Source organism: Lontra canadensis, unplaced genomic scaffold (genome assembly GCF_010015895.1).
Source record: "Lontra canadensis isolate GAN:19392208 unplaced genomic scaffold, GSC_riverotter_1.0 scaffold13, whole genome shotgun sequence".
Classification (NCBI taxonomy): Eukaryota; Metazoa; Chordata; class Mammalia; order Carnivora; family Mustelidae; genus Lontra; species Lontra canadensis.
This window is the reverse complement of record NW_022631007.1, coordinates 28,454,020-28,576,110: the sequence shown is the minus strand read 5'-3', so window position 1 is coordinate 28,576,110 and position 122,091 is coordinate 28,454,020. Positions and strand designations below refer to the sequence as shown.

The 122,091-nt window shown below is 38.1% G+C and overlaps 1 protein-coding gene across 2 annotated transcripts; it reads left to right on the top strand.

Moving 5' to 3' along the window:
* The first annotated feature begins 8,507 nt into the window (after positions 1-8,507).
* On the top strand, positions 8,508-121,167 carry PLA2R1 (phospholipase A2 receptor 1). Of its 2 annotated transcripts, XM_032857920.1 has the most exons (30): positions 8,508-8,890; positions 25,223-25,606; positions 28,212-28,385; positions 39,251-39,424; positions 43,461-43,574; positions 44,094-44,237; positions 46,772-46,966; positions 48,247-48,404; positions 51,444-51,542; positions 61,627-61,739; positions 70,548-70,720; positions 82,613-82,815; positions 84,540-84,685; positions 87,900-87,984; positions 90,229-90,361; positions 90,939-90,974; positions 91,470-91,627; positions 96,893-96,957; positions 97,210-97,313; positions 98,865-99,004; positions 107,654-107,771; positions 108,447-108,577; positions 108,930-109,077; positions 112,515-112,753; positions 114,344-114,512; positions 115,917-116,057; positions 116,587-116,703; positions 117,839-118,015; positions 120,329-120,361; positions 120,485-121,167. In XM_032857920.1, exons 1-30 carry the CDS (start codon positions 8,785-8,787, stop codon positions 120,697-120,699), a joined length of 4,392 nt encoding a protein of 1,463 aa, XP_032713811.1. In that variant the 5' UTR covers positions 8,508-8,784; the 3' UTR covers positions 120,700-121,167. The 2 variants fall into 2 exon arrangements, with proteins under 2 accessions (XP_032713811.1, XP_032713812.1); XM_032857921.1 differs by lacking the exon at positions 44,094-44,237.
* Positions 121,168-122,091: the final 924 nt, after the last annotated feature.

Here is a 122,091-nt window from a genome sequence, read left to right as displayed (position 1 = left end):
CTTTCCCTCTGGAGGGTTCTCCTCCTTTGTTTACGGATGTGTGCCCTTTTGCCTGCTTCCTCTGCACATTCTTTCCAAGGTTACAGGCAGAAGAAGGCAGAAGGAAGCATGAGCATGCAGAAACTAGGCTCTGCACTGACAGGGCAGATTTCAGACATCCTGTATACACCCAATGGAGATAGACACTCAGCTGAAACATTCACGTGACTGGAACTTTCTTTCTGGCTAAAGACCACACACTGGAAAGCCGTTAATTGAATTAAATTGTTATAAATTGCTACCTGAATTAAGGTGAAAAACTAGTTCATTAACTCACTCTGAAACTGGCCCTTAGCCCAATGGGTTTTCCCTTGTTTTCTCCCCTTAGTACTCCAGCCCCTGCATGTATTATTAAAATACCATGGTGTTGCTAAATCACAACATACAGTGATATTTCTAATACATCTAGAAGATGTTAATAAATGGCTGAGGGAAGGCTGCTAAAAATAGATATGAAATGGGTTAGAAAACTTCTGTCTTCGATAAACCAACATTCCTTTTTATCCACAGTACAGTTTCCACATTCCCACAGCCTATGAATGGAGTGGATACTCATATTGTTCCATTTGACAGAAAGGAAACAGAGGCTGGGTGAGGTGCAATGACTTGGCATAGTCACAGAACAGATTCCCACACAGGCAGGGTGACCTTTTAACTACTACACCACGAGCAAAGCCTGGCACCCAACAAACACCCCATAAAAGACAGCTACTAAGAAGAAAGAAGGATGAGGGTATGGCTTTTCTCTCAATCCAGCAAGAAACCAAATTAATACTCATTCTTTTCTGCCCAAAAATATATTTTATTTGTTTTAAGTAACAATAATTAATGATAAAAAACCACTTTGCTGAGTATTTACTATGTGTCGGTCATTGTTCTTTTTCAGTTTTAACTCGTGTAATCTCTGAAGAAGCTAGTGACTAGTTTTATGCTAATTGTGCAGACGAGGCAACTAAGGCACACAGAGGTCATGCAAGTGACCCATCACACAACTAGTGAGTGACAAAACCAGAATCTGAAACTAAGAGTCTCTGGGAAGCCCCAGATTCCCCACTCCATACTTCCACTTGCCCCTCTGTGATCTGACACCAAGTCCTGTGTGACCCCACCACCATCATCAACCTTTCTCCTGTCAGTATCTTCAACTCCCTTGTACGTAACATCTCGATTGGGTAACACCATTTAAGATGAAGCCCAGTGGCCCCCTTCTCCCTGCATGTACCTGGGCTGTTGAGCATTATTAAGAAAATACGTGATCCAGTATAAATTCATGGTCCTTGACCACATCTGTGTCCCTGGTAATGCTCAGATTTCCCACTACATAGCCGCAGCAGCTCTCTCTGTGGGCATCAGAACTAGCCTCACCTCCTTTCTTTGACTCCAGCTCTGTCCTCATTCCCAGTATATGAATTTCCCTGATACTTCACAGAGAAACTAGAACCTAGAGGATGAGAGGACTCTCTACCCTCAGTGTTCAGACTTAACCTGGGTCTACAACCATTATTTCCTTCATTCCTGCTGTAAAGGGAGGCATTGCTTTCCCTTCTAAAGTGAATCCTTTTACTTTTTGCTCCAGAAACTTCTGCCTGCTCAGGGACCTCACTCTGACATTTCCAGCAGTAAATACCTTTGACTTCTCCCTCTCTATTAGATCCTTCCCATCAGCATTCAGACATGCTCAAGTCTCCGACCTAAAAACTAACAAAATGGTAATAATAACAACTGCATATGTTCTCATCCCCAAGCATGTACCCACAGCCCATACAGCTATTTCTCCTTCTCTTAATAACCATGAACTGCTTGAAAAAACTGTTTACAAAGATGGGATTGGGAGGGAGACAAACCATAAGAGACTCTTAATCTCACGAAACAAACTGAGGGTTTTGGGGGACGGGTAGGGATAGGGGAGGGTATGTGCTGTGGTGAGTGCTATGAAATGTGTAAGCCTGATGATTCACAGACCCATACCCCTGGGGCAAATAACACATTATATGTTCATTTTAAAAATAAATAAAAAATTTTAAATTAATTAATTAACATTTTAAAAAGAAAGAACTGTTTACACTGGGTGGCTCTGCTCCAAGTCACCCCCAACCACTAAGGCATCTTGTGGTATCAATCACTAGAAGCACTCTCCTTAAGGTCCTAACTTAACTCCCTGTCCCTAAATCCAGTGCACATTTCTGTCCTGGATCCTTTGACCTCTCCAGAGTATATGAAACTGGCTCTCTCCTTGAAACACTCCTCCCCAGCTTCTAGACACCTAAGCCCTTATCAGTCTGCTTCTGTAACTGTCCTTTAAATGTTCTTGTTCCCTCTGATTCTTTTCAGTCGTCTTCTCTTCTCTCTCAATCTACAACAGTCACATCTATTCCCATGGCTTTAATTATCAATAACATATAACCTCCAAATTTATGTTCCCATTCTGTTCCTGACTTTAAAACACATATATGAAACTGTCCCATGGATATTTCCACCTGGATATCCCATAAGTCTCTCCACATACCACATACTGAAATCCTACTCCTTCCCCAAACTTGTTTTTCAGTGGATGAGGCCACCAGATTGGCCATGCCGCAAAAGAGATCATCATTCTTGTCAATTCCTCTCTCTATCTAATACACCTGATCTTGTTGATTCTTCCTCTTAAACAACTTGCAACATGTGTTCACTTCTCCCAGTCTGCTGCGTCTCCTTTCTAGTCCAATCATGAGCCATCTCTTTGTCCAGACTCCTGCAGCAGTCTCCTCAGCCTCATAAAACACTCATGTCTAATCCATTCTCCATTCTACAGCAGGTATGTTCTCTCTAAAATGTAACACATAAATCTGGTTATAGTGAAACCCCATAATGGTTTCCTACTGGCTTTAGCATGAATGTTTTCAACATGATTTTGGATCTAGCCCCAGCTTTCCTATTTAGCTTCAGTGTTTCCAGAACCTCCCATCTCAATACCCAATCTCTGCTACAAAATTTTCTCAGGTACTTTATGTCAACTCTCACCTCTATTCCTTCTGTCTAGAACATAGTCAGCTAATTCTCTCACATTTCCATTCCCATTTCTAGGCAACTGCTATTCTGCTTTTGGTCACCATGGATTGGTTTTACATTCTCCAGAATTTTAATGACTGATGTCCTTATCAGAAGTCCCTATGAAGACACAGAGAGATATACAGGAAAGGAGGCAATGGGATAATGGAGGTAGATTTTTCAGTGATGCAGCTACAAGCCAGGTAAGACAAGGATTACCAGCAGCCACCAGAAAGAAGGATGGAAGAGATTCTCCTTCAGAGCCTCAAGAAACAACCAACCTTGCCAACACCTTGATTTTGGACTTCCAGTCTAAAAAACTCTGAAAGAGGGGTGCGTGCGTAGCTCAGTCGGTTGAGTGCCCAACTCTTGATTCCAGCTCCTGTCCTGATCTCAGGATTCAGCGGGGAGTCTGCTGGAGATACTCTCTCTTCCTCTCCCTCTGTCTGTCCTCCACCTCTCTCTCTCCGTCTCTCAACTAACTAAATCTTTAAAAAATAAAACTTTAAAAAATTTAAAAATGTGAGAGAATAATTCTGTTGTTTTAAGCCACCCAGTTGTACTTATTACAGCGGCTCTAGGAAACTAAGTACTTACATTTTTTTTTAACTTTTCAAGACTGACAGAGTGTTTTCCAAAGTGATCACACCATTGTACACTCCTTTCAGCAGTGTGTAAGAGTTCCAGTTTCTCTTCAACCTTGCTGACACTTAGTATAGTCAGCCTTTTCAATTTTAACCACTCCATGTGGTATAATTTGCATTTCCTTAATGCCTAATGGTCTTGAAAATCATTTCATACATTTATTTCCCATCTGAATATCTTCTTGGGTGAAGTGTCTGTTCTCATCTTTTGCCTATTTGTTACTTGGATTATTTTCTTATTATTGAGTTTGAAGATTCTTTACATGGTCTAGATACAATTTCTTTGTATGATTTGCAAATATTTTGTCCCAGTTGGTGGTTTTCATTTTCATTTTATCAACTGTACCTTTTGAGGTCAGCTAAGTATTCGAGGAGGCAGTTCAGATGCCTCTCTTTCTTAGAAACCTTCTCAGAGCTTTAAGCCTTGATGAGTGGCCCTTCTAAGTACTTGTCAAGTTTCAGGTACATCCTTATATCATGATATGCATTGTATCCTATTATAATTGTTTGGCTACCAATTTTTTTTTTCTCCTAGAATCTAAGGTTTGTGATCATGGGCAAGGACTCATTATGCCCTATTCTTTGTTGTAGCCTCCATACCAAGACAAAGATTGATAGAAGGTGCTTGCATTGGATAATTTTTCTCAACTCTCCAGAATCACTGTCCATAGTTCTCTACCTTGCTCTGTGCTTCTGCGAAGCTGACCTCTGTTGGCCCCTTGTCCACTGACTTCTGGCTGGGTTTATCTGATGGGAAAAGAACAGAGTGTAGGGGAGAAGATAGAGCAGACTAGTCTCCAAGCGTCCTCTCTGACAAACCTTAGCTTGGTAGTAGTTGCTGTCCTGTGCCATTGGGTGTTCCCTTCTCACAGGTATAGCTCTCACAAGGATCCTGTGAATGCTCCCTGACCTTGTTCTTTTAATCCCAGGTGTAGTAATAACAGCTTTCAGAACTTGCTAGAAACTAGGTCTTCACCATCCTGTTTTGGTCCCTTTCACATTGCCCACACTTCATAGTTCTTTCATTAGATATTCACTATAAATCCTAGCTTCCCATTTCTTGCTGAGACCCTGATTCCCTGATTTCCTGCTCAAAAAATATTGGTTAATTTTGACCTTCACCATAACCTATACCTTAAGTGAATTTTAAATCCCTGAATTTTCTCCACTGTTTTCATTCAACATAATTCAGGTTCTAATGTGGTTTTTTTGAGTTTCAAATGACTCCAAACACTATATTCCTTTGAACCTCATTCCCACCTTCCTTCATTCACTCATTCATTCAGCAGAAACTTTTTGACAACTCACTAAGGACCAGGAACTGTGCTGCCCTGCAGTCACAGAGAAGGAAAATATAGTCAGTCCCCCAAGGAACTCACATTCAAGTGAGAGATATAATCAAATAACTAAGTCTAATTCAAAGTGATACTTTGAGCAATGGAGAGATATGCAAAGGCCAGAAGGCACAGAGCTCTAGCCACCCCACTCCTGGCTGGGGTCAGAAGACAACAATACAACAGGACCCACCTTCCCACAAATGAACCCTCTCAGGATGCCAGACTCTGTGCTAAGCACTGCACATACTTATCTAATACAGCAACACTATAAAGCAAAAGCAAATGTTACCATATGCATTTTACACAGAAGGAAACTGAGGCCAAAGGAGGCTAAGTAACCTGCTGGTAGGTGACAGAGCCCCTCTTTTAACCATTATGTATCCTGTATCGTAAATGTAACACACACACACACACACACACAAGACTGAGGTGTGGGGAAAAGTAATTTTCTCCAAGGCTGAAAGAGCTCTTTGCCACGGATGTTCACCTTAAAGCCACAATACTTCAGGAAGAGATGAAAAACTAGCTCTTTTCTGAGTCTTCTAATTGTTGAATAGGAAATGTGGTGTCGGGAGGCCAGGAAGCTGTCATCACCATTCTTCATTACACTAATTGCTCTTAGATGAAATATGGTTTGTTTCCCCTTTTACTCCTGCTCATATTCATAGCTCTGCTACTTTGGAATATTCTCTCTTTGGGTCAAGGAAGGCTTTCTCCTTTTTTCATTATACAGAGGGTACAACTGAAGCCCAGGGCAGGTGACGTCTCACCTGGATCCCACAGCCAGTGGGTAACCCAGTGTCCCAGTGACTAACTTCTTTGGCCAGGATACCCCAATATCTGCCCTTTGCCCCAGCCAGGCCCATCTACTCACAGTTGCTTATACAAGCATTTCTCACTAAAACTGCTGTATTTTTTTTTCACAGCTTCTTCCCGTCCCAGCACAGGCTCTTCCTCTCACCTTTCTGAATACATCTAACCCTGTACAATCACTCTAGCTCCTCCTGACCTCTCTCCCTTTTTACTCACCCTATACTGTCCTTCACCAAAGATTGGCAACACTATTACACTTTGCTACCTGGTTATGCATGTGGATTGCACTTGACAGCTGTAGCAGATGCCAGCCCACTCAGACCTGAATCACCTACTTTGAATATATTCCCATAGCACACAATGTACTTCTGAGGCCACAGGAGAAATATTTCATGATTAAAGTCTCTACAGTCAGTATGCTAAAGGCATCCCTTTTCTGCATGTTTTCAGGCAGAGATGCTAACTTCTACGTCTAATGATATGCTATTGACTCAGTACCCACACTGGAAAGTCTCACATTCTCTCAGCCTCACCTCTTATTCCAGCTGCCTCTGTAGCAGCCAGCCCTGCACAGGCTGCCCCAGCTTCCTTCTGGGGCAATCTGACAGCACCTCACCTCTAATCATGCCATACTTCTGTTGCTGTCTTCCCCTGGGGCTCTGAGATGCCAAGGCATAGGACCATGCTTAAAACTCATCATTGCCAAAGAAATGTGCAGAGGAGTTAATAAGCCTAGAATCAGCTTGCCCAGCAGGAATGGTAAGCCTATAGGTAAATGCTTTCCTCTTTTCCTCAGGACAGACAGTTCTGAGGCCTTCAGAGGCTCCTGAAGGACTGAACACATGTTGCCACTGCAGTGGCCAAGGCCGTGGCTTTCCCTTCTTCCCTATTTCACTCTGGTCTTCAATCCCATTTCCTGCCAGGGATCTCATCCTAGGTTATGCTTTCTGGGAAACCAGGCTAAAATAGTGCATTCATCTGGTTGAGCTGCCATAAGAATATACCATACCTTGGGTGGTTTAAACAAGAGAAATTTATTTCTCACAGTTCTGGAGGCCATAAAGTCCAAGATCAAGGTGCAAAGTTTCAAGTTTCTGATGAGGGTTCTCTTCTTGGCCCTCATATGGTGTGTCACCTTCTTGCTGTGTCCTCATGTGGCCACTGATCCTATCTAGGACCCTACCTTTAAGACTCCATTAAATGTAATTAACTCTTCAAAGCCTTATCTCCAAATACAATCATGAAATTTAGAGGTTTGGGGCTTCAACATATGAACTGGGGGAGGAGGATGCAATTCAGTCTAGGGCAGACACTGTTAACTCAGAAATGTTGGTTTGATCTTAGCCAATAAGCATCCGAGAAAGGTCCTTCAAGATCCCTTCTTCTTCTTTTCTTCTTCTTCTTCTTCTTCTTCTTCTTCTTCTTCTTCTTCTTCTTTCTTCTTCTTCTTTCTTTTTCTTCTTCTTCTTCTTCTTCCTCTTCTTCTTCTTCTTCTTCTTCTTCTTCTTCTTCTTCTTCTTCTTCTTCTTCTTCTTCTTCTTCTTCTTCTTCCTCTCCTTCTCCTTCTCCTTCTCCTTCTCCTCCTTCTCCTCCTCCTCCTCCTCCTCCTCCTCCTCCTCCTCCTCCTCCTCCTCCTCCTCCCCTCCCCTCCCCTCCCCTCCTCTTCCCCCTCCTCCTCCTTCTCCTCCTCCTCCTCCTCCTTCTTCTTCTTCTTCTTCCTCTTCTTCTTCTTTAAGCTCCCTTCCCCCCTCTCATGTCTTAATGACTATTTAGAAAAGGTCTTATGTTAGCTTGTTCTCATGAATATTAAATGTTTCTAGTGTTCTGCTGGTGATTTGGGGGAAATTGGAGGGGAGACAAACCATGAGAGACTGTGGACTCTGAGAAACAAACTGAGGGTTTTGGAGGGGAGCGGGGGGGTGAGTCTGGTGATGGGTATTATGGAGGGCACATATTACATGGAACGCTGGGTGTGGTGCAAAAACAATGAATGCTGGAACACTGAAAACGTATAAAATAAAATAAAAAGTGGGGGAGACTACAGTTAGAAGAACTACATTCTAGTCTTTTCCTACTTAACTTGTTTCCTACTTAACTTGAGTAAGTTTTACTAGACCTAGAACAAATGATTTTGCCTTTCCCCACCGCTTTTCTCAGCTATTAAGTGGGATAACAGCTGTAATGTAGGTTAACCCAGCTATTTTGCTGGGTTAGGGGGATCCCAGGAGATGGAAAGTGGGGAGACGGCATTTAAAAAAGAAAAGGAGCTCAACTAATGTTAGAACGTTCGGGTACTTTGAGGGAGGATCCTGGTGCACCCCACGAATCTCCATGGTCCACATTCCAGAGGAGGGGAGGTCCAGAGTACTCCCAAAGCCCCTGGGTTCAGAGAGTAGCTTGGTTTGCTCTAGACTGCTTTGCGCCAACCCTGCAGTGTTTACCAGAATCCGGGTGGTTTGCGAACCCGGATGTCAGACTTCTGTTCCAGAGATTCTCAACTTGCTCACCCCCAACTCCTCTCGGCCTCCCCCAGGAAGGAGAGAGGGGACAGGAAGCGGGAGGAGCTTACAACGGGCAACTCCGCTCACCCCTCCTCTCTCCCCACCCCAAAGGCAGGAGTTTCTGGGACAGGCTGATGGTCCACCGCCTCTTCCTCCTCCTTCTCCAAGCTGGAGTGAGTAGGGCGGGGAAAAAACTCCGCAACTTAACTGTCTCCAGCCCAGAGCCCCGAGTGTCCGCACACTGTGGCGACAGGGACGACAGAGTGGGCCTGCAGGAGGCTGGGGTGGCGAGTTCCCGGGAGGCGTGGATCACCGAGCGGGCTGCGGTCCCGCCTCCAGCGCCGCGGCCCCGCGCTCGAGCTTTGGCGTTGGCTCCCCGCGACCATCACCCTGGGCGCCCGGCGAGTCCAGTGGTTAGCGATGCTGTTGCTGAGGTCGCTATCTCTGCTGCTTCTGCTGGGGGCGCCACGGAGCTTCGCCGAGGGCGCGGTGACCGCGCTTACCCGCGAGTCGGTCCCGTGGCAGGGTGAGTGTCCCCTGAGCCAAAGAGATCAGACCCGCAGAGCGGGGACGGGGGTGGTTATGGCAGAGAAGGAAGGGGCAAAACTGGGGGCAGGAAGGGGTGAGCAGCTAAGGCGACCGTATTTATATGGTGGCTGCGTTTCGTTAGTCCCGAGAAGGCCGGCGGATGGGCCAGTCCTGCACCCGGAATGGCATTGCATCCCACTCTTCCTGGTCCGCATCCTCCTCCTCCAGCCCCGCAACCGGCCGGGCCTGGGCTTGAAGGCAAAACTGGACTAAGCTCTGGCCCGGGACCATTTCAAAATGACATTTCAAAATGATCGTTTCTCAGATAAATAATGGCAAAAAAGATGTCCCATTTTGTCCGCTCCCAAAGCAAACCTGGATGTGTGCCGTCACTTGCCCAGTGGCCCTGAGCCAGGTTTCCATCCCTCTGCTCCTTCAGGAAAGAACACCTAATCTTTTCTGTTAATACCTTGCAGACCAAATGGGGGCGTGGAGCCTCTGTAGGCCATGAACTGTGCAAACTGAAGCCAATCACCTTCTGCCTCTCACTTTCTCTCATAAGACAAGTGGGGTGTGGTATATCCAGAGGCCCACCGAGGAGTAAACGAGATCGTTCCATGCCATCCATCTGGCATGCCTGTGAGCTAGAGTTCCTTCAAAGTCACCCCCACAGCCCACGTGCACACCTGGATCAAGTCACCAAACAGTTATGCAGCACCCAGTACCCAGAAGACTCATGAAAGCTCTGTAGTCATGAGGGGAGGGTATCCTGCAGGGTCCCACAGCTGAGAATGACTACCTGCATGGTTGCCTCCAAGGCAGAGAGGCCAGTGTCCCAAACTGGAAGCCTCTCTGCGAAAGGAGGAGGGAGGCAGGGGTAAATAAACCAGCAGGAGTCTCCAAGCAGCCTCTGTCCTCCTCCACCTTTGGGAATGAGTTTTGAAAGAACAGCTAAAACAAGGTGTGATCCATGCCTGAGTTCATTGTTCGTTCTTTCTTTCTTTCTTTCTTTCTTCTTTTTTTTTTTTTTCTTTTCAATATACTCTGCCTACAATTTTGAGGTAATCTTTTCTGGACTGTATTCCCTAGCACTCCCACAAGGCTTTATCAGGGACAGGTTGAGTAATTCCCACTCTAAAATGGCCAAAGATCAAAGACCTCTTAACCTTCTTGGTAAATTCAATGAAGATGGTCCTGTGGGGACACCTGAGTGTCACAGTCAGTTAAGCATCTGCCTTCAGCTCAGGTCGTGATCCCAGGGTTCTGGGATAGAGCCCCATATGGGGCTATCCCCTGCTCAGAGGGGAGCCTGCTTCTCCCTCTCCCTCTGTCTGTTGCTCCCCTTGCTTGTGCTCTCCCTCTCTCTCTCTGTCAAATAAATAAATAAAATCTTGAGAGAAAGAAAGAAAGGGAACGAAAAGAAAAGAAAAAAAGGAAAGGAAGGGAAGGAAGAGAAAGGGAAAAAAAGGAAAAAAAAGGAAAGGATAGGAAAGGAGGGTTCTTGTGGATGTACATCTGACCCCCTGGTAGGATCCATCTCCACTAAGAGTTTACCATACAGTGCTTACTCCTTTATATTTTAAAATGTGCCTGAGCACTAGGCATCTAGAACAGGGCAGCAGTCTGTAGGACAGAAGCTGCACCCAAGCCACACAGAGAAAATGCACCAGTGAGCCTCTGAGCCAGAGTTAGCACTAATGAGCTAATCCTTAATATATGTAGCAGCAGACCCAAATCCTGGCCTGAGATAGTTTCTAATCAGTGCCTTCATCTTAGTGGTAAAGGACAAACAATCTGCTACCTCCTGTACATTCCAAGTGACAGTTTGCAAATCTGAAAATCTGGCATAGTTGGCAGAGAGATTAGTCAGGTATGAAAATGGTGTTACTGGTATTCCCTGAAAGTGTGGCATTGGAGACTGTGTGACATTGAATGTGCCAGTTCTTGCACAGGCTCCCCTCCCTGACTTCGATCACCCACATCAGTAAAAATTTTAAGTATAATCTAGATGGGTTTCTAGTATAATCTAGAAATTAGGTTTTTCCTGTCTATACCAAGATGGAAAAAAATAAATCTTAGCATTGGAAGGGACCTGAGACAGCCATCATCTGAGTTGTTTCATCTGTATTATTGATTGAATTGATATGAATTATAAGCATCCCAGTCTTGGGAGGCAGCTGATGGATGCTATTGTGCTGACTTTTCATTTACCAATAATTTTTGTGTCCAAAAGTCTATATGTGTCATATAGTGTCATATAATAGTGTGTCATATAATAGTCAAGTTCATGGTCTCTGAGCCAGACACTATGGGTCCAAATCCTGTCTCTACCATGTACCAGCAATGTCACCTTGGACAAGTTACTTCACCTCTCTGTGCCTTAGTTTCTTCATATATAAAAATGGGGGGAATAATTGTACTTCCTCAAGTGTTGTCCTTTCATTTCAGTATCCTCACAGCACCATCTTTCTCTGGCCCGTCCAGACCATTCTGACAGGTTGACAGTCCTTTACCAATCATATACTGTCCTGTGCACAGCACTGTACTTGGCACGTCTTCAGCTTGTATCCCACCCTAGTGGGCTATCACACAGGCCTCACTGTGATTCTGGAAACTGAGCTCTTCTAGAAAATGCTGCAACTTGGTAACTTCACTCACTTAAGGATGCCAACACTGGGAGGGCAAGTGAGAGAATGAAGATGGGAGTGGACACTCTGGGGAAAGGTGGACATAGTCTCAGTAGTAGTTGTTAAAGGAAATGATCGGGGACAATAAAAGAATTTTAAAGCTGTACTGAGAGCTGAAAATGATGTGAAATGGCCTCAACCAGCCAATAATAGGAGACTTTCCTCAGGAGTACTTATCTCCCCAGGAGCAGGACTGGAGGGAGACTGGGGCTGTCTTAGTCCTTCAAGACAGTCAAGGTAGGCGTTTCTGAATGACCAGTGACCAAGGAGGTTGGGGTGCTGATAAGCTGATAAGGTAAATGTGCATGACCATGGAGACTGTCTAGAAGAAGACTGAACTGGGGTAAAGGGGTAGGGTCATCTCTTGAAATCCTGTGCCAACAGGAAGAGAGGTGAGGAGCTGAAGGCTTCAGCTGTTCATTCACTATCTGTTGAGTACTGTGTGCCTTGTCTCCCTTCTTAGATTGGATTCACCCACAAGTAATCCCTGAGACATGTATTTATTTCGATGCAAGTAGTTTGTTTGGGAGGTGATTGTAGAAGACACAATGAAGGAGTGAGGAAATGAGACAGGGAAGGGGCTCAGTTTCACAGGAGCCCTTCTCAGTGACTGTGGAGAACACAGTGGACCCACTGAGGGCAGGAAACAGAGGTATTCACCCACCAACTCCCATTCCTCCCTAATGCAGGGTCCCTCCTGGGGCACTAATCTTCTGGTCTCTGGCCTGCATGGAACACTGTCAGGCAAGAAGACACAGAGAATCAGTCAGAAAATACGAGAACTCTCTCAGGTAAATGACCTCCAGGGTAGACGGTATGGATAACCAATGGAATCTGCTACTCACTCCCAGATTAGGGAGATAAAAATATGAGCAGGAGATGTCCTCAAGAGGCTGAGAGTCCAGAAACAGATACAGAAACACAAAAAATTACAAAACAGTGCAGAAGATGTTACGATAACAGGGAATGAGCAAAGTTCTTAAGTAGGGACTTAAGTACAGACTGGCCTGAGGGGCTGCGGACTACAAAAGGGCATTTATTTTCCCAAAAGATAAGTAGGTAGTTGCCACACAGGCAACTTTCCTCCAGAAAGAACAGAATGTGTGCAAAGGCACAGAATCATGTATTGGGTAGTCTGAAAGTTCTAGTCTAAGCTCTTTTGGATGGAAGAAAGAGGTCCCATGGAAGGTCACTCAGGCAAGCACTAGACTGGGTATAAGGGCATTAAGATCTGAAGGGGGAGCCAAGGACAGGCTCTCCTGTGTGGCCACGCCTCCTGGGAACTGAGAACTGGCCACTGGGACTGCTTGCTAGTCCCTATTTTGTTCTCTTTCTGTGGACTGGTTTCTTTTGCTTCAACTTGCAGGATCTTTCATGTGTAGCTCCCACAACTTCCTTGGAGGAGTTGCCTAATTTCTTAAGAGAGGAATCTGGCCACATTTGTCATAGCATGCTGGCCAGTCCCTGCACTCTGCCTTTGAATTAAAGGCCTTCCCGTGGCTGGTAGGCTGTGATTGTGGTGTGAAATACATACATGGATCTGCTCCATCAGAGGCTGTGATGGAGTAGATCCCCAGAATAGGGTTGTGGCAGGACAAGAAGTTGTGACAGATCTATATTTGGATGCGTGCAAGAGATGAGGAAATGAAGAGTTTGGTTAGAGGAACTCTGCTTAAGGAAAGTAAATTCAGGTGGTATGAATTGAGTATTGCTGAGAAGAAACTCATGAGTTCAGACAAAAGGGAACCAGAACACACTTTTAAGTTTAGGAATGCCATGGCCGGTTTGGGACTTGAAGAGGGTAGTTATGGAAGGCAGCAAAGAGCCCATGTGAGAGGTTAAATCGACTGCTCATGAAGAAAGACACTGATGCCCTGAGCTAAGTCAGTCATAGCAGGAATACTGAGAAGCAGAAGGTTTGGACTCAAGAAATATGGGTTAAAAAAGAAGAAAATTAAAAATAATAAACAGAGACATGGGAGAAATGGCAGAACAGAAGGGGCAGTGGTTATACAATAGAAATAATAATAGAAATAGAAATAGAAAATATAGAAATATTAGAAAATAATAGAAAATAGAAATAGTTTTGGAGGTGGATCCTTTCTTGGCAGTGATCAGGTAGAAGGTGTGGTTGTGGGCATGGTCACTGAAGTGGGGGAACAGGTGGAAGAAGGTCCTTGGAGCAGAGGAAGTTGAGGAACCCAGCATCCACAGCAATACAGACATAACTTGTGTGAAACAAAAGTTTCATTTTAAAAATACCATTACCTCATGCGATGTGCTGCTACTCATCTACTCTGTTCCATTCTACTTCCTTTGATAATTGATACATTGATGATCATGACCCATTCATGAGCCATGACCCATGGTGGGCCAGAGTGTTAGGGCATCTGTGCAGAAGTTAAAGGCTTTGAGGTAGAGAGGAAAACGGGGAGCCTGCTGGCATCAAAGTCACAACGAATGTAAGGAAGAGGTCAGAATGGGACACCCCAGTGTTGAGGAAGGAAAGACTGTGTGTCATGGTGGAGAGGTTACTGACAGAGGGTGATGAGAGCCACCATCTGGAGGCAGCAGTGGGGAGACGTGATGACCCTGAGATTTTCCCTTAGCTTCCATTTCTGATACAACAGTAACGATGGCTCCCTTGAATGTTCCTCATAGTACATAACATTTGAAGAATGATTACTATGTGCTATTTCACATACATTAACACACTAAACCTTCACCACAATGAGGTAGGTACTATTACTACATACCCTTCTTTGTGGGTGAAAGAGGTTAAAGAGCTTGCACCAATAGAACTTGAAAAATGGGAATTTGAATCAGGCACTCAAGCACTAATGCAAAAGACACCCCCCACCATAGCCTTGTGAGCTCATTAAATAGTTCATTGTATCCTGTTGTTTGATGGGAGCACATGATTTGATTCTGTGACAGGAGGAACAGAAAGCCAGCCTCTTGTTTTTTGCAGTTCCTCCTTTTCCAAACCAGTATATCTACATGTAAGAGTGAATATTTTCATAAAGCAGAAAAGCTATTGATTTTTTAAAAAACATTGTAGGCAATTCCTACACTCCTGGGCAATGAGCCATTCTCCTAATCTAGAGATGTGGAATTTAAGTAAAAGCCTGATCAGATACTGGTTTGGCTGTCCTGCTCAGCCATCAATCACTCCCACCACCTGATTCTGTTTCTCCTGACTTCATCATCACCTCTCAGAATCTCTTACACTTCAAACTTTTCTCATTCCAGCTTCTGTGGCTGGCTCTTCTCCTCAAGAGCCTTTAAGAGTCATCATAGACTTCCTGTTTTCCTGGTGCTATACTTTTTCTCATTAAGCTTCTAACTCTTCCTATTGTTGATTGGTAGAGTAACTGATACCACACAGTGCAGGTTCCAAGCCAATGCAGAACAGTGGAGTCAAACTGAGGGCTCAGATGTCCCCTCATTTTCCTTTTCTTGACCTAAGAATTTGCTTATTTATATCCGGTTTTCTGAAGAAATGATTCCTTTGTTTTGCCTCTTCTAAACTCATCCCTGTGTGATGAATCCTCATATGATCTATCAAAGTAATATAGTTGAGACATTCATAGACCCTTGCCTCCACTTTCTTTTAGAAATTATCCTTGAAAGCCTTTTAGGAGATGTTCCAATACAAAGCTAGGAACATAAATTATATATTTTTAATTATTCATAGTTAAAGGCAATACAGTTCATAAAAGAAACAAAAGAATGCCTTATAAACACTGTATTAATCATTCAGGGGAAAAAATTTAATAAAACCACTCAAGAAAAAGGGAGGAATATTATTACAATTTCTGTAAATTGGTTCTGTGATACAGAGCTAAACAAAACAAATAAGAGGTTTCTGCTTTCATGGTGGCCACATGATTTTTTAATTTATAAAATTCTCAGAATACTCCGGTTCCAATGAAATATGCTACCACGCTAAGTGAAAAAAGTCAGTCAGGGAAAGACAAATAACGTATGATTTCATTCATATGTGGAATTTAGGAAACAAAACAAATGAATAAAGGGCAGGGGGAGGGGGGAGAACAAGACAAACAAAGAAACAGACTCTTAACTGTAGAGAAGAAACTGATGGTTACCAGGCGGAGGTAGGTGGGAAGTGGGTGAAGTAGGTGACGGGGATTAAGGAGCGCTCTGCTTGTGATGAGCACCGGGTGACGTATGGAAATGTTGAATCACTAAATTGTACATCTGAATCTAATAGTACACTGTATGTTAACTAACTGGAATTTAAATGAAACCTTGATTTAAAAAAAGTAAATGGCTAACCTAAAAATATATTCAGCCTCCCAGATAATAAAATAAATGCAAAAAAAAAAAAAATAAAAAAGCAGCTTGTTAGCATAAAAAAATATGCTCGTAAAAAGTTTTACTATTTCTGGCTTTTGGCATTCTGCTCTTGAGAATTTTCCTTTTCACTTATGAAAATATAAGAGGAAATTCAAAGTGGTTGTCCAACTAAAAGCATTGTTGTCTTATTTGGCACTATCCGTGTTCAACATTAAGATCTGCTTTTCTTTTATTAAAATTTATGGAGTGATCATAGTGACTGAGGTCATCCTTTTCGTGATCCTATGAAGCCAGTGTTATTACTATACCCATTGTGCAGATGGAGAAACCAAGGCAGTTACTGTTCAGCTTCAAGCACTTCTGCCATAAAAGAAGTGCTCTGTCGTTTGCCAAAGTTCTTCTTCTGTAGTGGTAGATTGTTCAGGTAAGAACAGGGTGGGCTTGTGGGCATGTGGCCAATGAAGACACACAGAGTGCTGTCCTCAGCAGGGCATTGCACTTGGTGTTTAATGTTCTGTGGTTTGGGGTCTTGTAATTCTTAACAATTTTAATCTCTGAATTTGTGCTTTGGGCATGAAAGCTCATGGGACAACAGAACATGAGCCAGAAGCTAGAAGCCTCAGCTCAAGCTCATTCCCACTTTTGTCACATCCACTGACACACCCCCCGCCAGATCCCCTGGATGGGTTCTAAGCTGCTGCCTCCCCACTCCTACCCTCCATCCACTGTGCCAACAGGCTGTGTTCAGGTTGGGAGACAGGAGGACTGGGGTCTACTAGTGGAAGGCCAGTGGCATCTCAGGGAGGAGCAAGGCCCTGGCTAGCCCCACTAGCCTGACAGCACCAGGCGTATTTGGTGAGGACTGAGTGGGGAGCCTGTCACCTATCCCCAATCCAGGTACTGAGTTTGAGTCCAGCACTTCCTGGCACAGAGGCTGCAATCCCTTGTGGGCTCACAGGAAGTGGAGATTGACTTGACTTCCCTGCCCCAGGCAGGACACCACATTTTTATCTTACTTTGGGTAGCCAGCAAAGAAGGTAACCAGCCTGAATCGGAAGCATGGGAACTCAAAATTTATAGGCTGAATTCCTAACCCCCATTACTTCAGAATGAGACCTTATTTAGAAATAGGGCCTTTATGGAGGTAATTAAGTTAAAATTAGGTGATTAGGGTAGACTATTTATATGACTGGTGTCCTTATAAGAAGGGGAAATTGGGACATGGAAATAAGCATCTAGAGTAGATGAAATGAAGGGGCACAGGGAGAAGACACCCATCTATAAGCCAAGGAAGGAGCCTGGAACAGAGCCTTCTCTCACAGGCTCAGATGGGGCCAATCCTGCTGACACCTTGATTATTTACTTCTAGTCTCCAAATCGGGGGGGCCAATAAATTTCTATGAAGTCATTCAGTTCGTGGTACTTTGTTATTGCAGCCCTAGCAAACTAGTCAGGGTCTAACACTATATCTACCATTGGAAGTTGTTTTTGTGTTTGTGTTAATTTCTATCTTTCAGTTAAGTAAATGTAGATTTTTCTGAAATGGGTATATTCTTTTTTTTTTTTTTTAAGATTTTATGTATTTATTTGACAGATAGAGATCACAAGTAGACAGAGAGGCAGGCGGGTGGGGGCGAGCGGGAAGGAAGCAGGCTCCCTGCTGAGCAGAGAGCCTGATGCGGGGCTCCATCCCAGGACCCTGGGATCATGACCCGAGCCGAAGGCAGAGGCTTTAACCCACTGAGCCACCCAGGTGTCCCAAATGGGTATATTCTTAAAGTAACTAAGGTAGATGAGCTCGAGTAAATACTTTTGCATTCAATAATGTCACATACTTTCCTGGTTGTTTTAGTTGTTGGTGGAGTTGTCTTCTGTTTCTGTTTGTTTTGGTGACCCAGTCTCTGAATCATATCCCCAGGGCTTCAACAGGCATGCATTTGTGAGGGAAGTTTAACTATGTTCTGTCTTACTGTGTCTTGCTGTAACTTGCTCTTTGTAGCGAGGCTTCCTGGGGACTGAGATGGCATATTTTCAACAGTCTATAAGATGATAACAGAGCTGCTATGAATAATGATTTTTATACCAACAATGTCTACTAGGTACTTTCAAGTTAAAGGCAAAATGATGGAGGGACAGACTAAAAGCTAAAAGGAAGAGGAAGGCTTTCAACTCAGTTTAAGAATTCACTGGTAAGATACAGAGAGATAAAGCGAAGAACTTCAGAAGAGATGAGATTTTCTGCAAGGGTCAGGCACTGCTAAATGAGGATGGGGGAGAGGAAGGGATGGGAGGGGATGTGGGTAAGCAGAGAGTGGCAAGGACAGTCTAAAAGGGTTAACCTACTTCACACAGGGGTTGGTAACAGTCAATTTGAATCCCCACAAAACTGGGGCCAGTGGAGCTGATTAGCTGGGTTTCATGTTTCCCTCATGTGAGAAAGAGTATTGTATGCCCCCGTGGAACTGGGAGTGGCGATTTGGGAAGATTAGAGAGAAAAGGGGAGAGAACACATAAAAAGATTTAGCAAGAGGGATCACATGGGCCTGTGGAGGTGATGATTATCCAGGTTCAGAAGCTGTAGGAAAATAAAGCAAGCTCAAAATCAAGGACAGTGTTAGGGCAGATGAAGAAACGGAAGTTCTGTGGAAGGATAAGGGGATATTTTAGAATGTAATTTACCTTTAGTTGATTAATAGAAGGCAATTGAGAGGCAGCCACGGGCTCTGTTAGGTGCTGTCAGATTAAGAGACAAACACCGAATCTCAGATGCATTTGAGGTAAAATGCAAATATTCATGCAGAGAGGGCCAGGAGGGACAGGCACACTTTCCATTTTGTTCTGCGGGACTGTTCTTTCACATACAATGCACATGCTGCAAGCATCAGAAATTCCTTGCTTATTGGTTTGGAAAGTCATATTAAGAATCCAGATTTTCTGCATCATTCAGCCATGAACAGAACTTGATTCAGCAGCTTACAACATCCTTCCCTGCTACAGAGTAATCTAAGTAAGGAACACAATCAGATCTGAATCCACTGTTCACTGGATAGGACAAACCCAAATTTGTGTAGCTAAGAAAGGTCAATACATCTTAAGAGAGATGCTGCTCACCTTCAGATTGGTTGCACCTTCTGGAAACTTCCAATGCCCAACTGAGATACAGTAGTCTCCCTTTTTTCACAGGGTATACATTCCGAGACCTCCAGTGGATGCTTGAAACCACAGATGGTACCAAACCCCAATACATACTGTGGCTTTTCCTATACATACATATTTATGATAAAGTTTAATTTATAAATTAGAGACAGTAAGAGATCAAACACAGTAACTAATAATGAAATAAAATAATTACAGTATACTGTAATAAAAATTATGTGAATGTGGGCGGTCTTTCAAAATACCTCATTGTACTATACTCAGCTTTCTTTTGCTAATGTGAGATAATAAAATATCTATGTGATGAGATGAAGTGAGGTGAAAGCCATAGGTATTATAACATAGTATTAGGATACCTGTGACTTTCTGGTGACACATCAGAAGAAAGATCTCTGCATGACCATGGTTGACCTCAGGTAAACTGAAACAGCTGAAAGCAAAATGGAAGCTAAGGGTGGGGGAGGGACTACTGCACTGTCAGAACAGAAAGGAACCTAACCGATTCAAGAGATGCCACAGGGCAAAGAGTGCCTGAGCACCAGCTGTGTGGGTGGGTAGAGGAGAAGAGCTTTAAATCCCAGGAAATGGGGTGGGAGATTGAAACTGGATTGTATTTGGCAAGCTGTGGCTTCCTAATAGCTTTCTTCAGCATTGCACTTGGTGTGAACTGTGTATGTGAACTTTTCCTTCCACTTCCCTTAACATGGAGGAGCACAGAGGCTGACTTTTTATGTGTAGTTGATTAGGTGGCCACCATCATAATGGCATTCACTGAATATCAGAAAGCCCTTTGCTTGCCTAAAATCCACCATAAAAAGAGCATTTCTTTAGGAATTGTTTTTTATTGCTTGTTTCAAGTATTTTTTGTGTAAAGTACAGAAACCTCAACAAAGTCTTAGTGCTTCAAACCTTACCTTATTCACTCACCACTTCAAACCTCCATCCATTTCTAAGAGAAGAACTGTTTAAAGCAGAAGGAGGCACCCAAGGCAGGTGGGGGTGATCCGAAGGGGTGCTGAAAGTGAAATGTCCTACAGGCACCTCCAATCAGCACAGATGGAGGTTCCAAACAGCGGTTTGAACAGCGGTTCTACTTTCTACTTCTGAGTGGGGACAGTGTGTGCACATGCATTCACTTTGCCCGCTTTCCAAGGAGGAGACAGAGAACATCATTGGAAGGAATGATGCCATTTGGAGGAGACTAATTTTGGATCAGACAGATGGATCAGACTGTAGTAGTAGCCCCAGTCTTTAGACTCCAACCTCTTGGTATCATAGGAATTGGCAGGCATTTGCCAGCCAAATGAATGCTGAAACTAGGGAACAAGTCATTGCAACTACCTTTTCCAGAAGTCTTGTATTCCGTATATCACTAAATCTTATCTCATTTTCCCCCTTTGAATTCTCTTTCCAGTGATTGGAGTCTCACCATTCCCTCCTTTCCTTTCTCACCACAACCAGCTGAATTGAGGCCTTCTGTCCCCTTGCTGGATCGTAGCAATAGTCCCCAGACTGCGCTCCAGCTCCAATGGTGGACTGTCTCATCCCATCTAAAGGAGAATTCCTCCAGGCCAGGAACTTGGACGTTTGTCTCACACTTATATTCTTAGCACCTAAAACACTGCTGGGCACACAGTAAGTGCTCAATAAAGGCTTTTGTTGAGTGATTCACCATGCCAATTCATCTACACCATGACCTCAGTCATGTTTTCTCTTATTCTCTCTCATCGGAAGAATAGAATTTTTGAATAAAAATTCAACTTCTTCATAAAATGGCCCCAAACCATCTCTTTCTAACTTTATATTCTATAACCACCAAAGTCTTTTATATAGGTGGGCTCTCATCACCCTGGAGCTGATTATTTTTGTCACTTCTGAGCTTTGATGATACTCGCTCTGTCCAATATGCCCCCTTGCCCACCTCCCCAACCGTGCACCTATAGACCTCCTCCACTATTCTGAACTCTCTCTTTCTCTCTCTCTGGAATGAAAACAGACATCTTGCTTGGCTAGTTCATCAGTGTACCTCTGTGTGTGACAAAAGTTAGGTCCCTAATAAATGACTATTGAATGAAAATGTGTGTGCATGTGGCATGTGAGAGAGAGATTGAAAGAAAGAGAGAGATTTCTCTGATAAGCCAAATTATCCCTCCTAGCCCTGGCTTCTACCTCATTGTGCTTATTTATACCTCTGACATCAAAATATACTTCAACATTAAGTTATAATTCTTTCTGTACATTTCATGATATACTCCCAGGGTTAACATTAATTCCTTAAGGGCAAACACTATGACATACATATCCTTCTTTCTGCAGGGTTCCTAACATATACCATATTAGGGACTGAAAAAAAATCTGTTTGGAATTTTAAGTCACCTACTTCAAATTGTTTGGCAACAAACTGCAGCAGTTTATTTTCTTCTTTATAGGTTATAAATTAATGTATGTAAATAAAGCTAGAACTAGACCTATATAGTCCTTACTGAGCATGTGGATACTAAACTTTGGAGACAAAATGGATTTAAAAAAATGTAAAAGAATGATTCAATGAAATAACCTTTATGGTCCCACCAGCTCTAAAGTCCATGGTTCGGGTTTATGGGCAAAATTAGTCTCCTCCAAATGGCATCATTCCTTCCAATGATGTTCTCTGTCTCCTCCTTGGAAAGCGGGCAAAGTGAATGCATGTGCACACACTGTCCCCACTCAGAAGTAGAAAGTAGAACCGCTGTCTTCCGTGGATTCTCCCCGCCCTCACCAAAAGCATAAAAGTTAGCTTATAAGTTACTTCTAGTAAATCAATCCTTTCTTTCCTCTTAAACTTATAATTATGAAGGGAAGTATAATAACATTTTACTGCAAAGAGACTTAGTAATTCTGGCAGTACTTCATTAATCACTTAATCAGTGTTCAAGCAGAACTGATGTCCTTGACATATATAATCAATCTTGATTCCTCCCACATTTGATTTTCCTCCTTTCTGAAACCTGACCATAGACACTAAGGATTGGTGGCTTTTTTTCACATTATGTTTTTGTTACAGACAACCCATATTGCATATAATAATAATCAGAGTATGGATACCTACATTGGGCCTCCTCAAAGTCTATTTGAAAGCAATTGCTTTCTCTTCAGTGAATTTATAGAGATTAATGGTGCCAGGACCAGATTCTATTATAGTTTAATGGGAAAATGGGATTGGATCATTTTTTAGCTTCCTATGGCATAGTATTCTTTTGGAGATGGCATATTTATTGTTATTGTTAAGCCAGAGCTACTTGTTTATGATACATTCTGAGGAACTTTTCCAAAGCTACATTCTGAAGGCAGCTGGGCATGAAAACATATTAACACTCCAAAAGGGAGCAGCGTGGGATTAAGTTTGTCAAATATCTTCTGCTTCAGAAGGGTATTTTTATGATCACTGGTGTAACTATGGAAGCTCCGATTCTAGCACTCCTTTTCTCATAACATTTAATAATTTGAACATTTTATTTATTCACCCAAAATTTTAGTGACATATAATTTCCATGTTGACTGACAGACCATCCATTCACTCATCCATACACTGCTTGTCAACATCACGCGTTTTTCTCTGTCTTTTAAGAGAACTGCAGGATAGACTTCACAGGTAGATACTAGTGTAGAAGATGAACAGATGAAGACTCTTAACTCATGACTGCACATATATTTGAACAAACAGACAAGAATTTTGTTATCTGGCTTTTGAAGCATATTTATCCTCCATAAAAGGTGACTTCATATTAAGTCTACACACACTGTATGCTGCAAAAGCTAGAGTAAAAATGAATTTTTCTGGTAATGATAGAAGTCTTTGGAGATGCTCAACTTAGCACTGTTCAGGTGTTCAATCAGATCTACAGTTGCCTCTGCAGACCAAGAATTGGGAAGCCAAAGGGATGATGGTAACAATAATAACAACATGGACTTGCTGAAGTCTTCCTATGCCAAAGTGGTGTGTGATGTGCTTTCCATGGGTTAATTTAATGGAATGCTCTTAGTATCTCTGTGAGATCAGTATCACACATGCTCCCAGTTCAAAAAGGAAAGGGGAGTCTCACTGAGATTAAAAATTTGCCCCAAGTTCCAGACTAGTCTGCCTGATTGAGAGCCCTCAACCACCCATCTGTCTACCCATCTTAGGTGTATAAACTGAGGCCCTGGGGGCTGAGATCCAGCCAGTAAGTAGGTGGCTATATTTGAACATGTATTTGAGATAGAAGCTAACCTACCGAACAATTACAGTAAAATAATTATCCTTTAGTGAAAAATTAATGAAACACTGGGCTAGCTAGAAAGTAATTAGTAGATTACAAAAGAAATTAAGGTGAACCCTCTACTCGGGCATGAAAAAGAGAGTTGGAGAAAAGGTTAATTATCAGAATCCACATCGTATTGGCAAGGGATAGATTTGATCTTGAATGCCTATTACTAATAGCCATATAGACATGGTCTTCATTAGGAAAACAAATTTCCTGATCTAAATGAAATCTCCCTAAAACCATTCATTCTCTTCCCTCGCCCAAGCACACACTCGCCTCTCTTTTGCTCTGATATATGATGATCAAAGCAATTTTCTGACAACTAATTCAACTCCTCAAATTATGGTTATAAGTGAGGTTATCAATTATTAAATGAGGTATAGCTTTAATTAATACATTGACAATCTTTTTTTTTAACAACGTCAGAAGTGATTTGGGGTTCCGTAAATCAGTTGTTGGCCTGAGTAACTTTGAAGAAAAATAAAAGAACTTTTACCAAAACAAAACACAATCCCCATGAACCGATGCATGAGGAAGCTTGTTCTGCACTGTCCCAAATCTCTATAAGGCCTCTTCCTGTCACACAACACAAGTTGCCCTAAGCCACAGCCATTTTAAGGAAAGCTGATAAGGTCCCTTCAGATATTTAAAGAATGGACAAGAGGTAAAATATAAGAAGGGACCCTATCTAATGAGAGAACAAAAGAGCTCTTGAACCCGACCAGACATTCTGAGCTGAGGGACTCAGGAAACCAAGTCCTGCCAGCCTCTGCAGGTGCGACTATGTAACTGCCAGCACACTTAATCAATATCAAGCATTTATTGAACTTCTATAATGTACTCACTACATTCTGTGCTTAGACTGAAGAAATTAGACATGATTTCTACCTCCAAAACCCTGTGAGAGGACAAGTTCATAATTGTATAAGAGGTGTTTTCCAGACCAGTGACTTGAGGTATAGTCCGATAGCAGACAGGTAGCTAACACCCATTCCTGGCTGGGCACCTCCAGCTCCTCCACAGGAAATTCACCCAGATCTCTTCTTCTGGCTCCAGGGGGTTAGAGGCTCAGAGAAGTGTCACAAAATCCTACTTTCTCTATATCTCCCTGTGGCCTATGTGGCTTGGCCACTGCCATATTGCTCTGTCATCCCCCAGGTATCTACACATGGTGCCAGGTCTGAGGTCATGTCCTGGGCATCCATCTATTGCTGGTCCCACCCACCAAGGCTGCTCTTGTGAAGAGGCCATCCCACAGCAAATGTCCCCACTTTTTTACTCCACATGGACCCAGCACAGAGAACAAATGTGGAGAAGCTTTTTTTCCATGAGCATTGCATCTTGTATCAAGACACAAAACCACACTTCACTTAAACCCTTTTGTTTTTCTATAGGATTTGATGGTAGAACTTTTCATTTCAGTGACCGTTGATTCAGCTGGTAGGTTTCTAGTACTCATGCACTTGCCTGAAGAAAACCAAAGGGACACCATACCTCTGGACACACAATGTCCCTCCCATTTAGCCCTGGGTATTATTATCAATCCCTGCTTTCTATCCAGTTGTGGTGAGCGCTTTCACCATAATACCACTCCCCCACGGATCAACCGGCAGCCTTTGCTACTGTACGGCCATGGAGTAGATGGCCGTAGATCACTTAGATCACTTTCTCATTAATTCCAACAAATCCATTTTGTTTCCCAAGGAACCCTTCTGTTTTGTGCAAAAAAAGCTCTTCTAGTGGACCAGATCAACTCCAGATCTGTTCCAAATGGCTGTAAATTGTGACATATGGCAACATATAGACATGCACCCTGGGATCCTCATGACAGTAGTTAATGATATATGGATGTTGCATGCCATGTTTTCTCTTCTGTTGTTTCAGATAAAAAAGTATTCGTTATCCAAAGTGAAAACCTCAAGAAATGCATTCAAGGAGGCAAATCTGTACTAACCCTGGAGAATTGCAAACCACTAAGCGAGCACATGCTGTGGAAATGGGTTTCAAACCACCGCCTCTTTAACTTAGGGGGCAGTGGCTGCCTAGGCCTGAATTTATCTAATCCAGAGCAGCCATTGAGCTTATACGAGTGTGATTCCACTCACGTTTCCTTGAGATGGCGCTGTAACAGGAACGTGATCACCGGCCCTCTCCAGTACACGGTGCAGGTGAACCACAACAACATGCTTGTGGCCTCAAGGAAATATCTTCACAAGTGGATTTCCTATATGTCAGATGGTGGAAGCATTTGTGAATATCTGCACAAAGGTGAAAAAAAATAAATAAAAGTACTCTTGAAATGTTATATTTAGAAAGGTTGCCCCTAAGTAAAGATTTGTAAATTATATTATATGACAGCACCCAGAGCCTGAAGGGATGTCTAAACACATTTTAGTTGCTTACTTCCTTATTATAAAGGGATTACCAGAGTCTTGGAATGGGCTTTCTATATGCTGCTAAAGAAGCAAAACTCAAAATTTAAAGATATTAGGGAAGAAACCACTTAAATAACTCTGGGAATCAATGAAAAGGAGGAGAAAGAATAGAAGGCTGGAAGAGGGAAAAATAAAGGTGGGAAGAATAGGTCTTTGAAGTAAAGACTTGTCAGGATAGATAGAAGAACCTCTCCTGCTCCCATTTCTCTTGTTGTAGAAACTCAGCGCCATGTGTGAGTGTGTCCACAGAGCACCTCAAAGCCTCCTCACTGGCATCCACGTGATGGTTGTGGACAAGGCATTTAAAGATAAACCACAGACTACTGTCAGGAGCCATTGGCATGTGTCAAGGGGTGGGAAAGCATGGTTTCAGGAGTGGGGGTTTTCCTTCTCCATAGTTCTATAATTTGGGCATTTTGAGCAGAAAAAAAAGGCAAAGAAAATGGCATAAATTCTGAAACCTCAAACCAGTCTCAGATTTTGTTCTGTAGCTCTCTTCATTCATTCATCCATCCTTCTTTCACGTAGTTATTAAACACTGACTATTTCTTGGGTACAGTGCTGGCCATTTAATTTACACAAGCCAACAAGACAGATGTGGCCCCTGACCTCATGGTGCTCTGTAGAATTATGCCTTAACAAGAGAATACCCTTCTAGGAACTTTATACAAGTCCTGGGAAGCAGAGCAAGGGACTCCTAAGATCTAAAGCAGGACTTTCTTTTGTACCTACAATAAATGAATAAAAAGAGAGCCAAGAGCAAGCCATTTTCAGGACTCCCTACAATAAGCAATTGCTGTAAGCTGGCACTCTGAATAGTCTTCAGTTCTAAGGAAAAATGTAATATTTTGCTATATGTTAATTTTTTAGCCATATACTCACATTCCTACACACTCAGGGGAAGACTCAATAGAAGTCAGGGGATCAAAACAAGAGTATGCGTCCTGAAATACCGGTAGTTCCTAAACAGCCCAAACCTCCAGGGCTGGCAACGTGGTCTGTGGTGTATGTCTAGCCCCTGTCAGCTGTGGCGAAGGAGGGAGAACCTCCGCAGCTGGACCTTCTGCTCCAAGACCCCCTTAACCGAGGGTGGCCCAGATGCCTCTCCCCACTGAAAGCCCTAGTTGAGTCATGCTCAAGGCCAAGGATACCTGATTATTGTAATATCTGAGAAAGCAGCCAACAGGCCACCTCCTCATACTCCTCTCTCCTAGACTCTTGTAGAGGCCTCCTAGCTAGTCATCCCATTTTCCCCTCTCCCCATGTCGGTTTGGTTTGCCACACTACACCCTGAGTTACTCTTTTTAAATGGCAATCTGATTGTGTCATTTTTCCATTCAAAACCCACTAGGGGTGCCTGGGTGGCTCAGTGGGTTAAAGCCTCTGCTTTCGGCTCAGGTCGTGATCTCAGGGTCCTGGGATCGAGCCCCATGTTGGGCTCTCTGCTCAGCAGGGAGCCTGCTTTCCTTCCTCTCTCTGTCTGCCTCTCTGCCTACTTGTGATCTCTGTCTCTGTCAAATAAATAAATAAAATCTTAAAAAAAAAAAAAAATACACCCACTATTGACAAAGGCCCAAATCCATAACATGGCAGAGCTGGCCCTCTGTGAGCTGACGCTCCAGCTCATCCCCAGTGCCACTTCCTTTTACACCTTCTTGCTCTTCCCCATTCACCCCACACACACTCTTGTCACAGGCCCTCCATATTTGCTGTTCCACCCACCAGAACAACTCTTCTGCCAAGACTTGCATCTTGTCCAGTTCTTATTCAGAGAAGCCTTCATGGGCAGCCCTCTCCACAATAGTGCTCCTCCATCCTTCAAACACACACACACACACACACACACACAGCCGTTCCGTCTTCTGCCCGGCTTTGTTTTCCTTCATGGCACTTATCACTATCTGAAATTATATGTTTACTTGTACACTTGTTTTCTCTTCGTCTCTCCCCTCTAGAGCAGAAGATCCATATGAAAGGGAACATGTGCAGGTTTGCTCTCTAGTACATCCCCAGTGCAGGGCACATTAAATGTCCAACAAATATCTGTTGAATGAATGAATCATAAATACCTATATAATTCTTGAGGTTCAGATGCTGATCCCTGATGTATTAGGGAGCCAGAAGGTATTTTAAGTAAATCTTCATTTAATTTTCCTTCTTATCCACTGATAAATATGTGGGCTACTGTGTGGGGCACCATTGTAAATAAACAGGCAGGAAATAGGTAAACAAGCTGTTTATCAGCACGTGCTCTGAAGCCAGCACTTACCCTTGTACTTTCACATGCACTAGACAGTGAGGCCCCAAGGATTCTCTGTGGAATAACAAGGGCCTTACCCATTGTAGGTTCTCAGTCAATAAAAAGCACATTCACTAAATGACAGTTCCCAAAGATAAAGTTGACATAATGCTTATTTGACTTTGTCTTTTTTTTCTAGATTTGTACACAATCAAAGGGAATGCCCACGGGACACCATGCATGTTTCCCTTCCAGTATAACCAACAATGGCATCATGAATGCACCCGGGAAGGGCGGGAAGACAACTTACTGTGGTGTGCTACAACCAGTCGATATGAACGGGATGAGAAGTGGGGATTTTGCCCAGATTCCAGTAAGAATAAAATCTAGTTTTCCCCATATGTCATGAATGAATCAAGCATGATTAGAAAGTTATCTGTATTTAAAGAAAAGCACCAGGATTGGTAGATTGAAGTCTGAATAAGCACTCTGATTCCATTTATCCAGATTTTGATTTTATGTTTGTTTTGCCTTGAAAAGACAATTCTGATGTATACTCTTTTTTTCTGCTTATGTTCAAAAGATGTTAATTAGCCATTCTTCATTAAGCTCAGTGCATAAGTAAGGATGCTTTAACCAGAATGAAATTACAACACTCTGTGCACTCATTAATCCCAGCTTCCGGGCGAAATATGTCAAAACAAACCTAAATGCATATAAAACTTCTTCTTTATTTCTACTTTCACCCACCCCCTCTTATAAGCTGCCTTAATTTCTCCATGTCCAGACTGCTTTTCTTGCCTATTGTCAGGTCCAGGGATCAGCTGGTCCCTGAGTGAACTTTCCAAAATTGCAATTGCCCACATTATTTCTCAACAATGAGTTCTCATCTTGAGTTCCCTCTTATTGCTCAATTTCTAGCTATAACCTCAAAATCTGACAGCTGCAATGTTCTATCTTTTTTTTCAGTTAGTACTTTATTATTTTATTTTTATTTAGCTAAAAGTTTTCCAATAGCTGCTAAATATTGAAGAATATTTATATATACCTTCTACTTTTTTTTTTAAGAGAAGAGAGAGAAGGGGGAGAGACAAAGGGGGAAGGAGAGAGAATCTTAAGCAGGTTCCATGCCCAGTGTGGAGCCCAACTCAGGGCTCAGTCTCACCACCTTGAGATCATGATCTAAGGTGAAGTTAAGAGTCAGATGTTCAACCGAGTGACCACCCAGGTGTGCCTATACTTTCTACTTTCTATATTCAGTGTCCTTCACCTTGGTTCCTGCAAATCAGAGTATAGCTCCTACTATCTCCTCTTCCTTGCCTACCTCCCCTCCATATATATTGCCATATATATGACAAAATACAACAAATAAATGTGAAACAGAAGCAAATGGAAGAAATGAATTCCAAAGAATGTGATTTAGAAGTTATCTGTAGAATTGTTTTCTAATCTAAGAACAAATTTGGCTTAGTGAATAAGAGAGAGTACAGTCTTTGAAGTCAAACAGACCAAGCTTGGAGTCTGTTTCCCTTCAACAATGAGATCTTAAGTGTCTGTTTCTTTGTCATACAAATGGAGGTAATAACCTTTTAGGATTATTGAGATCCAATTTGATGATGCATCTAAGGTACATGTATTTCTGGTATACGGTAAGCTCTCACCAGGATTAGCCATTGCCATCAGCATCAACATATATCATCATCAAAGCTAACTTAGCCTTTCAGTATGCAGTTCTGAATCAATGATCCCTTCTCTTTGTTGTCTGTCAGCACCACTAAGTTAGCATAGTGGGGAATATCAAGAGTGCTAGGACTTAGGACCCTTCCTTCAAAGAACTTGGTCTCTAGATGTAATACAGACAGATTTTCTCTATGCCAGAAAATACAGACTATATTTGATATGATATTCTAGAATCACCAGGGAGTTAGTTAACAATACATATCCTGGCCCCTCTCTGAGAGATGAAGTGTGTCCAGTGTGTGGGACCCAAGCATCTGCATTTTTGACAAGTAACCCAAATGATCCTGTTGCAAATAATTCTTTTTTTTTTTTTAAGATTTCATTTATTTATTGGACAAAGAGAGACACAGAGACAGAGGGAGCAGAGGCAGAGGGAGTGGGAGAGGGAAAAGCAAGCTCCCCGCCCAGCAGGGAGCCAGATGCGGGGGCTCAATCCCAGGACCCTGGGATCATGACCTGAGCTGATGGCAGACACTTAACAACTGAGCAACCCAGGTGCCCCTGCAGATAATTCTTCATCAGACAATTCACAGTATGCAGATAATTCTGTGCAACATACATCTATATGCTGATATTAAGACATTTAACAACTAATATGGTATGGACTTTTGACCAATCCAAGTGAAGACTTTAACACAGAGGTTAGGGATCCTGAAGGCCCAGTGCTGGTTTTAACCCCTCAGATTTTGGAGTGTGAGATGTGATGAAGGAGAGATGCAGGAGAGACTGGGGAAGGGACACCTGGGTGGCTCAGTGGGTTAAGCGTTTGCCTTTACTCAGGTCATGATCCCAGGGTCCTGGGATCCAGCCCCACATCAGGCTCCCCGCTCAGGAGGAAGTCTGCTTCTCCCTCTCTCTTTGCCCATCCTCCCCACTCATGCGCTCTCTCTCTCAAATAAATAAGTAAAATTTTTAAAAATAAATACAAAGTAAACCAATACCAATAACATTAACATGTATTTCACATGGCCCTAATACCGGGGACATTAAAAAAAATTTTTTGATGTTATGTTAATCACCATTCAGTACATCATTAGTTTTTGATGTAGTGTTCCCTGATTCATTATTCGCGTATAACATCCAGTGCTCATTACAACATGTGACCTCCTTAATACCCATCACTGGGTTGCCCCATCCCCTTCTCCCACTCCCCTCTGAAACCCTCAGATTGTTTCCTGGAGTCCACAGCCTCTCATGATTCATCTCCCCCTCTGATTTCCCCCCTTCAGTTTTTCCTTCCTTCCCCTAATATTCTCTGTGCTATTCCTTATGTTCCACATACAAGTGAAACCATATGATAATTGTCTTTCTTTGCTTGACTTATTTCACTTAACATAACACCCTCCAGTTCCTCCATGTCAATGCAAATGATGGGTATTCATCCTTTCCGATGGCTGAGTAATATCCCATTGTATATATGAACCACATCATCTTTATCCATTCATCTGTTGAAGGGCATCTTGACTCCTTCCACAGTTTGACTATTGTGGACAGTGCTGCTATGAACATTGGTGTGCATGTGCCCCTTCTTTTCATTACATCTGTATCTTAGGGATAAATACCAAGTAATGCAATTGCTGGGTCATAGGGTAGCTCTATTTTTAACTTCTTGAGGAACCTTCATACTGTTTTCCAGAGTGGCTGTACCAGCTTGCATTCCCACCAATAGTGGAAGAGGGTTCCCCTCTCTCCACATCCTCTCCAACGTTTGTTGTTTCCTGCCTTATTAATTTTTTCCATTCTAACTGGTGTAAGGTGGTATCTCAATGTGGTTTTGATTTGAATTTCCCTGATGGCTGATGATGTTGAACATTTTTTTCATGTGTCTGTTAGTCATTTGTATGTCTTCTTTGGAGAAGTGTCTGTTCATGTCTTCTGTCCATTTTTTGACTTGACTTTTTGTTTTTTGGGTGTTGGGTTTGAGAAGTTCTTTTTTTTTTTTTTAAAGATTTTATTTTTATTTATTTGACAGACGGAGATCACAGGTAGGCAGAGAGGCAGGCAGAGAGAGGAAATGAAGCAGGCTCCCTGCTGAGCAGAGAGCCCGATGCGGGGCTTGATCCCAGGACCCTGGGATCATGACCTGAGCTGAAGGCAGAGGCTTTAACCCACTGAGCCACCCAGGCGCCCCGAGAAGTTCTTTATAAATCTTGGATACCAGCCCTTTCTTTATCTGTTATGTCATTTGCAAATATCTTCTCCCATTCCATGGGTGCCTCTTAGTTTTGTTAACTGTTTTCTTCACTGTGCAGAAGCTTTTTGTCTTGATGAAGTCCCAAAAGTTCATTTTTGGTTTTGTTTCCCTTGCCTTTGGAGACGTGTCATGAAAGAAGTTGCTGTGGCCGATGTTGAAGAGGTTACTGCCTATGTTCTCCTCTAGGACTTTGACATTTTTTTTAACCACAATATTCTCCCTGAGGTTCTGTGAAGAGCCCAGTTACCATCCTCTGTCTTTTGTATTCAATTGTGGTTTCCCAGGTGGAAGCTTGGGTGTAATAGTGCTTGGGGCTTTTCACGCCCCCCACCCCCATCTTCCTATAGCTCAGGAGCTTCTTCTGCTTGACAGCCTGCTAGCTTCCAGCTCTCCTAACCTGAACCACAACCAGTAGTATTTGTGTAGTGCTAAATTACACTTCCAGTTTTCTTCCTTTCTTGTTGCTTTTGATCCCTGGTGGCCAACATAACTCAAAATGATGTGTTAGAGGCTGAAATCTAAGCAAGCTGATAGCTCTTTCCATGGGGCCAACAAGTGGATAGGACAGAAAGGAATGAGTGGGATAAAGTAAAGATTTGTACTTCTGTATCTCATCTTTATTAATGGAAGTTGTTAGTATCTCATTGTAAAATGAAGCTTCCTTTAAAAAAATTGGTTGTAAGTGATCAAAATATAAATTTAGTATTATTACATATATAAACACACTGGCAGTGAGAGATACAATAAAACCACTGTCACTATTGATTTTCAGGAACAAGGAGATATATAGGAATCTCTCTGGGTTTGTTTAGAGGCAATTCAGGGCCATGCTAAGTCTCTCTTAATTGTGTGTCTTATACAGCTGGACACTCATGTTTAGTTAGTTTGAGATATTTTTAAGATATCAACCTCTGAAATGGTCTGATTGCCCTTGAACCTTATTCAGTTGATACAATTATTTTATTAGAAACTTCAGTGGTAGAACAGATTGGTATCAACATAGATATATGACTGTGAACCTTACCTAAGCTTCCAACATTGGTTGAAATGCTGTTATTTCTCTTTTGTGATACTGCTCTCTTGCTCCCCACAGTAACCATACCAACCTCCCTATCCTCCTCTAACTTCTTACCCTACCCCTCATTCTCCTTCCTGATTCTCACCAGATGACCTCAGTTCTTACTGATAATGAAAACAGAATCCATCAGAGGGAAGTTTTGACAATTTCTCTTCCGTAACCTCTAAGCCTACCTAGGTCTATACCCAACTTTTTCCCTCCCCACATACAATAGAGTTCCTCCTTCTACTTAGGGCACGTCTCCCCACTTGGACTCCAGAGCCTCCCATTCAACCTTCTCTAACCTGTATCTCAGTGTTTCTCAAAGTGTGATTCCCATTATAGCAGCAGCAGCAGCAGCAGCATTCCTTGCAAGTTTGCTAGAAATGAAAATTATCGGTAACACCCCCCAAACAACTATATCAGAAATGCTTGAAGTGCAGCCCTGCAATCTGTTTTAACAAGTGTTCTAGGTATTTCAATGCCCACCATTCTACTGGATACTTCTCCATTAGCAGTTAAACCTTCTTAAGTCTTTTTTTTTTAAGTTTTTATTGAAATTCTAGTTAGTTAACTCGTATGGTAACTTCGGTTTCAGGTGTATAATTTAGTGACTCATCACTTACATATAGCACCCAGTGCTCATCACAGGTGCCTCCTTAATACCCATCACCCATTTAGCCCATCCCCACCCACCTCCCTCCATCAAAGCTCAGTTTGGTTTTTTGTAGTTAAAAGTCTCTTATGGTTTGCTTCCCTCTCTCTTTTTTTCCCCTTCCCTTATGTTCATCTGTTTTATTTCTTAAATTCTACATATAAGTGAAATCTTATGGTATTTGTCTTTGAATGACTTATTTTACTTAGCATAATACACTCTAGCTCCATTCACATCATTGCAAATGACAAGATTTCATTATTTTTGATGGCTGAGTAATATTGCATTATGTATGTATACCACATCTTTATCTGTTCTTCGGTCAATGGACATTTGAGCTCTTTCCATAATTTGGCTACTGTTGATATGCTACTATAAATGTTGGGGTGAATGTACCCTTTGAATCAGCATTTTTCTATCCTTTGGATAAATTCCTAGTGATGCAATTGCTGGGTCATAAGGTAGTTCTGTTTTTAACTTTTTGAGGAACCTCTGTACTGTTTTCCAGAGTGTCTGCACCAATTTGCATTCCTACCAAAAGTGTAAGAGAAACCCGCTCAAGTCTTAAAATAACATCTTAAAAATAATATATCACCTTCATAGCCACTTCTGTCTCCTGAAAACAGCCATGTCTTCTACTCTCCTCCCCCACCATAGATAGACTTCTCAAAAGAATTATCTATACTTCTTCACCTTGCTTTCATTCCTCACTCCACTGTCTCTCCTTGACTTCTATGACAATGCATGCCTGATCTCCATTTTCACAAACCATTCATTTATTCATTCTCACAAATCTGTATTGAACACCTACTATGTGCCAAGTTTGTGCTGGGATTGTAACCATGAACATGAAAAATGAAAGCCATAGTGCCTGTCCTAATGAAGTTCACACTCAAGTAAAATATCCAAATTAATATATAATGTTTGATAAGTGCCACTTTAAAAAAAAAAAACAAAAATGGTGTTATCAGTAAGAAATCTAATTTAAATTTGTAAGTCAAGGAAGGTTTTTCTGAGTATGTTGTATTTAAATCTCTAGTCCAAGAGATGAATAACAGTTATCAAGATGGAAAGTGAGAGGATGAGATATCCACCTAGAGGTGCATGGTCAATGGAAATGGTCAGCACTAGGTTTATAGGCAATATAGGAAATATATTATTTGAATAGAACTAAAAAATAATAATAAAACCACCTACAGGTCAATCTGCTTTTGACTCACCATGCACATGCTCCGACAGTTCTATACAACATGCATGTTAAAATACTCTCACCTGTCCAAGGGTGACTGCTTTCCTACCTTTGCCCCCAGTGTGCCACTAGCCAATTATCTGAAGACTTTGAGGAGGGAAAGAGGTTACTAAGAAAGACAATGTGGCAAGAGCACAGTAAGAGAAAGAGGAGCAAGATGTTTAGGAAAGGTTGGCAGAGGCCAATTCAACCAAAGGCATGATAACTCAAGGTGCTCTAAAGGTAAAGATTTACCTAATTCTGACTATAAATGGAAGCTATAACAGGATCTTAAGCAGTGATATGATAATGATTTAAATATTTTTTAAGGATCATTCTGAATTCTTTATGGCAAATGGGTTGGAGGAGAGCAAGAAGGAAATCCTAGAGACCAGTTATAAGGCCACAGAAATAGACTCAAGGACAGTGGTGACTTGGGTTAGGTAGCAGAAAGTGGGTTGGAAAATAGATGTACTGAAGATCTAATCTGGAGATAGACTGAACAGGATGTGGTTCTCAGGAACACAGCTGAGCTGGAGAGAAGGAGCTGAGATGTCAGGTGTCTGAGTAGCTGATTAAAGCAACAAGCCAAAAATGAAAGAGTGAAGCCTTTTATCACTTACTGTGGGATATAAGCAAGAGCCCAAAATGGGAGGAAACACCAACTTCTCTTGCTCCATTTTTCCTTATGAAATGGCACACTGGTCAAGAGTCAGAAGGATCAGCACAGACTATTGAGAGAGCCCTCAACAAAAGCCTCTTCAGTTTTGTGGACTCTGGGGCCAAGGGTGAGTTGAAGGGGAAAAGCTGGGAGTGGAAAAGGACTGGGTACTGAGTCAGAGTAGTTAAAAGTGTCTTCAGGTTTCCCCCTCTGACACCTCCCAACCTCAGTAGAGGTAACCAAAGAGGATGTCATCCCAAGGCCTCAGAAAAAGAGGCTTAGAAATGAAGGAGCCAGAGCTAGGAATGTGAAGAGCACGATGGGCCAAGGGGCTCTGAATCTTTGACTGAAACTCCCTCCAGAGACTTTAGTGCACTGTCTATGAACCACGTCTGATATGGGAAGGGAGACTTCCCCCATGAGGTCTACCAGATAAATTCTTTGTAATTGGCTGTGATGAGGCCTGAAAAATCACATACAGATTTTTTTTTAAGATTTTTATTTATTTATTTGACAGACAGAGATCATAAGTAGGTAGAGCAACAGGCAGAGAGGGGGAAGCAGGTTCCCTGCTGAGCAGAGAGCCCGGATGCGGATGCGGGGCTAGATCCCAGGACTCTGGGATCATGACCTGAGCCGAAGGCAGAGGCTTTAACCCACTGAGCCACCCAGGCGCCCCTCACATACAGATTTTTAACCAGGAGTTGGATTTCTCACTGGTAAGGACAGACTTGAAAATTAAGTGTTAATTAAGACCCCAGTTTTCTGATATGCATAGCAGAGTTAATGGAGATACAGATTTGGAAGAAACAATCAAACATTCAGACTGGGACATGTTATATATCAGTCAATCATGTGAGATGTAGACTAGGCAGTTTAGACATAGAGGTCTCTATATACCTGAGAGTTGTAGTAAAGGGACTTAGAGGAATGGGTTAGATAGTCTAGAATTTGTGTAGAATAGAAAGAAAGGGGACTCAGAACCAAGTCTTAAAACCTCAATATTTAGTTTAAGCAGAGAAAAATGAACCAGCAAATGAGACTGAGAATAGGCAGCCAAATTGGTAGAAGGGTAGCCAGGCATGTAAAGGCAAGAAAAGAGAGTACATCAGCCAACCCAGGGAGCTCAACTTGCCAAATGCTGCTGAAAGGCTTGATTTAACAAGATCTGAAACTTAAGTGTTTGCTGGACTTGGCAACATGGAGATCACTGATGGCCTTACCAAGTATACTCTAGTTGCCAGATTGAGTGGGTTAAAGAGTAAATTTAAAAAAAAAAAAAAAAAAAAAAGAGGGGGTGGGGTTATTATGGACATTGGGGAGGGTATGTGCTATGGTGAGTGCGGTGAAGTGTGTAAACCTGGCGATTCACAGACCTGTACCCCTGGGGAAAAAAATATATGTTTATAAAAAATAAAATTAAAAAAAAGAAGAGGAGGGAACATTTTCCAATTCATTCTATGAGGTCAATATTACCTTTATACTGAAACCAAACAAAATCATCACAAGTAAAGAAAGCTATAGAATCACAAGTAAAGAAAACCACATTAGAATCAAGAATATGTTTAAAATGCAGGTTCCTGAGTCCTACCCCAGACTTACTAACTCAGAATCTCTGGGACTAAGAACAAGAAATCTGCATTTTCTTCACAAGATGACTAAATGATTTTTAGGCACACTGAAATTATAAACACTCCCTGCCCCTTTCTTATGGCCTCAACTGTCTTGCCAGATGAACAGGGCTGAGCTGATGTCTGTCAACACTCACTGTGATGTCCGTCTCAGGGAAGCCAAGCATTTTAACTGAAAGACAATCTCTAAGGACTCATTCTCAGTGGGAAAATTTCAGACACCAAGGCAAGATGATTATTGAAATATTCCTTCCCCCTTTATTTTCCTTTTTTTCAGTTTTACTTGGTGATAGCTTTGTCTTCTGCCCTCCTTCAATCTTGGATCCTTTTATAAATACATGTATCAGTCAGAAAACTATATAGACAACTTTAGATTTATATGTGGTTTAATAACTTCTGGTTAACTAACTTAGTTCTGGGGAAAGCAGGTTGTGATCAGACATGAAAACAGACTTTCTATGTTCCCAAGGGAAATATCTAAGTATTAAGGGGGGAAAAAAACAAAAAAGATTTTATTGTCAAATAAGTTTGAAGTATAACCAAATAAAAATAGAGCTGTTTCTTTACTACAGACCTTCTCAGAGCCTTTACTATGCTATTGTACATTTTGAATTTACCAGGGGATGTTATTTACGCATTATGTCCCAGCTCCTCTTGAAGAGTTCATGAAGTTGTCTTACTCTGTAGATTACACTTTGGGAAATACCATTCTAGATTTTAGCAAATTGCCTGTCCATCAGTTACACTCAAGATGTAGCATGTTTTACATTTTCTACATTCTGCAGTTTTTTGGCTGAGTTTGATTTCAGGTAATTACTTAGGTTGTTTATTTCACCTTGGGATTTGATTTAAAATTTTACCAAAATCTTTTATGCTAAGCAAAATAAGTCAATCAGAGAAAGACAATTATCATATGATCTCCCTGATATGAGGAATTTGAGAGGCAGGGCGGGGGCTGTAGGGGGTAGGGAGGGAAAAAATGAAACAAGATGGGATCAGGGAGGAAGACAAACCATGAGAGACTCTTTATCTCAGGAAACAAACTGAGGGTTGCTGGGGGTGGGAGGGAGGGATAGGTGACTGGGTTATGGTCACTGGGGAGAGTGTATGCTATGGTGAGTGCTGTGAATTGTGTAAGACTGAAGATTCACAGACCTGTACCCCTGAAGCAAATAATACATTATATGTTAATAATAAAAAATAAAAGAAGAAGAAGAAGACATGCAAGTAAATGAAATGCATTTTCCTGGATTGGATCCTCAACTAAAAACTTTCTTTAAAGGAGATTATTGGGAAAAGTGGCAAGTCGAAGTATAGATGTTGTATCAGATAAACTAATATCAACATTAAAAAAATAACAATAATAAAATTTTACCAAAATCACCCAAACTAGGTCTTTATTTTCTGTTATTTCAGTAAACTTCAAATTTCAGATCGATGTTTCCCACTTCATTCAATTAACTTTTAAGCATACTATGCAATGTTTTACAAGTACATTTTGCTTCTCTTCCTTTTGGTTGAAAGAACTTTATCTTTAACTGAATATCAGTGTTTCTGTTCTCAATGTTTATTTAAACACTTGTGTTCATTATAAACTCATATTTCACTTATATCCCTTTTATTCCTCCTAGCATTTTGGTATTTGGCGGGGTGGGGGGGGGAAGGCTTTTTGAAACAACATTTGCATGTGTCTCAAATAAACATTTAAATTCACACAGCTTTCAGTATAAAGTTCTAAACGACTGCTTTTTAGAGAACGCAGATGCTATTTTCACAAATACTTCTTTTCTTTTCCTTCTTTTAAAAATGACTTTTCTTATTTCCCAGAAAGGATGGGACCTTCTTTTTTGATAACTTCTTGAATTCCCTTTAAATCTTGAAAGAGTTGAACCATAAAATGCCAGTGGGATAACAATGTATATTTCATCATAAAGACCTAATCAAGAATCAATAAGGCACTGAAGTTTTAGAGGTTGAAGTTGGAATCATTCCATACAAATTCATCTTAGAAATGCATTGTTGTATAGATAAAGTAAGATTATAGTTAATGTTTTAATGGGCTTTGTTTTCAGCATCCGCAGAGGTGGGTTGTGATGCCGTCTGGGAGAAGGAGTTCAATTCACACATTTGCTACCAATTCAACCTGCTTTCCTCTCTTTCCTGGAGTGAGGCACATTCTTCATGCCAGATGCAAGGAGGAGCTTTACTAAGTATTGCAGATGAGAATGAAGAAAATTTCATAAAGAGTAAGTAGGTAGATGATGTACCCTGATATTAATGCAATTAAAATGACTGTTAATAGTTATGTCCAGGTATGCAAAAATACATCCTGAAAAAAAATCCCTTAGATAATGTTTTCTTTTATTAGTATGGTGCCAACTCACACCTAGAATTGTGACCTGTCCCCTGGGCCATTCCATTGGCACCCAGACAAATCTTCCTTATTTTCTCTCCATGGGAGGAGAGAAGTTGAGGCCCCAGCAAGGAACCCAGGACAATTTGCAGCTCTAGCAGGTGGATCTGGGAGACTTCCAAACTTAAATACAAATTTCTGCTCTGGGGAGATCTTAGCTATTTAGCTTCCATTAATAAATAACTAAGTCATTTATTAATGAAACAAAATCTCACCTGTCAGTGAATATGCACAGATACATAGGCCTTCTCACGGATGACGAAGAAATTAAAATTTGGTTGGAAAAGCAAAAGCACACACATGTTAACTAACAGGATATGACAATAATATGTCAAAAGAGTTGTGCCAAGGGGTTGGGTCTTGGGTTTTACCCATCACCTAAACTCCCCTCTTACTTCTCCTTTATAGATTAAATGTGTTTGTAGGTATGTACACACAGCTTTCCAAAAATTTTTAGAAACATTTGAAAGTATCACAAAAATGAGTAACTCTTATCAAAAGTTTCTGACGTTTTTTTCAAATTTTATTGCACGTGTAGTACATATTTATTCTAGAATAATTTTTAAATTTCAAGTGTATAGAAAGAAAAATATTCCATAATTCCACAATCCAAACAGAACCATGTTTTTCTGAAAAAATATATAAAGGCATGCATACATATATAGTATGTATGAACAACAGTTTTGAATAAATGCATGAATGATAGGAGCAGGGACCACAGAACCATCTGTCTGTGCATCAAATTCCGCCCCCATCAAATGGAAATAATAACAGTGCTACTTGTTGGCAGTGTGGATTACATGTTATGATGCAGGCAAAGTCTTAGCAAAGTGCCTGGCACACATAAAAAACACTCATTTTGTGTTAACCATTTAACAACTACACACGCAGTTTGATAATATGCTTATTTCATGTACCAGCATATAATAAGCACCTGTCTATGTCTAAGAATAGAGACAAGCATCATAATCTTTAGTGATTACATAGTATTATAGGTTAGGAATAATATATGTATCTAGCCTCCTACTATTAGATAGTGATAGATAAAATTATTTATTTTATTTTTGTTTATTTGTTGCTATCATAAATCATCCCTGCACTTACCTTTGAGCCTAGATCCCCGATTATTTCTCTATAAGTTTGTGGAAGTAGATTCACTGGGTGAAAGAGGAAGCATGTTTTAAAGTTTTGGAAGTCATTAATACTTTGCAGAAGAAGTATAACAAATGCTTGAACAGCACAAGTTTACCCCTTTCCCCACAGACATGCAAAAGTAGGAAATTATGGTCAAAACTGATTTGAGTGAGTCATACTTTAGGAAAACACCAATTTCCAATATCATTATTAGCCTGTAATGGTTTTTACAGAAAATTTTTCATAGCATGTATGAATTATCATTGTTATCTATCTTGACTGTCAGGATTTCTAATAAGAAGGTTTGGACTTACTCATCAAACTTGAATAACGATGAAAGAAATAAGATATGTCAGAGACTTTGATTTAAATACCACAATTCTATAATTAGATTTCAGGTATTGCTGAGGGAAACAGAAGTCTATTCATAAAGAGGGAACCCTGTTCTGACCAAGGTATTTTTTAATGATGATCAGTCTAGTTTCTTGCTAATCTCTGGTGAACGTTAATTAACTATGATATAAGGAATTATCTAAGCTGTCACAAATGCCAAGAAATATCCAAAAGAATTTAGGTTTGAGTTTATTACTACAAAATTGTGAGCCAATTTAGGTGAAAAGCTAAATAGCTGTTTTTGCATATTGCATGGAGCGCTGGGTGTGGTACATAAACAATGAATCTTGGAACACTGAAAAAATAAAATTAAATTAAAAAATAAAAAAAGTGAAAAGCTGGTTTTGTAACCTTAAACACAATTTATAAATTACCCAGTGATTTTTATATGTATTGTTAAGTGATATGTGTATTGTCAAAACAACTGCACAGAGGCCATTCAAAATAACTCTACGATAAGAATAATTGCTATTTAAGTATTTTCATTAGGTTATTTGAAAATATCGCTTGACACTGATACGAAATGCGGACATTTCTCTATCTTGTCACTCCATCTTCCCTGCCACCTCTTGTCATCATGATACCCATTGTATGATTTAATCAGATAGTGTTACTGAAGGGACTAATCAAATCAACATCAGAAAGAGACTCTTGTGTAAATGCCATAGGAGTTTTTGGAAGGGTGGGACCTGTGAATGATCCGCTGTTTCTGTTCAGGGATTTCTGAGGTCTCAAAATTATAAAGCCCCTTTTTCTCTTTCCTAAGTGGAGTGGATTCTTTCAGTTTTCCACCATTGAACTGAAAGGCTCAATCACAGAGGATGCTTAGGTTTGTTATGTGAATACAATGATCTTTATAATCTGGGTGATCATATAAATTATGATCCAAACTGAGAGTCTTCTGAGAGTAAAAGAGGCTGTGAGTTGTAATTATTCTGAAACTACCAGCTAAACTGTAAGTTTTCCTGGCAAATTGGAATAGTTTTGGGCCCTATTCATAAGTCAACTATCAGGGCCTGAGTCTCAGGCAGGGCCCCTGCATCCAACTCAAAATATATTGGGTTCTGAAGCAGATGAACCATGAAAGGAAGAGAAAAATTCTCCCTTTTATAGATTAAAAGATTAAATGGCAACATTTGAAAGTGTCATGAAACTAGTCCTTTTAACTACTTTTCTGACACTGTTTTCCAAAATTCGTTCTATAATAATTTGGGGGGGTGGATTTTAAAGGCAGTGCTTTAATTTTTTTAAAAGCAAAATAATTGAAATATAATTGTAGGCCATAATATACACCATGTAGATTCTTTTGAAATTATTGTGGCTTTCTTTTTGGCATTATATATGATCAGTTTTGGTGAATCCATTCTCTCTTTGGGGAGCCATATTCCCCAAATCCAGAAACACTATTAGCATTTTAATTTAGTAGGTTGCATTTTACCCTCATGTTAATAAAACTCTCTAATTATTTTAAATACTTAAAAAGCATCATAGACAACTGTAAAATATTTTTTATCCAATCAGAAAAATAGGCATCCCTGAATTTACATTACATACTTCTCCCTGGTTGGCTTTCTACGTTTTGGGCTGACTTTTTTGTTGTTTTGTTTTCTTTTATGCTAGAATCATTTTTTAGAATTCAGACAAGACCCCTCCCTGCTTGCTTTAGCATACTTTCTTAAGTTTGAGGACTTGCCTCCATTCACCAACAATACTTACCTGCTTTTCTCTTCCTTGCCAGGTCCCTAAAGAAAAGCTTCTTTACATTGTTCAATTTTTTAACTGTGAAATACTTCAAAAATATTGAAAAGTGCAGAAAATTTTACGTGCACACACATACACCTATTACTCAGATTTAACATTACTTCTTCCTGTTCCACCCTTGCTTGGAGCCTATGGTGGCCTCAGCAAGCTGGAGTCCTGGGCCTTCAAGCTAAGGCTGGAGTGGCTTTCCTGTACATGTCTTCCTCCCCCATCTAAAACTCTTAAGTGCAGGAGCTCACACAAATCAGATGGTCTCAATCAAATTCACAACCATGTAGTCTTGGGGGATTGAGGATCATTGAGAGGCAGCACTTCCAGATGCTTCGATTAAGGCCTTCACAGCCAAAGAATTGCTGTTGGTGAGCCTTTAGGAAACCGCTGTGTTTCTCAAGATGGCAGAGGCTGACTTTGTTACGCTGAAGCTTCTAAGTGGGGTTTAGGAGCACTTGGAACCCTTTGTTATGGACTGGAGTTCACTTATGACTGCGTCCTTCAGGAATAGTAAAATGAGAAAGAAGTGTAACATGGTGGGGAGGAGGTTGTTTGCATGTGTTGAAACTTGGTATTTCTCTTCATTTCAGAGCACTTGGGCAGTGAAGCCGTGGAAATGTGGATAGGTCTGAATCAGCTGGATGAAAACGCTGGCTGGCAGTGGTCTGATAGAACACCACTCAACTACCTGAACTGGAACCCAGGTACCTGCTTTGTTTCTTGTGCCTTCGGCGGGTGGCAATATCCCACACCCTTACACAGCAGCTATTTCCCACGTATCTATAAGTCATGTTATTTCAAAAGTGGTTTATAAACATTTTTAAGCTTGCCTGAACTCCCGGAAGGCAAGCTTTTCCAGACAAGAAAATGGAGGTCAAGAAGGTAAGCTATTTAGCCAAGGTTGCAGGAGGATTGGGTTAGAGCCAAGACTCCTGTCAGCTGTTTTACAAATAGCAACAAGTTGCCAAATATTTCTTTAAAACAATAAAATCAGCTCTTGCTATCTTTGGGAAATCATTTCATTGTTATGTACGGACTTCAACCTCAAAATCATATAATATAACATCTTACAGGATTTGCCATACATGCCAAAGAGAAAGGCTATCTCCTTGATGTTAAAAACTATATATTGAATATATCATATTTGAATAAATAAGATGACACCGATATATATTAAACTAACTGATTTTGCCTCTGACATTAAACATACACTGTATTTTCAGAAATAAATTTTGAGCCATTTGTTGAACATCAATGTGGAACATTTAATTCATTTATGCCAAATGCCTGGAGGAGTCGGGATTGTGACTCCACCTTGCCTTATATATGTAAAAAATATCTAAACCACACTGATCAAGAAGGGATTGGTAAGTGTTTTTACTTAAAGTTGTTTTTATGAGTTGCTTATCTGTCCTCTGAATATATTAAAATTCCTTTACATTTTTGCTAATAATTCATAATTTAAGACTAGTTTTTTTATTTATATAAATAAATATAGGCAAATAGATAATATCTATTATTCCAAAGGCACCATGAATTTAAAAAATACATTTTTTAGTTTTCCTAAATTTTTTACTAAACAAAAACAAAATAACCTAGACATTGAAAACATTGTCTGCTTCTTTTTTTAAAAAAAACTTTCCATTCTGGGGTGCCTGGGTGGCTCAGTGGGTTAAAGCCTCTGCCTTCGGCTCAGGTCATGATCCCAGGGTCCTGGGATTGAGCCCCACATCGGGCTCTCTGCTCAGCAGGGAGCCTGCTTCCTTCTCTCTCTCTCTGCCTGCTTCTCTGCCTACTTGTGTTCTCTGTCTGTCAAATAAATAAATAAAATCTTTAAAAAAAAAAAAACAAAAAACGTTCCATTCTTAGTTGTTCTGCGTGAGATAAACAAGATATGCTTTCTTTTCTATTCTAGCTTTGAGTTTTATTTATGGGTACCTTGGAATTAAATATAAATTAGAACATGGTTTTATAAAATTCTTTTACTTCATTGATCCCTTAGTACACTCTGAATCTCTTATTACCCTCCTCCTTGAACTGACATACAAACTTTTATATGCAACAAAGACGTAAATACCACCTAATTACAATCTAATACCTGAAGCCCAATTATTTGTTTTTAAGGTCTATTGGCTCTTTTTTAGTTTCTGTGGGAATTAATGTCTTCACTCAGAATGTAGAAATAAAAATATAACCATATTTAAAAGAATCATTAGCAGAATAATTAGAAACAACTCCAGATTTCAAATAATGAGCTGAATTATTCTTTTTAAATATTATTCCTTACAATCAGACTTTAACTATCATTTTCCTTTAAGTGGCTAAGCCCAAGGGTGTGGTAGAATAAGGGAGTGTAGGGGAAAGAAGAAGTATTGTGCCATTTTTTTATGCGGAGTTTTTTTCATTATGTCAAAAACATGCTGAAATTGCTATCGCTCTTCCTTTCCATCGCTTCCTTCTTCTCTTGTCCATTTCTTCCTTCTTCACTGTTTCTTTCTTATGCCTTCCTGCCATCCTTTTTTTTTTTTTTTTCTGTTTTATTTACTCTGGATCTACTCATTGAGATCCAAAGACCACAAATGAGGGTAATGAAGCTGTTAGTTTGGATTATTTTCTGTTCCTCCAGGTTTAACAGGTTCTTTTGATAAACTATGTTTTCACGATCTCTAGGTTCTTTGATTGTCTCTACCCCTGCTTTAGTCAGAGAAGCTCCTCTTTCACTTTTTATCTTACCCATAGAGTGAAGTTTAAAAGTTCCATTTTTAAAAGGGGCTCCATGACTATATTACTTAGGGTTAAAACCTACTGGAGTAGATGACACCTAAATGTTCTAACATTCTTAGACTGTGATTCTAATTGCTGTCAGCATCCCAGAGCAATTTTAAAACAATGTCTCATTTCCCAAATAGCCCTGAAGTTATGTCTAACTAAATTAATGCTTGAGGGAGGCACTCAGCTGTGGTTAATAAAATAAAGTAAAAATGCTAATCACCAGGTTGAGGACAAGATCCTGGAAAGGGAGAGCCAAAATTTGACATGTACACCACTGCCTCCCCTTCCCGTGCCAAAGCATCATGGCACTATTTTCCTGTAAGTCTAACCCAGTGTCCACAAGAACCCAGAGGGAAAACACAGACACTTAGACTAACCTAAAGGTGAAAGCTATTTGTCATCTCTGCTCTGGAGGAAGTAACCTCCAGAGATTTTCAAGCTTTTTCTCAGCTGAGGATAAATATCTGCCCCCACCCACATATTGTACATAAAATCTTGGGAATGTACTTTAAACTGCTTTTCATAATACTCCTTTTCCAGTGTTAAAAGATTTTTTTAAATGCAGAACTCTAGGGGCGCCTGGGTGACTCAGTGGGTTAAGCCTCTGCCTTTGGCTCAGGTCATGATCTCCAGGTCCTGAGATTGAGCCCCGCATCTGGCTCCCTGCTCAGCAGGGAGCCTTCTTCCTCCTCTCTCTCTGCCTGCCTCTCTGACTACTTGAGATCTCTCTCTCTCTGTCAAATAAATAGATAAAATCTTTAAAAAAAAAAAGTGCCTTTAAAAATAAATAAACAAAAAATAAATGCAGAGCTCTAACTGCTAAATTTTACATCTAGCCCTAACTCTTCACTTGGCTTGTGTAACCTTTTCCAAATCTCCTTACCTCTGTGCCTTAGCTCATCTGTAAAATGAAGCACTGAGATCCATTAGATCTAGATCTAGATCTAGATCATATCTTGAATCCTTCTCGACTCTGAAGATCTAGATAGCTTATATGTTATTGTTTCATATGTCTCTGTTTTTCAAATTTTTAAAGTAATCATATGTTGATGACAAGTTATATTAAGTCTAATAAGTAAACATCTTAAAAATTGTGGAAAATGACGTTATGTTTTGTTGGTTTAAAAAGAAAAAAATGCCTGGAAATATTATGCTACACACTGTGAGCCTGGCTGGAATCCCCACAGTCATAACTGCTATAAACTTCAGAAAGAAAAAAAGACCTGGAAGGAAGCTTTGCATTCTTGCCACTCTGATAACAGCACATTGATAAACATTGCTTCATTAGCAGATGTGGAGTTTTTTGTAACCCTCCTTGGAGATGGTAAGTGCCAAATGTCTCTGATTTAAGAGGTATGAAATATAATGTTGTCACGATATTTATTAGTGGAGTTGAAAAGAAATCAAGTTATTTAAAAGTGATTACTTATGGCATATATATCTCAAATTTCTAATTAATATCCAGGAGTGCAAATTCATTGGATTTTTACAAAATATATGCTCAGAAATTTTGTAACACCTCACATATGCCAGATATATTAGAAGGTTTTTTTTTTTTAAGGGGCAAAGATCATTTCCAGAAACTTTTAATAAAAGAACTTAAACCTGTAATTTAGCCTTATGGTCACTACATAGCAGTAGTGTGCTGTGGTCATGTGATCTAAGCAATAATGGAATTTCTGAGATAAATAATTGGATTTTAATAACTTTGACCAGTGAAAATTTATTCGGTATGGTGGTTTTCAAGCTCTGTGCCACGTTCAGGAATTCTGAGCTCCTAGGCCTCCACCCGCCTTTTGCCCATCAGAGCCATTCCCCCCACCTATGTCATATATATGCCATAGGATTCTGCTGAAAAAACATTGAAATCACTGGAGCTAGAGTAAATTTTTTTTTAATGAAAAAAAATCTCCAGAGTCTACTCTGGTGACCTTTTGAAAGTTAGGTTTTAGTTTAGAGTGAAAACAAAAATCCTTCTCTGTCACTTTTTCTCACCTCCTGCATTTGAGATTAAAAGAATCCTGTGGCTGCCTCTGTCTCAATAGGGGCACTTGAACATTTCTCTTAGCCTCCTAGGGTCTTTTCACCTTACCTGGGCTGTCAAACTTTATTTACTTTTCTAGCAACCCCATTGCTCCCATTTTAATGCTTCTAAGAGTTCCTGCTCCTTTTTTCTCATAGCAAAAAAAAAAAAAAAAAAAGGCAAGAAAAAATATATTGTAAAGGGCTGTTTTTTTCTTTAAGTGCCCTTTTCCTAATGCAGTTGACCTTGCTCTTTTTCCTTTCTCTAGGCAGAGGCAAAACCATACTGTTCAAATCTATTTTTCATATAGTAGCAGAAACTAATTAGAGTCCCAGCAATCTGACTTGCTTTTAAGCTTTGTCCTTGCATTGGCTTTAGATCACACTCTGTCCCACTTCCAACGTCTGTGTCGAGGAGATGGGGTAGTACAGGGGAAAAAGATCTAAGTAGGTATTGTATACCAAGACTTAAACAGGTTTTATTGCATGAACGAATAAAGATGAAATCATTTGTAACAGGCTCGGTGTGTTATCTCCTTTGCATATAACAGGATTCCTGTAATTTACATTTATCTCTTACAGAAAATGCATCAGAAACATGGATTGGTTTGAGCAGCAATAAAATTCCAGTTTCCTTTGAATGGTCTAATGGCATCTCAGTCACCTTTACTAATTGGCACACACTTGAACCCCAAATTTTTCCAAATAGAAGCCAGCAATGTGTCTCAGCAGAGCAATCTGTAAGTTGATTTGTTTGTTTAATGCTCACTTGAGGACCATGTTCATCAGGGGCTTGGGCTGTGGCAGAGACGAAGACAGACACAGTCCCTGCTCTTCCTGGGGCTTCCATGCTAGGCAATAAACGTGTTCACACAGGAAAAACATGGTAATTATATTTGTGATGATAGCTTTGAGGAAATAGATGACATAATGGTAAAAACTTGGGTTGGGGCTGCTACTTCAGACAGGATAATCAGAAAAGGCTCTCTAGGAGGTGATGTTTCAGCTGGGACTTGGCGGGGGGGACCCTCCTGAGGAACAGGGGAAGAACATTCTAGACAGCAGATGGCAGATGGTATAAAAGCCCAAAGGCAGGATAAGAGCTTTTCATGTTTAATAATCAAAAAGAAGACCAGAGTGGCTTGAAGGTAGAACTGATGAGGGGATCATAGGAGAGGGGGCAGGAGGAATCCAAAAATGTGAGGCTTATAGGCCTGCTATAGAATGAAGAAAGGGCTTCAAGGAGATGAAGGGCATGGTTTGATTTACATTTTAAAAAGTAACTGTGGCTGATACATAGAGAGAGATAAGAGAGAGGAATAATGGAAGCAGAGAAACCAGTTTGGAGGCTACTCCAGTATTGAACTGGGGTAGTGAATTTAGAGACAAGCAGAGAAATTCAAAGATCCTTTGGAGGATAGGAATTGCTGCTAGCTTAGATGTGGGGTAGGTGTTTGGCTTGAGCAACCGCCATGTTTGTGGATGATGGTGCCATTGACCTCTATGGTGAAGATATGAGGAGACAATCTGAGGTGTCAGGAAATTACTCTAGGGACTGATGGCTTTTAAGCTCCATTATCCTATTAACATTAAAGGATTTCTACAGTGTGTGTAACCACATTGAAAACCGACTCAGTGGAAAATCTTGCTCTTTTCCTCACATGTATATAGCGGTCCCAGTGGGCTTAATATCACATTTATCTCTATGCTGTAGTCTTTCATTTATCTAAAGCATCGGATTAGATTATACAAAATTAGTTTAATCCCAAGCCATGTGAAGCACTTATTATATTTAGAATAGACTTAATCTCTTTGATCAGATAGCTACTAACCTCACCATTTGAGTTTTAAAGTCAATAGGATTTGGTAGGCATTCTTACTCTTTCCTACCATCAGGATACTTTACCAAGTGCAGCTTATTAAATGTTACTTAAGTAGCTTGACAAAGTAACTGCCAACCAAACTCAGAAAAGTTCTAAGCATTTATTCTTATGGCCCATTTCATTGTATTATCTTTTAGGCTGTCTCAGATATGCTCAGTTACAATTTAAATGCTAAGGTTGTTCTCAAGTCACATTTGAAGAGGGACAATGATCTCTCTAAATGTTTGTCTAGGGTCTAAACTGCTGAAAGCCATCACTGTTTATTCTACAATATTTGATGCTTTATTTGTTCATTGGTTTTGAGATAATTAAGATAAACTTCATTTCCTACCAATGGTCTCCTTTTTCATTTGACAGACACCGGTATTTATCCTAGCATGTTCACAGAACAGGAGCCAACATTTGGACAGAAAAATTATATTTTAGAGAGTAAGGACAGGTATTAATATTACAGAATGTGTCAGAACGATGCTGCTATAAGTGTGATTTTTGTGTCCCCCTTTCTGGTTGCTCAGTAGCTCCTTAAATAGTAGATGCATAAAAAGTAACATTTATTACCTTGACGTAGAACTCAATATGAGTATAATTACTATAATTAATAAGTTACCTAAGCATGGTTGATGCCTAATTTGAATGTGAGAGCCTACGAACCTATTTATTCATTCATCCATCCCTCCAATTGTTATTAAGCAACTGCAGTATGCCTGACACTATCCTTTAACTGGGTGGTTTGCTGGAAGACTGGGTAGGGGGGGCGCTCCAGAGCTGCTCTTACAGATGAAGGAGTCAACCCCCTATACAGTATTCATATTCCCCTGAAACCCTGCTTGCCTGAGATACCACTGAAAATTTGAATTGTATGCTTTTAGCCTAAAGGTCTGATTTGTGTTAAAATAACAAATCCTTTGGGAGGATAAAATTTTAATCTGTTAGCAGTTATTGTATTTCATTATTAATGTAGGATGTTAGAGCAGCCGTCTGCAGAACTAGAAGACATGAAAGTATCTGCCTGTCATATAAAGAAGAAATGGAGTGGGGCTTTGGAAAGTTAGTAATAAAGAAGGACATTGTGGCTTGAACACAAAGTTCAGCTATTATAATGTTATCTAGGGTGATTCATGGTAGTTTCCAGGTAGTCCCCCAGCATCAGGTTTATCCATTAAATAGCAAAGCATTTGGTGTTACACTTAGAAGTGATTAAAGAGAAGCAGCAGCATTCTGACTTGGTCACAGGGATAGTTTCATCCAAGTTATTCTCAAAGCGTGGTCCCCAGACCAGCAGCATCGACATCAGTTGAAACCTTGTTAGAAATGCAAATTCTTAGGTCCTACCTGATCTATTAAATGAGACACACTAATTATGAGGCCCAGTCATTGGTGCTTTCGTAACCCTTCCAAATAATCCTGGTGCACAGCAAAGATTGAGAATCGCAGCTCTAACACATCCTTTTAAAAGAAAAATTGAGAGCAGCTTAATGTAAATCCAGGCTGAGCCTGGTATTAAATCCTAGTTCCAAATTTTACTGACTGTAGGACCTTATGCGTATATTAAATCCAACCTTTAAAATGGGAATAATAATGCCTATTTCATAGTAACATTGAGATTATATATGACAATCACCCAATATTAAGCCTAGCACACTATCAAGAAACATTAGTGGCCCCTCTTCTCCTGCCCGCCAATCTGGGATTGCGTGTCTTAGAATTGTTCATAGGGCCTCCCACTCCAATGGAGAGAGGGAACGAGGCCCTTCTAAGGACCACACAAAGTCCTGACTCATTACCCCATCCTGAAACACTTATCATTAATCATATTTTTATTCAAAATAACTGATGTTATCTATCAGCATCAATAATGAAGTGTATTCATTCATGTTGTAACATTTTTCCACTTAGGAGGGACACTGGAAAGTTAAAAATTGTGACGAAACACTTTCTTACATTTGTAAGAAAGCAGGCCATGTCCCTTCTGACACCGAATCAGGCTGTCGAGAGGTAAGTGCTGTTGACGTTTTGTTCAGTGTAGTGAGTTCATAACTAGAATAATTTCTTCAACGGCAATTTAAAGTGAATCTCTCTCCCTCTCACGCCTGCCTTTGCTTCCTCCTCCCTCTCTTTCCCCCCTTCTCTATCTCTGTTCTTTCTTTCCTTCCCCCACTTTTTTCTGATCTTGCACAGCTTTTTTTTAGCAAACCAAGCGATTATTAGCTAGGGGCATATGAAGGATTTAAGCTCTGCAAAGGATTGTTGCTCCTTCAATCTAAACTACTTTTCTTTTGAAATGTAAAACCTAAATGATTCTGTTATACCATCTGTACAAACAGTGACTGCCATCTAATGCATCTCACAGGTGGTTTTCCTACTCTTCCAGTGAAGACCCTCAGAGTGAAAAGAAAAACTTATTCCTTCGATGGAGAGTGAACTTTTGCACTAAGAGTCCTGCCTTCCATTTCTCTCTTCTTAAACTTAAATATTTGAATAGAGTAATGGCAAGAAGTGCGTGTTTGCAATATATTTATTATTTGGGAAAGAGATAATAAAAATACTTTTATATTTTCAATAATAAATGATTCTTGGTATTTAACATACTTATTTTCAGTACTTAAAGTAAAAAATACATAGTACTTTAGGTTCAGTTAAAAGATAGACTTCTGTTTTAAATTTCTTAAAAGACATTCAATATCCTGCATTAAAGTTCTCAACACATGCTCTCTTTCACACACACATACACAAAACTAAGGAATTTGGGTTTAAATATCGGAGATTTGTATGCATCTCAAAAACTTCCCAAACCTGGATTTTTATGCAATTTTTTAATTATTTTCTCTTCTAATCCAGTTATTTATGTTTCAATGAAGTGATAACCCATTTTTCCAAGAAACTGCATTTTATTCATTAGTCAGTGTGTAAACATAATGAATTACTCTTCATCCTCTAGGTCAATAATACCTATGCCATAGCTGACATGCTACCAAATATTATATCTAATGATTATAATTCCTGAATTACTTAGAGCTGATTGCTGATCTAATCCCTATCTGATCAGAAATATTGAAAAAAATATATGCCTTACTATGGTTTTCAAGGCAACTCAACATGTTGCATTTGTTGAAAAGGAAATTAACTTCTTGAACAGCAGAAACAGAAGTGACATTCTATTCAAACTTTTGTACACTGCTTCCCTTTTCTGGCTAGCATTACCAGTATGTAAAGTTCAGAATAAATTTGAAGTTCAGAGCCAGCTCTCTAACTTTATAATGAAAGTCCTATTAATTTCTTTATGTATCAATTTGTGAATATGGTTTCAAAAGTTTCCTTTCCTTTAGCCAACTGCTTCAGGGCACTTCTCTAAACAGTCTGTACATGCAAAATCAACTTAAAGAATATTTCTCACAGGGACATCTGGGTGGCTCAGTTAGTTGAGCATCTGCCTTCAGCTCAGGTCATAATCCCAGGGTCCTGGGATTGAGCCCCACATTTGGCTCTCTGCTCAGCGAGGAGTCTGTTTCTCCCTCTCCCTCAGCCTGCCACTCTCCCTTCTTGTGCTCTCTCTCTCTCTTTCCCTGTCAAATAAATGGAATAAAATATTTTTTAAAAATAATAAAATATTTCTTACACCACACACAAAAATAAATTAAAAATGGATTAAAGACCTAAATGTGAGACTCCTAAACCATAAAAATCCTAGAAAAGAACAAAGGCAGTAATTTCTCCCACACTGATAGTAGAAACATTTTTCTAGGTATGTTTCCTAAAGCAAGGGAAACAAAATTGGAAGTAAACTATTATGACTATATCAAAATAAAAACCTTTTGCCAGTGAAAGAAACCATCAATAAAACAAAAAGGCAACCTACTGAATGGGAGAAGATATTTGCAAATGGTATATCCAATGAGAAGTTAATATGCAAGATACATAAAGAACGTCTACAAGTCAACACCTAAAAAAAAAAAAAAAAAATCCCCAAATAATCCAATTTAAAATGGGGCAGGGGACCTCAGATATTATTCCAAAGAGGACATACAGATGGCCAAAAAACACATGAAAATATCCTCAACATAGCTCTCATCAGGGAAATGCAAATCAAGACTCCAATGAGATATCACCTCACACCTGTCAGAATCAACAACACAAGAAATAACAAGTGTTGGTGAATATGTGGGAAAAAAAGGAACCCTCATGCACTCATGCACTGTTGGTGGGAATGTAAACTGGTACAGCCACTGTGCAAGATAGTAAGGAGGTTCCTCAAAAATTAAATATATGATATTTTCATGTGTTTTTTGGCCATCTGTATGTCCTCTTTGGAATAATATCTGAGGTCCCCTGCCCCATTTTAAATTGGATTATTTGGGGATTTTTTTTTTTTTTTTTAGGTGTTGACTTGTAGACGTTCTTTATGTATCTTGCATATTAACTTCTCATTGGATATACCATATGATATATATATATCATATATATAAATATATATATGATACCGTATGATCCAATAATTCCTCTACTGGGTATTTACCCAAAGAAAGCAAAAATACGGGGCACCTGGGTGGCTCAGTGGGTTAAACCTCTGCCTTTGGCTTGGTTCATGATCTCAGGGTCCTGGGATTGAGCCCTGTGTTGGGCTCTCTGCTCAGCCGGGACCCTGCTCCCCGCCCCCATTGCCTGACTCTCTGCCTACTTGTGATCTCTCTCTCTCTGTGTCAAATAAATAAATAAAACCTTTTTAAAAAAAAAAAAGCAAAAATACTAACTTGAAAAGATACATGCCCCTCTATGTTTATTGCAGCACTATTTACAATAGCCAAGATATGGAAGCAACCTAAATGTCTATCAATAGAGGAATGGATAAGGAAGATGTGGTGTATACACACACACACACACACACACACACACACACCCCCAACACACAGAGAGAGGAATATTACACAACCATAAAAAAGGATGAAATTGTGCAATTTGCACTAACATGAATGGACCTACAGAGTATAATGCTAAGTGAAATAAGTCTGAGAAAGATAAATACCATATGATTTTACTTACATGTGGAACCTAAAAAAAAAAAAAAAAGAATAAACGAAAAGCAAAATCAGACCTATCAATACATAGAACAAACAGGATGGTTGCCTATGGAGGGGGCAGACAGTGTTGGGCAAAAAGAGTGAAGGGTAGTGGGAAATACAGCATTCCAGTTGTGGAACAGATAAGTCACAGGAATGAAAGGCACTACATAAAGGGGGAAATTTTTTTGGTAATTTCAAGGCAAAAAAAAAAAAAGGCTTTTTTCCCTCTTAGTTTTTTGGGATTGTATAATATGAGCAATTGTTTCAGTACTGACAGTCATCACCATCATGTAAAATGAAATGGTGCCTCATAGACAAAAGATACTCACAGATACAGTCAATTATTCTTCCCAATTTCATTGTGTGGACAAAGGCTTGTAGTAAAGAGGCTTTGTTTTTCTGGTTATTACTATGCCACATCCCTCCCCCCGCCAATTTTCTTGAGCCTCTTCAGTTCTCGGATTTTTTTACTTTACTAAGCAGTGATCTGAAAACTACTAATGAAGAAGGAATACTTTGTTAGAAAGGTCAAATTGTCAGCCTTCCTCTGCCTGTCCTTCCAAACACAAAAGCAGTCTAACCTCCCACCCCATCTGGAGTGATCCAGGGGCTTCTGGCTGGAGCTGTCAACTACTCACACAGATAAGGTTATGGGGAGAGGTTAAGGGAGTGAGTTCAGAGCCCATCCTGGCTGGCTGGATGTGGAACTCCTGTGATCCACACTTCATTTAATATGTTTTGAACTAAAATAGCTGAGTTCTAAAATAAGGTTTACTTTAATTTACTACAAGACTGAGACCTTTTATAAGAAATGTAGCAGAAATCATTTTAAATTTTATTTTTATAAACATATAATATATTTTTTCCCCAGGGGTACAGGTCTGTGAATCGCCAGGTTTACACACTTCACAGCACTCACCATAGCACATACCCTCCCCAATGTCCATAATAACTCCACCCCCCCAACCCCCCTCCCCCCAGCAACCCTCAGTTTGTTTTGTGAGATTAAGAGTCACTTATGGTTTATCTCCCTCCCAATCCCATCTTGCTTCATTTACTCTTCTCCTACCCCCTTAACCCCCATGTTGCATCTCCTCTCCCTCATATCAGGGAGATCATATGATAGTTGTCTTTCTCCGATTGACTTATTTCGCTAAGCATGATACCCTCTAGTTCCATCCACGTCGTCGCAAATGGCAAGATTTCATTTCTTTTGATGGCTGCATAGTATTCCATTGTGTATATATACCACATCTTCTTTATCCATTCGTCTGTTGATGGACATCTAGGTTCTTTCCATAGTTTGGCTATTGTAGACATTGCTGCTATAAACATTCGGGTGCACGTGCCCCTTCGGATCACTACGTTTGTATCTTTAGGGTAAATACCCAGCAGTGCAATTGCTGGGTCATAGGGTAGCTCTATTTTCAACATTTTGAGGAACCTCCATGCTGTTTTCCAGAGTGGTTGCACCAGCTTGCATTCCCACCAACAGTGTAGGAGGGTTCCCCTTTCTCCGCATCCTCACCAGCATCTGTCATTTCCTGACTTGTTAATTTTAGCCATTCTGACTGGTGTGAGGTGGTATCTCATTGTGGTTTTGATTTGTATTTCCCTGATGCCGAGTGATATGGAGCACTTTTTCATGTGTCTGTTGGCCATCTGGATGTCTTCTTTGCAGAAATGTCTGTTCATGTCTTCTGCCCATTTCTTGATTGGATTATTTGTTCTTTGGGTGTTGAGTTTGCTAAGTTCTTTATAGATTCTGGACACTAGCCCTTTATCTGATATGTCGTTTGCAAATATCTTCTCCCATTCTGTCAGTTGTCTTTTGGTTTTGTTAACTGTTTCCTTTGCTGTGCAAAAGCTTTTGATCTTGATAAAATCCCAATAGTTCATTTTTGCCCTTGCTTCCCTTGCCTTTGGTGATGTTCCTAGGAAGATGTTGCTGCGGCTGAGGTCGAAGAAGTTGCTGCCTGTGTTCTCCTCAAGGATTTTGATGGATTCCTTTCTCACATTGAGGTCCTTCATCCATTTTGAGTCTATTTTCGTGTGTGGTGTAAGGAAAAGATCCAATTTCATTTTTCTGCATGTGGCTATCCAATTTTCCCAACACCACTTATTGAAGAGGCTGTCTTTTTTCCATTGGACATTCTTTCCTGCTTTGTCGAAGATTAGTTGACCATAGAGTTGAGGGTCTATTTCTGGGCTCTCTATTCTGTTCCATTGATCTATGGGTCTGTTTTTGTGCCAGTACCATGCTGTCTTGATGATGACAGCTTTGTAGTAGAGCTTGAAGTCCGGAATTGTGATGCCACCAACTTTGGCTTTCTTTTTCAATATTCCTTTGGCTATTCGCGGTCTTTTCTGGTTCCATATAAATTTTAGGATTATTTGTTCCATTTCTTTGAAAAAAATGGATGGTACATTGATAGGAATTGCATTAAATGTGTAGATTGCTTTAGGTAGCATAGACATTTTCACAATATTTATTCTTCCAATCCAGGAGCATGGAACATTTTTCCATTTCTTTGTGTCTTCCTCAATTTCTTTCATGAGTACTTTATAGTTTTCTGTGTATAGATTCTTAGGCTCTTTGGTTAGGTTTATTCCTAGGTATCTTATAGTTTTGGGTGCAATTGTAAATGGGATGGACTTCTTAATTTCTCTTTCTTCTGTCTTGTTGTTGGTGTAGAGAAATGCAACTGATTTCTGTGCATTGATTTTATATCCTGACACTTTACTGAATTCCTGTACCAGTTCTAGCAGTTTTGGAGTGGAGTCTTTTGGGTTTTCCACATATAGTATCATATCATCTGCGAAGAGTGATAGTTTGACTTCTTCTTTGCTGATTTGGACGCCTTTAATTTCTTTTTGTTGTCTGATTGCTGAGGCTAGGACTTCTAGTACTATGTTGAATAGCAGTGGTGATAACGGACATCCCTGCCGTGTTCCTGACCTTAGCAGAAAAGCTTTCAGTTTTTCTCCATTGAGAATGATATTTGCGATGGGTTTTTCATAAATGGCTTTGATAATATTGAGGTATGTGCCCTCTATCCCTACACTTTGAAGAGTTTTGATCAGGAAGGGATGCTGTACTTTGTCAAATGCTTTTTCAGCATCTATGGAGAGTATCATATGGTTCTTGTTCTTCCTTTTATTAATGTGTTGTATCACGTTGATTGATTTGCGGATGTTGAACCAACCTTGCAGCCCTGGAATAAATCCCACTTGGTCGTGGTGAATAATCCTTTTAATGTACTGTTGAATCCTATTGGCTAGTATTTTGGTGAGAATTTTTGCATCTGTGTTCATCAAGGATATTGGTCTGTAGTTCTCTTTTTTGACGGGATCCTTGTCTGGTTTTGGGATCAAGGTGATGCTGGCCTCATAAAATGAGTTTGGAAGTTTTCCTTCCATTTCTATTTTTTGGAACAGTTTCAGGAGAATAGGAATTAGTTCTTCCTTAAATGTTTGGTAGAATTCCCCCGGGAAGCCGTCTGGCCCTGGGCTTTTGTTTGTTTGGGGATTTTTGATGACTGTTTCAATCTCCTTAACTGGTTATGCGTCTGTTCAGGCTTTCTATTTCTTCCTGGTTCAGTTGTGGTAGTTTATATGTCTCTAGGAATGCATCCATTTCTTCCAGATTGTCAAATTTGTTGGCATAGAGTTGCTCATAATATGTTCTTATGATTGTCTGTATTTCTTTGGTGTTAGTTGTGATCTCTCCTCTTTCATTCATGATTTTATTTATTTGGGTCCTTTCTCTTTTCTTTTGGATAAGTCTGGCCAGGGGTTTATCAATCTTATTAATTCTTTCAAAGAACCAGCTCCTAGTTTCGTTGATTTGTTCTATTGTTTTTTTTTTTTTTCGTTTCTATTTCATTGATTTCTGCTCTGATCTTTATGATTTCTCTTCTCCTGCTGGGTTTAGGGTTTCTTTCTTGTTCTTTCTCCAGCTCCTTTAGGTGTAGGGTTAGGTTGTGTACCTGAGACCTTTCTTGTTTCTTGAGAAAGGCTTGTACCGCTATATATTTTCCTCTTAGGACTGCCTTTGTTGTGTCCCACAGATTTTGAACCATTGTATTTTCATTATCATTTGTTTCCATGAATTTTTTCAATTCTTCTTTAATTTCCTGGTTGACTCATTCATTCTTTAAGGATGCTGTTTAGTCTCCATGTATTTGGGTTCTTTCCAAATTTCCTCTTGTGATTGAGTCCTAGCTTCAGAGCATTGTGGTCTGAAAATATGCAGGGAATGATCCCAATTTTTTGATACCGGTTGAGACCTGATTTAGGACCGAGGATGTGATCTATTCTGGAGAATGTTCCATGGGCACTAGAGAAGAATGTGTATTCTGTTGCTTTGGGATGAAATGTTCTGAATATATCTGTGATATCCATCTGGTCCAGTGTGTCATTTAAGGCCTTTATTTCCTTGTTGATCTTTTGCTTGGATGATCTGTGCATTTCAGTGAGGGGAGTGTTAAAGTCCCCTACTATTATTGTATTATTGTTGATGTGTTTCTTTGATTTTGTTAGTAATTGGTTTATATAGTTGGCTGCTCCCAGGTTGGGGGCATAGATATTTACAATTGTTAGATCTTCTTGTTGGACAGATCCTTTGAGTATGATATAGTGTCCTTCCTTATCTCTTATTTGTCTTTATAAGTCTTTGGCTTAAAATCTAATTGATCTGATATAAGGATTGTCACTCCTGCTTTCTTCTGATGTCCATTAGCATGGTAAATTCTTTTCCACCCCCTCACTTTAAATCTGAAGGTGTCTTCGGGTTTAAAATGAGTTTCTTGTAGGCAACATATAGATGGGTTTTGTTTTTTTATCCATTCTGATACCCTGTGTCTTTTGATTGGGGCAGTTAGCCCATTAACATTCAGGGTAACTATTGAGAGATATGAATTTAGTGCCATTGTATTGCCTGTAAGGTGACTGTTATTGTATATTGTTTCTGTTCCTTTCTGATCTACTACTTTTAGGCTCTCTCTTTGCTTAGAGGACCCCTTTCAATATTTCCTGTAGAGCTGGTTTGGTGTTTGCAAATTCTTTCAGTTTTTGTTTGTCCTGGAAGCTTTTAATCTCTCCTTCTATTTTCAATGATAGCCTAGCTGGATATAGTATTCTTGGCTGCATGTTTTTCTCGTTTAGTACTCTGAATATATCATGCCAGCTCTTTCTGGCCTGCCAGGTCTCTGTGGATAAGTCTGCTGCCAATCTAATATTTTTACCATTGTATGTTACAGACTTCTTCTCCCGGGCTGCTTTCAGGATTTTCTCTTTGTCACTAAGACTTGTAAATTTGACTATTAGGTGACGGGGTGTGGACCTATTCTTATTGATTTTGAGGGGGGTTCTCTGAACCTCCTGGATTTTGATGCTTGTTCCCTTTGCCATATTGGGGAAATTCTCTCCAATAATTCTCTCCAATATACCTTCTGCTCCCCTCTCTCTTTCTTCTTCTTCTGGAATCCCAATTATTCTAATGTTGTTTCGTCTTATGGTGTCACTTATCTCTCGAATTCTGCCCTCGTGGTCCAGTAGCTGTTTGTCCCTCTTTTGCTTAGCTTCTTTATTCTCTGTCATTTGGTCTTCTATATCGCTAATTCTTTCTTCTGCCTCATTTATCCTAGCAGTGAGAACCTCCATTTTTGATTGCACCTCATTAATAGCTTTTTTTATTTCAACTTGATTAGATTTTAGTTCTTTTATTTCTCCAGAAAGGGCTTTTATATCTCCCGAGAGGGTTTCTCTAATATCTTCCATGCCTTTTTGGAGCCCGGCTAGAACCTTGAGAATCGTCATTCTGAACTCTAGATCTGACATATTACCAATGTCTGTATTGATTAGGTCCCTAGACTCCTCCCGGACCAGAAATCATTTTATATCTGATCAAAATCCAGCAAGTATTGGCATGACACAGAATAAAGTGTATTTTAAAACTCATGAATGAAAAAAAAAAACCTGGTGAACACACAAAAATAGATAGATGCAAGTGAGGTGATTTTATAATATTGAAAGAAAAAGGACTAAAATAACTCAGCTGAAGTATAGAAGACTAATGAATGCATGTCTCCTGTAGTATATGATTTTAAAGAACAGAGCCACCCTTCATTGCTCTCGGGGCAGAGCCATGGAGCTACACATTTATCATTTTTGTTCAAGTGCCAAAGCTTGCTTTCTTTCTCTCTCAAAGGATAGCCAGTTGATTTCAGAATTATATATATGTGTGTATATTATATATATATGTATATATATATATATATAATATACACACATGTTAGCCAGTTTCTATTCAGAAATATGATCCAGCTAAGACCATCCTGGATTACATCAGAATTGGGTTCCAGACCAGCTTGTCCACTGGCTTGTGATTTTATCCAGGTCTCTAACCTCAGTGAATCAGTGGGATATCATGAAATAAGCAATAGGAAAGAAAGTTGAAAAAAATATACACTATTATCTAGATACATATGTCTTCTTTGCTCATATTGAGTTCCTGGCTCTATTTAAGATCTCTGCCTGCACTGTGTCCCTTTGATTCTCAGAACAACTCCATGGAATACTATTATTATCTTCATTTCACACAGAGGAAAATTTAGACATTTAGAGACTAAATAAAGTTGCACGGTAGTAGAGCCAGTATTCAAACCCATGCATTCTGCCTTCAAAGACAACACTCTTAATTTCTACCATCCTGTAGGAACCATGAAATTCTGTAAGTCTGAACAGAGAGAGAGAAATAAAGAGAGAATCTTGAGTGAGTGCCCCCTTTATTTTCATCTGTTTTAGATTTTTTAAGATTACAGGTTAATTAAAACTTTTAGGTTTTAATTATTAATTAAATAAATATAGAAGTGTCTGTAGCTAATGGCATTATCAGATAGGATACATACAAAGATTTCAAGACAAAAATTCAAGTTTTGACTTTGTTGAGAATACACAAAAACAATATTTTGCTCTTTAAATCAGATTATGTCCTTAATTTTCTTATTTCCTTTTTTAAGGGATGGGAGAGACATGGTGGATTCTGTTACAAAATTGACACTGTCCTTCGAAGTTTTGACCATGCCTCCAGTGGTTATTACTGTCCTCCTGCCCTTGTAACCATTACAAACAGGTAAGATAGAAATTTTCTATCAGAAACATGACTGTACTTTTTTGACAGGAGTGCTCCCAGGATGATAAAATCTAGCCATAATCAGTAACTTGTCAAAATCTAAAGTGTACTGTACATTAGAGTATTAAATTATTTAAATTATTGATTGAGATGAATTTAAATCATACAACATTATTCTTAAATCAATTTTTGAGTAATAAAGAGAAAATTTAAGATGACTTTCACTTTCCATAAAGCTTTATTAATTATTAAGCTTTGCTAATGTATTCAATTGTATTTAGATTTTATCCAAAGGCTTATAATGAAAACAAAGTATGTTATTTTAAAATTAAGTATGTTTTTAATGTAATATGTGTAAGTTATGTGGAGTTTTTTAGAAGTATAGCTATAATACATTATATGTTAATAAAAAAATTAAAAATTTAAAAAAATAAATTAAAAATACAATGTGATAATGCATGTCAAAGGCATTGTACATGGCTTTGGCAATGGACTCAATAAATGTGAACTCTTATTGAAAAAAAAAGTATAGCTAAAATGTGTAATATTTTCAAATTCTTCCCCATTGCTTCTTAGCTCTATATTTGCTTAGATGTAGACTTCTCTGTGCACAGGTGTCTTCTCCATACTAACAGAGAAACTGTGTCCTTTTGACACTCCACAGAATTTGCAACATGCTATAGATTTGTAATAGGGAATAAAAGTACCAACAGCTGAAGTGACCCGAGTGTCACTAACAATGCCAGGAGAACAATGAGGGAAATCGACTCCTCCAAGCTGAAGACAGAAACAAGGTAGAACCCTTCAGTGATTGCATGGGAACCTATACCTGCAAAGCTAGCCACTTGCTTTTTTACTGAGGCCACTGCCTTTAGAAATATCCACTGAAGTCAAGGAAACAAGACAGTTGACACTAGGGTTTTATCCAGAGACATTTCGGACATAGGTCTAATCTGTAGGAGGAATTATTGCTTTCTCTCCTCTCCTTGCAGAGGAAGTCAACATTCAAAGCCACCAGTATTTCCTTCCTCCTCTTACCTCTCACCTTCCCAGTCTTTCCTTCCAACCATGCACAGAATGTGCACATGCGCACACACACACACACACACACACCACTGGATTGACAGCAGTTGTCAAAATAAATTGCCTAGAGAAACATTTTGTGCTCAGGAGACGCTTCGTTCAGGAATAGCACCACCCTTGATGTATCTCAGTGTTGTTTTGGTTCTACCTTCCTTCTTCCCAGCTGCCAGGCAGAAGGAAGTCTTTATCTTCAACTTGATCACCCACCCAAAACGTTTCAAGAAGACCTTGGGTTAGAAGTCCTCCAGCAAGTGAGCCAATACTGGGCTTTATTCAGGAGCCTGATCAATGAAGCTATGCTATTTTGTTAATTATAACTTAATTACGTTTTTCACTGAAGAAAAGAAGTTTGTTTCACCTGTTTTTTATGTCTTATTCTTTTCTTTTTTGTGTGTAATATTCATTGAATACCTGTCACATACCTGGCACTGTATTAATTATTTTTCATATGCTATCTGACAATGCAAAAAACCAATAGGCATTTATTAGAAAATTATTTATTAAACGTCTATATTGCAAGAGGTACCATATTAAATACTGGCATGCTGTACAAAAGAAATTAAAGGCATGGTGTAATTGTCCAGGTGCCACTTGCAGGCCAGGAGCTCGAAATAGAACATAGAAATATGAAACAAGTGAAGAAAGTGGAAGAAGACAATAAATGGATAAATTCAAAGTAACGTTACAGGGACACCTGGGAGGCTCAGTCAGTAATGTATTTGCCTTCACCTCAGATCATGATCCCAGGGTCCTGGGATTGAGTCTCACATCCAGCTCCTTGCTCAGCAGGGAGTGTACTTCTCCTTCTGCCTGCCACTCCCCCTGCTTCTGCTCTCTTTCTCTCTCTTTCTGACAAATAAATAAATGAAACCTTAAAAAAAAAAAAAAAACCAACAAAGTGACATTACAGATAACCTATAATGCCATAGTGACCCAAGTAGGGCAGGAATCTGTTAGCATTCAAAGGCTTCATTTTCTAAGAACAGAGACCTCCCACAAATAACAGAAAGTGTCTGGAAAAAAATCTCCTTGGTTTCATTTCCTCCAAAACTGGATACAAGAGTACGTTATAAAACGTTTGTTTCTTTGATAAAGTGTATTCAGTAGCCAATACTAATATACGACCTAACTCTAAAGCAAACCTTATAGCATAGATAAGTTTGTTTTCATTCTGTCAACAACCTTGTAGGCCCACCCAGGTGATCTTGTGCTAGTGTGCTACTCAGTGAACAGTCAAGCTCCCGCAGTGCTCTCCACTAGCCCCAGTGAGGCATCTCTCCCATACAGTTGCCACGCATGTACACTGTCCTGCAAACACGTCTATACCCAGAGCAGTGACTCCAACACAGGACATGCAGGTTGAGGAAAGGAAGGGCCCTGTGCTCTCAATTTTTATTCACTCAGATTCTATCAGGTAAGAAACAATGACCCACACTACACCCCACTCTTTGACTGACAAGGCATAACAAAATTTTTCAACACTATCTCTTGTCAGAGAAGGTTGGGCAGTAAACGGAAAGTTTCCTCAGATTCAGGAGTGTCCACTCGCTGCCTTGGTAATCATTTTCTTCCATTACTGATTTCCTGTTTGAGTTAAGACACTCCTGTCACTCACCAGTGCTCAAGCTTATAGTTGCTAATTGATTTTCCACTCTTCTGCACAATTGAGAACAGATTTGATGGGCACAATTAGAACCACCTGCTACAGATTACTTATTTCTTTTGTTATCAGTCAACTGCTCCTGGTCTAGGACATTTAACACTTTGTGGAATAGAGAGGGGAAGAAAAACAGACCCTTATTGGGGAATAGCAGAATGTTATTTTCTTGCTAACGGTTACAAAATTTTTTCAGGCCTGGACACTCTTTCAGATAGTACATGACTGCAAAACTTGAGTTCCAGAGTTAGCATTACGATGGATAATCGTGTAAATGCATATGTATCTAAATCTTGAATCAATCAGCCATGGAATATTTGGCATAAAATAATCCAAATGACATTTAATTTTTTGCATTTTGCCAAAAGTAAGAAATCCTGCAGTATCTCATTTTCCTCTACATTTAAATATGCATTATCTCCAAGCATTTTTACAGCTCTGCTGTTTTCCTGCAACCACCATACTCCCTAAACACTTTTGCTGTTAATTTTTTCTTGTGATAAAATATGTTGAACATAAAACTGATCATTATAACAATTTTTAAGTATACAGTTCAGTCGCATTAAGTACAGTTGTATCATTGGACAATCATCACCACCATCCATTTCTGTAACTTTTTCATCTTCCCAAACTAAAATTCTGTACCCTTTAAATAATAACTCCCCATTTCCCTCTGCCCCCACCTTTGGGCAACAGTCATTCTACTTTCTGTCTCTATGCGGTTGACTGCTCTAAGTTAACGTATCAGTGGAATCATGCAGTAGTTGTGCTATTCTATCTGGCTTATTTCACTTAGTCTAATGTCCTCCAGGTTAATGTATGTTATAATATGTGTCATAATTTCCTTCCCTTTTAAGGCTGAGTAATATTCCATAATATATATATATACCACATTTTGTTTATCTATTCATACAATAGATACAAGATGCTTCTACCTTTTGGTGGAAATTGTGAAACACGCTGCTATGAACATGAATGTACAAGTATCTTTCAAGTCCCTGGTTTCAGTTATTTTGGGTAATATACCCAGAAGTGAACTTGCTGATATAATTCCATTTTTAATGTTTTGAGGAACAGCTGTACTATTTTCCATATTGGCAGCACCGTTTTACAATCCCACCAGCAGTGCTCAGGAGTTCCAATTCCTCCACAACCTAGCCAACACTTGTTATGTTGTTTTTATATAATAGCCATCCTAATGGGTATGAAATGGTATCTGATTGTGGTTTCAACCCGCACTTCCCAAATGATTAGTGATATTGAATGTCTTTTCATGTGCTTTTTGGCATCTGTATATCTTCTTTGGAGAAATGTTTTTTCCAAGTCCTTTACCAATGTTTTAATTGGGGAATTCATTCTTTGTTGTTGAGCTGTAGTAGTTCTTTATATAGTCTGGCTATTAATCCCATATCAGTTACATAATTTGCAAATACTTTCTCTTATTCTGTGGGTTGCTTTTTTACTCTGTTGATGCCCTTCAATGCATAAAGTTTTAAATTTTGATTAAGTCCACCTTATCCGTTCTTATTCTGTTGCCTGTGCTTTTGGTGTCATATCTAAGAAATCATTGCCACATTCAATGTCATGAAAAGTTTTCCCTATTTTTCCTAAGAGTTTTATAAGTTTAGCTCTTGTGTTTAGGTCTTTGATCAACTTCCAGTTAATTTTTATAAATGGTATGATGTAAGAAGAGTCCCAGTGTATTCTTCCGCAGGTGAATATCCAGTTTTCCCAAAATCATTGTTGAAAAGACTGTGCTTTTCCCATTGAACAGTCTTGGCACCCTTGTGGAAAATCATTTGACCATATATGGAAGTGTTTATTTCTGGGTTGTCTATCTATTCTATTAATCTATGTCTGTCTTTATGCTGGTACCACACGGTTTTTGATTGTGGTACTTTGAGTAAGTTTTGAAATCAAGAAGTATGAGATCAACTTTGTTCTTTATCATATTTGTTTTTGCCATTCGGCTTGAAATCCCTTAAAATTCCATACGAATTTTAAAGTGGATTTTTCTACTTCTGCAAAAGACATCATTGGGATATTGACATGGACTGCATTCAATCTGTAGATCAATTTGGGTAGTATAGACACTTAAAGAATTGGTTTTTCAATCTACAAACATGGGATGTCTTTCCATTTATTTGGGTCTTTAATTTCTTTCAACAGTGTGTTGTAGTTTTCAGTGTACAAGTTTTTGCCTCCTTAGCTAAGTTTATTCCCAATTATTTATTTTATTTTTGATGCTATCATATATTGAATTGATTCAGATTCTTAATTGTTAGTGTACAGAAATGCAACTGATTTTTGTGTGGTGACTTCATCTTGAACATAGCTGAATTTATTAGTTCTAACACTTTTTTTATAGAATCCAATTACCTTTCTTTTTCATTTATTTTACATTTTTTTGAAGATTTATTTATTTATTTATTTATTTATTTCTGAAAGACAGAGAGAGCGCCCTCACACACCCACACGCATGTGTGCATGCATGGACGTGGGGAGGAGCAAAGGGAGAGCATCTTCAAGCAGACTCCCCACTGAGTGTGGAGCCTGATGACCTGAGGCTCAATCTCACAACCTATGAGATCATGATGTGAGTGGAAACCAAGAGTCGGACACTCAACCAAATGAGCCACCTAAGCACCCCTAACTTTCTTTTTAAAAACATATTTTAGTTGTCCTCTTTAAAATTATGCAATAAAAACATTCTTATTGGTATAAATTCAAGCAAGCCAGAAGAATATAAACTAAAAAGTGAAAGTGCCCTCTCACCTGCATTCCTCTTCCCTCCCAAACAATCCCACTTCTCTCCCATTTACAGTTAACAAAGGTAACTGTCATTAACAGTTTGGAATTTGTTCTTCTAGGTATATTTTTTTGTGTGTATGTTAAATATCTTTTCTAAGTCTATATTTCTCTTCTAGTCTTTTGCAATAAACAATAGACAAAAACTGAATATTTCTAGTTCTTGAGGAATGCCATCAAAAACTTTTTGTGGCAATAATCATGATGCATGTCTCCCATTTTGAAACTACTAATATTTTATTTCTATTCTTTATTTAAAAGAAAGAGAAAGAAATTTCGCATTTTTGTATTCATTCCACAATAGAGTAAGTTATTCAAATATGGTATTAAAAATGTTAACACCTATGTTATTAAAAGAAATCCTATTGTAATTATTCAGCTCAAAGTTGAAAACTTCCTAACTGGATCACTATAGTGTAAAACTATCATTATTACTTTTAATTGAAATAAGCTCTCTAGTGAAGCTACATCCAGTTGATTATTTTTTTCAATCTCTTGTTTTAGGTAATACAAGCATAATCATTAAGTACTGTTGTCTGTTAAGTGTTGTGTTATTCACAGACAAGAAACATCTTTTTTTTTTTTCAGCTACATTGGTCACTGGCTAAATGGATGAAAAAATATGTTCAGTTAGAGATTCAAAGTACAATATCTCCTTTTGAGTGTGCATTTTTTGAAATGTGAATTTTATTTTGAAATGAAAAAAAATTTTCAGTGTATCCAAAAAATAAGTATTGCTGCCTTCAAATTGCACTTTTTAAAATTAAAATGTAATGTTTAGCACCATGAGTAACAATTTCTCATCAAACTGATAGAAATTCAAGATATATTTTTGTTATTTACATAGAAAATGCACATTTGATTTCTTAACTTCTTTCAGGAGTTGATTGGAAAAAAATTTTTTCTAAGTTTAAGAATTATTTCCCTAAAAATTTGATGTTATAAGTAGTTACACATATGGAAAGTATTTTATCATTTGTTTTTCTAAAAAATAACAATTTTTACTTTATTGAATTCCTTGGATATGTTATTCTGGTTCAGATAAAAATATAAAAACATGTACTTATGGTTACTTTTTGTTCCTTAAGTCACAATAATGTTTGAATTATATAATCCAGTGAAACCAGACAAAAAGTCCAAATATAAAAAAAAACTCTGGAATATTCTCAAATGAAGAATTCTAAACACAAGGCCAGAAAAGACTTTAAAAGATCATCTGTTCTATTACTGTAAGCCAGAGTTTTCACAACCCTTTTAAGTGTTTGGAATGAAATAGTGAGTGGTAACGAATATAAAATGTCCTCTTGTTTCTTTTTCTGTTGGAAATAGACACTCAAAAGGCTGCATGCTGTGATCTAGAGTTAAGTTCTAGAATATATGATTTAAAAGAAAGATATATTTGCTGAATTGCTTTATTAACAATGATATCTTCTAAACCATACCAAGAAAACTAGGGTCCTGATTTTAAGGTTTTAGGATATACTGTATGAGTATTATAAGCAACTGCTTTAAAAATACTTGCCAATTTAAGAAGCACAAGGTGTCTATTGTTTTAAGCAATCATTATTAGTGATAAAATAGCAAATCAGAGTGGACTAAATAAAATCAACAGGGAACAAAAGCAAAATGTTGTCATGAATAATGATATCAGTGGCCACATTCACAATGTTTCCTCTCTATTATCCAATAAATGCTGTACTACAAGGTAATGGAAGAACCAGCATTGTCCCCTGGGTTTAGAACCAGCACAGTAATGGTGGTCTTGCCATAGCCTCCATGATGTAGTGCCTCACTGGCCTCCTAAGACAGCAGTTAGAGCATTGGCTGGGCACAATAAAAATGTTACTCTGTCTCAGAGAGGAGAAGGCAAAGCAGATCCTAAATTGTGAGAGCGTGAACCACTGAAAGCATAAGGAAAATTGCGATAGCATCTAGACAATGTTTAGTTTTATGTACTTTCCTTTAAAACACATTTACATAAAATTCTGCCACTGCAATCTGGTTAAAAAGAACTTTTCTAATTTCAAATGCATGCTATTTGGATTATTAATTGAGTACAGAAAATATTTACTAGACCATAATAAAAATCCATATGCTCTGCAAAGATGAGTGTCATGGATGCCTAAGATTACTAAATGTTGGTAGTGATGTTCATAATGATTAAAATTTTTACTTTTTCTGTGCTCTTTTCTCCCCTCCCCCACATTTCCTTTGAGGCTCTTCTATTCTTGAATGACCCCATTGATTTTGTTTCCCTTAGCAACGTAAGGATGCATGGTAACAAAACAATTCCAGAATTGGATGAAAAAGTCTAATTTGCTTTCTTAGGTTTCCTGGGTAATTTCATCAGGCCTACCCTTTCTCACTGACTCAGCACTTCTGGCCAAAAGTCACCACTGTTTGAAATGTGTTTCTTCAAAACTTCAGATGCATTGGAAATAAATTTTTCAAGATAGATTACAACTTAGCTTAAAATTTCAATGCTACTTAAGTTTTAATACTCGTATTTTTCTATTAGATATTCATGTGGAAGCATATATACAAATTTTCCAGATTCTACTTTTGATGCATTCATGTTGGGAAAGGAGGACTGCCACCAATCAATGAATACTAATTCATTCAGTTGTGTGGGGAAAATATTAGTGGGTGCACATCCTTGGATTAGTTCCTAGGGTTTTAAATTTATCTTCAGTGAATGTGTACATCTGAACACATTTGAATAAGCCAAGGACTCCATGTGCTTGTGAATAAACCGATTTGGGAGACATAAAATAGCTACTCCAATCTCTGTTCCATTCTCACCAGGCAAGTGTGGTGGGTGGGTGCATGTGAACTACATGTTGGCAATGTTCATTCCTCCTCCCCACTGCCAGTTCCCGCATTGCACAAACATTATGGCAAGGTATGTGATATGTGACCTAATTACAAAATAGAGCACATGCTGTGCCAAGAAATGTATTGCTAGCTTGATGGGCTTTACCACCTATACTCTGAAAGTGGAGCTGGACTCTATTCCTTGAAGAATTAAGCCTTGTCTTTGAGACTCAAATTCTCCTCACTCATCTATTTCTGGGAATTGCACAGACATTTGGCATGTATTAGTAATATCTGGGGTCTTTGACTGTTTTTCTGCTCCATGTTCTGAAGAATTCATCAGAAAGAATTACTCTGGTGCCATTCTGTGTAACTTATTATGCTTTAATGACATTTTTTTATTGCCCAGAAACTTACTATAACCATTTCCTTTTTCCGTTTTTAAGGTTTGAACAGGCTTTTATTACCAGTTTGATCAGTAGTGTGGTAAAAACGAAGGAGAGTTATTTTTGGATCGCTCTTCAAGATCAAAATGATACAGGAGAATACACTTGGAGGACAGCAGCAGGACAGAAGTCTGAGCCTGTGCAATACACACACTGGAATGCACATCAGCCTCGTGAGTGGAAGAGATTGTAATACCACTCCTCTCTCCTGTTTTCTTTGACTAAAATTCCTTCCATCGATGGTCCACCTCCTTTGGTGCTTTCTTGATGTTTTCTTTATGCCTAAATCAACTAAAACAATTATCACAGGTTCCCAGGAGGTGACATGTAGCTGGTCATTTGTAAAAGTAAAATGCGTGTGACATTTGACAGGTTCAAGGTATAATTTTTTAAAAAGATTTTTATTTATTTATTTATTTATTTAAGAGAGAGAGAGAGAGAGAGAGAGAGCATGAGAGGGTTGGTCAGAGGAAGAAGCAGACTCCCCATGGAGCTGGGAGCCCAATGTGGGACTCAATCCTGGGACTCTGGGATCATGACCTGAGCCAAAGGCAGTTGCTTAACCAACGGAGCCACCCAGGCACCCTCAAGGTAGAAATTTATTGCTCAATACCACTTGTGCCTTTATTAGCAGGAAGTCCAGATTCTTCCTCTTAAAGTCTTTTCTCCATCCCACCCCCTCATTGTCTAAGAATCTCAGGGGCTTACTCAGTCCAGAATAGTCTGTTATACTTCAAAGCAGAGTGAATGGGCACATATAGGCAACTCTATCAGTCCAGTCACTGCCACTTTGCTGTGGAATTCTGACCCATTACTTAGGTAACATTCTTATTAATCCATCTCCTCCATGGACTTCGGTGGTAACTTAGCCAGGATTTCAGAGTTAGACCTCTATCAGTTCACTCTCAAAAGCTCAGCTCTAGATCCCAAAACATGAAACTGTACCAGGTTAGCTAGTTCCAGAGAAACTAATGTCTTCAGCCACAAGTACACTAGACTTACCCCCTATGGAACCAGCTTTTTGTCTTTAGGTCACCAACCTAGACTTGACACACCTTTACTTCAGCATGAGTTCTGATTTGGATACCTTGCTCCCTTTTCCTTGTGGGTCTCAATCAGGGCTACCCCAAGAAATAATAGACAATAAGTTACCTCTAAATTTGTTTCTGGAGGAAAGGTCAGGGAGCCTCAGGCTCTTCCGTGAGGAAAGATGGATATTATAATACTATCAAAATTGTTTTCATATATCAAATATGTAATAGTAATTTGCCAAAGGACAAAATATACCGATTAAAAGACAGAGATTGTCAGAGGAGATCAAAACACAAGACACAACTGTATGTTGACTACAAGAAACCAACTTTACATATAAAAATACATGTGGATTAAAAGATAAAAGGATGGACAAAGATATACTTTGCAAATGCTAATCAAAAGAAAGCAGGAATAGCTACATTAATTTCACAGAGCAGACTGAAGAATAAGGAAAGTTTTCAGGGATTAAACAAAAGGATATTATATAATCATAAAGGAGTCACTACTCTAAAAAGAAATAACAGTCCTTTATGTGTATATACTTAACAGCAGAGTGTCAAAATACATGAGAAAAAAAAATTGATAGAACTGCAAGGAAAAAATAATGAAGCTACTATCTACGAATAGATAAATCTACTATTACAGTCAGAAATTTTAATACCTCTCTATCAGATATCTATAGACTACTTAGTCCATCAACAGCAAATTATACATTCTTCTCAAGATCACATGAAATATTCACTAAGATAGACCATATTCTGGTCATAAAACATACCTTAACAAATTTAAAAGAATGGAAATTATACAATGTCTTCTCTCAGGCCACAGTGAGATTAAACTAGAAACCAATATCAGAAAGATAGTTGGAAAATTCCAAAATACTTAGAGATTAAATAATACATTTTTACATAACACATGGGTCAAAGAAGAAATCTCAAGAGGAATTTTAAAACATTTTAAACTAAATAAAAATACAACTTATCAAAATTTGTAAGATGCAGAGAAAGCAATGTTTAAGGGGAAACTTAAAGCACTGAACACATATATTAGGAAAAAAATATCTAAAATCAGTAATCTAAGCTTCTACCTTAGGAAATTAGAAAAAGAAGAGAAAATTAAATCCACAGTAAGTCAAAGAAAATAAATAATAAAAATTAGAGCAGGAATTCAGTAAAATTGAAAACAGACACTCAATAAAGAAAATCAATTTTTAAAAAGTTGGTTCTTTGAAAAGATCGATGAAATTGATAACCCTGTAACCAGACTAAGAAAAGAGAACAGACACAGTTACTAATACCACAAATAAAAGAGGGAGCAGCACTACAGATTCAGGAGATATTAAAAGGGTAATAAAGGAATATTATGAACAACTCTATATCCACAAATTTGATAACCTAGATGAAAATGACCAATTCCTTTAAAGAAACAATCAGCCAAAATTCACACAATAAGAAGTAAATTATTGGAGTAGGCCTATAGCTATTAAAGAAATTGAAACAAAAATTCATAATCTTCCAAAACAGAAAACACCAAGTCCACTTGAGTTCACTGGTGAGTTCTACCAAGCATTTAAGGAAGAAATTATGCCAGTTCTCTACAATCTTTTACAGAAGACAGAGCAGAGGGAATACTTACTGTCTCTTTCTGAGGCCAGCATTACCCTAATACCAAAATCAGACAAAGACATTGCAAGAAAAGAAAATTACAGACCAATGTCTCTCATGAACAGAGTAGCAAAAATCTTCAATGAAATATTAATAAATTGAATACAACAATGTAAAAAAGAATTAGACATCATAACCAAATGGGATTTTTACCAGCTTACAAGGATGATTTAACTTCCAAAAATCGATTAGTATAATCCATCACATCAACAGGCTATTTTTTAAAAGTCACATGATCATATCAATAGATGCAGAAAAACATATGACAAAATCCAATGTTTGTTTTAATAACTGTTAGCAAACTAGGAATAAAGGGAAACTTACTCAACTTTATAAAGAACATCTACAAACCCACATATACCATACTTAATGGTGAAAAATAAAAGCTTTCCCACTAACATCAGGAACAAGGCAAGAATGTTCCTTGTCAACATTTCTTTTATTTTTTAAAAAGATTTTTATTTATTTATTTGAGAGAGAGAGAGAATGAGAGAGAGAGAGAGAGGGAACACAAGAGTGGGGAGGGTCAGAGAGAGAACCTGCTAACCAGGGAGCCCAATGCAGGATTTGATCCTGGGACCCCAGGATCATGACCTGAACCAAAGGCAATTCCTTAACCAACTGAGCCACCCAGGCAGCCCCAGCACTTCTTTTAAACAGTATAGTAGCAGTCCTAGCTAATGCAATATGACCAAAAAAAAAAAAAAAAAAAAAGCAAGTAAAAGGCATACAGATTAGAAAGAAATAAAACTTCATTCACGGATGACAAGATTGCCTACATAAAAAATCAGAATGAGGGACACCTGGGTGGCTCTGGGGGTTAAGGCCTCTGCCTTTGACTCAGGTCATGATCCCAGGGTCCTGGGATCGAGCCCCACATCAGGCTCTCTGCTCAGTGGGGACCCTGCTTCCCCCTCTCTCTCTCTCTCTGCCTGCCTCTCTGCCTACTTGTGATCTCTCTCTGTCAAATAAATAAATAAAATCTTTTAAAAAAATCAGAATGAATCAATAAAAGATCCCTTGAACTAATAAGTGATTATAGCAAGATTGCAATAGAAAAGATTAATGAATAGAAGTCAATTACTTTCTTATATAACAGCAATGAGCAAGTGGAGTTTAACATTAAAAACATATTATCATTTACATTAGCACCACCCCAAATTGAAATATTTATATATAAAATCTAATAGAATATGTACAAAATCTATATGAGGACAACTATAAACTTTAATGAAATAAGTTAAAGAAGAACTAAATAAAAGGAGAGATATTCCATGTTCACGGATAGAAAAACTCAATATTGTCAAGACGTCAGTTTTTCACAAACTGACCTATAGGTTCAGTACTATCCCAATAAAAATCCCAACAACTTATTTTGTGGATATCAACAAACTGATTCTAAAGTTTATATGGAAAGGCAAAAAACCCAGAATAGCAAACTCCTTATTGATGTAGAAGAACAAAGTCAGAAAACTGACACTACCTGACTTCAAGACTTACTATAAAGCTAGAGTAATCAAGGCAGGGTGGTATTGGAAAAAATAAATAAATAAATAAATAAGACAAGTCAATAGAACAGAATAGAGAGCCCAGAAACTGACTGATAGGAACCATACACCTAAATGTAAATCACAAAGGTATAATACTCCTAGAGAATAACATAATAGAAAACCTAGATGACCTTGAGTAAGGCAATGACTTTTTAGATACCAAAGTCACAATCCATGAAAGAAACAATTTTCACTAAAACTAAAAACTTCTGCTATGGAGAAAGACAATACCAAGAGAATGAGAAAATAAGACACAGACTAAGAAAAAAATATTTGGAAAAACCACACTCCTAAAGGACTGTTATCCAAAATGTACAAAGAATTCTTAAAACTCAACAATAAAAAAATGAAAGACAAGATTTAAAAATGGACAAAAGGCCTGGGGTGGCTGGGTGGTTCAGTCGATTAAACGTCTGCCTTCTGCTCAGGTCATGATCACCGGTGTCCCTGGATGGAGCCCAGCATCAGGCTCTCTGTTTAGCAGCAAGTCTGCTTTTCCTGCTCCCCTTCCCTGGACTCATGTTTACTCTCTCTCTCTCTCTCTGAAATAAATAAATAAAAACTTTAAAAAAAAGAAGAAGAAATGAGATATCAAACCACTAAAAGACATTTAATGAAACTTAAATGCACATTACTAAGGGAAAAGGGCCAATTGAAAAGTCTGCATACTACATGATTCTAACCATATGACATTCTGGAAAAGGTAAAACTATGGGACAGTAAAAAAATTACTAATAAAAAGTGGTTTTCGGGGGTTAGGGAGAAATACAGATAAATAGGTGAAGCACAAAGGATTTGGGAAGCATTGAAACTATTCTATATGGTACTACAATGGTGGATATATATGATTATACATTTGTCCAAACCACAGAATGTACAACACCAAGAATGAAACTTAATATAAATCATGGATTTGGGGTGGTAATATGATGTGTCACTGTAAGTTTTAACAAATGTACGATTGTGGTATGGGATGTCAATAGTGAGGAAGGTTTTATGTATTTGGGACAGGAGGTATAAGGGAAGTCTGTACTTTCCACTCAATTTTGCTATGAATCTGAAATGCTCTAAAATATATAGTGTATTATTTTTTCAAAAACCATACTTTTTAAAGATGCCTATAAGATGAAGTTAAGACAAAATACATTTTTTGCGTATAAGCATTGGTTTAGGAAATGTGTATAGAAACTGGTGACCTTGCATGGCTCTAAACAAGAAACATAATTCAGTCAGTAAACAACCTTCTCAAATTCTACAAATCTATGAATATTATTAAAATGCAGAGACTAGTAAAGTTCCATGTCACACTATTACTGGAAAAAAAAAAAGCTCAGGTTTCATTTCTAATATACTTTGGAATTTTGTTAGTAATGTCTATACCTGTCAAAATAAATTAATACATTTTGAGTAGACAAAATCTTGGTTTTTAATGTTACCTTCCTTGGGGCATATTTGGATGTCTAAAATCTGGAACTGAAGCAGAGCTCCTTGTCATTCATAAGTTTCTGCTATAATTTATTTGAGTGGCACTACTCTTTTCCTGTTCTCCCTGAAGCAAAAGTAATATCATGATGCTCAGTCTGGCTGCTCATGCTGACTGACATTGAGTAAATTGTCTCTGAATAAGATGAAAATGTAAATCTTTTTTTGAAGAAAATAGCAATATAAAAGCTTCTCTGTTTTCTTTTTTCTTTTAAATTGCAGTTTGCAGAAACACCATCCTAAATCACATTTTTTCCCCTGCCTGTCATGAAAGTGTCCATTAACTTGGTCCCCATGTCAGGATCCTAATCCAGCCCAAACTGACTATATAAATTGACCACTGAACAGGAAGCCTGCTGTTTTTTATAAACTTAGTCAAGACTCTGTCCTTATGTCATATCATCAGAATATTCCATCTATGGTGGAATTGCAGTTCTGCCACTTTTTTTGACTTTGTATTGTGTTCCCCAAATAGTGTAATAACCCACCATATACCTATCACCCATGTCATCCGTTATGAACTCATGGTCTATCTTGTTTCTTCTATACCCTCACCCACTTCCCATATTTTGTCACAGCAAAGCCCAGACATCATATTGTTTCATCCACAAATATTTCAGTGTTATCCCTAAAAGATAAAGATTTCTTTTTAAAAACATGAATATAAGACAATTATCAAAACTAAAGTAATTAATTATAACTTCATAATGTAAATCTTTAGTTAATGCTGAAATTTCTAAATTATTCATAAATATTCATAAATATAAACTGTAAATGGACTTTATAGTTTGTTTGAGTCAGGATCCAAAATGATTTATACATTGCAATTGGTTGATAGATCTCTTAAAGTCTATTTTAATCTCTATGTTTCTTTCTTCCTTATCCCCTGCCATTTTTTAAAAATTTTATTCTTTGTGCAAATGGGTTATTTGTCCTACAGTTCCCTATAGTCTGGACTTTTTTATTTAATCCCTGTATGTTGTTTAATATCTTCTTCATTTTCCATAAAATTGACATTTTTATTTTTAAAAAGTTAGAATCAGAGGCATTATATAATTCAGATTTTCTTTTCTTTTCTTTTAGAAAACCATTTCATAAGTAGCTCTGTCTCCTATCTGAAGGCACATAATGTTCACTTTTCTCCCTTTTTGCAATGTTAGCAGCCGCTAATGATCAGTGCCTAGATTCACTGATTCATTAGGGGGTTCTTCATAGCTTCATGTCTGGGATATTTTTATGAAGACATAGTTTCCTGCTATTTTACTAAAACAGCAATAGCAAAGAGACTGTGGCACTTGGTATTTTAAAAGAAGTAACTCTTCAGGTAAAACAGGAAAATGAATTTTTATCTATACTAACTAGCAGCACTAATTAAAGGGGGAAAATGGGGCCTTTCTTCTTTAGGGATCCGAATGCATTAGAAACTAAGATGTAGTTTGTACTTAAAGATTCAATATAAATGGAGACTGTCGAGTGAGAGGGAAAAAAAGTATGTCCATTCTTGTTAAGACATTCAAAAATCTTTTCCAAGTTATATTACAGTTGCATAGTTGTCTGTACAAAGAAGGGGAAACACTCTGAGATCACTATTTAGCATCTATCTGTTACTCAGGCTTTGTGACCAAAGTTTTGTTTCTAGATCTAGATGCTACTGCAGAAAAGGTGTGTTTCACTCATATGGGGTAACTCTAGAGCATCTACCCCAATTGTCCCAAGTCAATAGAAATCTTCTGCCAATGACAGGGAAATTGGGATCCTGGGAGAGCAAATCAAATCTGTTTTTTTTTTTAAAGTGACTCCACATAGCAAGGAGAAGCCTCTCCAGCCATCAGATAGATAGGCTGGTCCAGTTTAAGGCTTTGCAGAGTTCTGAAATGAACCACCACATGAATGGGAACAAACTTATTCTCATTTCTGGGCACTCTTTGGAGATTTCCATATCTTTTTATAATGTAAGTAACTGTCAGAAAAGGTAAAAATGGGATCATAGATCTTTAAGAAAATGCTGTGGGCACACACAGAAAATAAATGTGACCAGAGGAATGAGAGGGAGCTCCTTGGAAAAGGAGGAACATAATTTGAGGGGAAGAGTCAATAATTCAACAACTATTCATTGTATGCCTGTCTACTGTGTACCTTGACATTGTCTCATGGTAGATTCAGTTAAATCTGTTTTCAAATTCTGCATCAAACCCTCCCCACGTGGCCTTAGACAAGTTACTAAACGTCTGTGCCTCAATTTCTGCATTAGCAAACTGTAGATGCTAATATCCATCTCAGAGTTTTTGAAGCTGAATAAAGAAAAACCATAAAAAATGCATATACAGTATATATCAATATATACCATTACATGGAATCTACCCTCATAGCATCACTTTTCTGTGTGAAGAACGAAAAAAGGGCAGAGAAGGAAGGTGGGTAAGGCACAAGCTAAAGAAGTAAGGATGTGAAAGGGTTATTGCAGGATGGGAAAATAACTAGACAGACTCAAGTAAAATGATTGTCCAGAGGCTCTGAAGGCCCAGCTACAGTTCCCTCCTACCCTGAGGCCACAAACAGATTTCATTTGTCTACTTTCAGGTATTTGACCAGAGAGCTGGACGATGGAGGCTTTCCTAGCTCAGTTCTAGTTATATGGTTAGATAGCTTTGCCAAATGGAAAGGACTAGAATAGTGAATTGGAATGTCTTAATCGACCTAAAGTTATCCCATTCATGTTTGATGGAGAGACTGAAGGGGGACAGAGGGAGGGTAAGTCAGGTAAGGAGAATCAGTTTAAATGTGAGATTCACCAGCAAGGAATAAGATAATAGTTTTTTCTTCTCCAATGGGAAATGAGTTATTGAATTTGAGAACAATTTCTCGGGGAGAAAAACACCCTCCACTCTTTCCTACACCCTACCTTTATTGTTTGGCTTTTGCAAGCATACCCACAATATAGGATTATAAATTCAGTTTATATCTCCCTTAGCCCAGTCTCCCTTTATTACACCACTTTACTGCTTCTTTGGGGCTGAGTCTCTAAAATTTGGGTCAAATGTTCCATTAAGTTAACCACTTTAGAATACCAATAACACTCCTACAGCACTTTTCATCTTCATAGCAGTTCACAAACATCTCCTTCTCCACTAATGAAGATGAGTTGAGTATCTATAGTATCTAAAACCAGAGCTATTTAATCATTGTCTGACGTGAAAAAGTAAAAACAAAATGCAAGACCAACAAAAAAAAGTATATTACATTTTAAACTTGCTGATTTGAACTTTTTAAAAATTCTTTGAACGTGCAGGCAGAACTCCTGCCACAAAACCCAGCTTTTGTAATGAAAAGTCAAAATAAGAATAGAAGCAACATCTTAGGGATGGTTTTTAGCCCTTCCTATCTTTCGGGGTGCTTTTAAATACATTATCCTACTTGATCTTCACAAAAACCAAAGAAAAGAAAAGGAATTATTATCCCCACATTTCAGATAAGGGTTTTTGTGATTAATTAACTTGTTTGAGTTTTGAGTTACTAAGTATTTGTACTGAGACTAGAACTCCAGACTTCAGGCTCCGAGTCAAAAGTTGCTGGGGAAGGAAGGATGGAGGCATTGAGAGGGAGTACATATTTACCCTGCTCCTTCAACTAAAACAATCCCATTAGCATATCACATTTGGGGCTTCCATGTGGATTTTCACAGTTCAACTTCATTAGACCCTCATCACACAGAGTATGCGGCATCTCCTCTATTGTTCATGACCAGCTAGATTGTGAGCTGCATTCCAAAATTACACTGAACAAGTGCTCGCTGCAGCAGCACATACACAAAATCACATTGAACAGGATTGCAAATCTCCATTCCTGGCAGGTTGCACTTACACACTATAATCTTTCCCCTTTGCGTGGCCCCCAATCATTCATTCAGCTTGTAAGGATCTATTTTATATTTTTATATTTTAGCAAGAGGCTTTCATTGAGGTTAAACAAAAACCTTGTTGTTTAACCCTTAAACTGTCCCTGCTCCCCTTCCCCCAGGGGATTCACTTAAAAACAAGTCCCGGAAACCAGCTCCAGGTAACAAAGCCCAGATACAGGGGTGGGTCAGGCCAGGTGGAGACATCGATCAGTGGGGGGTTACATACTGTCTCCCTAGCTACTGTCTCCCTACCCCGCCCTTTGGGAGCCTTTCTGGCGCCAATCCTAACCAAGGTGTAATAGGCTGGGTCAAATGTCTACTAGGGTAAATTGTAACTCAATTGGTCACCTAGCATCACTGTGGAGTTTCCTGTGTGTGTTAAAATCTCATTGGTCACCTGTGCGTGGCCAGCCCGACGGCATGGCCTTTGCTCTTAAAAGCTAGACTGTGAAACAGAGAAGGGTCACCCTCTCTTGTAAGAGGTGCGTCCCTGAACGTTCGGTTAGATTCTTGATGCTTGGCACGAAATAAAGCTTTGCTTGACCCTCGCTTTACATCAGTCTTGCTCCTTTAATTACGGACCCATTATTGGGGCATAAAAAGCTTTAACACTAACTAGCTGTTCTGGCCAATGGAGCGGACTGATGGCCTTTGTATGGACCAACTCTCTCTCTTGACTTCCTTCTCTTCTATACAAGTATACTAGTCATGTTTTCTTGTTTACTACTGATCACTTTCACCTTTGTGGGTCTCTTTGACACATCAGCATGGACACCCACACAGGACTGTGACCTTCTTGCTGATGGCTGTGATGCATGGTGTCTAACATGGGACGTGAACTCAGGATTGTTGAAGACACGGACACTGGTTCTTTAGCACCCTTATTCTTTCTCTTTTTGCACAAACTTTTCCATCCCTATAAGAGAGGCTCTTTGTATGTCTTCCTCTGTCTTCTTTCTTCTCACTCCTCCTCTCTTTGGTCTTTCTGTGAGCATAAAATAACCACCCATTGCTGACAAGGATAAAGCCAGTTGCTCTGTATGAAAAAAAAAAAAAAAATTGAAGCCATTCCTTGTGAAGGAAATTAAGCAAGACAAATATTTAGTACCAAGTGACTATATTTTTAAGTGCCTTCAGGCCCCAAGTCATCAGTCTTCAGATGTTCCATCTATAATTGTTTTTTTTACCAGCACCCCTTGAAAATTCTTTTCTCTTTTTCATCCTTCAAAATTCCGTTCAAATGTCACTTCCTGCAAACCCTTTACTGATATCCTGAGGTAGTCTCCATCACCCCTCCTAGAATCTACAACAGAAATCTGAACTCTAGTATAGTACGTCACACATTATGTTCAATGTAACTAAATGTTTGTGTCTGTGCCTCCTCTGTGCTAAAATAAGAGTTGAGTTTTGTTTCTTTTATTTTGCTTTGTCCTTCTATCTCTAGCAGCTAATATACAGACTAGCCCGATATGTAGATATAGAGGCTCAATTTTGTTGTTGTTTAATTTTATTTAGATAAATGAATGGTCACTTTGGCTTTAAGAAAAAAGGTTCATTCTTACTCAATTTGTATTCTATTTTTGGAATGGGATTGTTTTCTACTATTCACTGAAATTTGAGGTATATTTTTTCGCTGTCCTTTGAGCTATACAGATTTGATGACAAATGAACATCTTAACATTGAAATTGTTTCTATGGAAAGATATGGTTCATTTTCCAGTATGTTCAAACATACACAAAAGAATAGAGCTTCATTCAGAACTAGATGGTCATTCCCTTTTCCTTAATGTCTGCCTTTATTCTAGAGTTTCACCCCATACAGAATTTATCTCATTCTCTCCACTCTCCCATGGTTTATAGTTTGGCTTTCTGTTATGTACCTTGCAATCTGCCTTGAATCCATCATTTATGTATCTTCCCTGTCAAATCTGTTTCTCAGAGGATAACCACTATGCATTTTTCATTGTTGATTTTTCACAATGGGGTTTCAAAGCACAGTATACAGAGTAAGTGTTCAATAAATGGTAGGCTGAATTTTTCTCTGCACAGTTAGGAAAAAAAAGCTCAATAATTGAAAGTAGAGGAATGTTGGCATTTGATTGAAATACTGGGGATTTGATTGAATATTGGGGATTTTTTAGTCCCAGGTTGAACAGTGCCTAGTTTCCTATCATTTGCCTTCTGAGCTCCAAATGTCTAAAGTCCAGGCTCCACAGGCTCTCTTCCTTCACTTATCCATCTTCTATTCTTTCTCCAAAGATGAAAAGAAAAGAAATGAGACAGTCCTGTTAAGAAAGCTTTCTTTTTCATCTTTCTTGTTCTTATGTGGGTGCTTCATTATGAGATGTCAATTGTGCAACACTCTAGAGACCTGTCTTCTAAGGACAAAATGTTCTAGTCATTCTGGTATTCAAAAGTGTTGTTTTCTGCTTTTAGGCTATAGTGGTGGCTGTGTTGTCATGCGAGGAAAGAGTCCACCTGGTCGCTGGGAAGTGAAGGACTGTAGACACTTTAAGGCAATGTCCCTGTGTAAGCAGCCAGTGGGAAAACGGGAGAAAATGGAGCAGGAAGAAAGATGGCCATTTCACCCCTGCTACTTGGACTGGGAATCAGAGCCTGGCTTGGCCAGCTGCTTCAAGGTGATGCCTAGGGTACCTAGGCATTCTCAATGGGATGAACATTATTTCAGTTTGATCCATGTATCCCAAATTCCCTTACTCCAGAACAGTGCCTGGCACAGAGCAGCTACTTAATATATGTTGACCATTTCTGTCTTTTCAGTTATATTCCAAAATAATCTTAATTCAAAAGACTGACGTATCCCTGGAGATACTGAGGGTCTCTTCTTGAAGGCTAATGTCAGGGCTCCAGTCAATATTTTTCTTACTGCATAGTACCAAATGAACAAGGCAGATTTTCATTGGGTATTGAAATGGTACAATTCCATAGTTTGTAAGAAAATGATTAGTCTTTGTTATGGAATAGTACCATTCTCCTGCTATAAATAGCTTTTGCAGCTTGCCAGACACCTGAGGATCAAACAAATTAAAACACACAGTTGATATATATGCATGTGTGTGTATTTATATACATGTGAAAAAATGTGTGAAGAAACATCTTTTTGCATATCAGTTTTAAATCCTAGATATAAATCAGTACTTACAATCTTCTTGTCATGAAACATCTGTGAATGCATTCATTTTAATGTACGCATGCACAATCCTACAATAAATTCATCAGGTAAAAGTGATCTCACAAAGCAGTAAGTTAAACCTTAGAAATTAGCAAACTGAGGCAGCAAAATGAAGTGATTTGCCCAAGATCACAATTATTTATTGACAGAGTTGGAATAAATCCCTGGTCTTGGGACCCCCATTCCAGTGTTTTTCCTACTATATATGACCCTGACATGTCAACAAATGTATGGTGTGTTTGATGGGCATGGTGGTGGGATTGATGTACTTTAAGTGATTCAAGAAAGGGTTCCCAGAGAAGGTAAGTTTTGACATATAATTTAAAAGATGGAAAGGCTGTGCTGTGGCCCACAGGATTGGGAAAGCTATTCATTCTGGTCACAGCAAATCAGAGTCTGGTGAAGCCTGGTGGCAGGGTGCCTGCCTGGCATCAGAGACTCTGGCATAATGTCAGGCAGTTAAAAATGAGGAGGGCACAGAGGCCTCGGATCTGGAGTTCTGTGTTTTTGGACCCTCACCCTTGATCCTATATAAAGTCAGAAGTAGACTGTTCATTTGATAGACGTCTTCCAGCTACTGTGAAGACAGCTGAGAAACAGCAGAGAATTTAGGCATAGCAAAGACCCAAAGACCTTAGTAATATACCTGCCCTAGTTCCCAGGTCTCATTTCTCATTCCCTACTGTGGGTCAGCCAGATTCATGATCATTCCACCAATTCTAATTTGTCAGAAGGCAATCTGGTGAGATAGAAATTCATGGGCCCTTGAAGCAAGAAGCACCAGATCTGATCCGAGCTCTGCCTATTTGTAGCTGTGTGACTAGAGATTTGTAACCTCTCGTAGCCTGACCTCATCGCTTAACAAATATTTATTTAGGTACACGTATATGCCAGTTACAGGAAATTTAGAGGAAAAAAAAGAGTCCTCAAGGAGCTTATTTATAAAATTGAGCTCATTATATCCTCCTCATGAATTTGTTGTGGGAATAAAATGAGATAGTTTTACGATGCATAGACACATTCTAGTTCAATAAATGTTATTTCTCCCTACTTGGTCAAGCTTTTAATATAGAATAATGACAATTATAATACTGTTATTTTCTTGTCCAGAATTAAACAGCCTCACCTTATCCATGATAGTGTCAACTTTTTTCTGTCCTACTAAACCAGGTATTTCATAGTGAAAAAGTCCTGATGAAAAGAACATGGAGAGAAGCAGAAGCATTTTGTGAAGAATTTGGTGCTCACCTTGCAAGCTTTGCCCATATTGAGGAAGAGAATTTTGTGAATGAGCTTTTACATTCAAAATTTAATAGGTAAATACTTGTTAATTTTAAAAAAATGCAATCAAATTTTCTATTTCCCAGTAGTGACTTATTAGGGATGAGTATCCCAAATATTTGTTTAAAATCTCAAGTATTTGTTTTAAGCCTAAAACCAACTAGCCATTAGTTGTGAAAGAAAAATATATACATATGGTCTTATATTTATATTGCACCAAGTTCTCATTCCATAAAACAAAGAACAAAGTGGCAATCATTTTGATATTTGAAATCTTTCCTATATACCTCAAATCAGAATTTTAGAGCTTTTCTGCCAAACTCAAATTATCTAGCCCCATGATTTTCAAAGTGTTGTCTGAGGATCCTGAGAGTCCTGGAACCCCAAGACCAGGAGGGGACCAAGTGGGCAGAGGCCCTATTTCCATCACTGATCACCAGCTCCACTTCTGCTTCTTTTGTATAAAATAGGAGTCAATGTAAGATTTTGTTTGGGAAAAATTAAAAAAAAAAAAAAATCCCACTGATTGAAAAAAAAAAAAAATTCAATCCAGGTCCTAATTTTACATTTGAGGAAACAGGCATTCACTTGTCAGTATCAATCTTGTGAGTTTCAGAATCTTGAATTACATGGAGTTAGAAAATTAATTTAATTTAAATTTGAAGAAACGTAAAAGGCTTGTGCTACCTTTTACCCAGTGCAAAAAAATTCCTTCCACTATATTCCTGTGGTCACCTACTATCTGCATAATTCCTTTCAGAGTGTTCCTTATTTGGGAGAAAACCCATTCCCTTGTTGGAGGCTGGGTTCAAAGATCAACTTTCTAGTAGCCAGAGCAATACAGATCAAGTTGGACTGTATTTTTGAATATTTGAAGACAGCCATTATGTTCTCTTTTAGTGAATCTTCTCATCCATTGGCATCTTTCTCTCCAATGTTCTTGTCAGTTAGCATACATTTTTGGACTATCTTCCATGGGAGGGATACTTTTATATGCAGAACTGGCTAGAGAACGCAATAGACAAGACAGACAAAAGTCCTGCCCCAAGGCAATATGGCTCCATGGCTCCATACATTTATTTAATAAAAACAAATGTAACACCAGGTACTATGCTCCAAGCTCTGGAAATCTGGAGTCTCAATGAAACACTTGCCTGAATTACAGAGAAAATCCCAAACTATTTTTTGAGGAAAATCCTGGCCTTCCCCATAAGTTTCCTTTAGGACACTCCAAAAGAAGACTAATATGCAATTACCTATCAAATTATTCATCTCTAGTCTCCACAGTAATGACCTTAACAGTAGGAGACTTTGACAACATCTCCCCATGTGAGTCTTACAGAGTACTGTTGGTGAAATATGTTTGCAAAAAAGGCACAAACCTGGATATTTGCCATATGCTTTAGCATTGTAAACGCTTCTAGAAAGAAGCATTTTCTTTGACCACAAACCTCTTTTTCTGAGGACACTTATCAACATCCCATGGAACTGTAATCTCTGTGGGAAATGCTGATCTAAACCATATTTCCCAAATCTGGCTGATTCTCACACTCATTTGGGACACCTTTTGACACGAAGCACTCTGGTCTCACACCAGGGCTGCTGAGTCGGATTCTCTGAAACTGAAGAAAAGTTCAAGAACTTCCGGATTATTGGACTGTAAGTCTGGTGTAGGGCCACAGATTTAAGGGATATGAGATAGTCTCCATCATCCTAAATTGTAACTTTGCTTCATGACTTTAGCCCCTTGCAAAACATCCTTTCATACTTGAGCATAGTGAGGTTTGCTATATGAAATAACCACACGCAACTGCTTCCAAATTTGCTGTAAAATCAAATATCATTCTGTCATTTCTATTTATGTAAGTTCTCATACTTGAAATTTCTTGTGGAATTTAATGCCAAGCATCTATCAAATTATTAATCTTTAGCACTTAATCAGAAAAGCTGTATTATTTTGTATCAAGACTGCCAGGAATTTAACAAAATCTCATGCTTGGTTATAGCAAATAAACCAGTTCTCATAGTGGCATGCATGCTGCTTCTTATGGCACTGCTTTTAAATTTCTATTTTATTATTTATCATATTATTAAAAATTATACAATTACAGGAAATTGATGAAGAGAAAATTAATACCATTTAGAAACCAATACATTTCAGGAAAAATGTAGAACTCTGAATTCAGTAAGGAAAGAAATAAAAAGTTCTTAAGGCAGGAGAGTGATATGAATGTCTAGGTCAAGGATGTTAAGATACCTGGCTTAACCTTAAGGCAGCACTTTCCCCTCCACAACCTTGCAAACTGTAAATTGCAATAATGGCAATCACCAACCGGGCCCCAATTATCTCACAGATTTCTAAGTCATATTTTCCTTTCATTTGTATTGTTCAGGCACAATAGCTCACATATCTGAGAAGAGGATGCTTCAGAATAGGCTTGCTTCATTGTACTAACGAAAATAAAGCATCTGTCATGACTTCTGAATCTTTTAAATCTTTAATTCTCCAAATTATTCTCAGAAAATTATCTTAGTGAGATGGTTCACTGTACAATTAGACTTTATTGGTTGATTTATTGAGTACTCTGTGGTTTGATGTATTTGTCCTCTGCCTAATTGTAGGAAAGATGGTTCTCTGTGGGGATTCTCGCCAAGTCTAACCCAGTGGTGACTACTGAAGTTAATCTACTGTGCCTCAGACTGATTTGCTATGAAATTATTTATGTTGGGATCTGAAAAAACAAAAACCAAAATCTGCTGTGTACCTTTTATTAAAGGGGGTGATGGTAATTAACTTCCAAAGAATATAGGAACATTTGACAAAAAACAAATCGAAGCATAGGAAAGTGGTAAATACACATAGCAAAGTAGTAAAAAGTCCTCTAGGGAAAAAGACGATCCAAAATTTCTTACCAACTTGCTTTCATGTGTTCTTATCCTGCTTAAAATGTGTTGCCATTCCTAATGAACATGAGAAAGCAGTGTTCTCAATCCCCCAACTATAGGTCGCCAGTGAGCACACCATACAAGCCAAGAGAAATAGGAAGCCAGGCTAATTTTCTCTATATTCATCTCAGAGCTCAGGTTTTGCATGTAGGAAATGCTCAATAAATGTTTGCTAACTGATCAATCCTGCCAGGAGTATCAGCTGTTTCCTGTGCACATAAATACTTTAAAATATTTCTTGAGCCTATTACATTATGTTGTGAATTCAGTAGGAAGAGCCAAGGTTTTTTTTTCTCTTCACAGGACAGAAGAAAGGCAGTTTTGGATTGGATTTAATAAAAGAAACCCACTGAATGCTGGCTCGTGGGAGTGGGCTGATGGGACTCCTGTAAGTTTTTCCAAACTGAAGACAAGGAAGTGAATTCAATACAGAGGGCCCTGGAACACTTTGGTCAACCAACCAAGAGAACCTGGAAGTAATGACTGTATTTCCTGTGACTCAAACCCAGATCAAAACTGTATCAAATCTTGGTACCATAGGAGTTATTTCTGCAAAGTCCTGAGAAACATTCACTAACCATGTAGTTCTGAGGCCAGCTGTAGAATCTCATCCTGGAAAGGAATCAAAATCTCCAAAAACCCCCAGACTATCTCCCAAGTGAAAAGTCTTGAGAAAGAAGCAACTATTGTTTAAAATAATATTGGGCTTTCTTTACTGCACCTTCCCTCTCTAGCTTAGCACCTAATTATAGGAATGTGGGACCCTTGTCCAGATCACAATGAAAAGAACCATTTTGGTTTATCTCTAAAAGTACAGAAATGCCAGCCTTAGAAATACCATCTCCTTCTCAACCAGAGCAAGTTTTTCAGTTGGGGGAAAAAACTTGCTTTTCTTTCAGCCTTATACTTGTAAAAAACCTCTTTGAAGGAAAGATGGAAGTCACTGTGACATTTTTTTTTCATGTGCAATGAGGAATTCTCCTATTTTCCTCAAGATGATAGGGGAAAAATGAAGCCGTATCCCAGATTGAAATAAGATCCATCTGAGGACACATGCAAAATCAACGTATTCAGTTACACCTGTGAACTAGGAGGCCAACAAGAGTTGGCAGTGAGCACTTAATGAAGCTCCTATTTATTGAGCCCAAATTATATTGCAGACAAGGGTTGAACGCACTGCCGCATGATCTCATTTCACCCTTATAATGATTCCGTGCAGTGGTTATTAGAATGCTTAAAGAGTTTGCCTAAAATAATGCATAGGAGACCCAGGCCTCCAAAGCCATGATGTTATATCTCCTAGCTGGGAAATATCAGCAGCCAAACTTGGAAATAGTAAAGATCAATAGAGAAAAATGGTCTCTAGCCCCACTAGAGAAAATTTATGGCAAGGAAAGGATCCGTGGAAAACAATATGTGGAAAACAAACATAACAGGATATGCTAGTTAAACATATAACACATAACACACACACACACACACACACACACACACACACACACACACACACATATATATATAAACATTTCCACCTCTGTTCCACCACTGCTTCTCTGAGAAGGGTATCAGGACCCGAGAGTAAGAAGAGACCTTAGAGATCACCTGCCCCCTCCATCTACTATGCTATCAAAGAAACTGAGGCCCAGAGAGCAAAAGAAACTTAGCAAAAGAAACTTAGCAAGGTCCTCCTGCGGCATAAATGGCAGTCACCACATGGCACAGTTGGGTGGTTAATGTCAGTGTGGCACCTGGAAAATGAAATGTGATTTTATGTAGAGGTTGAGAATGCTTCCTTTTGTTTTAGTAAAACCATCTTATTAGTGATTGAGAGGAATAGACAGTTTGGTTCAGAATAAAGTTTGGTTCAGAGATAAAGCCATGAAGCAGTGCATGGAGTTGCTCACTACCACTCCCTACAGGACAAAACAAATCTTCAAACTCCCACTATTGTCTGAATCTGAGCTTACATATTTTTAAGTTAAAGGAGTTGTTGTGCAGTTGTGTACGTGTTTGAGGAGGAGTATAAATGTTTCAAATATCCTCTTTTTTCCAAAGTTTTGCTCCAGTTTTAGCTGTGGTCCATCCACTCTTCTGTCAGGTAGCCGTTAAATCATTGAGAAGACCAAATTTTTATTTAACATCCCTCTCACCTGACCAAACATGGAAAGCGTTGGATAGTTTCCCAATTAAAGCTAGCTATAATTTAGAATTTAGTGATTAAAGACTAAAAGCTTAGTGTATATGCGAAATAAATCTACATCACAGATGAGACCCAAATCTGACAGATGAGAGCCTTCCAGAAGTTTACCCAGGGTTCCAGGGTACCAGGGCTAGTCTGTTGTGACCAGTGAGACAACCATGAAAGTTCAGAAGTTTGGGTCTGATTTGTTCCTTCTGGAGAAAGGAATTGCTTGCCTCTTTTTAAGAAAAAAAGCATCTTTAAGGAAAAATGCTGGTTTGGTTAGTTTGTTCTTCACAAATGTGGACCAATCTTTAACTCCAATCTTATCCAAACATCTTAAGCTTCCTCCAGAAGTCTGTGGTGATTTATTTACAGAGATGTCTCTTTTGATCTTTTGAACCTTTTTGTGGGGGATCATCGTTAAGAAATAACAAACTTCATCTGCTGCAGGTTGTCTCTTCATTTTTAGACAATACTTATTTTGGAGAAGATGCAAGAAATTGTGCTGTTTATAAGGCAAATAAAACATTGCTGCCCTTGCACTGCAGTTCCAAACGTGAATGGATATGCAAAATTCCAAGAGGTAAAAATATTAAGATCTTTACTATATGTTGCTTTCTAATAATCTGCAGCACTTTTCCAAGTGAAGAGTTACAGAAATCTAAGATTTAAACATCCCGGACTACAGTACCAACAACCATCGTGACAAACCAAATTGTACCATTTTAGCAAAGAATGTCTTATAAGGGAATGAGAAAAGTAACACAAGAGCAGTATGCTAGTTTAATTACTAGGAAATGAGGATAACCAACTATATTGTGGAATATGGTATTTTTCGAGTACAACCTGGAAGAAATGTCACTGTGACATTACAAGCAAACAAAATTACTTGTCAAATGAGTGAGTGAAAGAACCTAACACCATGTGTGACACACAGAAGGCCCTTGACAAGTGTTCGCATCCTTTCTTCTTTAACCAGAGGCCTCTTGTGAGCCTCCTCTTCAAGTATAAGAACTAACCATATTTCAAACAGCACGAAGTACCTGGAAATGGTCTCTTTAAAAGCAAAGTACAAAATACCATGTTTAGAGCTGAAGTAATTCAGAGATGGCGTCCTTGCAAAGAAAGGTCACTCAAGGTGGTTTGCTTTCACTTTGCAGATGTGAGACCCAAGATTCCACCCTGGTATCAGCATGGTAAGAACTATCCTGGCAATTCTTGAATTTCTAACTACGTGCTATTATATACCATTACTGTATTATTACACTCCTCCAATCGAGCCTCTCTTCTCTTAAGTCAATCTAGAACTGATTTGTTCAAATTAAACAATGGTCAAATTAATAAAAGTCATTAAATGATGAAAGATTCGTATTATAGCTTAACACTGTTTTGTGACACGTGATTTTAAAATATGCTTTTATCCCAGATCTTGCAATACAAATGAAATTCCTTAGATGAGAAAAAACAAGAAAATAAGCAAATTATATGCTTAGTAAAGTGTGTGTAAATATACTTATTTATGTATAACACACACACACACACACACACACACACTTTTTTTTAATGCTAAGTGACCAAATTACAAATTTAGGGGTCAATCATAGCATAGCCTATTTGTCTGCATTATATCAGTCAATGGATTTTGCATCATTTGCATTGGTTTTTGTTTTTTTGGTTTTGTTGTTTTTCAGATGCACCCTGGCTCTTTTATCAGGATGCGGAGTATCTTTTTCATACCTATGCTGCAGAATGGCCCTCCTTTGAGTTTGTCTGTGGCTGGCTGCGTGGTGATCTTCTCACAATTCATTCTGCACATGAGCAAGAATTTATCCACAGCAAAATTAAAGCGGTATTTAAGTACAATTAACCATGAGAAATTCAGAACTTAGCTCCTTTCTGTCATTGGGGGAATTTTTTTTTATTTGAATTCAGACATTTATTTAAGTTTCATTTAAAGCCACAGATTTTTGAGAATTAATTTTCTTCCTGTTACAGGAATTAAGAGAAAATAATGGAAACACAGGTTTACTATGTTGGTCAATCATTTCACTTATCTTCATTCTCTATTAGCAATAGCTCTATGAGCAACAGTTATGAGTAAGTAGAGTTTTATTGCTTAAATGAGGTTCATCCAATCATCCAACACATACTTATTCAGTCTACTCTTCTAAGGGCTGGGGCTCTATCAGTGATTAAAACAGACCAAATTCCTGCCCTCAGGGAGCTTATAGTCTAGTCTGGGAAGAAAGACTGTAATCAATATAGTTCATAGCATTATATAATATTTTATTAAAAGATAAATAGATAAATGCCATGGAGGAAAATAAAGCATAAATGAGGGACAAGGTGTACGTGGGGCGGGAGGTGGTGGGATAGTTCATGTGCATGGCTATTTCAAAGTTGAATTTTACTTATAAGAATATAGTACTTTTAAGTCTATAAAGACTCAGTATTCAGAAAATGATAAGGAGTGTTTTTCCATTTCAATTTAAGATAAAGACTTGGACAGTCTTTGAGGAGCTAGGCCAATTGGAAAGGAGCATGCAAAACCTGTTAAATAATGAAGAAGACTACCAAGGAATAGTGTACGTTCTCAGTGTATTTCTTCAACAGGCACTTACTGAGCATAGGTATGTGTCAGGCATTGTGATATTTGTCAAAGACATAAAAATGTCAAGAACACAAAAATGAGATAGAGTCTCTGTTTTTAAAAAGCTGGAAATAATAGTAAGTGAAAAGGGAGCAACATGCACAAATGATCAACATGCCACCAAGGGGGGAAACTCACTCCCATTTTCCCTAGGAAATCTCTGAAAGTAAGAAAAAAAAGTTTTTTCTTTTCCATAATTTAACATTATTTCACAATCACCAGGAATCCTTTCTTGAGCTATCATCTTTTTACATTTGTAAGTTGATTGTGAAAATGAAGCTGTATATTAAAAGCATCTTTGGCATGTAAGAGAAATGTCTTCCCTTACAGCTCATGGACCTTTTCCATTTCTATAATCCTGTTTGATGCATAGACAGTCTGCAAGGTGCAGGTAGGTCAGGACTACTACTGAGCTGTAATGGAAAAAGCTAAAAAACAGGGGTGTTGGGTAACAACTCCACAGTCCTATAGAGTCTCAGTGATAGACCAACCACAAGAACAAGATACTCCCCACTATTAGCTTGTGTGCTAAATTTTTTTTACCACCCTTCCTCTAGTATAAATGGAACACTCAAGCCAAATCCATTTTAAGCATCAGCATGTCAGAAAATACGTTTGTTTCTTTAACAAAACAACAGATTCCTGGTGGCAATAACAAGACATCAGGTCAATGTCTGAAAACCAGTTCATCCATCGATAGGACAAAGTGCATGTCTCAAATGGAACTGATTTTTGGCCAATACTTATAATTGTGTCTGGCACTGCATTCAGTACTAATATTTAATGGCATTTAATCTTTCCAAGGACTCTCTGAGGGAAGTCTATTATTAGTACATTTTACAGTTAAGGAAGCTAAAACTCCAAAGAGGTGAAGCAACTTGGTTACTTCCACAGCAGCTAAGTGATAGAATCTGGAAGTGAACCCAGGCCATCTGACTTACAAGGTTATTTAAAAACCTTCTGCTGGCAGCAGAACGGCAGTGTAGGGGGAATATAAGAGCACAATGTCTTCGTTACATAAAAATCAAAAAGAGTTCTAAAATCCCTCTCCAAAAGATGGTGCCAGCTCTGTCTCAGACAAGAGCAATGAAATCTTCTTTAGCTCTTTCCAGTGGAGCTCAGCTCCTCTAGGAGTATCTGCAGGTCTTCTCTCTTCACCTTTCCCTGAATTCACTCTCCCAATTATTAGTGGTTGGCAAGCCAGTGAGGATGGCAGGGTTAATACCTCCTGTAGAAGAGAATAGTAAAATCCATGGGTTTAGCTGTTTGAGAGCTAGTGCCATGACACTGGTTGAGGACTGGACCTAGTTGTGATATCAAACCAGACAAACCTTGTGGTGTCTTACATGGCAAAATTGCAACACGGTCTGTAACCATGTTGATACAGAACGCTCTGTCAGTATGATGCACGAGCAGCTGACTAATCTAACACCACACTGTACTACAAAAGACAATTACTGGATGGTTTTAAATGTGTAGACTGGAAAGGGGCAAGGGACCTACGGGAAAAAGGTATCAATTTAGAAAGAAGAAAGCTGTATATTCCCAAAGCAGTTCTTATTATCACATAATCTATGGCTGTGTTAGGTGGTAGTAGTGACATTTATGGTGACCATTTACACTTCATGAGTAAGAAATTCCATATTTATGAATGTCCTACTAGAATGAGTCTGTCCAGAAAGTTTTTTTTATTCCAGGATGAGGAACTAAACATGTAGAGATCATGCCACTCACTTTTGTGGCATACTTGTATCCTGTAAGTGCAGGAAGAATCAGAATAGTAATTAAATATTGTTTAAAGATTTTATTTATTTATTTGAGAGAGAGACAGAGACAGAGATAGTGAGAGAGCATGAGCAGCAAGGAAAGAGAGAGGCAGACTCTGCTGAGAAGCAAGTCCAATGCGGGGTTCAATCCCAGGATCCTGGGATCATGAACTGAGCCAAAGGCAGATGCTTAAGCTTGACTGAGCCACCTAGGTGCCCCTAATTAAGTATTTTTAGTATTACATTTGTGTTGTATAGTTTCTCTATAAAGAGTAGTAACTCAGAAATGTGAAAAGCAAAAATAGCATTTAGTTGGAAAATAAAAGAACTATTGAAAAAGAAAGCTGGATGCAATTTTTTAAATCTGAAGCAGATTTTTTTTAAAACAAGATGTTTCTATCTTGAAAAAGTGGTTAGTCAGTATTTTCTCTTTGAATAACAGAATACCACAGGCATGACGAGAGTGAATTTTTTGAGTACTTCTTTTTTGAGCTATCATTTTGGTTAGATTAATGCCAAAAAAGTAAAGAGCCATAAGCACTTTAGGAGTTGTTTAACATGAACTGCTAGCCAATTAATCCCCTAACATTTTTATGCTGCATTGTACAATATTTGCATTTCAAAATTGCAAGTTCTTCTTATTTTAATTTCATGTCTAGGGGCACCTGGGTGGCTCAGTCGCTTAAGCAACTGCAGTTGGCTCACGTCATGATGCCAGGGTCCAAGAACTGAGCCCTGCATCAGACTCCCTGCTCAGCAGGAAGCCTGCTTCTCCCTCTCCCTCTGCACCCTTTCCTTGTGCTCTCTCTCTCTCTCTCTCTCATACTGTCTCTGGAATAAATAAATAAAATCTTAAAAAAAATAATTTCATGTCTAAATACTTCTAGCAAAAATATATCAAATGTATTAGTCATCCTCCAAAATATAGTGTTTTAAACCCTTAAAATAACTTAGTTTTGATATTTTTGATGGAAACATTTGAAGACATGACAGGTTACTCTTCCTTACATTATTTCAAAGATCAATTACTTCATAGATTATGTTGCCTATTGCTGTATTTTATTTTTTTAATAAGTATTCTTCCCATATGATGCTATCTATAATGACAGTAATAAAACATAGCTCATGTTATGAAATCTGTGGTCATATTACATTTTTTCTATGAAAGAATATTAATCAGTCTTTTTTTTTGTAATTTGATACCTAAGCTAAAATTTACAACACCTATTTTTCACCATGGATTTTTTTTTCACCCTGGAAATCTTCTAGCTTGTCCTTCTAGCTTGCGGTTCTATTCCGTATCACAAAGGTTGTGATGTGCCATGTAGAGGATCACCATGCTGTAATTGAGGTGGTAATAAATATGTCACTTAACATGTAGTAGTTATCATTTCTCTTTAGAGGTCCTTAATTGGGACAGTGAACAATCGGGCCATGATTTCCACTATTGTTGCACATGAGACCTTTTTAGATTGAATGAAATTGTTGTGGTTCTCCCACTGAGTTCATAGCCAGTCTCAACGGACCCATTCCAAAGCCTGACAATGGGAATCTAAATTCAGCGTGTAAGAACATGTCCATGAAACAACACCTCAGGGATCCCAAATTATAGCTGTTCCATCTTGCATTATTCTCAAATTGCTGATATGGCAGACAGCCACACTGTTCAAGGAATAAAAATATCTGTTTATAAATTAAAATGTTAGAGAGCTATTAGATTCTGTTGTATGATGACCCAACATTCATGTGGAAAAAAATATAGGTATCTTAAAATGTATTCTCTAATTTTTACAGAAGAAATGAAGTATGAATTTAAATATACAATGCCTTCAAATTAACAGGTTTTTAGCTTAAAAATTAAGTTACATTTCACATACACACAATAAAGTATATTGATTTAGAGATCTTAGAAATCCTTACTGATTCTTCCTCTTTTATAGGTAAAGAGGGAGTTTCAATTTCCTGGGTTATAAGTCCAGTATTACATTTGCTGTAGTGTGTGTGTGTGTGTGTGTGTGTGTGTGCATGCACACATGCGTGAACATGCTGTTTCATTTTATACTTTATTGCACTGAGATCTGTGTGATAAATAATGGTACAAAATTAGTAAAATATAGAAATAATTTTCTGGTTGTTAAGCAGTGGAAGTTCTGTAGTATTCCTTTGTCCTATCTTGTGTCTCTCTATTAAAATGGGGAGGGTGCTAATACTCAAGTTTAAAAGCTTAACAATCAGGCTAATGCCAAAAATTCAAAATTCTTTTTACTATTGATGTCTTGGTGCCTTGAATTGTTTTTCAAACAGTGTGATATATGCAGTGAAATATAAATCACTGAGATGAGAAACCATTGAATTTTTAGTCAAAAAATAGGAGTCCACATCCTATTTTACTTTAAAATATTACTGTTTAAAGCCCTATTTAAGAGTTAGAAAATTTACTTTTAAATACATCGGGGAAGTTGTAAGAGAGATTTTCAATATTTGATTCCAATTTCCTACATAATGAGGAGGGACTATTTGGAAATAATGAAGTTTCAGGTTCTCTCAAGATGCTAGGCCTTAGTGTACTCTTCTTTAGGTAATTGAGTAAAATACTGAAGAATAGAAAGCTATTAACAGGACCCCATTAATCTTAATAGTGAAAAGGGAAAACAAGTAGAATAAAAGCTGACATTTTCTTTTTTTTTCTCTTTAATAGCTATCAAAGTTTGGTGTAAATTGGTGGATTGGACTTGGAGAAGAAAAAGCCAATGATGAATTTCGGTATGGAACTAGATCAATTTGCATTTTACTTTGTTTGACAGGTTTTATTTGCAGAATGATTGGATGAGATTTTAGTGATCAGTTGTTGAGTAGCCGTCAAACATTATCTTTAACTTATAAATTTTCATTTCTCTAACCAAAGATATGAGTATCTTTTTAATTTAATAAAAATTACCCCAGACTCCAAGAATGGTGTTGGAGATTAAACATACGGAATAAAAGAAGACCCTAAAATTCTTAATTTACCTATAGCTGGAGAGATGGAGCGCCAGTAATCTACCAGAACTGGGACAAAGGAGGACAAGGATCTATGAATAATCAGAGCCAGAGATGTGGCTTCATTTCATCCATAACAGGTTATTTTATTTATCTGTTTTTGGGTTTATAATACAAACTGAAAATTTTCAGAAGGCTTAAAGTCTCCTTTTCATTGCATTAGTTCAGTGAGAAGGTTTTGTTTGGCTAGCTTGCTTTTTAATTGAATGTGATGAGTTTCATTAGTCTTAAGTGTTAAGGATGGCCATTCCTACAGTTAACTCCAGCATTCATGTTCTTGGAAATGAATTACAACCAGATAAGTCATTCCTCATGCACCAGAACAGCACCAGAAATAGACCAAGGGAAACTGGTCAAAAATATGCCTGATAGATAAAAGCCTCTAAAAAATTTCAATATGGGCCCATTTTAAAAATCTCTTCTTCATGATTCAGTTATAATTGGCCAGAACTTTAACCCCTTGGAATTTCCTCCCCACTTTCCCATTTAAGAAAAATTTTCATTGAGTTCGGTATTTTTTTAATACTTGGCACTAACTGCTTTTGCCGTAGAACACCAACTACTTCCAGGCTGTATTTAGAAATACATGTACTTTTAAGATGGGTTTTTAAATTGAATTCAGTTATCAGTACAGTGTTATCCATCCCACTCTTTCCATCCTATAAAAGGTAATTATGTTCCTGACCTTTAATGGATTCATAAGGAACCTGTGCCCCAAATCAGGAGAGGGATAAATATGGAAAGCAAACCTTAGTGTAAGGGTTTCTGCAGGGAAAAGGAAAAACCACGTTGTTAATCAGCTCTCTTTTGCCAGCAGGTGTCACAACAGCCTACAGAAAGGCTGTTTTGTGATTCTGGAAGACTAGAAGCTACTTTGCATTAAAAATAGCATTCCAGCCCCTCCTTCAAAATGCCAACAGTTTTTGGCTTATATCCCTCACACTAGAAAACTGAAACTGCCTTTGCAATTTACATGCATCCTTGCCCTATTCTGGGATTTATAGCTTGAATGCTAATGAAATGCATTCTATAACCTTTACTCTGAAAATATAGCTCTTCTAAATTAAAATACATTTTCCAGGAGGCTAAGGACTTTGGGATATATCTTCCAGAGGGCATGTCTATGTATGCCTGTTTTTTTTTAAGGGTCAGTGTCAAAAACGGCTTCTTGCTTAGAAGTTACTGAGTTAATTTTTCAAAACTGTGTATTTTCTAAAGAATTATAAATTAGAAATGATCATTTATTGTTTTAGAATCTTTTTTCTCCTTATATTGAAGTTGAATATTTTAAAACAAAAATATTACTCTGCATTCTTTTGTTAATCAAACCAAATATTCTCAGAATTTAAATCAGTTCTGTGATTTCAACTGTAGTATTTTAGTTAGTTGGGGTTTGTTTGTTTGTTTGTTTGTTTTGCAGTTGCAAAATTTCTACATTCTTGAATTAGATTTACTGATTTAGCACCCTGCCCAGTTTGTTCTTATTGTTAGAGAACTCTACCATTAGCAGTTTAGTTGAATTTCTAGATTAAAGAAATTATGATAAACCATCAGCAGTCATAATGTGATAAAGAACACCTACTAAGAGCCAGCATTGTTCCATGTCATTTCTAACCCATTTACTCTTCTAGGACTATGGGCTACTGAAGAGTGTTCCGTTTCTATGCCTGGCATCTGTAAGCGAAAGAAGGTTTGGATCATAGAGAAAGAGGAAAATACCCCAAAACAACATGGAACATGTCCCAGAGGATGGCTATATTTTAACTATAAGGTAAATTCTTTTTCAAAATGTTGCCTTTGTTTCTGTTTTTTAGATGTTTGTTTTAGAACATAAACAAGAGTGGGTGTGGCTTTGAAAAACCAGGAGTTGTCCATTAGGACCTGGAATTTTTTTTGGTCACAACTTTCAAGATAGAGTTTTCAGTGTAGGTAGGAGCAAACCTCTAGGAATAAGGAAACAGCCGTGGCACCACCCTTCATTGGTATACTCAGTTTTGCTATTGACACAGTCATTCATTGTGCTGTGTGACTGTTTCTTTAGGCATGATGCATGCGAGCCGGTGTAACTAGGCCCTGCCCCCAAATGAGCTGTCAACTCCAGAGGGTACAGTCTCCATCTTCTCCTTTTGTGTCTTCCCTGCCTGGAGCAGGCACAGAGCTCTGCCCCGCCTTGTGAATTGACCCGCTAATAACGTAACTCAGTCAATGTCATCTTGAGCCTCATAAAGCTGGTGCTTCTATGCAGAATTGAATTTTTTTTTTAATTGCCAGTGGGGATATTGTAAACCAGATTTATTATTTCTGATACTGCCTCCAATTAAGGCCAAAACTTTCCCTTTACTTATGTTTTATAATAAAATAACTTTATAGACCTTAGGTGGAAGTAATTAAAATGCATCCTAAATTATAAATATTTCATTCTTTGATAATGGAAAAACCCAAACTGTGTCATAATTTAATATGTTAATAAGAAATTGCTCTTTGACTGTGGACAGTCAGTTTTCAATCTATATGTTCAGTTACACGTGGCAGAGCCTTTTCTCCGTGAACTTCTTCTCATTGCTAATTTGTGATATGGGGCCATTTGGATTTTACATGCATTTTTGAGCACCTAATATATATTTGGCATTGACTTTTTTAAATTGTGGTAATATTCACATAACATGGAGTTTACCATCTTAACCATTTTTAAGTGTATAGTGCAATAGTGCTAAGTATATTCACATTGTTATGCAATGAATCTGCAGACCTTTTTCATCTTGTAAAACTGAAACCCTAAATCCAATAAACAATAACCCTCCGTTCCCCCTCTCCCAGCCTCTGGCAACCACCATTCTACTTTCTGTTCCTAGTAATGTGACTACTTTAGATACTACAGATAAGACATTATTTATCTTTTTGTGACTCGTTTATTTTACTAAACAGATTGTCCCCCAGGTTCATCCATGTTAGAGCATATTGCAGAATTTCCTTCCTTTTTGAGACTAATATTCCACTATATATATATACCATATTTTGTTTTTCTACTCACCCATTAATGAACATTTGGGTTTCTTCCACCTTGTGGCTAAGAGGTTTTCTAGGTGATCATAGATACATATCTTATTTTATTTAATCGTTTAAATACACAGAATTGTTATTCCCTCTTATATATAAGAAGACCAAGACTAACAACATAGTGTGCTTTTTCTGAAACTTTACAGCAAATAAGTGTCAGGTTGAGAATCAACTTCAGGTTTTCTGACCTTTGAATCTGGTAGTCTTGTCTCTTTCCTACAGTTGTCATTTCATATGAGAATTTAAGAATTAGCCCCATGACACAATCTGGTAGCACTATGAGATATCTTCTAAAATATAGTTGTTTTCTAAAGCTTTATGGTATTGAGATACATTTTTAATAGTATTTTCTGTCTGATTCCTATTTTCCCAAACTATAAAATCTACCAGTTATACATTTCAATATAAATAATGTAGGAAGTATTCAACAGAAAACTAAGTTTTGAAGATTTTATTTATTTATTTCACAGACAGAGATCACAAGTCATACAGAGATCACAGGCAGGCAGAGAGAGAGGGGGAAGCAAGTTCCCTGCTGAGCAGAGAGCCCAATGCAGGGCTCGATCCCAGGACTCCGGGATCATGACCCGAGCCGAAGGCAGAGGCTTTAACCCACTGAGCCACCCAGGCGCCCCGAAAACTAAGTTTTAAATTAAAATCTTCGACAATTAGTTCTCTTTAAGTTATTCTACTGTGGTAGCATATATCTAAAATAAAATATGCCATTTTAACAATTTTTTAGTGTACAGTTCAGTGGTATTAATTACATTCACAATGTTATTCAACCATCATCTTTATTTCCCAAATTTATCATCATCCCAAACAGAAACTGTGTAACTATTAAGCGATAACTCCCAATCCCCCTCTCTCCAGCCCATGATGAGTTCTAATCTCTGAATTTGCCTGTCTAGATATTTCATATACGTGAATTCATATAATATTTGTCCTTTTGTTTCTGGCTTATTTCACTCTGCATAATGTTTTCTTTTTTTTTTTTTTAAGATTTTATTTATTTATTTCACAGAGAGAGATCACAAGTAGGCAGAGAGGCAGGCAGAGAGAGAGATAGAGGAGGAAACAGGTTCTCTGCTGAGCAGAGAGCCCGATGCGGGACTCGATCCCAGGACCCTGAGATCATGACCTGAGCCGAAGGCAGAGGCTTAACCCACTGAGCCACCCAGGCTCCCCCTGCATAATGTTTTCAAAGTTTATCCATATTAATAGTAGGTATCAGAACTCCTTCCCTTTTTATGACTGAATAATATTCCATGTCATATTTTGTTTTTCCTTTCATCTGTTGATGGACTTGGGTTGTTTCTACTTTCTGGTTATGGTGAATAAATCTACAGTGAACAGTGGCATTCAGATATCTAGTGGAGTCCCTGTTTTCACTTCTTTGGGGTATATATATCTAGGAATGGAATTGCTATATAATATACCAATTCTATGTTTAACTTTTTGAGGAAACAGTAAACTGTTTTTCCTGTGGTTAAACCATTTTACAAGCCTGCCAGAACTATATGGTAGCAATTTCTTCACATCTTTTTTTTTTTTTTTTTTTTTTAGGATTTTATTTATTTATTTGAGAGAGAGAGCATAAGCAGGGGGAGGGGCAGAGGGAGAAACAGACTTCCCCACTGAGCAGGTATCCCGGCTCGGGGTTCAATCTCAGGGCCCTGGGATCACAACCAAAGCCGAAGGCAGCACTTAACAGACTGAGCCACTCAGGTGCCCCTTCTCCACATCTTTAACAGCACTTGTTATTATCTTTTTTATTATTGCCATCCTAGTGCATGTCTAGTGTTATGTCATTGTGGTTTGATTTAGACTTCCCTAATGGCTAATGATACTGAGTATCTTTCCATGTGCTTATTGGCCACTTGTATACTATCTTTGGAAAAATGTCTATTCAAGTCCTGGGTCATTTGTCTTTTTATTGTTGAGTTGTAGGAGTTCTTTATATATTCTAGATATTAAGCTCTTATCAGATACATGTTTTGCAAGCATTCTCTCCTGTTCTATAGGTTGCCTCTTCTAATGTCCTTTGATACACAGATGTTTTAATTTTAATGAAGTCCAATTTATCTAATTTTTCTTTTGTTATTCATGCTTTTGGTGCCATATCTAAGGAAAGGTTGCCAAACCCAAAGTCATAAAATTTTACTTCTTATGTTTCTTTTAAGAGGTTTACAGTTTTAGCTTTTATATTAAAGTTTTGGTTTATTTTCAGTCAATTTTTGTACCTTGCGACTATTATAACAGATGCATCCTAGAGTGCTCTATATGGAAAAGCCACAAAGGAATGCCTAGCTTGTCTCAAAATCACACTTTTACTACAGATAGTGAGCAACCCCAAAGTGTGAACACAACTGTTTTAGTTACTAATCACTATTTCTCCTATGTATAAAAGAGGATATTTTAAAGAAATTCATAGCAAATCAAATCCTTGGCATTAGAGAAATAATTCTCAGAAACTCTCAATGGTTGTTTTGGTTCAGAACTTGGTTATTATCCTCTCCCCAAACTTCTTCATCTGCACAGCTGAACTCCAGTCCATAGTCTTGTGTAAGCATATGGAGTACGTATGTATAGAGGCATGGTAGCAGTGATGGTGGAGCAGACTCAGGGCAGGAGAGCAAGTGAATGCCTCCTTTGAAAGGAATAGAAAAGGGCATGAGTAAAGCACAAACATGCACACGAGAGGAGAAAGACTTTCTGAAGCAGGATTGGAGCAGGATTAAAAATCCTTGTGTAGCTTAAAATTTTAAAAAAATCTTTATTGATAACTAACAGCTAGATTAGTGGTTCACAGCCCTGATCAAATATTTAGAATCAGCCTGTGAGCTTTTTAAAAAATGTTAAGGTGCAGGGGCATCCTAATGATTCTGATTTAATTAATCTGCATTGGATCTATGTATCAGTGTTTTTTAAAAGCTCCCTCAGTTATTCAAATGGGTAGCCAATATTTACCCAGCAATGCAACAGTTGCACAGCTTAGTCTTTGAATCATTCAGAGGATTTGACTACAAAATACTGTCACAGCAGGCTACCTGAAAAAAGAGATCTTTCGCAGTGTGAAGTTTCAGGTTCCCCAAGTGTCCTCACCCACTGGGCCTTCCCCTACATTAAGATGGCTAAAATCCCACCATTTGAGCCTCACACCTTTGTCTTGATTCTATTTTTTTTAAGGGCAGTATTTCTGAGATTGCCTCATCTGTCATCTACACCTTGGAATAAGTGGGTTTATCAGATCATTAGAAAAACTGATAATAGGAGGATTGAAAATGGAGAGAAGGAGAGCCCCGTGGGGATGGCTCCCTTGATTAACAAAGTTACAGAAGGATAACTGCGAGGTAGCAATGACATTTTTCACATCACGTTTCTTTTGCTTCTTGTTTGTCATTTTCCTGGGAATAATTTTTTTGTTTTTTTTTCCTAAAAAAAAAAAAATCCTGGTTGGTTGACTAATTATCCACCTCTAAGAGTTTTAAAACTCAGCTACCAGAAGTTAAGCATCTTTTCTAATGTTTCATCAATTATCTCCTCTATGTTTGATTATATATGAGTCTTAACCTGGGATTACCCCTAAAAGAGTGAGTCATCCAAGACACTTGTCACAGCAGAGCTGTAAGCAGAAAAATTTCTAAGTGTGCATGTGCTTGTGTGTATAGTAGGTTAACTCTTATGCTTCTACTCACATATTTTTTAAAGATTGATTGATTGATTGATTGATTGATTGATTTGAGGGAGAGAAAAAGAACAGGAGCAGGGCTGTGGGGGGAAGTGCAGGGAGAAACAGACTCCCCGCTGAGCAGGAAGCCCAATGCAGGGCTTAGTCCAGGTACTCTGATCATGACTGGAGGGGAAGGCTGACATTTAACTGACTGAGCCATCCAGGTGTCCCATTCACATATTTTTATACAAGGACCTGGATTGAGTGCTAATGGCAGCTTTGCACATCTAGTTTGGAATTAGCCAAAATTTGATTTCATGCACAACATAGCTTTTCCTTTAAAAGATACTCTCCTCTTTTCTTAAAAAAAAAAAAAAAATGTATTCACATTATCAGCACTTTATTCATTCATTCATTTAACTATGTTGGATATTGATATTTTGATGGTAAGGAAAAACAAACAAAATTCCTTCTCTTTTGTAGTTTGCAGACTAGAGGGAGAACAAACATTAGCAAACCAATCAGGAGGGTAACTCTAGAACTGTAACACATGCGATGAAAGGGAGTTACATAGTTCTCTAAAAGTTTTTAACAGAAGAACCTGACTGAAGTAGTCAGAAGGACAGGAAGCATTAAAAGCAAGAGAGTATAGGGTGTGCTAAAGTCCTGTGGTGAGAGGGAATGGACCTATTGAAGAAACTAAAGGAAGCATAGAGAACTAGAATGTGAAAAGTGAAATGAAAAAGAGTTTCTGTTTTTATCCTAAGAACAATAGGAAGCCCCTCAAGGATTTTAACTAAAGAAGAACACACCAGGACTGAGTTTTGAAAAGAATCATTCATGCTACAATAGCAAAAACAGATGTGAGGAAGGCAAGGATGAGGAAGGTTTTAAGAGTGGTTGGGAAGCTACTGTAATAATCCAGGCAAGAGAGAAGTAGTTTGGGCTAAGATAGAGAAGGCAGAGACTGTGATGTGGCAGCAATGGGAAGAATGGGAGAAGGCTCTGAGAAATGGGATGTATGTCTAAATGGTAATTGAAAAGTGGATGGAATGGGAAGGCAAAGAGATTCCCAGGTTTCAAGCTTATATAAATACATGGTTGACTTTGCCAGTCAACATCAGTAAGAACACTGGAAAAGGACCAAGTTTGGGGGAAAGGTCATAAATTCCACTTTCAAATTTTGAGCTGACTTTGAGATTAAAAAAAAAAAGAATTTTATGTTCAAAGCTTGTTTGCAATACAGTAGGCTATCCTTAATTCCCGGTGATAATAAGAGACGTGTTAAACTTGATCACATTTTGCAAATTAGTTAGTAAGTAAACAATTTAAAATTAAGAGTGCTGTACTTCATCTTACTGCTTTGCTTTAATTACTAATCACACCATTTCAAACTGTGTTAGTAAATATGTTTTGGGGTTTGTTTGGCTTTTTTTTAGAAACGATGAGGTTGTGGTAATAGGAAATAGTCAAGCTAGTTAATGGTGGCTGAGGCAAACATGGGGGGATGGGGAGTAAGAGGGTAGGGTAGGGGAGCATGTGTGTGTTTTCTGGAAAGATTTATTGAGCTAACTGAACCAATGAGGTTCATTGGTATTTATGAATGGTTCATTAGTGTGACTATCTGAACACAAGGTGAATTCACATTAAATGATAAGACTGCCTAATAATTAGTGTGTGCCACTCATTGGACTTTGTAATTAGAGAAAAGAGACAAAATGAAAGGAAATAGATAAAGGAATAGTTGTTATAAAATTAAAATCCTTTAAAGCCAATTCTCTTTCTTTGTGAAGCAAACAAGGTAAAGAGTTGGAATTGGAAGAATTTGAAATGTACTTCTTCTGTTAGTTGGTAACTCCAGGCTTCATCAGTGTTTATGGTTTTTATCCTGAAAACAATAGACAATCCTTAATAGTTTTATTCATTATGTATGTATGTATGTATGTATGTATATATGTATTTATGGAAAATCCCTAATAGTTTTAAACTGAAAAGTGACATGATCAGGATTGTGTTCTGAAAAGAACTACCTGGGCACTACTGACATTTGGAGCTAGATAGGTCTTTGTTATGAGGGGACTGACCTGTGCATTACAGAATGTTTAACAGCATCCCTGTACTCTACCCACCAAAAGCGAAGCTCCCCCCTGGAGCTGTGACAACCAAAAATGTCTCCAGACATTACTGAATGCTCCCCTTTGAGAATCATTGGACTAAATCTAGAATGCCTGAGAATGTCATTTGACAACTACTTAGGGGTCTGTTGGCTGTTATTATGTTCCATAAATATTTACTGGGGAACTTATTCGTTGTGATGTTCAAAGAAGAGCAAGTCTCTGCTATTTAGGGAGTTTATGATGATGGGGAAGGATTGGGATTCAGTATATTTCTATACTGAAATATAGAAATTAAAGGATGAGGAAAGATGTCTTTCCAACGGAGGATGGGGAAGGATGCTCTCTCAAGTGTGGGCTTCCACACTAGCCTAGAATTATCTTGTAACTGGAGTTTTCTCAGTGGTGAAATCTTCAGATCTAACCTATCAATGACTGGGTTTGCCTGTGTTCATTGATAAGAGAATAGTTCACATGGAATATCCTTTGTTTACAGTCTCTCCTGACTTCTCTGGAACTTTGCCTGATCTCCTATAGCCTTTTTTTTCTCTCTCTCCCTTTCCCCTGACTCCACCTGGCCCTATTAACAAGTTTAAATTTCACTGACCCTCCCTGAACTGCCCAGTAGTTACTGTTCCACTTCTCACCCCATAATGACGAAACCTGCCATGCTACAGACATGATTGTCTCATGAGTAACAAACAATTCTCACTGCCAAATCCCACAGCCTTCTTTTTATGTTCCAGACACTATTGGCCACCCTCCTTTCTGTTTCTCTGTCCTAGGTTTCCTTGGGTCTGCCCTTGCTTTCCTTCCAACTGTGCTCGTTTTTTTGTTTTTTTTCTTTTCTGACTCTTCCTTGTGGACTTACAAACCACACAGCTAACTCAAGGAATTAACTAATTTAAATACCCGATGTGGTTTGATTCCCTAGTATTCCTCTCTCATTTAAAGTGAAGAAGTGGGGGCGCCTGGGTGGCTCAGTGGGTTAAAGCCTCTGGCTCAGGTCATGATCCCAGGGTCCTGGGATGGAGCCCAGCATCGGGCTCTCTGCTTAGTGGGGGGGCCTGCATCCTCCTCTCTCTCTTCCTGCCTGCCTCTCTGCCTACTTGTGATATCTCTCAGTCAAATAAATAAATAAAAATTAAAAATTAACAAAATAAATAAAGTGAAGAAGTGTTCTGTAAATAAAATTGAACTAAGCTGTTAATTGCTACCTCCAAGTTTTTTAAAAATTAAGTCTACTACTATACACTTCACAATCAGGCTGGCTCCTTTTTAAAAGGAATACTATTTTTCACTGAGCAGAAGACATTGTTCTGATATCCTGCATAACAAAACATATCCTTTCTTCTGTTCCTGCTGGATAGAAATGCATGCAAATATTGACTTACCCTAAAAGCTGGTCCTCTGTTTTACTTTCATACCTTTAGAGCAGCTCAAAGAAAAAAATGAGTCATTTCCACTACAGAAAATTATAAAGAATTCTGAAGATTGATCCTCAGTGTCTTTGGGAGGTTTTTAACTCTTTTAGAAAAATATGGAAATGAGTGCTTTTTCTGATGTTTTTCAAAAGTGCCTTTTGGTGAAAATCCCCAAAGACCCAAGTGATTGGAAGAACTGGACATCTGCTCAAGATTTCTGTGTTGAAGCAGGGGGAACACTAGTCGCCATCGAAAATGAGGTGGAGCAAGGTAGAGTACTCAATGTTCAATCAGGCAAAAATAACCATTTTGATTCAAATATTTATTTAAATGTTCCCCCAAATACTAATATTTCCAAATCTACATTTGCAGTATTATATTACTGATGACACATAAATTTTCAGTTTAACCTCTAAGGCTTATATCATGACATCTGTAAAAGTACATTGCATTGCTTATAAACTGCTGATTTTTGGAAGCTTTTGTCTCCCCAGTAGCAGTGGAAAAAAATGACATACTTATCATCTTTATTTCAAAATGGCTAAAATAATCTGAGGTATATTCTTTTATAATTGCATGATATAATTTTAGATCCCTTTAGATTTACCTGTACGCTTGTATTTGGTATTTAGGCAATTGTATACTTCAGTTTAAGTATAGTAGATAAATCCTCTTTTGTCTAGAAAGGCACTGAATGAACACTGGAAATAGTTTTGTTAATGATATGATGAAATCCCAGGTTTTGCCAGCTAATGTGTGTCAATTTAAACTGAAACAGATGTGAAAGAGACTGTATTACCTTAATAAGAACAAAGTAACAAATTCCTACATTTGATTGGTAATTAAGTTTTGCTGTCATTTAAAATCACAGCTATAAACAGAATTCAGTGATTACCCAAATGGTTTATATGGTATTAAATTTGATAATGTATTCATATTTTTCAGCTTTCATTACTATGAATCTTTTTGGCCAGACCACTAATGTGTGGATAGGGTTACAAAATGATAATTATGAAAAATGGGTAAATGGAAAGCCTGTGGTATACTCTAACTGGTCTCCATTTGATGTAATAAATGTAAGTTTTCAGATTTATTTTTTAGAAATTGTTTAGCAAGAGATCTTATTTGATACTTACTAAAGTGTTTTTTTATTTCCTATACTTTACAGGCATAAATTTTTAGAAGTCTGTTATCAATATATTAATTTTAATAATGCAATTACATGTCATTTTCATGTGTTCCATTAATGTAATTACTATCACAATAATTATTTATTTTGTACGTTATGAAGTGATCTGTGACCAGGTTTGCTAAACGCAAATAAAGCAATAATAGTGTTTGAATTTTTAAAATTGTCCTTAATAAAAATGTCAGTGTTATAATGCTTTATGTTACCATTTTTTTGAAAACATACATATCTTTTTAAAGATTCCAAGTCATAACACCACTGAAGTTCAAAAACATATTCCTCTCTGTGCCTTGCTATCAAGTAATCCTAATTTTCATTTCACTGGAAAATGGTATTTTGAAGACTGTGGAAAAGAAGGTCATGGGTTTGTTTGTGAAAAAATGCAGGGTAAGAAATAGTTGCTTTTTTATTCCTTTCATCTCTATGCCCCACTCTTCTCTTCCATATTTGTTTTACATAGTATATAACTGTCATTTTCATAGCTAACAGTGCCAGGCACTTACTTTTTGAGTTTTACATATAATTACTCATTTAATCTCCACTACCCCAGGATTATACCCTTTACTGGGGTTCTAAAGACTACAGAAACCACTTGAGAGATGACCACATTTATGCATCCATCTTGGCCACTTAAAAGGCTTTACTGCTTTGTTCTGGGTTTATGAGTATATTCAGGTAATGAAAAAGACATTAAGAAGATGTTGGAAAAGAACAGAGAAATAAACAAATATTTCCTGCTTTCTTGGAAACCTAAAAATGCTGGTGGCTAAATTGCCATCCATTGACCTAAAATGTCAGGCTAAATATGTGGCTAAATATGGCATGTAGCATGTTTCTAGAGCCGATGATCAGAACCCCCAGTGAATTTTGGCGTGAAATACAAATACCATACTATTACACATAGTCAGTAGGGTTGATGATCAAGGCGGATGCACTAGAAGTGACCTGAGTAATAAAAATAAAAACAGCAAGAACAACAACAATAGCTCGTATCTCATGCTTTCACCAAGTGCAAGGCTTCCCTGTACCATGCTACTCTAGAAGACCATAGTTTGTGGCAGGAGCTGGGTGGAACTCTGGGAAGCCTGTTGTGTATATACTTACTTGGAATATTAATTATATCTCTTAGTGTTACATGCATGTGAACTCTTTAATGCACTAAGTATCATCCCCAGAAAGGCAATTGCAGGAAGCCCCGTTTCCTAACTCACAGTTATCACTTAAACATAGTAATAGTCAGGAACTGAAAGAAGATACCCAGTCAGTTATAGCAAGAGTATTATGAGAAGAGTAGAGTCTTGTAGGGAAAGAAATATCAATATATCATGCACTCACACACTTATGATATACCTGCCACTGTGCCTTGGCTTCAGAAGCATTAAGGCAAAAAAGTAGACAAAAGTCTCCCCATTTTACAGATGAGAAAGTTGAGGCTTAGAAAAAGTGAATAACATATTTAAGGTCTCTCAGTTAAAGACAATGATTCTATTCTATGACCTTGATGTTGATCTCTACTTTAAATTGTCCACTTCTTTAAACTCTGACCATTTTCTCTCTCTGATATTTTTGGGACTAACAATGTATATGTTCTTTTGGATATAGTATAAATTAGCTGTGGTTGAGAGCATAGGCATTGGAGCTTACACCCCTCCTTCCTCACCTCGGTACATAACTGTCAGTGAAGTTTTTTATTGTCTCTGAACTTGATTTCCGCATCTGTCAAGTGGGATAATTACTGTCTCACAGTCCTTCTCTCTCTCTCTTTCTCTCTCTCTCTATATATATACACACAATGCTTAGCAAGTTGCCAGCATACTAACAAACGACAGTTGTGTCTATTATTATTTAAAAATATTATTTAACTACACAAATTTTTGTAGCCTACAATAAATGCCCAAATTCTGCTCTGCTTCTTTATTTGCCATATAAATATGTGCTTACATTGGACTTAGAGCCTAAAGTCTAACTGCCTGAAAGGTAAATATTTCCACATAACAGGGAGAAAAGGACAAAGTCAAGAGCCACAATTTGGGACTTGGTTTCCAATAGATATTTCTTTTTTAGGTCAATGGATGGCAAAATTATGTTGCTTAAAATCACTATGTCTTAAAGTTTGATGAAATCAATTACAATGAGAGAATTTTATATGTGTGAAAATACAGATACACAATGGGGGAAACAGTTAAATTGGTATTTAGGCCACATATATGAAAAACTTCAGTTACCTTAATCTTTCTAATTATTATCATTTTAAAAAATCTACTATGGTATTATACTGGGTTTTTAAACATTTTTATTTTTTAAGATTTTATTTATTTGTCAGAGAGAGAGAGAGCACAAGCAGGGGCCCAGCAGGCAGAGGGAGAAGCAGACTCCCCGCTGAGCAAGGATCCCAGTGTGGGACTCGATCCCAGGACCCTGAAATCATGACCTAAGCTGAAGGCAGCCACTTACGCATCTGAGACACCCAGCACATCCCTGTACTATACTGGGTCAAAAAAATAATAATAATTTTAGACTTGGTACATAGGCTGGCAAACAGACCTCTAGTAAAGAATAAACAGGTATAAACGTGTACTCCACAATTTGGTTGACAAATAGGTTAATTTCACTTTGGTTTCACAAAACATACTACTATTATGTTGAGGTCACATTTTCAGGTAAAAGTCAAATTCCCATTTTGCCATTTTTACTTGGCATAAAGAATCAACATTTACTGAGCACCTGTTGTGTTCCAGGTACTATACTCCAAATACTGAGTTCTAATGAGTGCCCTATAATGGTTATCTCTGAATTCTATCCACACCCCTCTACGGGGTGGATCTCTTATGGAACAGAAATTTGAGGTTCAGAGGGATGACATTTCTACCCAAGGTCACTTAGTCCTGTGTAGTCAGGACTAGCATTGATTTTCAGGTCTTCCATCCTCTCCACACCTCATCATGCTCTTTTTCAACCCCAAATGTAATAAAACCAGCTGGGAAATATCCCAGCTACTTTGGATCAGACAGTTCAGTTCACTTGTTTTTCTGTTTAGGATTTTCTAACACTAGCCTATCCTAGTACATAATACAGTATAGAACAAAAAGGCAAGTCCACATATTAAAGAGGAAATACCTTGCATGTAAAAACATAGGCTTCACTGTCACATAATCTGTCACTCATGAAAAAGAAAGCATCACTGATCATGTCTGGGAAAACCTTGCCTTTTAATTTGTAAATCTTGACTCTGACAGGTGACATATTAATAGTAAGTCTTTATGGAACTGTGTATATTTTAAGTGTTTATTAGTGTAATTTTTAAACTTATTTTTAGAATTTATACACATAAACATTAAACATGATAACAACTATCATGCAATCTCAAATTTAATAAATGGTGGTATTTGATAATATATACTTGTAAAATTATATTTGCAACATTGTATATGATGACATAGTATATGTCAGTATTCTCTTAGTAAGTAGTAAGTTCTGCCAGAGCAGTATGTGTTAGGCTGGATGTAGGTAGTGGGATAAAACCTGCCTAAGGAGATCAGTTCCATCAAAAAGTGGTCAGTTTAAAATGCGACAATAAAAAAATAGGAAATCTAGAAATGGTTAACTATATGTGTATACTTTTTTATACTATAAATTTCCTAACTGTTCTCATTCTTAAGCATCACCTATGCTTTCAGGTATTATCCTCATTTTGAAATAGTTCTGGGAAGGAAAACTCTGATGTTAACCACAGAATGGGCCATTATGACAGGGATCCAAACTAAGCTTTGCCTCCCCCTTTCTCAACCAGATGCTAAAAATGACTTCTTTTGTTCTTGTTCTAGATACCTCTGGGTACAGTGTAAATACATCTGATATGTATCCAGTCCCCAATATCTTGGAATATGGGAACAGAACTTATAGAATAATTAATGCAAATATAACTTGGTATACAGCAATAAAAGCCTGCCTAATGCATGGAGCAGAATTGGCCAGCATTACAGATCAGTATCACCAGTCCTTCCTCACTGTTATCCTCAACAGGATAGGACATGCCCATTGGATTGGACTATTCACTGCAGATGTAGGTATCTTAAATTTCTTGGAACATCCCTGCCTAAGTAAGTTTCATATCTGCTTCCTTGTCATATGGCCAGTAAAATTGACACCAAAAAAAAATTCCCAGAAACTATAGTAAATGTAACATTTAAGTAATTGGTTTATAGAATAACTACTGGCCAACCTTATGAAGAACCCATGACTACAAATTATGGGTATACACCTTTTTAAGAGTTTACATCCACTTGCCTAATTTCTGGGAATTAATGCCCTTCAAAGGTTCTCTGAAAATTTCTGAGCATCTGGGGATCCTGCCTCATGTGGGCAATGGAACACATCTTAAACTCAAGTACCTGCATTTGAGTAATTTGTTGCATTTAAGAAATCCCCAAGAAAAATGGATCATGCTTCCTGCCTAGAAATGTGATTATTAATTAATTCAGTACCCCTTTGGAATTTAACATGCAGGTTTTCTCTCCCTCTAGGGATGTATTTTGGAAAGGAAGACATTTTTAGTTTTCTCTTTTTTTTTTAAGTAAAAGTATTATGTGCTCAAAGTACTGAAAAGTAAAATCTATCTACTCTATCCCAACCTCTGGTTCTACACGCCAAAGAGAATCACTTGTAAACAGTTTCTTGTGCATAATTTAGAAATTTTCTACATATGCACATAATATATGTATATATATATATAATGAATGAATATCTATATCATTTTTTAAGTAAAAATAAGGTCATACTACATGTTATGTCCTTAAACTTGCTTTTTTTTTTTTTTTTTTAATATACCTGGTACAGCTTTCCATGTGAGCACATAAAATCTAACACATTCTTTGGGACAGCACTACATAAGAATATACCGTATCATTCTCCCCTGAATAGAAATTTGGGGTTTTTTTGCAGTTTTTCACAACTACAATAATACAAACATCTTTGTGCAAGTTGGATAAACTTCTAGAAGTGAAATTGCTAAACACACTTTAAATTTTAAGAGATAGTGCCATACTGCCCACCAAAAGTTTGTATTGACTTACATGCCAACAACTATGATGTCATTTTTTCATATCCTTATCCATACTGGGTATTGTCAAAATTTTAATCCTTGCCATGGGGATAGGTGAGAGAATGGTATTTTACAGTTGTTTATTGTATTTTTGCATTACAGAATGTTTTAACTTCATGTAGTCACTTTTGCATTATGGCCTCTGGATTTTGTATCAGACTTGAAAAGATTTTCCCCACACCAAAAGGATAAAATATTTAGCCAAGTTCTCTTAGGCACTTATATCTTCAATTTCATGTATGAATCTTTGATCAATCTGAAATTTGTTTTGGTGTCAACAACAAGATATTGATCAACTTCACTCTGATTGCTTACTGGGAAGTTACGGTGGTAGGGAACCAAGGATTCCCAAAGCCAAAAGCGATACTGTTGTGACAGATAATTCTATCTCTTTTTGTCAGGCCATATTCACAAGCTGTCCTAGACCCCATGAAAAAGAAGTCTAAATGTGGAAATATAAATCTATGTTTGAAGTAAGGGCTGCTCAAACAGCAGTGGGCAAAGCCACCAGCAGTCCTAGCAAGGAAATGATGGCTCAATTTCCCTCCACAGAATGGTCTTAATTTTGCCTGGTCTGATGGATCCAAATCTTCCTTCACTTTTTGGAAAGATGATGAGTCATCCATCTTGGGTGACTGTGTTTTTGCTGACACCAGTGGGCGCTGGAGTAGCACAGCCTGTGAGTCATTTCTTCAAGGAGCAATTTGTCATGTACCTACTGGTAGGTTCAATTCTATTCAACTCAACAAAAGACATACTGGGAACCTACTGTGTGCAAGGCACTGTGCTAAGCAGGAGCTATGAGTAAGAGTAGTAAGAAGTATCTGGCCTCAAGAAGCCTCTGTCTGGTCTGTTAGGTGATGTTCAGACACATAACTATTATACCAGGCAGGGCTACCAAATGATGGAAAAGAGGTAGCAAGTGTTGTGGGGGTTAACAGGAGAGAGAACACATCATATCCACTTGAGAATAAGTAGAAAGACTTCTTGAATGACATTACTATGGGTACTGGCCTTGAAGAATAGATGGGAGGTAGTCAGACAATGATGGGACGTGGAGAGGCATTCTGAATAGGAAAGTTTGGGCAAAGACATGGAAGGAAGAAAGGATTGGACATGTATAAAGCAAAGCTGGTGTTGTGATTTGCCTGCATGACAGGGTACCTGTAAGGAGAGATGAGAAATCAGGCTGGAAACCTGTATTAAGAGCATGTATGAAGGAAAAGGTAACTCTGCTTCTAAAACACCATAAAAGTTATCCTTCCCTTTTCAATAGTCTTGCATTTATTGAGTACTTAAGAAGTGCTGGGCACTAGCTCATTTAAACTGCTTGTGTAGGGACACACTGGTTGGATCAGTTAGTAGAGCATGCAACTCTTAATCTCAGGGTCAGGAATTTGAGTCCCATGTTGGGGGTAGAGATTACTTAGAAGAAAAAAATTTTTTAATAAATTTCTCATGTAAGAAAGATGTTGTTGTTAGCTCTCTCTTTATAGATAAAGAAACCAAAGTGTGAGGAGGATAGGTAACATGCCAACAGTCATGCACAATTAGGATTTCAGCATGGATTTGACTCTCATGCTTGACCACTAAAGCAAAGTCCACCTGAATTTTCCCTTAGTTATGTATGATGTTTTGTTATGCTATGTTATTTTCCTGAATGCATTATTTTCCCTCATACGTTGATTGGCAGGTAATGATTTGCTAAATCTATAATATTCAGCACTGCACAGAACATATTTTGTACATTTGGAAGTGCCTCTTACTGACTTCATTCAGTTTCCAGTATTCCTATGAATCACATCCCCCAGTTTTTCCAACCTTTAGGATACCAATTATAAATGCAAAAGATAGCCACCTTCACCCATGCTGCACCCAAATTAAGGCTAAGAAGTTATGCAATAATATACCCTGTTATGTGTAGGTAAAGATTATTTCTGCCAGAAATGTTACCAACCAGTCTTGCTTTTATAAGCATTTATATTAATCCCACTCTTTCTGAGTATTATCATGAAAATCTCATTACACATATTTATCTTAGTCTGTCATAGAATTTAATGCAATGTTTATCTTAATAAATGAACCCAATCACCACCCTAAAATCATAACTGATTTTTGTTCATAGAAACAAAACCATTTGGACACCCAGAGTTGTGCTCAGAAACATCTATTCCCTGGATAAAATTTAAAAGTAATTGCTACAGTTTTTCTACAGTCCTAAACAGTATGAGTTTTGAGGCTGCTCATGAATTTTGCAAAAAGGAAGGTAATTCTTTTGTGATGGTAAAATGCTTTCAATGCATTCCTTCTTGACATTTCAGTAAACAATGTGGTTTCCTTCATTCGTCTGATTATTTAGTGACTTTAGGAACAACAACAAAAATTGAAAAAATGAACACTATTGAATTTGCTTGTTTGGGGATGGTTTATCTATGAAATTCAATGTCCAGGATAGAATTTGAAAACCTAAGATGATGTTTCAGAATACTACACTTTCCCAAGAAAATGTTCCTTTTGAATGCATTTGAATTATAAATTTTTAAAGTTTCCTAAAACTAACATTCTATGCTTTGACTTCTTATGTACAACCTTGTGTCTTTTAATAAATGTGGCATAACTTTTAAATTTTTAACCAAAAATCACTTATTTACAACAGAAATTTTCACTCTGCAAAGACTGAACTTGACAAATTATGATATAGGAGACTTTTTTTAACTGTATTTTTAAACTGTATTTTTAACAGTATTACACATAAACACAAATGCTTGCTTATTTATTGCTTATCTCTTTTGTAGGGTCTAATCTTTTAACAATCAAGGATGAGGATGAAAACTCATTTCTCCTAGAAGAGCTTTTTGCTTTTGGTTCTTCTGTCCAGATGGTTTGGTTGAATGCTCAGTTTGATGGTGACAGTAAGTGATTTTGGTAGAGAAAAGGAGAGGGCATAAATAAATACATGGTGGGTGGTCAAGATTGATGAAAATGGCAACTAGAAACCAGAAAGCTCTTCTTGGAAACCAAAGCATGAATCCTAAAGCCATTTCTTCCAAAGACAATATTGCCAACCCTTTGCTATATACCCTTGGGTCTTTTGAAATAATCCCACAATACCAAAAATGAAAACAAGCAAACAATAAGTTTATCTTATACTTACCTTCACATCATGAAGATTCTTGGATGGAAACTTGTGGTCACAGACTTGGTCAGAGACAATAAAACCCTATTTATTTGAAAATACCCAGATTATTCCTCAATGTTATAAAAGCACAACAGAGTTATAGAAGTGTTTCAGGGATAAATTGTGCCATTAGAATTACTTGATTCTCATAAAAACCAGGGTTTGTGATCAAATGAGAGCATGACATTCTTCTCTCTATGTAATTGATGGTTATTTAAAGTATTTGTAAAGAAAATTATCTTAGTTGGTATGGAGAACTTATTACAGTGGTATGCCAAGGGGGAGGGTGGGTCCACTCTGATAAGGAGGAGTGTTTCAACCACAGACATTGTTTAGAATTTCTATTCCATTGTGATAATAAAAAGATGACCAACTTTTAGTTCCTTTTATTGTTGGTTTTAAATCCTTTCAGACAATGCACCCCCATTATTGCTTACCCATGGATGGACTCATTGCCCCCATCCTTCAGTACCCCAGTGGCTTGCTTTTTAAAGAAATTCACTGTAAAATTATTTTAGAAAGTGAGCTATTTTGCAATGATATAGGAGTTAGGACTGAAAATGATTTCTTTAAATTGATTATAATGATAGCGAATATTTCAAAATTCAAACTGTTACATTTAGAAAGATGATATTCTAAATTAACTAAATTAGAACAATATATCTAAAATAAATAGAAAGCTGTTCATAAGGCAACTTTACTAATACCTGCCTTGTGATGTTGAGTTCATGACTATACCTAAGAGTTGCATGCATCAGATAAGGAGACAATATCATTAACTGAGGATCAGCTTTTTATGGCTCACTCTAGTCTTAGTATATTTGATAATTGTACATATAATTCATAGTAAGTTAACAATTTTTCCACAGATGAAACCATAAAGTGGTTTGATGGAACTCCCACAGATCAGTCAAACTGGGGCATTCGGAAACCAGAGATGGATCATGTCAAACCCCATCTGTGCATTGCTCTGAGGATCGCTGAAGGAGTATGGCAGTTATCCCCATGTCAAGAAAAAAAAGGATTTATATGCAAAATGGAAGCAGGTGGGTAAAGCCAGAGGGTAATTCTTCATTTTGATTCTACCCTGACTAATGCTGTCCACCTCTGTAGCGTTTAAAGCTTTGAAAATCCAAGTATTCAGGGAGTATTCAGATAGAGTCTAACATTATCATCTTGTCCCACATCAAACAAGACAGAGGGCATTTCAGCTCCTTGTTTCTCTAATACGAAGGAAAAAAAACCATTGTAAAGATTATGACTTTCCAGTGTCACCCTTGCTGTTAATGGGCAAAAAAAGCAGTTTAACCTAAAAAAAAAAAAAAAAAAAAAATGGAACTAGCAGTGTTAATCAACATCCCTTATTCTGGCAACCGGTACTCAGAAATTTTAAGATTCATCTTCTGTCCCAGAAAAAATAATCTAGGCCTTAGGTATTCTTGTTGTAGGTAAGTAGATGTGATTCTCTGTTGCTAGCCATACTATATTACAAAAGTCATATTTTAACTTTGTCTTGAGCTACATAGTTTGTGGTGATAAAAAGAAATAATAATTTTAGAAATCTAAGCCAAAAAATTCTAGTCAGTTGCAAACAATACAGAGATTTCTAAGATAGGATGTTAACAATGATCATTAACAATAGAAATGTGTTTTTAATAATAATCACATTTCTAGATACTCGTATTGCAGAGAAGGAAGAATTGGTGTGGTCCCGGCTGCTGGTGAAGGTTTCCGAGAAGAGATAAGGTTTTAGAATCCCAAGAAATGAAGAAAATAGAGAAGGGAAGGCATCTTTGACAAAATCACAGCATTACTGAATGCAGCAGCTGAGAATGAGCATAGATAGAGTCAAGGGCTCACACTGGGTGGCGATGGGAATCAAACTGGGCAGTAATGTAGGATCCATTCACGGAGGGCACCGGTCTCAAGAGATGAACTTGATGGGGAAGAAGACACAGAACCCCTATGCGCTCTGTAGACACATGTAGTGGAATCACACTCATCCAGATGTAAAGGGAGGCAGTTGTAATTTGAGCAATAGAACTAGGAACACGAGGAAGGAAAAATCGTCAGGTTTCTGTGATCTAATTAGACACCGGGGCAGAATGAAGGAGAAAAAAACTGGTAGGTATTGGCACGAACGTTCAAGCCCCAGTAGCCTAGATAGCAATTCTGTGTGGAAAACATGACTGAGCCTAACAACTAGTGTGCCCAAGTGATCAATAGCATTTAATTTTAAAACCAAATCAGAAATACCTCATGTCTGTACAGGGCTGTAAATCTTCCTATAATATAGAGAACACCTCTTTCATCCCTCACAGCAACTTCCAAAGTCTCTGAAAGAGATATAATATTCCCTTTTTACAGATGAGAAAAGCACTGGGGCTACATCAAGAATCGTTTTCCAAATATTCTGACTCTACAGCATTCTGTATCTGCCCACTGCCTGCATCCAGAGAATAAAAACTCTTTTACAGTCTCTTTTTAGAAAGTATCTTCACACAGACACATAATATATGTTTTCAATTGTATTATGAAAAAGTGTGCAGTATTATGGTTTTGCTCTTGGTGACAGTGTTTCAAGTCCGTAAGAGTCAATGGGCAGAAGTATTGCACCTAGGCGCTTCCTCCACTCACAACCCCGTTACTGGTCTTCCTCTGAGTTATTCTCTACGTATTTCTCTGGCTCTTTACCTAGATTAAAAATAGCAGAGCTCAAATTTATAGATAGAGTCTACTTGAAAGAGACACTTTTCTACAGTAGAAAGTCCTCAAACAGGCACCCTCTAATTTTTTGAGTGAAGGAGCTATTATTCATTTCCTGAGATTCTTGAGATAGCAAAGGTGAGAATGTGATTTTAAAATCCTTGTATGGGGCTAAAGAGATTATCATTGCTGGATAAACTCCATCTCAGATCTTAACAAAACTTAGTTCCTTGCATGCAGGGACTATATTTTATTCATATTTTTATTGCAGCACAGTCCTGAGACCGGATCAGATGGAAATTTTTCAGCTTAAAAAAAAAAAAAGCAGGGTATGTGTTTTTTTGAGCAATAATAACGATTACAATAAATCAGGGGTCAGCAAAATTTTCTTGTAAAGGGCCAGACAGTAAATATTTTAGGCTTTGGGGGCCATATAGTCTCTGTCACGCTGCCATTGTAGCATGAAAGCAGCCATAGACAATACATAAATGGATGAGTGTGGCTGAGTTCCAACAAAACATTATTTATAAAAACAAGCACCAGATCTGATCCATGAGCCACAGTTTGCTAAGACCTGCTATAAATAATAACATAATATTGCTGAATTAAAAGAAAATTTTCATCTCAGTTTTTTTCTTTTGTTTTTGTTTTAGGTATTCATGTAGTAAAGGAGCATTCAGGAAAAGGTAGGTTTGAACAGTACAGAACATATTGATTTCCTTAGAAACAATAATATAGAAAGTAACTATGGGATAGTATCTATCTTAACTCATTGTCATTGAACTTTTCCTTTTTTCATCTTGTCTCAGGACCAAGTCACAGTATCGTACCTCTTGCAGTAGCACTCACACTGATAGTGATTCTGGCACTTTCCACACTTTCCTTCTGCATATACAAGCACAAGAGAGGTGTCTTCAGGAGACTTGCACAGTTTGGGAATCCTTACTACCCTACAACCAACTTCAGCACAGTACATTTGGAAGAAAATATTCTTATTTGTGATCTTGAGAAGACTGACCCATAACAATGAATTCAGAGAATGCCACAGCCCTAACGATAAGTAAAGACAGGAGGAGTCTCCCCCGCATTTTCCTTTACAGACCAGAGGCCACTATAATTTGAACTGTGTCACTATTTTAATTATTCTTAAACAAATCAGATGGGTGTTGATTTATTCATTTCCCCAAACTGTGATCTATTCTTAAAATGGGGAAATTATACAATGGTTACTAGTCGGAAAACAGGAACTATCAAAAGTAACTCCCTATTGAAGACTCTCAAACCAATGTGAATGATAAATTTTGTATTACTATATTTCTACTGAAATTTTAAAAGAATTTTCAAACTAATCTGATCTATTCAGACATTTACTCACACTCATTCCATTAAAAAAGAGAGGAAATGAAACAAATTATAAAACTCTATGCTTGTATATAAGATGAAAAGTTGAAGTCTTCTGAGAGGTTTCTTGTTTGTTTTTTAATTCAGTCATTTTAACATTTTAACATCAGGGCTTAGAAAACTAATTTCTAAACTTAAAACTCACATGTTCTGGGCTCTAACCTGATATTTGTTTTTATTAGTTCTGACTTCTCAAACGAAAGAAGAAAAATGACCTGTCTTTAAATAGGAAAGATCTTGGTTAGCAACACACTTGCATAAGCAACTAAATAATGTGGCCTAAAACCTTCAATTAATAAATGATGACTGTGTTTGATATTTTAAAATATAGATAAGCTTAAAAGAATTTATTAAAATTTCACTATCATTAAGACTCATGGCCTTTATTAAAACCAAAGGTATAAAGTAATCCATAACTCTCCTAACAACTGAAAGATATAAAATATAATTTAAATCTAAAGGGGAAAAAATGAAGATGTGAATTACAGTACCATTAGAACCGCACTAGAAAATATATTGAGAAGTACTAAATAAATGACTCTCCAATTATAATCTAGCTACCTTTGCTATATAAACAAATTTATGTGGAAGTATTTAGTAAACTATTTAGTAAACTATGGTTTATATTTAGTAAACTATGGTTCTTAAGAACCATCTCTGTTTGTGTTGGACTAGTCAGTGCAGTTGGTAAATAATGATCAATAGCATGACACTGTCCATAAATTAAATATCACAGATTTGACTTTCCTTCAAGAATTTCTCATCATGGAAAAGTGACTTCATAATCAAAATTTTAAAGTTTACTCATTACCTAAATGCTCATTTGCATTCCTATTAAGAACCAAGTGCCATTCTAGAAACTGGATGTATGTATTGGGGTGAGCAAATTAATGAGAACTTGTTTTTATGTCACTTATTTCCTGATGAGAGAAAAGCGAGAAAAATCCAGTAAATTCATAAGTGGAAAATACCAGGTGGTTATGAAAATTAAGTAAGGTCTTGTGATAGAGAGGAA

What these genes read in the sequence shown, in the direction of transcription:
- PLA2R1 (XM_032857920.1), top strand. Translation starts at nt 8,785, where the DNA reads ATGCTGTTGCTGAGGTCGCTATCTCTGCTGCTTCTGCTGGGGGCGCCA. An exon ending in CACTGATCAAGAAGGGATTG is followed by an intron (nt 44,238 to 46,771) that starts GTAAGTGTTTTT and finishes TGGTTTAAAAAG; the next exon opens with AAAAAAATGCCTGGAAATAT. An exon ending in CTTGTAACCATTACAAACAG is followed by an intron (nt 61,740 to 70,547) that starts GTAAGATAGAAA and finishes TCCGTTTTTAAG; the next exon opens with GTTTGAACAGGCTTTTATTA.